Source organism: Melopsittacus undulatus, chromosome 5 (assembly GCF_012275295.1).
Source record: "Melopsittacus undulatus isolate bMelUnd1 chromosome 5, bMelUnd1.mat.Z, whole genome shotgun sequence".
Taxonomy (NCBI): Eukaryota; Metazoa; Chordata; class Aves; order Psittaciformes; family Psittaculidae; genus Melopsittacus; species Melopsittacus undulatus.
Window position 1 is genome coordinate 72,402,141 of NC_047531.1, and position 144,179 is coordinate 72,546,319.

Here is a 144,179-nt window from a genome sequence, read left to right on the forward strand (position 1 = left end):
AATGGACAGATCTGTTATAATCATCTGTAAGTATTTTTGTCATGCAGAGATAGTCAGAGGAGCCAGTGCTTGTTCTTTGTAAGTCAGGTAGCAGTCATCAGGAAACCAACATCTTGAGTAACAAGCTGCAATTTGAATTCCAGCCTGCAAGTTTAGTTTAAAGTATCTTTAATACTCTTAAAATACATTTCAGTTAGTAAACTCGTTCAGCATCAATTTGTGCTCAGATCTGAGAGTACCTTTCAATATTTGCTTCTTGTTACATTCATAAAAATAGTACTTAAACATGAGCGGGTCCTTCATAAACATAAGAATCTTGGATACTTCAGTAAATTACTTACAACTAACTGCCCACCACTTCACAAAACCCCTTTCTGTTTCAGGGCCCTTCCTTGCAAACATCCAGTGAGATTGAGATAGCCCCATATGTAGTATCCCAGTATCTAAATTGTAGGATTGTGACTCTCAGTGCATTTTGTTTTAACTCCTAGATCCCATGTGTGTCTATAGGCAGGTACAGATGTCCTTGTGAAACCTCAGAGCAGGACTCTTGTATTGTGCATCTGGGGATTCACTCAACCAGGTCTGTTTCTGTGGCTTCACATGCCTCTCTGACATGTACATGTACATGTTATCTGTCTTTCCATGTCAAAACAGTTCCAAGCTGTGGTTCTACATAACATGGACCCCAGTCCTTTATGGGAATCAAAAGTGAGGATAACCAGAAAAGCCCTGCCCAATCATAAACCATATGTAATGGTTCTTCTCTTTCCTTACTGCAGACTAAAGTAGTGATTTCAATGCCTCACTGAAGTCCAGCAGTAAAATTCCTACTGTCTGCAAGGAATCCAAGAGTTGAGCCTTCAATATCTGACACCAACTGGGAGGTTTCTTTGAATGTCTTGAAATGAAACACTGAATGCCTGCTCATTTGTTTTTCTGCCTTGGGCCAGGCTATAAAGTGAATGTCTTATAGAAATTGGCTGTGGCCATCATGTTGCTGGGCAGCTGAGAAGTGATGCAGCAGTACATACAGATGACCCTTGCTTCCTTCCTAAAGACAACTGGCAATTTTAACCTTGTATGTTTTGCAATTACACTGTCAGGGACTGTGATTATGCACCACAGGCTTAAAAAGGAAGGATTTTTATACAAATCAGAATTGTCCAATTACCTACCAAAAAAAAAGGCTTTATTATTCACCATGGGAAATCTCTGTATTTCATCAGAAATGACTAATACAAATGAAATATCCCAGCTTCAAAGAGTACACCTGATTTTCCATTTATACAAATCACCTGGCAAACTCATCAAAAGGTTCTGGTGTACTAAACACATATTTAGCCAAATAGTTAATTTACCACTGAGACATTTTGCAGGTTGGATGTTTTTAATAATTTTTGTAATTAATCTTAAAAAGATCTTTTCTTTAGAAGATGCTTGTTCTTGCTTGTTTGGTTCAAAAACGTTTTGAGGCAGAGATGGCCTATGCTATAGCCTTCTACAATATATAACATCCAGTTTTGGAGCTGCCATTTTACTATCATTATAATGCCAAGCTGGAAATAAGGAGTGAACACTTATTTTCTGAGCATGTGCATCACTGGTGTTGCTTTTAACCTTACAGTTAACAATCATATAAGAAAAGACAAGTATAGAGGCCAGGCTGTGGCTGGTAAATCTGGCTTTTGAGTACTTACTGGTGAATCAGAAAATTTACCAGCAGAAATAGTAAAATTGCAGTTCTGGGGGAAACTTATCCTACCTAACAAAATGTGTTAGCATTGTTTTATATATGTTTTTGTTTGGTTTTTTTTTGCTGGCAATCAACTTACAGTCAACATAAAATATAAACCTGCTTTAACACTATATTCCACACACTTGTTAGTTCAGAAGATGCAGAAATATAGTGTATGTGTATTTGATCCAGATTAAAACTGTATTGTCCATTGACCCAATAACGCATGTAGCTGGCATTAATGAAAGGAAAGCCTCAGCTGCTGAAGGGTTGATTCTTGAGAACCATGTTACCATGCAGCATTTCATCATCCCACAAGAAATGCATTTGTTACATTTCCTTCACTGATTCCCAGTGACTGTTTGCCCTACACTTTTGTATACATATTTTATTTTCTATTAATATATCAGCATTATTTTTTGTTTGCAAACTTTACCTGGTATTATATGAAATTACAAATCATACCTGCTCCATACCAGAAAAGGAAGAGGATGAATGAAAGATCCCACTCATTATTCTTTTAGTGTGAACATTTTAACATAAAAAAAAAGCTTAAAAGAGGGATGTTTTTAATCCTCCTTTGCTTATACTTAAGATTCTTCTTTGTGTCTAAATCATTACTACAGTTGTTACATAGAGAGGTTTGGCTAGTACTGCAAGAAAATCAAGGGCTGGCCAGCTGGGAATTTAGCAGTGCAATACTGTACACCTTTAAAATAGCATTTTGGATCATAAATTCAGGAAACTTCTAGCATTAAAATACAAATCTGGAAGACTTTTGAGAAGTTATGTTTATAGTAACAGATGCTATTATTTAGCAGCCCGTGTTCTGAGCATCTAAAAGCAGCTAACTGAACCACTAATGCAATGCTTGTGCACAGTGGCTCCCAACAAATTCAGCATTTTTTACATCTGCTTTTATACAAAACCATGAGCGAACAGCACATTAATTCTCAGAGAGAGAGGGCAGTGTTTGAATCGGTGCTGCATGGACCTTCATATGTTAAAAAACAAGACAAAAAAAACCCCTTGTTATTTTATTTGGTTAGATTTGTGTTGGAGAAAAAAATGCACAGGCCTTCAGCTTTTTCTTTTAATTATGCATAAGGGTGATTAAGACAACATCCATAACTCTATTTTCACTAAATCTTCATACATGACATGGAAAATCTATCTTATGTTTCTGCTGTAACAAAGAGATTCCTAATAAGATTAAATAATCAGTACTCTGACATCCCCTACAACCTGCATAACTAAGGGTTCCCCTGCTTACTTCATTTGGCATTCTAAGTATTTTGCCGAAAAACCTTTGAAGTAGTCTCAAACGTGCTTGGACTGATGGAGATGAACAAGCTCGTGTGTAAGATCCAGAGAAAGAAAAGTTATGTTTGTATGTATATTAGTACATACCAATGTGAGCACATAAGTAACCTCAAAGAATGTGTTCTTGGAAATATTTGAATTTTACCCGCCAGTGGAATTCCACCAATCCCCTTTTTTCTTGTTCCTTTTTAGTCATTTTCTGTGCCATTTACTGGAAAGTGCCTACAAAACTTGCCAGCAAGAGCTAACATCTCTGAAGTAATGGGATCAGAATGGTCATGATATCACCACAGCTTTTTAGGGTGGAATTTGAAAGTGTTTGTTTTGTGGCAGGCTTTCACCTTTACGCAGAATAATTTCTTAGCTGAGGCATTTGGCAGAGTACTCTGCATGACTCAGTGGCAGATCTTCATCTCAGAGTCTGGTTATATTAATGACAGGTTTATTTTCTACACAAACTCATACATATTTATGACTTACAGTCTCTTGCGTGTTGCTGGGCTTTCTCTAATTCCAGCACCTGTCTCTACAGCTACTCCAGCAAACCTACACAGCGTACTCTACACAGTGATTCAGTCACTGGAGCAATTCTTGTTGTTAATAGAGATAATTCTATTATTTCTGTCTTTAGTCAGGGTTATCTGGGTGAAGCTGTGCAAATCTTACAACATTCAGGTTCTGTAACACTAGATAGAAGCCATGACTTGGAGCTCTTGTACTTGGTATTAATGCTAGCCATGCAAGCTTTATTAGTATACATGCTCGTTACTCATGCAAGTAAGTGCACTCACTTGAAAGAGGCTTTCTGTAGCGCAGGAGCTGGCCTCCTGTTGTTAGCTCTTTGTTACAGACGTCATCACAGAATCAGCCTGGTTCTAAAGTAGCTAAGCAAACACACTCACCCTAACACACACAGGGTGAAGTACTGATGTTCTAGCCAATCTCTTTAGTGCCTTGAGTGAAGAACTGAAAAGCTGCTATTTTTCTCTGTAGTGAGAAGGGAATGGGTCAGGAACAATCGGTAACTGGTTCAAACATAGACTAAAACCACCCATAGGTTTTTCCTAGCTTCTGAGGGAAGCAGGTGACCTCTTGTGTCTTTCAAACCCATGTGGCAGTTCAAATCTGAACTGAAAGAGGCATATAAGTCTTAAAGGTAGTTACATTTCTTGGGTTTCTGACAAAACTGATGACTGGGTAGAGGTAAAAGATCCACATTTATGCTACTGAAAAGATCAGTGAACCAAGATGATGTACAGGAGCTCCTGTGCAGCTCTGGACTGAGCACTCCACATCCTGTTTCCTGCATGATGGAGGCCCTGACTGGCCTTGAAGAGACAGAAGCTGAAGTTTGTATAAAGCTGAAGCTGTAGAATATATTCTCCGTGGGAAACTACCTTTCTTTCACTGCTTATAAATCATGTGGTTATTACAACCTAATGGATTGCCAATAAATTTACATTAGTAGTAATATTTGACTCTTTAATGCTTTTCATCACAAGATTTCCATTTCTTCTTACAATTGAGAGGTACTGGTATTTCCTTTTTTATAGGTGTTATGTTACTCAGAGGATGTTTCTGATAGAGTGCAGAATTATATGCAGTCTCTCAAGCCTTAGACTAGTGCCCAAGCTACTGTATAATCTTGATTTGCTAAAACTAGTTTAAAACCACCCTAAACATTTCTGAGGCTAAAAAGATTTGTTTCCCTTGATAAAGCTGAGGAAGAGCCAAACTGTAAATAATGAAATACCAAGAGTTCAATCTGAACTGTCAAACTCTTTTGAAGGCAAGATAGGTGCTGTCATTTTAATACTTAGCCATCACGAATTTTAAAGTATATTCCTACATAAATAGAAAAATCAGTAACAAATACAGATTTTCATATTTTGAGAACTCTGAAAAGCCTTTTAGCTGTTATTCATTGGCTATCTTAGTTCTCCTTTGGCTATTGTGGAGCAGATGTGCCCTATATATATCTGCAGGTGGCAGGCAGGGAGGTACTGGCAGCTGCCTGCCTCAGCAGTGTCTGCCAAGTTCCATGTACCCCCACTATGTGCTGCTGAGCAGCCCTGCCTTCATTTGAAGATGCAGTTGTTCCCAAATCTATACTTTGTAAAGCTTCCAAATTCTGTCATATGCTTCTGTTACTTTGTGTCTTCATAAGTCTACAACGATTTAAACAAAATGTTGGTTTCTAATCTTTTATTTTTTACTATCTTTTCTTTTGGACTATTAACATTTATGTGTCCCCTTTTTAAACAATTTTTTCTTAACGTACTGTGAGTCTCACTGATGTCTCATCCCAACCATCAAACACTTACTTCTCCGTATCACTAGCTTCACCAAGAACTTCTCTTTTATCAAGTGTTTTCAGCCGTTGGTCTCATTGTGCTTTTTGGTGCTGCCTGCAAGAATGATGAGTTTCAATTGTAGTTTCTCAGCAAAATGACTGAGAAAAAAACTCTCCATGAATCTGAACTGCACTCTGCTTATTTTGTTTGAAACATTTTTGAGGGACGAGAGTGTCAATAGCTGAAACATTCTTCTTCAAGGTAGCTTTTCCTTCACAAATTTTAATTTGTCCAGCCATGTTCTTCTTAAATGGCAGTTCCGAGTAGGCAGTTGATGAAATGCTGCTTTGATTTGGGAATACCCAAATCCATAATATTCCATGAAATACATGCTAATAAGCCACTTACTTAGAGGAATTTTAAAATCCCACATGTATGTTTTCAGCAATGTTATAATTTAGGCTGTACTACTTAAGAATTTGCTCTTATAATAGCATTTTTCTTTTTTTCTAGTAATAAATTTACTAACTGTTCATGAAATGTCATCTACTTTACCATCATTTTAGAATCCAGGTTCCAGGAGGCAGGTTTTCTAAATCATGGAGGACTGAACAGTAGATGATGGCCATATCTTAATCTCTGTGGTGACTCCTTGGCTGCCATTTCATAATGTTGTTATACAACTATTATAAACTATTTCCAAGAGGTAACAAATTTCCTGTGCTTGTGTGAAGTGTTTTAAGATAAAATACTTCTTTTGATCAGTAATTTCCATATGTATCATTTCTTGGGGTTTGGGGCAGGGTGTGTGTGTGTGTTCATAATTAAACTGTGTGTAAGAAGCCAGTTTTCTCCAACACCTCAAACATGGGTTTGTTGTAAGACCTTGGCTGAGGAGATAAAGGGAGTTTATAGAAAATTTTAATCTTTGAAGACAGATAGTTGGCACCTTCTTAATGCTTTTTAACTTTATTATTTCTCTTTGTCTGTTCCACGGTTTGTGATGTGGATTTTTAACATGATAGTACTTTTACCTGCTAGTTATTATGGTTTTTAACATACAAATAGTTTAAACAAACTGTGTTCAACTGTTTTTCAAGGAGAGAGCCTTGGAAAAAGACATGGGTAAACTTGAAAGCTACTTGCTGAAAGTATATGAGCAGCATATAGTGACAGTCAAAAATGTACAGTTAAAGAGCTAGGAAAAAAAACAAAACTAAATCAAGCAAAAATCAAAACCAAGAAGAGGATCATGCCTCTTATAAATAGGATTCTTAAGAGCAACAAGCTTGTGACCAAGAGATTTGGGGTTAGAAACTTAACATGACTGAAAATAACCATCCATATAAACACTGCAAACATGTAGGACCATGTAGCGAAGAATCTTTGCCAAGTGTATAGGCCACAAATCTAAGTGAGCGTATGTGCTGTTGACACAGCACGTTATTTTCCCTGCCATTTTGTACCAAGTGATGGGGGTTCCTTGTGGCCCTCAATTATGGCATAAGATTGCAAGGACACTGAATCCTGTGAGCCATGGTCCAGGAATCATTGCTTTTATTTGGCTATATGCATAACCATTTTTTAAAAAAAGAGAGAAGAAAAGCAGTTTCCTGTCAGAAGGTCTGAGAGGTGCTGGGCCATCCTCAGTACTGCTGGTACAGTGAAAAGATAGATTGATTTCAGTTCTTCACTGAAATAAAGGTATGCTGGCTTCTGCAGGTATGCAAGAGGTTGATATAGTTCAGACTTTCAGCCTTTGGCTTCTGTTCAGAAGATGAAGTACCTGCTTCCAGCTGGATTTGGGAAAGTCTCTGCCATGATTGTGGTCTGAAACGTCTGGCTACCAGTGGACTCCACAGAAAGGCACCTTTTAATCTCCCTGCCACCAAACCCCTCACAGAGCTTAGAAAGTTGGATGCAATGAAAATTTATAACTTCCATGCCTGAGGATATAACCTAATACGCTATCAGCCTGAGATTTCAGTATTAGGGTAGCATGTTATGAATTCATAGGCATTACCATACACACAATAATTAAAAGCAAGGACTTCCACTGCAAATAGGACTGATTTAAACTCCCCCTTCACCCTAGATTTCTTCCCCAGGGTGAATTTTTATGTGCATTCTCTGGCATTGAGTAAAGGCAGTCACACTGCAGTCTTTCCTTTACAGACAGGAATCAATAGGGTCTCTCCCCTCTCCCTGCCTGCCTGTTTAAATTTGTAGGAACTTGATACCTTAAGCCTTATCTGTCTCTGTTGTACTTGATTGAAATTGGCTGATGGATTTGTAAGTTACCAAGGGAATGATGGGTGGACAGGGAGACAGAGACAGTTGCATATGTTCACACAAAAATCCACACAAAGGATCATGCATTTCCTTACAAGACATGCCTAAGAAAATCCTCACCTGATGTAAAACTTTTAACTAGTATCCTCAGATGTCTATTTTCCTCTGGGAATTTGGGAATGGATAATCTAGGAGAATAAAAAACATGTTGCAAGGATGGGTCTGGCAAGTTGAACATTCCAGCAGTTCATCATCTGGGCTGCCACTCACTGTTGTTTAAATATCTAGTAAAGAGAGTGAGATATTAAAATCTGTGGTCAGTTTGATTAGATTTAGAGTAAATGTCTATAGAGTAAATGTAACAGCCTGCCTGGATATTTAACTGTGCAGCCATACAGACTCAATCAATTCTCATCATTAATCACACTTGCAAAATACTGAAACAAACCTAACTGCCGAATTTCAACACCATTTCATACTCTGGACACATACATAAATGAAAATGGTTTAATGGATGTGGCCAAAGATGTCAGTGCTCATCAGCTGAAGAAATCACCAACTGTCTGTGGACTCCTGACCCACCCCAGTTGTGAACTAAATAACATGGCATGAAGCACACTGGAGCCTGTAGCTGGAGCAAACCAAGTTCAATCATAACGCTGTTGTGCCTCAAGCCTTAAGCTGCTGCAGCTGAGTCCTTCTCGTCATGTGCTTGCAACTCATGCTAAGTCTGAGGATTTCAGAGTACTTAGAAATGTCAGCCCTTGAGCAGAGAAACATCTCCCATCTTTACAGCACAGCTGGTGCTCTCCTATGCTATTTCTTCTACTCAGCACAATTAGTCATTGAACAGGTTTATTATTTACTCATAACATTTTGTCTTGCATCCTATATGTAAAAGTTACAGCTTTAGAACAGAACAGAGAACTGCAGTGTACTGAATTATATATTCCAGAAGCTACTGGTATTTTAATAACTCTCTTACCACATCTCATGTGGGTTTTTGCCTCAGGACCTACAGATCATAGAATCATAGAACAGTTTGGGTTGGAAGAGACCTTAAATGTCATGTAGTTCCAACCCTCCTACCACAGGCAGGGACACCTTCCACTAGACCAGGTTGCTCAAAGCTCCATCCATCCAGACCTTGAACACTGCTAGGAATGGGGCAGCCACAGCTTCTCTTGTACAAACTGTGCCAGTGCCTCAGCACCCTCATAGTGAAGAATTTCTTCCTAATATCTAATCTGAATCTCCCCTCTTTCAGTTTAAAGCCATTTTCCCTTGCCCTGTCACTGCATGGCCTTGTAAAAAGTCACTCTCAAAGATTTCTTCTAGGTCCCTTTTAGGTACTGGAAGACTGTTATAAGGTCTCCCCACAGCCTTCTCTTCTCCAGGCTCAACAAGCCCAGCTTTCCCAGCCTGTCTCCATAGGAGACGTGCTCCAGGCCTCAGATCATCTCTGTGGCTTCCTCTGGACTCACTCCAACAGGTCCACACCCTCTGTGGGTACAGAGCTGAATGTTGTACATCTGGTGGGGCTTCACCAGACAGATTCTTTCTTGCATGAACTGATGTTTTTGACCTGTTTTTTAAGGTAGGTGTATGTTTTTGTGAGCAAATATTCTCTTACATTTAAAGAACACCTAATGGTCACGCTACAGGTCACAGCTATAGGTTGGGCAGAGAAGAGATTCAGAGCAGCCCTGCGGAGAAGGACTTGGAGGTGTTGGTTGATGAAAAAATGAACATGAGCCAGCTTCAGTGTGTGCTTACAGCCAGAAAGACAACCGTATCCTGGGCTGCATCAAAAGGAGCGTGACCAGCAGGTCAAAGGAGGTGATCCTGCCCCTCTACTCTTCTCTCGTGAGACCTCACTTGGAGTATTGTGTGCAGTTCTGGTGTCCTCAACATAAAAAGGACATGGAACTGTTAGAACAAGTCCAGAGGAGGGCCATGAGGATGATCAGGGGACTGGAACACCTCCCATATGAAGACAGGCTGAGAAAGTTGGGTCTGTTCAGCCTGGAGAAGAGAAGGCTGCGTGGAGACCTCCTAGCAGCCTTCCAGTGTCTGAAGGGGGCCTACAGGGATGCTGGTGAGGGACTATTCATTAGGGATTGTAGTGACAGGACAAGGGGTGATGGATTTAAAATTTAAACAGGGGAAGTTTAGATTGGATCTAAGGAAGAAGTTCTTTACTGTGAGAGTGGTGAAGTATTGGAATGGGTTGCCCAAGGAAGTTGTGAATGCTCCAACCCTGGCAGTGTTCAAGGCTAGGCTGGACAAAGCCTTGGGTGACATGGTTTAGTGTGAGGTGTCCCTGCCCATAGCAGGGGGTTGGAACCAGATCATCTTAAGGTCCTTTCCAACCCTAACTATTCTATGATTCTATGCCACAATGTCTCCTTTTCAGCTCAGGGCTTGTAGGAAGTAGCTTTCTCATTGAGAATTAAATTTCCAGTTCATTATCCAAATGAGTATGTTTCAGCCATTATCTAACGTGCATTCCTGAGCGCTTTCAATCCCTCACGACCAGCAAAGTAACACGGAGCTGCGTTTGCGTTCTGCCTCATGAGGGGGCCTCACCTGCAAGTTTAATGTACAGCTCGTTTCCTTCCCCTGCCCAGGACCCGATTCCGGAGCAACGACTGCAGCGAGGGGCTGTGCAGCTGCCGCGGCAGCCCCCGAGGAGGAGCGGCCGTGCTGCCAGGGACCGTGAAGGCGCCTGCTCCCCCACCAGCGGCCTGCGCGGGCTCTGCAGGCCGAGCGGGCAGCGGGCGAGGGCCGGGGGGTGACACCGCTGTCTCCGCTTCTCCTCTCGCAACCAGGCCGCGTCCCGGGTGCCACACACACCGGCGGAAAACAGAAGGCGTAGCGACAGCCGCTGTGCTGGGCGCGGCACTCAAGGAAACAGTCTGGCCCGGGCTCCGCGAAGTAGATAGGGGCGCAGACCCTGCGCCGCCACAGCCACCCCATCCTTATGGTCAGCCCCGCCGACCTGGAGTCCTCCGCCCGGCCACACTATCCCCTTTCCCTCCTCTCGTTCCGCTCCCCGCGGGTGGGTGGTAACAACTCCCGGCCCCCGGGTCCGTCCCTCCCCGGGGCGGGGCGGCGAGGCGGCTGCCCCGCCTCAGCGGCCGCGGCGGCTGTCACGGGGCGAGCGGGCCGCGCCGGGATCCTGCGGGCCGAGGGCGGTGCGGTGCGGGGCCCCGCAGCTTCCCCTCGGCCTGGCCGCGGCTGCCCGGCGGCATCCGAGTCCTGCCACCATGTTAAGGCGAATTCTGCAGCGGGTAAGGCAGCGAGACCTTCCCCGGTTGGCGGCGGTAAAGGCGGAGTGCCCTGCCGTGCCGTAGCGTGGCGGGGAGGTGCCGCTTCCTGGTGCCGGTAGCACTCGGGGCTGGGCTCCCCGCAGCGGGGCGGGAGTCACCGGCTCGTCCCGGCTCGTCCGGTCCCGTCCAGTCCTACGGCGCTGCGGAGGGGATAGGCCCGTGGCGGCTGCAGAGGCCGTGAGCTTGTCTGCCGCCTCCTCCTCGCCGCGACGCGGGGGACGGCCCGAGCCCCGACGGGGTGGGCCGGGCCCGCTGTGCGCGTCCCCCGGGCTGAGCGGGGGTGCTGGCGGCGGGTGGGTCCCCGGAGTCGGGCGAGGGGCCTACCGGTGCGGCGAAGGGTGGCCCTGCCCCGGCGTGGCTCTTCCTGCAGCGCGGCGGCGTCTCCTCCCGCCACCTTCCCTCGTCGCGGCGGCTTCGGGCTGGCCGCGTTTCGGGCATGTTCAGTGAAGCTCCGCCTGGGGAGAGCCGCCGCGGGGACCTGGGGTGATCGCCCCAGGACCAGCGGGCAAACAGGCTTCCAACGGCGAAAGCCATTTCGGCAGCCACCGGCCAACGATGTCCTTTATGTTAGGAACCGGCTTTTCCGGCAGCTCTGCCTGCTGTGTAAAGCCAACTTGTGACACTCGTTTATGAAACCTTTCTATCCCAAATCCTCGCGTATCGCCGCGGCAGTACTAATCTCCTTGAAGCTCGCTGGTGGTTCGGGTGGAAGTCGTCGGGGAGGTGCTGGTAAAGGGAAGGGCAGGTGTCAGTCATCATGGCTCAGGGCTCGGTGAGTCCATATCTGGCTCTCGGCTGAAGGATGCACCCAAAAGGGTTGAGTCACGGCGGCGGTGGGAAGGCAGCGCTCCGGATTCCGCACCGTGCCATGCAGACGGCGCTCACGGTTAGGGGAAGGGGAAACCAGCGTGTTTTATCTGACGTGTCTTTCAAGTGTTTCTTTCAAAGCATGCTGTCCGTGTAGCACGTCTGTGGAAGGGTGTTTTGTCGGAAATCGTGGCATGCCTTCTTCACCTGACATTCAGTGAAGCGTTGCTACAAGAATGAGAGTTAACAGAGGGGATACCGCCAACTTTCTCAGTGTAAAGCGTGCCTCACGTTGTTTTTTGGTCATAGACCCTAAGCAGGTGAAGAGCGCTCTTGGTCTGTTTGGAGCTTTGTGTTTACAGGAAGAACTTCCTTCCTGAAGTTTGATGGGAAGCCCTGCTAACAAGCTGGGAAACTTTGTGTGGACCTAATTAAATATTGGCAGGTTTTAACTGGGTGTTTATGGATTCTGAGGAATAACAGGCCATCAAAGAAAGCTTGTTTGATAGAGGAGGAAGCTCGATACGCTGCCAGAGGAAATTTGCCTCTAAATATAATTTCAGCTAAACACTTCCTATAAAAAAATTAAAGTCAGTGTGAAAGTTTTCATGTGTTGGAAATGGGCATCTTCTCTGAAAAGTTTAAAGAAAAAACTTTCCCTAGTGGCTCCCCAGAATTAAGGGATTACAGCAGAACTAATTGCCAGGAAAGGCAAAACAGACTTGTTCCTGCCCCAAAACAGAGAAATGCCAAGGTTTTTAAAGGTGTCAGTCTTTTAATTGGTGTAAATAAATATACTTTTAAGAAAGCACCTCTTGCTAAAAGGGCTTTTAGAAATGCACACTCTCATGCATACCTTTCTGACTTACAGTCTGTGGTTGGCAAAGTATGAAAAAGACTTCTGATGTACTTTGGTGTTAACAGTGAGCCTTAGCATGCTGTCAAATTTGTTCATAAAGAGCAAATTAAAAGCTATGTATTAAAATTTTTCACTTCTCTGAGGCAATAACTTGAAGGCCAAGGAACCACCTGTTGACCCTTTTCTTGGGCATCATTAACATAAATGGCAAAAGAAACCCATCTTCCAGTCACCAAAATGTAGTTTCTTGTATACGCATTGGGTTTGTTATTTGATTCTAGGTGGTGCTGTCCTTTCTAGGTGGATGGCTAGTCATTATTGTGGATATAACTTGAGTTATGGAAGTATGTTTAAAGAAACCTAATTATTACATTCATTTTTTTATTTATAACTCAACTGGCCATCAAGCTACAAAGCTATTGTTTATAGTTCTTGTCTCTTATTTGAAATTCTGAATCCTGTATTTTTAAAACATCTGATTTTTCTTTTTTTATACTGCTTCTGTGCCTTGATCACCTTTTTATTTCTTCCACACGTTAATTTGTGTTTTTAAAAGTTCCTTCATGGTCATTTTGAATGGCGTATTTTCTAAATAGAAAGTATTATATACTTGTCACTACTGAACATTGCTCATTTAGTATTTGAAGTTAGTATCTCCATGCAGTCTTCAGCTAGGTCCTCAGTTTAGGTCGTTTCCCTGCAAGCTGTTTCTAAATGTTATGTGTGTTTTCTGTGTGACATCCTAGGGATCCATCTGTTCTGTACGTTTGCACTGTAAAACCCCCATTCATTCATTCTTGCAACTTCTCAGTTCTGCGCATGGTTCACATGCTGATCTAGAAAAAAGTTGTCTTTCCCAAAAAACACCTTTGTGGAATGACTGAGACACAAACTTTACTGCCAAAATATTATGATATTTGTCAGCATATTCTTTAGAGAGCTGCCTATTCTTTATTGTGTTCAACTCTGAAGGCCCTTTGTGGCCATTGTGTCACCCCTCGTTTGTTCATCTGCTAGCAGGACAGTGACTGTTGCCTCTGATCAAGGGCGATCAAGGGGAGTTCACGTCTTATATTTGCAAGATACCAAAACTTTAAAAAAAAGAAAAGGAAAAAAGATTCCAATTTTTTTGCAATAAGAAGGCATTTATTTTCAGCTGGTGGAAGAAGGATTACTTTGACCTTCTGAGCCTTCTTCCCATTGCTGGTGTTTTGTAGTGAAGGATTCATCTGTTGGGACAGTTTGACTACTGTTTACACTAGCTTTTGTCTTCAGTCTTTGTGTTAAACTGGCTGTCTGCAACTGTTAGTGACTGCTGTGTTTGGGTGGTAAGGTCCCATTGCTCTGTTTCTAGCAATGCTTGAGTGCTTGCTCATGAGATCTTGGGTTCTAGGTGGAGAATAGGGCTTTGGAGGCAACTCTGTAGCTTGAGTAGTACAGTCACCTTTTATCTTACTCCAGTCTCAGGAACGGAGGTATTTACTTCCCCAGGATGCATTACATCTCATGCCTTACCTATAATTTTATGTTTATAATTGCAGGACTTGCTAGGGAGCTTAGTTGCTTGGGTGAATGCTGAACCCACCTTCCTGTGGGGTTGAAGGGAGCATGTGTACCTCTTCCTAGGTACAAGGCCTGCTTGCCTGTAACTGATGGTGCAATGGGAAAGAAAGGTTTTCTGCCTTAAGAAGTCAGGAGTAATTTCATTTTATGGAGTCATAAAACAGTGTTGCACTTTTTTGAATTAAGTAATAGTACTGTTTCACTGTACTCTGTTTCTAGCACTGAGTTGTTTGATACCAAGGGCTTTGGCCTTCTTATCTTCCCATTCTTGCATCTTGTTTGTTGCTTCAAGACCTTAATATGTTTGGACCCTCCTGTAGTGTTTAAGTCTGTGTTAGGAAAACTGTATAAATCTGTATTTGTTTAGACTTTCTCAAGGCTTAACATATTTTTCAAAGGTTTAAATTACTCTGAATTTGAAACTGCTGAATAGAGTATCATAACTGAATGGAGCATAGCAATAGACAGATACATGATGATGCAAAATGACACGGTAGCGATCCTTATTTGTACTCATTTTAAAGCATTAGCTCAACTCATTCATTATATAATTTTCAGAAAATAAGCTGCAATCATTGTCATCCTTTTAGTTGTTAATGATGTTTCTTTTTATTAGCTTGCAGATTTGAGAAAACACAGAACATCATGAAGTTTAGCATATTACTTCTACAACTGTAGTGCTAGGAGTAGAAACATGCCTCTCTGCAGAGTAAGCAAATAGAACTGACAACTAGAAAAGAAATACACTGAGTGAAAGGCTAATTTTGCATCAGTCTTTAAACTCCAGCTATGCCTTTAAGGGTTAAATGTTAATTTTGTAAAGATACATATACAGAAACGTGTGTGAAAATTTACTTTTCCTATGGGATTCATAACTCATTCTTTAGTTCCCCCTTATAGTCCAACTGAAAACAAAGAGCATCATTCTGAGCCCCTCCTTAGTTCACAAAGTCCCAGTTGTTCAATGTGGTGTGAGTTTTTAAATTATTTTCTTTTTAAATGGAATGTGATACAGCAGTGATCTGGGAGCCAAGCTTCAACGTGTTTGTGAACCTATTTGAATGATCAGTTAAGCATATTCCCAATCCCCCAGTCATTTGGCTGTTGGAGTATGTTTAAACTATGTTACAGCTCTGAAAGATAAGTTAATTGCATGTACGGTCTTGGTTTCCAATAGCATTCTTTTAAATTTGTAATAAATTTTTCTTGCTAGTCTGTATTACTTCGCAAAAGGATGCTATGGGGTGATTCTCCTGATCTTGAAAGTTACTTAAGGACCCCTTTCCTTCCCACCCTTCTTCCCTGTGCATGCCACCCGCCAGGAAATGCCACCAGCATTGGAACTATGATTTTTCTTTTAAAGAGAGTGCGTTGCTTTTTGTAAAAGTTAAAAGGGTTTTAGCAGGTACTGTATAATAATTTCTGTTCTATATTTCGTGTGTAGTAGGATATGCTGTGCGGTGCCTTTTAGCATGATTATAGCATGTCTGAAGTGTTTCATAATGCAAATACTTTAATCAACTACATAGTAATAATACTGTACTTCTAATATAAAAGCTTTCATCCTGGAGGTTGTAATAATCTCCAATTTATGGTGCTGGAACTAGCAGAACTTAATATGCAGATCTCATTGCGAAATACAGTCAACTCTGGGATGAAATGTGATGGGTGATTAACAATGCATAGTAGAGTATAAGAACTTGTAAGGTGAAGAAAATATTGGGTTAATTGTTGCAGAGGATTCTTAGGTTTGGGATTAATTGATTCCTTAGGTATGTATATGCTCATGTACTGCAAAAGTGGAGGTATATGCTTCCTGTCTAAAGAGATGGTTGGACTGTCTCTTACCCCCATTGTCCAGGCTATTGAGTTTTGTTAAGGTTCTCCCTCTGCTTTTTGTGCCTTTCTGTCCAAGGCTATGTAAAGACACATTCTTAAGTTTTTGGAGCTGAAAAGTGGAACAAAAGGCTTTATTTTATTGTAAAGCATTAGTAAAGAAGTTCGTATCCATTAATGCTGACACTTCCTCCATTTATAGCATGACATTTCTACTTGCAGGTATAGATGCTGGAACAGAGAGGGGTCTAAGTTCTCAGGCTTTCTAGAATAAAACAGCCACCATAGCTAACTTCCATACAAAAGCCCTTTTTATTATGTTCAGATTTCTGAAGTCTTTTAAAATATTAATCTCAATTGGAAATTGATTCTTATATCGTAAAGTTCAAATCCTTTATGGAAGAAAGCTTTGACACCTGACCATCTTCCCTCATATAGACAGTACATCTTCTATGGATTCTTTGGTTTTGCACAAAGTGGATTCTCAAGTGAGACTTACATTTGGGTTGCATGGTTGTGGTTTATGGGTTGCGTGGGAAGGAACTTCTGAACTATATAAACCAAATAAAACTGTTTATAATATTAGATGCAATAATTAAACTTCCCTGTCTTACTGAGAAATTTGGCTATACCTTACCAGTTGCTTTAGGTATTATTCCTCCGACTGTCAATGCGCACAATCCATAACTTCATTTATGGAGTTACTAAACTTGTGTTTCAGAGCTCTCTTGTGGGACGTGTGTTTCCTCAGGGCAGCACTTCAGAGATCACAGAACAATCTGGGCAGAAAGAGAACTCAGGAACTCTCTAGCTTGAGCTCCTGCTGTGATCTCAAGAGATCAGGAGCACACTGTTCAGGCCTGGCTTCATCGTGCAATAGCTTTTTCTTATGTCGAGTGGGAACCAGTCTTGTTTCAGTTTTTGTGTATTGTTCTCCCACTGTGTGCTGCTGGGAGCAGCCTGGTTTTCTTCCTTTGATGACCTCCTCATAGATGGTGGTGGGGCTGCTGTTGGGCCCTGCCAGAGCTTCAGACTGAGCCAGCCCTGTTCCCTCAGCCTCACCCTCTCCCACAGGGCAGATGCTCCAGTTCCCTTTGTTGCCTTCTGCTGAACTTACTCTGTTTTGTCAATGTCCACCCTGGACTGGGAGAGCCAAGACTGGATGCAGTATCTTGACTTGTCCCATGGGTGCTGGCTCGTGGTGGAGTGATCGCTTCCCTTGATCGGTTGCCTGGGCTCGTGTTACAACAACCCAGGGAGCTGGTGGTCCTCTGCTGCCTCAGCACTCTGCTGACTCCTGATCTGCTTGCTGACTGATATGAGCCCTGGTGTTTTTTGGCAGGGACTTGTGTTTCAGCCATGGGTTTTCCTCCCAGGCACAGGACTCTTCATTTGTCCCTGTTCAGTTGCATGAGGTTCCTGTTAGCCCATTCCTCCAGTCTGTCTAGATCCCCTGAATGGCAGGCCTGTCCCTGAATGTGTCAACTGGTCCTCCCAGTTTGATGCCATGAAAACTTGATGAGCATGCACCCATGGTCCATGCTAGGATGTGCCTTGTTTACTGTCTATATCAGTGACCTGGAGAAGTACTGATTGATGCCTTCATTTTTATGTGCTTTGCATGTCCATTGTATTCTTTGCTTACACTTTTTTTGCCTCTCCTATTTTTAACTTGGTAACCTTGCATCACCTTGTCTATTGCTTTGATATGCTATACTAGAAGGAAACCATGGTGTTCTTACTTTCTTTAGAAACATAAACCAGCTGCAATAAAAAGAGGCATGGGAGTAGGTGAACCAGCATATGTTGATCACTTAACTGATAACCCCAGAGAAGGCTGGAATGAGGAGAGATAGTCCTCGCACTGTTGTCAGCTCCGATAGCTTGCTGCTTCACTCCTCCTCACTTCCCTTTGGCCAGTCTTTGGAGCATTTCTAAAATTTAACTGTATCACTATGAAAATTAAGTCCTTAATTAGTAAACTTGTCCTTTTTATTACATATTTTTATTTAATTAGGAATAAAAAATTATCTTTATGAAAGTTGAAAATAGAACATTCTTTACAAAACAAAGCAGGAAAATGTACTTAATCTTCAAAGAGTGGAAGAGCATGCATTCTGCAGATATCTTATAAAAGGTTATATAGTTTTTTGTGTAGAGGGAGAAAAAGGATATATTTGAGCATGAAAATTCAAAACCAAATACTATTTTGGAGACACCAGGATCTAGAAATGAAAACTATCTATTTCTGTCCTCTGTAGATTTTGTCCTATATAGTTAAAATTCTGTATCTTTAATACCCCTATATTAAGTTAGAAAATTCGTCATAACATTACAAAAGTGTTTCCAGATGTGCTAAACTACAGCAGTAGCATTACTTCATCCCATTTGCAATTGCCATCATGGAGTTGGATAATAAACTTTTGTTGAAACTAGGATTGCATATCAGTGTTAATTTCTTTGTTTGTGTTTCCTTTGAGACTGCCATGTTTTCTGCCATTGGTCAATCAATAATGTTCTGGAGATGAGTAAGAGAAGTTAAATCGAGTTTAAATCAATGTTACAGTTAAATAAGCATTATAAGCTGTGATGCATCCATCCAGATTTTGAATTATGTAGTATTTCAAATTGATTTGCTTATTTTCTCTGTAGTTTCAAATACTGCTGTTTTCATTTTCAACATGTTCAGAGGAGGGTTTATTTTAGAGGTTGTCTTTCTGTTTAACAGGCTTTGTATTTTTATATTTCCAAATCAAGGCAGTGTACCTTCTTGCATGTGTCTTGCATCAGCCCGGTCCTCACTCTTCAGTTTTCTGTCTTTCAAATACTTAAAGGTTTGTTCAGATTGCAAACAAGTTGTCAAGTAAGTAGTATGATACTAGTTTACTACTTCTGAAGCTGCTGAGATTGTAATTTCTAGTGTTTTTCTGTTAGATATAGAGACCTAATTTAATATCAGAGTCAGTAATACAAGGGAAGAATTTAGTCTACTTCTTTGTTTTGTGTTGAGCATTCATGAGGAGGAAGTGGTTTAGAATCCTGGGCTTTGCCTGTGGTATTTGCTTGTATTTTGATGTATGGAGAGTCTTGGATAAAAGCTTTTGTTGAAGTGTGTTGCACTGAGAATTATATAATTGTCAGCTTGTTCACTTCATTGCTCCTGTGGAGGGAAAATATTTCTGTATTGCAGCAAGCAGAATAGAAGCCTTTGCATGCGTACCATGCTTTATTAAGTAGTCTGTAGACACTAATTTTTTTTTTCTCCTCCCTCTATTTCAGACTCCAGGTAGGGGTGGATCTCAGAGCTCTGATTCAGATTCATCTGCCGCACCAGGAAATGCCGTGGACGTGAACAGTGAAGGCTCCTCGGAGGTACTGTGCACCATACATGGGATTGGAGTCTTAAACCTGGGTTGCTGTTTCTCTGATCCATGAAGCTGTTGGGAGTAACTTTTGATGCCCTACCTAAATAACAGATGTACTAAATAAATACTTAGAAGTGTTACCTTATCAGAACTGGTTGTTATTTAAGTAAAAAAAAAAGGAAGGCTAGACCATATTTATATGTAAATGTCAATTAGGCTTATCTGTCTAAATGGTCACAAGCAATACTTCCTGTAATCCTAGAGAATTCTTAAAATTCAAAGAAATGAGACATAAGCTTAAGACTCCTCATTAGTAGATATTTTATGAGAGTTCAAAAAAAAAACAAGCTTTAACATTTTATCACACTTGTACTCCTTTTTCACCTTGCTTCTGCTACACTATAATGTGTATGGGATACTTCCTCCTCCTTGTGAAACATCAATTGTATTGGGTTTTGTTTGGTGTTGGTGTATAAAACTACCCCTTGTAAATCCTATCCATTTTCATGTGCTGATTGCCATACTTAACCAGCAGAATAAGTTGTTGTCCTTGCTTCAATCCCATATTACAATGTCTTTGGATTTACAGTGTTGTCAAATATTAACTCTGAAAAATGCAAACTGACTTCACTGACTGTTGAAGCTAGTTTGTGCTAATGTAGCCTGACTACCTAGCTTGAAAATGTTTCAAGCTTAGCATACAAATGCAGTGCAAGGTTCATTACTCCTATTACAGCATTAAAGGGAGCAAAGTGCCTTTTCTGACACGGAATAAAGTATATGATGATATAAATACTCCAATGTCTTCTATGATAAGAGATAGGAGAAACTTTGACTGTACTGTTTCAAAATTGTAATTGCCTTCCATCTGCGTATCTGCCTATTTCTTATTTCTTGAAGCTTTATTGCAGTCAGTATAATCAGATATCCCTTAATATTTTGTTGCATGTTGCACAAGTCATGCATTTGTGAGTCCAGCTCTGTCTCACTTGCATACATACACTGTCCCTGAAGCAAGTACATATTCTTGAATTGCAGACTAAAATTTCATTACTTCTGTAGTTAATTAAGGCATAAAAATGTGCAGTGGGTTAATTGCTTCTTTCCACCATTTGTCTAAAATTGCACAATTCTGTTAGTATGAGTACAGTATCACTGACTGTACAGCTGGTGGGAGTTACCTCAATGCTAATGTAGTAGCATTTTCTTAACACAGGATGAGTTTTCAAAGCAGTGGTGTTCCTGCACTGTTGCACCATTGGCTTTTCTTGCTACTGAGTCAAAACTTGGTGAGATCAAAGGCTGCTGTGTCACTTTTGGTTGGTACTGTATAATGTGAAAGCCTATCTGTTAGTTGTCAATAATCCTACCATCTGTTACATTAGTTACAAGTGGGGTGTTCTGCTTAAGGTATGATTTCAGAATCTGTTTCAAGCTGAGCTCTGAAGCTGGTGATGGGTTTTTACTCTCCTGAGGTTCTTTGGTTGCAGCATGCAACTCAGGCCTTTCTGTTCGTCTTTCTTTTCCTGTGCAGCTGGCCTGAGATGTGGCCTCTCTGAGAGCTTCTCTCCAGGAGCACCGTAGTGGGACTGCAGAATGTTTGCTCTCTGTTTTACTGTTATGTTGCCACCTGGTTCTTCAGTATTATGTAGACAGAAATCCAGTTAACTTGTTTGCACTCTGGTTTCTTGGCTAGATTTCCTAATTTGCATTGCTGCAAGATTCAGATGGAGAATAATTATTAAATCTGTGCAGATTCTTATGTTTTCTACCTCCTCAAGGTTCCTGATTTTTGAGAATTACAGTATGAGTGGGGAATTCTGAATTCAAACTCTTTCTGGCTCACGGAGAGGTAAAAATCTATTTTAGTCCAGTCTGTGGCTATGTCAGTGTTTCAGATCACACATAGACCTGTAATCAAGTCTAGAGACATAATTTATTCACTGCAATCTGCCCAAGGAGGAAACGTTTGAGCCTATCCTACCTTTGTAGCTTAGGTCCCAGTGCAACACTCTCTGCATTACAGGGTTGCTAAATATTCCGTGCTAAAAGTGAGCTCACCAGCATGCTTACACTTTCATGAGTGTAATATGGCTGCATGAGCTGGACAGGTTTGCCAGACATCCTTTTTGTAAGGGGCCTTAGCTTCACCGTACATCCATGGAGGGTTGTGTTCAGTCTGTTCTAACTTCCTCTCTAGTGCTCTGCCATGAAGGTGCAGGCATCAGAGCACTTTACTCTCCAGCCTACTTTCTCTAGGTGTTTAAGCATGTAGCAGGAGTCTGCCAATTTAAATTGTGGGTTTGGTAAATCTCGGGTGAGTATGCCAAGTTTTTTTTTTAAATCCTACTAAGGAATCACAGAATCCCAAGGGTTGGAAGGGACCTCGAAAGATCAGCTAGTCCAACCCCCCTGCAAGAGCAGGGTAACCTAGAGTACATCACACAGGAACTTGTCCAGGCGGGCCTTGAATATCTCCAACGTAGGAGACTCCACAACCCCCCTGGAAGGTGCATAGTTTTCCCTATATGAGCATGACAGCCAGGCAGGTATACAGGTGTGCTGGCACTTGGACCTATCCTGCTGCTGCAACCTTGCTTATTAATTTACAGGGGTATTTCTTCAATCTCACCACACCACCCTTGCCTCTCCCTGTGAAACATCTGAACACCCTTACGGAAAACTCTGTGGGGGATCTGACCTGATGCCTTGTAGCGGTCAATTCACACTTCATTATGCAGCTTATTCCTCTGTCACATGAAAGGGATACCAGGAGTGCCTGGAAAACACATAGTATGCAGCATGGTGCTAGCTTTTATAGTGGGATGTAGATTTGTTTATTTTCATGTTCTTGATAACCATTCCTTCTTGCCTTCTCCATGATATTCTGATGTGTTTTTAAAAAACTGCCTTTCCAAAAGGGAAACAGATCTTACTTTGGTGATTATAGAGAACCTTCAGCGTAAGAATTTGAACAGTGTTTGATTCCAAATCTGCTTTTTTGTCTTTATTAGTTTCTTAAAAACAAATATACATTTCACAGGGCTTCATCTGTCCACTATGTATGAAAGTGTGTGTAACTCCCACTGATCTGTCTGAACATTACCAGAATGAGCACACTGGGACAGAAGGAAGACAAGAGCCTCATGACCTCCCAGCTGTTACTGTGGGTCTTGTTTTTTTTTGTTTCTATAGCTTTGGTAATGGGCTGCTTTAAATGAACATAGATCTTTTCTTCTTGCTTGGGTGTCAGCTTTTTAAATTGTTTCTTTTGATTCTTTGCTGAAGCATAATTTGACCTCTTATGCATGATTCCAAAGTATACGCTCAGCCGAAGAATTAATCTATATCTGGCTTTCTGATTTGTAGTTGTCTCTCACATGAAACATTCGTGGTATTGGGATACTTGCAGTCACCAGTGTATTCTTTTTGAACATGTATTCTCTATTATCTGGTCACAATGCAAACACCTTACTTGAATAAGCTGTGACATACCCGTGACAGACTGTGGCATTTCTGATGAGATGGTAAGGGTAGATTTTGGGATATGAGCCATCAGAAGTGGTTTGGTTACCTGAAGAAGTTCCTCTTATTTAAGCTGGGTTGTGTTTATTTAACATAGTTTCATTAAGTTGTCTGTGGGTTCTTGCCTGTTTTGAGGTTTTGTTTTTCCATAACCAGTTACTTGTCAGTACTTTTTACTTGTAAATACCTGATTGCAACTTTTTAACTTGATAAAACTTGTGGATTTAGTGTAGCACATAAAATGCAAATTCAGTCGTTACTAGCTGTTGCTGTTTCCTGTTGCTAAAGTTGTGTTTCTTGGTACAGTGATTCGGTAAGTATCTGGCAGAGGTGAGAAACAAAGACTTGGGTCTTTTGTTGCATCAGCATGCATAGAAACACTAGCAAAGTGGGGAAATTTGTTGATCTATATCATCAGTGCTAGTATGTAAAGTCTGAGGTACTTCACTACTGAGAAGCTGATGGTTTGTATTTGTTGATAGAAAGGATAGTTTGCATTTGCAGTAAGCACACTGATCCTGAAACAGCAACACAGACAGGTCATCACCCTTCATTCCCTCTTTGGCATTTCTGGGACAGCATTGTAACAGCCATATAATGTTATTAGTGTCATCTTAGGTAGCAGACATATGAAACATTGCTAAGTTTGTCTTGTATGAACTGGTGTTTTGCTTTCTATTGCTTGTGGATACTACTGTGAAAAGTTCAGATATGGTTTCTTGGAAAAAAAATGCTCATGAACCTCCTGAATTTGGTTTTTTTTTGCCATTGCATTCTCCTCAAACATGGAGATAGAACATGTTGCAAGGCCAGTGTTTGCTCACACTTTGTGAGACCTGAAAAATTGTTACTTTGTTGACAAAGCATTAGAACCTTGCTGGCAATTTTGATAATAGTTTTCTTCCTTAACCTGTCTTCTACTCCTCCCTGCCAATGAAAATTTTAGTAAGTCAGGTCATTCACCTCTCTCCTTGCTCTTCCCTCCTGTCTGTCCTCCGTACAGTGAGAGTTGGTCTTGTTCTTCAGTTCTTGACATCCATGCCTACAGTTTCCGAAGATGCTTGATGTCCTGTTGTGGGAAAGGATCCTAACCGCTGTCTACAGCCTTATTTATAGACTTCCTCTTAAACAGCTGTTTGTGCAGCCCTCATTTTTAAACTAGGGCTTACACCTAGCACTGATGAAACTTTAAACAAAGGCTTATTCAGCTGCAGAAGCAACCACCAAAGCATTGGCACTTGTCTCTGTGCATATATAGCCAACTTGTTCAAACAAATGCTGTATAGAAGTTAAACACATCACCACACTCCCAAATAGCAACATTGTTCTCCAGCTTTCATGTATACAGTGGTGTCACCAGCATAAATTGTATGTAGTCTTCTGTTTTGTTTTCATTTCCTAAAGGAGTTGCACATTTCTAAACTGTCCAGCTTTTCCTGACTGTCTCTGGACATTCAGGGCATCTAAACAGTGAGTCAGTTAGTCTTAGTTTCAGATTTCCCTTTCTGGTTTCTCCTGAGGCATTCAAAAAACCCCCACTGTATGGTACTCCTGCAATATTTAGAATATAGTTGCTGTTAATATCTATTGTCTTATCTATAGCAAGGTTAAATGTAAGGCAATTTTTGCACAGTTCTTTTGAGTAGTCTTCATATTTTTCCAGATGTTTAGTAAACATGTATTTCTTAGCTAATACAAGCAAGATAAGACCCTGATGTTTTCTGAATAGGCTTTTTGTAGCCAGATTGCCTAGATGTCAATTGGCGTATTGCATCTTCTGTTTTTATGGATTCCCTTGAAATGTGGCTGACTGGTTTTGCACAGAGCATCATGTCAGTGCTTTAATGCTGATGTTTTATTCATTTTCAGTTGCTTCTCAGATTTTGTTGGCTGTTTTCACCTCAGTGGTACTTTCCTGCTTTGCACAGGAGCAAAAATCACTGTTTGAGCTACATTAGTACATTAATTTGCTACAACATCTGAATGATACAAAGAGAATGCAGTAATTGGAGATGCTGGTTTGATTTGACTTGGTCATGTCTTGTGCCTTTCCTTTAAGAAGTAGAGTCCACTGGATTAGAATTCCTAATTTGTGATAAAGTTGTAGTCATGTAGGTTGTGACAGAATTACAGTCTTACTCGTCAATAGTAATAAAACCAGGAGAGAACTGAACTAGAAATTATGTTGGTTCTATTCTTCTCAGGAAGAATTCAGGTTCTTTTCTGGGAAGATGTTGAGTCTACAGTCTGGTGTAAAATAAACTGTAGCAAAACACCTTTTTTATCTTTTTGTCTGGAAAGTTAAATACTTGTCAAATTGAAATGGACTGCAGGTCTTAATTATAGAAAACATGACTTTTTTTTCCTAATGATTACTTTTCTAATGATTAAATTACTACTTTTCTAATGATTAAATAGAGAGAATGTCAGAGGAAGCTGCTGTCATCTTACTGTTAATGTAAACACAGAGGAAAGGGCTTTTTATGGTGGAAGGCATGGAAAAAAATGTCAACTTCTTTTTCCTTTTAACAATGTATAAAGGGACTGACCTAGTTTATTTATTCAACTTAAAATACATTGTGATTTATTTTTATTTTTTTTATTGGTATAAGACTTCTGAAATAAATGATAAAATGTGGTCTTGCACTTGCTCTCTAAGCAGCTTAATTTGCCTCTGAGGACTTCCTGAGGATTCAGTTAATTGGTTTGGTATATATTTGAGAAAGAAAACTTAGAAGCTACTGGATACATCTTTTGGCTCTGAAACATTATGTTTCTGTCCTCTGACCCTAAGTATATACAGCTCCTAATCTTCTGTTGTGTAAAATGTTTCAGCCTTTAAATCACTGTGTAACTGGGGGGTATCTGAGTTTCAGTTTAAACTTGGTGTTCAAAGATGATCTTTAAGGTCCCATCCAACCCAAACCATTCTATGATCATAGAATCACAGAATCATAGAACAGTTAGGGTTGGAAAGGACCTTAAGATCATCTAGTCCCAACCCCCCTGCCATGGGCAGGGTCACCTCACACTAAAATTCTGTGTTGTGTCAGGGAAGGCTGTGAAGGTTCATCTTCAGTGGGAAAAAAATGAATGGTAAATTTAGAAATTTTCCAAATATTCATGGCACGAAAACCCCAAAATTAACTCCAGAAGAGTGTTTATGCCTCTGAGCATGTGAACATGTCATACAGCTCTTGAACTTGCTTTCAGTTTTTAAGCACACTGGACTTCATTCACAGCATATAGCTTACTCATACCATATAGCTTATTCACAGCACGTAGCTTATTGCACCAATACAGTTGTGAAAGAGTTGTTAGTGTAAGTGTGGATTCTGAGACATAGGCAAGCATAGGTCACGGCTGGAAGGTGTTACAGCTCTGGGCTTGAATCTAGGCTTACATCTTGTTCATGCGGCTCACTGGAAGCAGGCTATAGGCTTGAGTGCTGGTCCAGGATTTCTGAAAGGTCAAAGATGAAGCTCAGAAACTCTAATTTATTTAAACTTAAAGCATGGTCATGTGAATATCAGACATATTGAAGTGCATAATGGATTGGGCTAAACTGTCCTATTGCATCTGTATGGTAGAATAGTCAGTAATTTTTTTCCATATGGTAGAAGTATCAGTTATAGTAAAATTCTGTAGGGTTTGGTTGAGGTTTTTTTTTGTGGGCTTTTTAAAAATTTTTTTTTATTCACCACAGTACTTAAATATTTTTCGTGTAAGAGTATTTGTGGAATAAAATTGACTTCTCAGTGGAAAACAACAAAGTTCTTTGGTTCCTTAAGCTTGACTCATGACATAATTGCTGGCATAAAAATTCGAGATGTTGCAGGAGCTCTGTTTGCATTAAGAAATCGAGCTCGGTGTGTGCTATCCGTGCTATATGTCTTTCTACCACATACAGCTGTAGACCAGCAGCTATTGTAGCAGCCTAAAGGGGACCACTTGCTCAGTTCTATGCAGCATTAAAATGGGATTGGAGAGTAGGCTGCATAGTCGTCACATATTTCAAGAAAATGCTAAGGAAGCTGGGTAGCTATGGCTGTGACTTTCAAACTTAAATAGCATACCTGTTTTCTTGGACTCCAACTACATGAGCAAATCTGAATTCCATCCTTTAAGAACTGTTTTGCTCATAGGATTGCCCTACAAGAAGTGCTGTCATCTTTCTGCCAGATAACTCAAGTTTTAATTTGTGAAGAGGGTGCTTCAAGTAAAGTAAGCTGTGCTTTCAGTCATTAATTGCTTAGACTTCATGTTAGCTTTGCAAAGACCATTTCATTAAAGCTCAGGGGGAACAAGAGCAGTTGGCAGATAAATTTAATGCATGTATTTGTAGGTGTCTCAAGCTCCAGTTATCGATGATGGAGCCCAGGGAGCTGCTGTGCTGACGTGTATAAATTACACACATTTATTAGGTCAGTTGGTTAGCTTTTTGCTCTGTTAACAGTGTTAAGTAGCTCTGCATTGGTAGTGGCTGGGGAGTGGAAACCTTTGTGTGAATTGTTTTTTAAATCTCAGGTGGGAGCCTTCGGCCTGTTAAATCTTTGAAAACCTTCAGTCTTTGCTAGTGAGTAAGGAAAATGCTGCTTTTCAAAGTGTCATCACACTACACAGCTTCATTAGATTAGAACAGTGACAGGGAAAAACCGTTGCAAATAAGACAACATTCTGAGAAGGCTGAAATTTTCAGAAATACATTTTTGCACCCTGCCCAACACTCCTCAGTTCTACAGAGTAATACAAGAAGAAGCAAGAGAAACAGAATCCATTCAGTCCTATACATTAATTGTTCTGTTATGTAAACTAATTCTGCATCATTTATAAATAGTTGAGGATTAGAGTGGCTCTGCAGTAGCCTGCAGTTGGTCTGGGTGTGTTCTATGTGCCTGTGGGTCTGTGCCTGGGGTCTCCCTGAGCAGTTTTTTGATGCAGGAGGCCAAAGTTCTTCCAGCAGTTAATAGCCCTGTAAATTATATTGGTACAATAAAAATAAATATGGTAGTTCTTTTGGCAAGACTTTCCTTTCAGCATTGCTTGTAGCATCCTGGCATACTTCCCGAAGAATACTGTATTAATGTTTTGTACACATATTAATGTTACTTGAAAGGAATCATTTACCTTGTGTGCCTTTTAAGAGAGAGAACACTGAGAAGCTTATCTTTATCAGTCCTGAAAGTAAATCTTAACTATTAGACAGAAAAAATAGCTACAAATATTCTTCTAGAGGCTTATTCATAAGTCTGTCTTGAGAAAAGCAAGTGCTTTTACGGAGTCCAAGATCTTTGGTGAAATTTGTCATTATAGCTCCAAACTGAGGCAAGACACTTGCCTACTGAACTGGTGTGTTTTGGAGTCTTTGCACCAAGGAAGGCCTGTCCCACTATGGACAGCATGGTGCTGTGGAGGTGCTTGATACTAGGCATGCTTCACAGGCATCCATCTGAAAGAGAACTACTTTCTTTGGGGTCAGAACATTGGGGTTTGAAGTTTAGTGTGTCTCTTCTTCTCGTTGGTGTGCCTTGACCACCAAGGGCTATTATGAGCTGCAAATTGTGTGCTGACTCCTAGTGGCTTGTCTGTGCATGTATATGGGGTTTTGGTTTGGACTCCTGTTTTACTGTTCTGGCTCTGCCTTGTTTCAGAAGTTCTGTGGTGATCTTAAGAACCCTTTCCTGATAAAAACTTCTGCATGTGGTGGTTGTGGTTTTATTTTTGTTTCCCGTTAACTGACAGTCATGTGCAAAAAGCTTTGGGTTCTATAAATTGTCATTTCCTGGTGAAAAGGTTGTTTGTAAAAGCAAAACCCAGCTAATCATCACTGTTTTTTGTTTTAGGCTCTTTTCTACCCGTGTAAAGCAAAAGATAAAGCCCAAGTAGAACATCAGTTAAGAAGCTATGACTTACGGTGCAGCACTGTAGGGGGCTATAAGCGATGTCTTCACTTTTATTAAATGGAGAATATGAAATGTCTTTCACTTCTCTGTGGCTGGTCTTTATGCAAAGTAATTCCTAAATGCACTGTAAAAGGAAACCTACTGAGTGTCTCTCCACAAATACAGCCTTTTGAAAAGTATAACTGTGCATGTTTTATGTGTTAACTTCCTTCTTCAAATATGAGAACGCTACTGTCATTGCTTCTTCTGTAAAGGAGTCTGTTAGTTAAGGGAGCCAAGTATAGGCTTACTGGAAAGGACATCTTAGCTCCTTCAAGTTATGGTGACCAGTGTGTCATTCATGGATGTAACTGTGAAATCTCTTCTTTGTCCAGGGCAGGCATGGTCCTGATATAGGAGTGGCTTGCACTTGATATAAATTCCTGCAAACCAACAGAAATGCTTACAAGATTTAAGCATCTCAAGTTATCACATATCTTTCCCTCTTCCTTCTTCTCACACATTTTTCTTTAGAGTAGCAAAATGCACTTTTTGCATATCTTTTCAAAATTCATGTCAAGAGGATGCTGAGAGAGAGAGGTATTTTTATATCTGTGTTTGATTTTTTTTTTTTTTAAAGAGATAAAACAAGAAACTCATCAACCTAAGTTCCTGAATAAAATTGTCACTTGGGGCTAATAGTTGCAGGCCCAGGAAACCTTTGCACTTCTGTCTGTTACTGTCTGGTGCCCAGGAAGATCCTGATGATTCTAATTTTTTTCCTCTAAAGAGGACTGAATTAGTGCTGCTGACATCAGAGTTAACATCTGAATACTAGCAGCCTGTGAGATGCTGTAGGGTCCTGTGTCTGTGCAATGTAATGCTCTGATGTGCAAGTGGTGGTGCCTGCAGCTGTAGGACCCAGTGTTCCTGCCCACCCCAGCTCTGCACAGGAAGAGTGACATTTTCCGTGTTGATGATACCCCATTGCAGCAGGATGACATCTTACTCTCTTAAACCTTGTGCATCAGACATGTAGGAAAAGCTCAGCTAGAGTAAGGGTGTGTGTGAGAGCTGTAACCCAGTGCTGACTTCAACAGTGAGGCCAGCTATGGTCATAGCAGTACCAGTGGAGTGGCTTGAGCTGGTGAGTGATGCACTTTTTATCCCAGCCTGAGTGAGAGGAAAGGGGTTTCTACCATAAAGAGAAGGTTTTGTCCATATTTTCCCCCCTCTGCTGCTGACAGCAGTTCTGCCCCCCCAGAACTTCAGTCCACACTGTGGCCTCTCAGCTGCAGCACATTCCCTTGGCTTGGCAGCTCTGCTCTGCCTCTGGCCCCATATCCTTGAAGCAACTGTCTTCAGATCCACCTGCCTAGGAAATCTTGGGCTGGCTTTGTCTAATAGTGGAGATGAATGATTGCTGTTGCTTTGAGCACATATAATCTATTCTTTCCTCTTCTCTGGGGCTCCTCTTTCCACAGAATAAAACCCCACCACACAAAAAAACCCAACCAACCAAAACAACCCCAAACAGAGAAAAAACAAACCCAAGGAAAGAAACAGATTTTGCCCTTTAAATGGAAAGAATTAAAGGGCAGAAGTAATGAGAGGCCAGTGCAATTTTTTACACTTGTTCTTTCTACATGCACTTAACGTGTGCTATGAGGGACACTTGTTTTTCTCTGGGAACAGGAGACCTTCCCATCACTGGGAAACTAAATATATCACTGATAACTGCTTAATAGCGATTCATCCTAAAAGGATGCTGTTGTGCTGTCATTGTATGAATTTGACTGCTTTCTGCTAGGGAAAATAAATCACTTGCTTTTTGACCCCTCCTACGCCGTATTGCTGCTGTTGTTTGCCAGGGATCTCCCTCTGGTTCTTGTGCTCAGAATGACAGTCGCTGCCATCATATGCTAATCTTGTCAGATAGACATTACTGGAAACCTAGTAGTTTAGCACATTTTCTGTAGGCATTTTGGCACATGCACATGTATATGAGTTAAGCGTTTGGTTGTTGAATTCTTAGAGTGGACTTTTTTATCTTGTTTTTTAAGACCAAACTCCAAACCCTACCTCCTCTTTGAAAGAAGAATCAGATTGTATTGAAAATTATTTTCTTGGGTGGAGGAAGAAATTGTAGTACAGTCTTTCTGTAATCACTTTTAACTTTTCTAAATAAAGGTTCTGTTGCTAGTATGTAATGCTGTTGGGGGAAAAAACCTACTGAATAATGAAATATGAATTTTGTAGGCATTTTCTAACATTATAATTGCCAAAACTGTTATTGGAGCATGAAATAATTGGTATAAATTTAATGATTATATCTGGTATGTTTTAGATACACAAACAAAATATACAATTCTATGTAAAAATAAGATGGAAAAAATAAAAGTTTACTTCTCACCTCTCTTTGTTTGTTTGTTTTTGTTTTCCTTTTTATAATAGGGCTTTATTTGTCCTCTCTGTATGAAATCTCATGGATCAGCTGAAGAGCTGTTCAAGCACTATGAAGCAGTTCATAATTCTGGCATTGATTCGACTCATGGAGGGGAAGGTCATCTGTCACCGGAAAGGTGAAGCAGTACTCATTTGTGCATGTGTTTTTGTGTCAGTGTTGAGCTGCTTCTAGTTACACTGAATGCTGTATTAATTTGTAATTATGTAGTCAAGTATTTAAATGTTCATGCCCCATTTCCAGCTACAATTAAAAACCATCTTGAAATTACATGAAAATTACATTGAAATTACCAGCTTGAAAATACATTGTCAGATCATGACAATGATCTGACAATAAATGAAAATAAATGAAGTTCAGAAAAGCCAAGTGCAAGGTCCTACACCTGGGTCGGAGCGATCCCAGGCACAGCTACAGGTTGGGCAGAGAAGTGATTCAGAGCAGCCCTGTGGAGAATGACTTGAGGATGTTGGTTGATGAAAAAATGAACATGAGCCGGCTTCAGTGTGTGCTTGCAGCCCAGAAAGCAACCGTATCCTGGGCTGCATCAAAAGAAGTGTGACCAGCAGGTCAAAGGAGGTGATCCTGCCCCTCTACTCTGCTCTCGTGAGACCTCACTTGGAGGATTGTGTTCAGTTCTGGTGTCCTCAACATAAAAAGGACATGGAACTGTTGGAACAAGTCCAGAGGAGGGCCATAGGATGATCAAGGGACTGGAGCACCTCCCATATGAAGGCAGGCTGAGAAAGTTGGGGCTGTTTAGCCTGGGGAAGAGAAGGCTGCGTGGAGACCTTATAGCAGCCTTCCAGTATCTGAAGGGGGCCTACAGGGATGCTGGTGAGAGACTATTCATTAGAGACTGTAGTGACAGGACAAGGGGTAATGGATTTAAACCTAAACAGGGGAAATTTAAATTGGATATAAGGAGGAAGTTCTTTACTGTAAGGGTGGTGAGGCACTGGAATGGGTTGCCCAGGGAATTTGTGAATGCTCCAACCCTGGCAGTGTTCAAGGCCAGGTTGGACGGAGCCTTGGGTGACGTGATCCAGTGTGTCATCCCTGCCCTTGACAAAGTGGGTTGGAGTTAGATAATCTTAAGGTCGTTTCTGACCCTAACCATTCTATGATTCTATGAAAACTCGATACAGACGTTTATATTGTTAATTAAGTCACCTCTTTCTCATGCAGGTAGTAATGCGATATTACAGACTGGAGTGATTTTTAGGAATATGGCAGAAAAAATAGAGATTCCTCCTAATTTCTAGCATAGAGCTGAAATGTCATCTTTTGAGGGTGGGGAGGATAGCCCTGAAAATAGAGAAGAAGCATGATTTTGTCCCTGGGTGTACCTTTCTTACTGGGTAATTACAACATCAGTGTTTGCCTAAATAGGTTTCTGTGTTGCCTAGTTATTTGTAAACATGAGAAGTTTCTGTTTCTGTCGCTAATTCTCCTTCTGTCTTCCAGAAACTTCATGCTGATCTTCAGAAATCTTCTCTAATTGATTTAACTGTTTGGTCAGAACTGTGTTGTTAAGTATATTCCTAGGAAACATATCGGGTAGCAGGAATAGATAATGCGAAACATTCTCCAGAAAAGTTTAACTGAGCAGTTGGCCTGTGTTGGTTCGGGAAGCTTTTTCTTAGGGGTAAAATTTACATAGGTTTCCTTTCGTTTCTTGCTGGTTCTTTTGTGTTCAGTGTTTGTTTTGGACTACTGTAAATGATAGTCCATGCTTCTGTATTGTTGCAGCTTCCCAGACTCTCTGGGTTTGTACACAGCAGTGTCTGAGTGAGCAGCTACCTGTGGCATCATTCAGCAGCAGAGGTCCATACTGCATGACCACACAGGTGGTCATCTGCTAAATGGAGTTGGCTTCTGTTGATGATGGGAATGGTTCAAATGTTTTGTCACTAGTAGAAATGTGACCCAAAATGATAATTGCATTGAAAGAAATGCAGATATTTATGTCACTAACTCAGGAGAGGGTGGTTCTTTGCTGAGAAAAAAGTATGGAGGGTGACCTATTTCTGTTGTTATCCTAGTGAAGATCCATGTCTTCCCAATATTGTGCAGAGCTGGCAAGCCAGTAAGAGCCAGCATTAGCAGAGGTCTGGTCTTCATGCATGGATGGGCCCTTGCCTGTGGATAGCTGTGTTCTCTCCCAGCTGCTGCAACGAAAGAAAACAAAATTAGTCCTAAAAATTAACATTAGTACAGGAGAAAGTAGGGTACTAGTGGAGTTATATTGTGTTTCCTATGTGCACATTTATTCAAGAATGAGTGTTTCTCCTCTAGCTGAAGGCTTTTTGGAGTGATATAACTTAGACCTGAAATGATTCTTTAGTAGAATAATAGCTTTCACATGAAGGAATTATTGCTAATAACTATATTGTTTGTATAGTTTATGAAATGTTTATTTTTATGCCTTCAAGTTTCCAGTGTCAACCAGATGTTGGCTGGTGAAATTTATTTATATTTTCCATGGCTCTTGGCAATTTAAAGACAAGTGGTTTTGTTTTCTCCAATATAACTGAAAAAAAGCGGACAAGGTCAGGGGGTTTGGATGGAGTGAAGGGAGTCTGGTGGGAGCTGTTGTGTAACACATGACTGTTTCTTCCTATTAGGGTGGTATTCTTTAATGCTTCTCTGTTCCATGCTTGCTTGAGAAAACTTTAATTCAACATAAATATGTTTTTCCAATATTTGGAATACTGTATTAAAGAAATATTGCAGCCTACATGAGGGAGCCACTTTGTCAGCCACCTGCAAGTGAAGCTTACATGTAATTCATAGTACCAAGACTGGGAGGTAAAATTCCTTATTTAGTCAATAGAAAAAGTTAGGTACTGTGAGTTACATTGTGTCCTCTCCCTCCCACCCCCAGTAAACTGCCATGATTATGTGCTAAGGGTACATGGTGTAACTCTGCCCCAAGCGATTCAGCAAGGCCGTTGGTATTCCATGCTAGGAAGGAGGTACTTGCATTGCAGGTACTGAATGGAGTGGAGCATAAGGAAAAGTAGTAAGGTTTTGCCAGATGGTGAGGCTCAGATGTGCTGAGGGGAGGAAGGGGTTGTAACAGGCCTGGCAGAAAAACGGATTTGGTGAGGGTTTGTGTGACAGTAAAAAAACCGAAGTTACAGTGTCTACAGTGATCCCTTACACTTCCTCCCATTCCCCCCCCCTCTTCACCCCCCCCCCCCCCCCTTTTCCTCTGGTCAGTTACACTGAATGTAGCTTTCATCTTAAAATCATCAAGCAAAACTGTGTTGGGAATATGGAGCCAACTGCTCTTTTCCCTTTTTCCTCAGCTCTTCTTTCCCATCTACTACAAACTATTTTTATACAGCTCAAAACCTTTTATCTACTACAAAGACCAGAGCATCTTAAATGCTTTAGTATTGCGGATCTGGTATGTTCAGCCCAGCTTCAATACAGTTAACTGTTTCACCTGCCTGAGATTTCATTTATAATCTTAGGTGTGCATATTAGCTGATATATTTACTCATACTGGTGAGAAAGCTGCTCCCTCTTTGCCACCCACAGCCATGTACGGGATTTGGATTGCAGCTATACCTGCCGCAGTAAAATTGTATTTGCAAACCTGCAGTGAATGTCTCAGGCAGAATAATGTGCAAATAGCAAAAAATCTTCCTCTGAAAAAAATTGGCCTCCCAATATCCTGTTTGTTTTGCCATTGAAATTCGTCCACTTTTGAGTTCTTGTTTCATTGGTTCAAGTGTGTGTGTGTCACTTGCTTCTTGATGACCCTGACCTGATGTTAATATGCTAGATTGGATGTATTCCTTCCCTGTTCAGCTAAGGAATAGCTTGCTTAGTTGTTTTGTTGTTTTGTGTTTGTTTTTTTCCTCCTAAGTATGAAATAATTTAAAATAACTACTGTGGAGGAGGGGATAATGCAGCACAGCAGCAATAAAATTGTATGGTATAAAACTGAGAGAATATTTTGGCATTTGCACCCACACACATATACTCTGAGGAGTTCTGTGTACTCCTCAGTCTTGCCACTGTATAAACAGTAAGAAAGGATATGTTTGCGTTATTTTAATGACCTATGTATTCTAAACTTGGAGTAGCTGTATCTTGTTAATGCAACATCATCCTTGCATGTGTAGTTTTGCAGGTCTGTAAGGAGACTAAATCAATTAGTAACAGTTGTAGCCTTGGATCTTGCATTCTTATGTGGTTGGAGGCTTGAGCACGAAATTTGGGAATTTAAAATCCCAAGGCTCTAAAACTTCAGACCATTAAGTGAATGTGTCTGTGGGGCATACAGAGTTACTGTGTGCATGAAAAATTATGAGTGTCTCTTAGCAGTGTTCCTTTACGTGATACAGGAAGTGAAGGAGAATAAACCTGTCATTTTCATAAGGAGGCAGGCAAAACAGTTAAATGTCCCAGTACATAGCTTTGCCATTCTGAACTCATGTGGTTGAGCTGATGCACTCAGTTAGATTTACACTGTGTTTTAATGAGACTGTTTTGCATATCTATTTCTTTATTTTTCCAATTAATATGTTTTGCATTTTTCAAGTGATGTACAAAGTGAATAAGTATTAATCTGGTTTATTCCAAGTTTCAAAAAATCAAAAAAGTATTTATGTTTATTATGTTTCTGTTTTGTTTATGTAGCACATGGCTATCACTCCAGTTATTTAATACACATTATAACGTGTATGTAATTGACAAAATATAACCATTGCATATTCATTTTCTCCACTCTGTGGATGTATTTATTCAGAGATGAAGTATCACTGCTCCGACAAGAAGTCCAAGACTTGCAAGCTTCACTGAAGGTTGGAAATGTATTTTAATTGCACTTGGTTCTTTGTTTCAAATTGCAAGATGTTCCACTGTCTTAAGCAACCAAATTTACTGTTCTCTCTCCCCATCTCCTTTTTTCCTTTGTATGTTTTCCCCCTAGGAGGAGAGGTGGTATTCAGAAGAGCTGAAGAAAGAACTAGAGAAATTACAGGGGCAGCGGCAGCAAGTAATTGCTTTAAAATACTTGAAGCAGGTTTATCATCAGCATTGACATTGAAGATTAATACCTTTTTTGTAAGGCACGTGGCCTGATTTAGTTAGTTCTGTAATTTGAATATTGACATGTTCTTGAAAACAGAGCTAGTTATACAGTTGCATTGTGGAGAGGTATTTATAAATCCGAAGAACAAAATCAGAATAGATAATAATTCTTCCATACTACTCACTGCAAGTCCAGTTCAGACTTTTCCTTCTGTTGGGCTTATTCAGAGTAAACCAAATGTGGCATTTCTCTGTTATGAGAAAGGCAATGAGGTCTTTATTGTAAGAGCTTTTGGAGAACGATAGTTTGATGTCACTGATATGCAGATGAACTGAACAAACAAGGCAAGGGAAATGCTGGTGTATTATGCCCTAAGGAAGCTCTTGCTTCTTTTATTACTCTCAGCTACTTACATACTGGATTGTAACAAACCTCAGAAACTGCTTTCTGACAGAATGCCTTCTCAGAATGTATTTAGTGATATCTAAACTCTGTTTTTAGGGCACATTTCAATCCTGAGGAAAGGGAGGGGGAAGGGACTGTTATTGGTGTCTTGCAAGACTGGAAGCTTGATAGTGTAGTGATATACGAAATGGAAAATTATCTTGGCCTTTTTCAGTCTTTGAGATGTAACTGTTTAAATTGGGTATTTTGATCTGCTTTGCAATATTTGGGCATGAAAGTCTTTATTTATTTCTGTCTTTTCCAAAAATGGGATGGACTTTGGTAGTAGTAGTTTTTATTCCTTCTGTCTAATGATGCATTTATTCTGTTTTCTTAAGGATTCTAAGTCTGATGGATTGACAACGGCTACATCTACAGGTGGCTACCATTTTATTATATTAATTTCTGCACTGTCTGGAATTTCTGATTTTTTTTTCAGTGTAGCTTTTAGGTTTATGAAAAAGCACTTTTGGTAAATTAAAGAGCTAGAAAGCTGGAGTGGTACAATTACTGGAAAGCAAGTTCATTGTAAGTGCTTGAGATAGTTAGATTTTGATAGGCATCATCTGGGGAAATACTTCTAGAGGCTTCGAATTTGTAATTTCTAGAAGTGAGACAGAAGTTCTCCTGACTCTGAAAGGAGTGCTCACAAATAGTTTTAGGCATGTTTTTCATCATTTCTTATATTCAAGCATTCAGTACAAGTCTCTTGCTGAGAAAGACTGTGACTGTTTATATTTAAACTATAGCACTTGTGAGGGCTGGTTTTATTTAGTGTTTTTCTGTACTCATTGCTAGCAAAGTAAACAAGGATTTTTTTGTTTACTTTTTGTTTTGCAGACCAATACTTTTTGCTCTGTATTTTTCTCCATGAGGCACTCATGCAATAAAATTTTCCTATGTATGCATAAAACATCTAACTGATCATGATTAAAGCTTTTAATCACAGTTTGGGGCTCACAGTTCAGCAGCATGTTGCTATTTGTGACCAGTGAAAACCAATAGGTACTTAATCCTGCAGAGTACTCAACTAGTGACAGGTTCCAGCATCATGCTTGTAGATATTTAACTTCAGTAAAGTTGTTCACTTTGCTAAGTTAATTGGATGTTGAGTGAATTTGGATTACTCATTTACCTGCTGTGGTTCGTTATGGTCATAATTGTATTGTCCTACCTCTTCTGAAAATAATACTGTTCTTTTTGTGGAAATAGAATCATTAGAACGGCAACTAGAAGAGATCCAAGTAGAAAATTTTAACATTAAGCAAATGAAAGACTTATTTGAGCAAAAAGCAGCACAACTAGCCACTGAAATTGTGGGTAAGTGTATTAACATCAAGTCTGATTCTGTTTTCTACTTGTGCAACCTGGGCACGTGATCATTTATTTAACTTCCTTCTTATTAGAACTTAAATCAAAATATGATGAAGAAATCAGCCTTCGGGAGGGTGCAGAACAGAAAGTGACAAACCTGACACAAGAACTGCAGAAGGAGAGAAGTACAGTTGAAGATTTAAAGACAGAGCTGGTATTCACATCACACTAACGTTTTTTGTTATTTTCAAGTCCAGGGAGAGATATACTTAAAATGCTTGCAAATGCAGTTTTAAAGCAGGTGAACTATGTTGAACTTTGAGACATCTGCTTGTGGGCTGAAATAGTTCAGAACACCATTGTTTCTCATCTGTTTCACTGACCTACATTTTCAGTGTTTTTCCAGTAAGGAAATACATGTTGTTTCTGACTCATGTATTAAAATTTACCCTACTTTATATTACAGTCTGCTTGTTTGATGCTCTACCCTTCATCAGTTTTGCAGGGTATTACGCATATAGATGTACTGTGCAGGCCTGTATTTGGATCATGCCATGGCTGACTTCCACAGCTTTAAATCACCCTTTTTCCATGATGTGTTACTCTCTGACTGTCCCTGGACAGCTGCATTTGTAAGAAGCAAGGTGTTTTGTGACGTGATGGCTGAAAGGTTGGCAGCTGTCATCACCATGCCTATATTAATGTTGTCCCTCTTGCACTTGGCTGATAATACCAGTGTGGATGTATTCCAGGATTTGCCTCCTGATGACTTTTATGTACAGCCATAACTCCAGGGAGCAATCCCAGTGACTCAGCAGTTGTGCCACTTCTAAAGCAGGAGTGAAGGGGACTTCCTAGTTTCCCTCGCTTAACCACTGCTTAGACTCTGGAGGAAAGTAGGACTCATTTATCCCTCTTTTTCTTTATAGTTAGCTGCCCTGAAGGGCTCATGAGTTCCTCTTGGCCCTGCCCAGCCACTGGACCTACCCATTCCTCTCTGTTTAGCTGTTTCTCATCTTCCTTTCTTCTTCTGCATTCTTACCCTTTTCCTGTAATTTTGCTGTTTTAGATGCCAACACTTGTCTGCTTTCTTTGGTGCCCACTGTTGCCTTCCCTCTCCTTTCCCTCCATAGCTTCATTTTGAGGGCCATTATGGTGTTTTAGATATAATTACCAACAGATTTTACCTATGGGTCTTGTATAAGGCATGTCTAACAGTACTTTCAAGACATTTCCTTTTTTTTTTGTCTGTTCTTGTGGTTTTTTTTTTTAAACAGCTCTTGAAGACAGAGGCAGCATCATTATAAAAGTCTGTGTAGCATTGGATTGTGTTGTGTCTCAGTCCTGAGATGGGCTTGTATTACAGCAGCAAAGTATATACAGTATTCCATTCTGTAGATTAGAGGAGTCAGTACAGCCTATTTCTTAGAGAAATGTGACTTCAGATAAATTTCTTGCATGGATTCCCTGTCATTTCAGTGTTTTTTCCGGCGAATGTCTCCCTCCTGTATTTAGCCATTTACCAACATAAAAATTACTGAAATATAATCCTTGAGACCTTTTCTCATTTGTCAGATTTCATTGAAACCAATCAACAAGTTCTAAGTTTAGCAGGTGAGAACTGCCAATCAGCCATTAAATCCTGTTTCCTTTGGAAATGCTAAGTACTTTTCCATGGTTCTGTTTTTGTGTGGAGTTTGTTCTGTTTTCTCTGCTCTAATATAGTATATGTCACCTTGTGTATAGATTGGTGCTTTAAAGATATTTAGAGATGAAATTGACACTGGAAGCATGTCTGCCAACAATATGTTGCTCACTGCTACTCTGCTGCTTTTCAGCTACAAAGACCTGGTGTGGAAGATGTAGCTGTCCTGAAGAAGGAGCTGGTCCAAGTTCAGACGTTGATGGACAAAATGACACTGGAACGTGAAAGAGAATCTGAAAAGCTGAAAGATGAATGCAAGCACTTGCAGGCAGAGCAGGCTAATTCAGAGGTAATAATCATACCTAAAGATGTGTGTGCTAACTTTACCACAATTTTCATAAAAAAATAGAAAATATTAATTCTTCATAATAAAAAAGTCTCTTAACCAAACCTTCTAACTTATCTAATAGTGATGTTTCTTCATTATAGTAAATTGCATAATTCTGTCAAAAAATTGTCTTTTCTACAAAAGCTTCAATGCTTTTCATTGCAAAAGCTTTTCTTGGCATAAAAAGTTATTACAAGAACCCCATAGCAGAGGAAGAAACCTTCCAGCGGAGTTGTGCTGTTTGTACTAGGAGGGAGAAATAAAACAATACCTGTGTGATCGGAAGACTTATTTCTCATACTAAGTGACATCCAGACAAAACCAGTTGTTACTGAGAATGATGTTTTTGGTTAATGTTTGAGTTGATGCGCCTGAAAATGAATGCTAGTGTTCAAATATATAAAAGAGAAATTATTAAGAGAAGGTAGAAAATAATTGCAATATTCTTATAGGACATACATAATTCTTGAACTTACACAAGATTTAAAAATCTCATTGGAACTGAGAAACTGTTTTGTTTTTTTTTTTTACTAGTTTTTACTGTCAAATGGGAGGCTTTTTTACAGCTATAATTTATTATGGGAATATTTTGTGTGTAAGGTACAAATCTATTCCACACACTTGCCCTCCCTCAGTCCGCTGCATAATTGGCTTCAAGTGTTGCCTGTTACCAAGTAGAGCAGAAAGTGAGTGACTGCGGGGTCTCACCATGTCTCAGGGTCAAGATGTCAGGGTGTCACCTGTAATCTGTTTCCAGGTGATACCACCTTTCCTGTCTGTTGCTGCAGACTAAAGGTCTAAAGTATAAAATAAGATCTATTGTTCTCATGTTAGTTTTATTCTTTTAATATTTTTTTCTCCATATTATGCTGGTTTTGAACTTTTAAATTGATCACATTTAAGAAGTATCTTAGCTGTCTACTTGAGTTGCAGAGTATGCTGATTTCTTCAGAAGTACTTAGTGAAGGCTTGTCTTGCTTTGGCTGAGTCAGTGGAAGAAGTTTTAAATTGCTGATGGGAGATTAGAAAACACTTGTCCAATTTCATTGTTCTTACATACAGAATTGATGATAACTCTGTGTTAAAGGAAGCAAAGCTAACTGCATCTCCTATAGCAAATATTCAGTGTTCTTGGTTTTGGTTCCTCTGCTTTTCCACCAGTGAACACTTCTGCTTCCATAAAATGCAACATCTCTGACTTTGATCTGTAAGAGTGAATCTTACTCCTCAAACTTTCTCAAACTTTAACAGGGGAAATTTAGATTAGATATAAGAACAAAATTCTTTACTGTGAGGGTGATGAGGCACTGGAACAGGTTGGCCAAGGAAGCTGTGAATGCCCCATCTCTGGCTGTGTTCAAGGCCAGAATGGATAAAGCTTTGAGCAACTTGGTCTAGTGAAAGGTATCCCTGCCCATGGCAGGGGAGTTGGATCTATATGATCTTTAAGGTCCTTTCCAACCCAAACCATTCTATGATTCTGTGATTCTGTATCACTCCTGGCCTTTTCGATGTTGTTTACCATGACAGTGAGGGAAATCTCTGACAGAGGTAATGGCAAGAAATCTTGATAAAATTACAGTATCACTAAAAATGTTTTTGTCTGACATATGATTTATTTACTGATGAGTTGGTAAATCCATATGTCCCAAAGAATTCTCTTTGCTGGGTGCTGTTGCACCTGTCTGGCAGGTTGGTTGGTGTAGTTTTACAAATGGATGACTTGACAGGGTAAGTCTTCACTGAAGACTGTCAGTTGTGTTTAAGACCTTTTAATTTTGTCCTCCCACTTTTCTGTTGTCCCATACCCGTGCAACAATACCAGCAAAAGTTGTCAATGTAGAGCTGTGGTCCATAGTGAAGTGGGGTCATTGCAGCACTCCCCAGTTTACATGAGGGAGTGCCTAGGATTTCTGTAGGACTCCTAGTATCCTCTGTTCTGTTGAGATTTGTGGATGTGAAGGATTTTTGGTATATTTTTATTCTAGGCTTTCATGTGCCCTAGATTTCAGAACTGCAGTTTTGACTTTGTTCATTTGCACTGCAGAGCTTTAGAGAAGTGCTGCCTGCCTGTCATTATTATGAACTTCTTAAGGCTTTCCTTTCTGCCTCCCCTCCCAGCAGATATGTTGAGCTCCAGGAATTGTTCAAGGGTACAGTTTTGTACTAAACATGAACCTATCATTGTTTTCAAGTTAAAATTATGTATGCCAAGAGCTTCATGAGATGTGAAAAAAGGAATATCACAGTTGGTATTATGAATATAATGTGGTTATGTGGCCATGTAAGTTGCTGCATAATTGCAGTTTGGTTTTAACTGTGAGATCCCACAACTATGCTGCGGAATTTAAATTTCATTTCAAAATACTGTCGCTGTAGTCTTTTGTGGTTTTGGGTATTTAGTTTTCATGTGAAGATAAAATGACATAGCAGCAGGGATGTAACAAAAATCTTTCATCTTAAAGCATTCTCACAGGAGTGTGAGCTGGTCTTATTCCCTCAGATTGGGTACATTTAGGTTTTGACATAACTAACCATTTTAAAATGTAGATTTAAAGTGCAGCTTTTAACAGGAAAAAAGACTAATGAAGAAGTTTTTTTCAGCCCTTCTGGAAGTAAGAGCAGATCGGGGAGAAGGCTGCACAATGCCCTTAGCTGTTATGTGTTCACATAACAATTCTTTGATGTTGATAAGGATTACAAACTCCATTGCAACAATTATAATAGTATCAGATGTCTCTGTAGTATCATCAGTATGTAGGCTGAACGAGAGAAGATCGAGTTGTTGTGTGGCAGGACATGATAAGCAGTGGTAATCTGATTCTTTTCAGAAGTGTTACTGTCTTCTTTGCTTAATTCCAACATATGGCAAGATGTGTTCAAAGTAAAAGCTTTTCTGTCAGTGTAAAGTGACTGATCAGAAGTTTTTAAAAAATCAAAATTACTCAGAGTCATAGTGGTGAAAACTTTTTTACTTTTCTTAAAAAATCACAGGTATGGAAAGTGTTAGCCATAAGAAAACAAGAAATGGAAGTTCTTCATTGGCAGAATGGGTACAGTTCTGGTCATAAAAGTTTGGCCATGTTTCATGTTTTGCTGTCTAAGAGCTTTGCTCTTTAAGAGCTCCTCAAGGACTGAAAGTGATTCTTATGGCATCCTTGACTATTTTGCCAGGCTGGCAGAGGATACATACAGTAATTCTGGTTTCCAAAGTGAGATGTTTTTAAAATAAGTCAAATTTATGGCATGGGTGAAGAAAATAACCAAGATAATCTTAACCCTATGAGAGCATCTTTAGATGCAGCAGAATTGCACAGCTTTACAGTTGTCGCCTAAATGTATGCATTATGGTTGGGTGTTTGTGCCTTATTTCAGGTGTATGTGTATCTCAGATGAATGTTCATTCTGAGGTATTCTTCCCATGTTTGTTTTTTCACTACACTGGCTTCTGCATATGTCGTGGTTTAAACCAAGTCCACACACAGCTCGTTCACTCACCTCCCCCCTCGCTCCCCCAACTCACAGAGAGTTAGGAAGGAGAATCCAAAGAATGTAGCCCCCACGGATTGAGGTAAGCACAGTTTAATAGCTAAGGCATAACACAAATCACTACTGCTACTACTACTACAAATAATAATGATAAAGCCAATAACAAGTGAAGAGAATACAACACCTCACCAGCCACCGACCCATAACTCACCCCACCCTGCCCGACCGAGCACCAACCGATACCTTCTCCATCCACCCAGAGCTCCAGCCCTTCCGGGGTCTCTCCCGGTTACATCCTGGGTATGACGTGCTATGGTATGGAATACCTCATTGGCTAGCCTGGGTCAGGTGTCCTGTCTCTCCTTCCTCCCAGCCTCCCTCCTTCCCTGGCAGAGCATGAGCTCAGAAAAGGCCTTGGACGAAACCAAACATTTGAGCAGTAACTCAAAACATACTTGCTATCAGCAACCGTTCTCAGCCCTAAAGTCAAAACACAGCACTGCACCAGCTACCAAGAAGGAGAAAAATGACTGCTACTGCTGAACTCAGGACATTATAGTAAACACAGGATGAAAACATATGCATTGCTGTGAACTGAGCATTTCTATGAATCTCTGCAGATTGGTTTTTGTTTCAGTATCTGATAAATCTTCATAAAATACAGGGTTTAGACTTCATTGTTAACTACATTGTTCACAGAATTAAACAAAATTAGTAGGTTAAATTATAGGTAAATTAAATAAAGCGAAGACTGCTTGTTTCGGTTTTTTTTTCCACTAAGCAAAGGCATTAAAAACACCAGAATATTTGAAAACAAATTTGAGGAAGTGTGTCTACTTATACCTTTTGTGACTGCTTATTTCCATCTTTCATCCATCCATTTTATTTGTTCTACTTTCTAATGGAGACCCCTAAATTTGAGGTAAATATCTTTGAAACCTTTTTATTTATAGTAGATTTCTGTTGTATCAAGGTAATTTCAAGAGGTTGTTAAACAGATACATTCCCTTTTGTTTATTGGTTCATTAATCATACAGACACGTCAGGCAGACAATATCAGGAATGAGTATTCATTCATGATGTATTTCCATGTTAAGAATGAAATGTAGAATGGGCTTATTGAATTGTGAGGGAAATGTGTCTTTATGGATATAAGTTACGATTCTAGTTTGAAAGGCTGCATTGGCATCTTTAGCAATCTTCTGCATATTTTCTGCATTATATTCTCTCAGTAGTGAAAAACCCATACTGTGTTTGCTGAGAACATCCTGGAATGTTTGTCTGCCAAAGACAGATCCCAGGATGTGTTTTACCTAGCAGCTCTGTAACAAAACAGTCTTGTAAAGCACAGCATTACAGAAAGTCAGTTAATAACTGTATGTAGTCATATAGTATGTTCTCTTTTATCTGCTTTCTCTGTATAAAGGTTGTAGCTAGTATGTTTTATTGTCTACTACTTCTGTTCTGCTATAGTTTGTACTTGAATTCAGTATTTATGCATTTGTGCTGAAATCTGTAGTTAAGAGAACAGTAAGAAGGAAAATTTATTTTAAAAGGTCATTATTATATAGTGTATTCATAGTGAGTGCATTCATACACAGCATGCTTTTAGGGCAGCCATTGTTACTCATCTAAAGTGCTTTTCTTTTTTGCTTCCATTATGATAATTAAATGCTTTGCAGTCATTGATATATTCTGTTTTGTACCAGTCCTTTTAATGGAGTAGTTTTGTTCCCCAGTTATGCTGACCTGCAGGGTTGATGTGTCCAAAAGTCACAAACTGAGTTTGCATCAGATGCCAGACTTGCTTCTAGTGCCTTTTCCAGTGCATTTTCCTTACGAGGGAGGCAAAGCTTTTGGCCATGTAACTGCTATGACTTGGGAGGGTTTCACCTTGAGCTAGAGCTATGGTAATGATTAATAGATAATCTCTTGTGCTTTTCATTGGTTGTGGGCTCAACCTGGCATTTCCTATTGGACTGGAACCAATTTTTGTATTTGGAAATAGGACATGAATGGATCTCAGCTGGGAAATTATGCTCAAGTAGTACTTCTGTAGCTAATGGGGATCTCAGATTAATTTGCAGGTGATTATTTTATTAAACTGTTTTTTATTACAAGATGCTTTTTTGTTTTGCTACCAGACATCTTGCTTTTGTTGGGGTATGCATGCAGAGCATTGTTTTAAATGTGGATTTTTGTGTTTGTCTGATCAGGCTACCATTAACCAGTTGAGAGCTGAACTTGCCAAAGGACCTCAGGAGGTAGCGGTGTACGTTCAGGAGCTGCAAAAACTTCAAAGTTCAGTCAAAGAGTTGGAACAAAAAAACCAGGTGAGAAAGCTGTTATTTTCTATGCTTGTCAGCTCATATTAAAATGGAAACACATCTCATTCTGCTTCAGGAAGCATTGAAGACTGTAGCAAAACACTTCTTGGGGTTGCAGAAGTTGAAAATTCCTTTGCTATTTTGCTTAATATGAGGGGTATTGTACAAGCAAACGCAGTATTTTAATGATCATCAATATGTTACAACTGAAATCCTCAGCATTGTTACAATTGCAGATTTCTAATTGCTGTAGTTTATGCTTACCAGTCATTAAGCGGTATTGCTGTCTCACACATGCAAAAACAAATCAGTACCTTTTGAAATGTTACAGTGTTTCACTAAAAATCATAATTCAGAAAGCATTTTTAGCTCTTTTTATTGTTTTTTTCAGTTTCTTAGCTTTTAGATTGCAGTCCTGCCACATTTTCTGGCCATTTATTAAGGTCATGAATGGTAGAAAATGGCTTCTCAGCTTGTAAGTATTCCTTGAGAGCTTTTATTGAAGCCCTTTCAGCTTGCTGCATTTTTTGTATTTGCATTAGAAAAAGTATGTGTTGTGGTGAAAGAAATGTAGGTAAGGGAGGAAAGGAGACAGGGAGAAAGATGCTGTCTACAACTGTCTGAAAGGAGGATGCAGAGAGGAGGTGGCCAGTCTCCTCTCCCAAATAATAAGTGATAGGTCAAGAAGAAACAGCCTCAAGCTGCACCAGGAAAGGTTTAGAAGGGTGATCAGGGATTAGAACAGGCTTCCTTAGGACATGGTGGAATCATTATCACTGGAAGTGTTAAAAAACTGTGTAGATGAGGCCTTTAGTGGCACAGTTTAGTGGTGGATTTGGTAGTCTTGGGGTAACAGTTGGACTTTTGATGATCTTGGAGGTCTTTTCCAACCTCTAGTTGATTCTGTGATTCTATGCGTGCTGCTGATTGTTATATGTTTATCTAACACTGTGTATGAACTATACACATTATGTATTCACCAGCAACCTTATTGATCTTGAAAAACAGGAAAAGACAGAGACCAAACAGTGTGTGTTTAATGTAATTAATATTAAAATAGCCTTTGCAAAGAAGATAATATGGTGCAATTAAAATTTGGTGAATTAGGGTGACGGTTTGGCTCATTAAATCAGACGCAGAACTGAAATGATGAGAATTGTTGAGCTGTACTTTTCCACAGACCAGCAACACTGGATCAGACTTTTGACAGGAGTATTGCTGTACAATATAGAGGACTTGCTTGAATATATTGCAATTCCATTAACAATGTGAAGGGAAACAGATTGATGCGTAAGATAACCATAATTTAACAGTCCTCTGCTATGTCAGGCTAATGGCAAATACCGCTTGAGGAACAGGGAGAAGTGGCAGCAAGCTACATTTCCCCTTTCAGTTTCAATGACTTAAACCAATTTACAGCCATCTCTTTATGCAGCTTTTTGAAAGGTGATATCCATAAGAGGGGTATGCTAGCCAAACAACCTTGACCCTGGAGGAATTGGACCTAGAATTGGGTCAGGTAACACTAGCTTCCCACATAACAGAAATTGCTCACTTTTCAAACAGTTTGCTATCCTTGAAGAAGCTGTCAGGTAGGAGGGAAGAGCTATTAATACAGGATAGAATGTGTTGCATTTTTATTTATGCATCCATTTATATTTCCATTGCAATGCAGGAAGGTATTTCTGTGCGTTGTTGCAGATTTTTTCAAGCTCATGTACAACCTCAAGCAAGCAATCTGTACCGAGAAGAATGAATGACAAGTAGATAAGATCAGTTCTCAGAGACCAGTGGAACTTTCCTTCATTTATAGAGCACTGTAAGTGTGGGTCTTGACTTGCCTTGCAGAGGCGAGTAATGACCTGTAGCCCAGAAGAAACCTAATGTGTAAAACCAGCATATTCCCTGAAGTACAGGACTTCTAAGCTCATTGCATTTGCATTTTAAGGGTTTTTTTGTGGTTTTTTTTTTTTCTTAAGAAAATTGTGAGACATTAGCTACACGGAAAAAAGCTTAGTTTCTGACCCTCTACTGATGTAACTATTCTGAAATTCAGTCAGTGCCCACAGAGTCTGTTATTTAATGTCTGGCCACTGTCACGACTAACATGTATTATATGTACTTTTTTCAAGGAACAGTTTTAAAAGAGGGGACTGATGTGGTGTTCTGCATTGCATTTTGTGAGCTTCAAAGGCTATAGGCTTTTTGTTGAATGCTGTAACATACTGTCGTTTCCTCTTCCTTTTCTGTGGAAATCAAGGCTTGGGGAAGAGAGGTGGCTTGTGGTGTGTGCTCATATCTCTATATATCTGGGATGCAGCTGGGCATGCATCCAGATAGGAAACACTACTGGTTCCACTGATGTAACCTGAATGACCATAGCTTGGCAGCTGTATGGCCTCAAGTCTCAGTCTGCTTCAAGACAACAGTAATTGTCTCTATTTCATTACACCTCCCCACCCCCAAATTTAAGTTATGGCCCTGCACTGACTCTTCATGAAGTAGTTCATAGCAGTTCTAATTGTGACATGTAGATCCAGTTATGAAGTAGTAGTAAGATTAATACTTTAGCTCTAATTTGCCCAGCTATAGGAGAAAAGGAGTCTGTGGTGTGTTGATATTTCAAGAACACTCTTCAGTGCAAATACTAATGTTCCTGCCTGGTAGTTTGTCTTTAATGGAAAGGACATTACAACATTATTTTCTATTTTGAAGGTGAAATATGTTCTAAAAACAGTGTGAGCCTTGTCACTGACTTCAGGAGGGTAAAGATGGCACCTGGCCTCAGTTATATTCTTTATGTGATCCATTCCTGCATTTCCTATGTGCAAAAATAAATCTATGTATACATTTAGCATAAATTTAGCAGCACCAAGTTGTTTTATTTTTCAAGAAACATGTCAAAATATACTACTTCAGGTCTAGAATTCAACAGCCAAAGTTTAGTGTTAAGCCAGAATTTTTGACTGAGTTGTATACTTTAGAAAATACAGATTTTTGTAAAAGGACACATAGACGAAAATTGTATAATTATGTTTGTTCTCACATGGGTTGCTGAACTGTTGGAGTTATTTGCAAGATTGCTTGTTTTCTAACCTCTCTTTTCTTTCTGGATTCTTCTGTTTATTTTATCATGATTGTAAAATAGAAGTGTCTGTATATGTTTTATAACAACCAGTGTAGTCATAATTTGCTAAAATATGTAGAACAAAACTATTCAACTGTTCAACCTATTTGAATGATTTTACAGCTGTTTTCTTAGGGCAAAACAGGTTTCATCCCTGGATACTGCATAGCAGTACACTTGTAAGATGGCCAGCATAGCTGGAATTGCAGCACTATCTTATCTTTGTAACTGTTATTCCAAAGTTGTGGAACTGTCTGAAGTTTTGACACATAAGTCTGGCTTTGGTGTTGGCATTTTTTCAGGCTGATGTGCTATAAGTTTTCTTTATTTTTCTATATCTTAATTGAAAGAGAACAGGGAACATAGTATTCACTGCAACTGCCAGAAGAACACAAGGATTTAAATGGTCTGCTTAGTAATGCTCCGCTGAGGTAGATGTGAGTAAGATGCTGCAATAAATGGAACCTCCTGGTACATTTCAAGAGGATGCAATGAGTTGCTAGTGTTTGGGTGATGACCAGGGCCTCCCTGCAGCTGTGTTTCTGTGCTTTAAAAAGTGCCACACTGGAAAATGAAAATGGTTCTCATGACTTCTTTGTTCTTAAATTCTAGTTAGTGGCTCAGCTAAGCTTGGGGGAAAACCCAAACTTTCTAGAATTATATCTTGTCCATTAAGATATTTAGTTTCTATCTGAATATAGTAGTTTTGGTTAGTTCATGAAATTTGATAAAAATGGTTATGTAATAACTGAAAGTGATCTGTTAATTTTTTTTCTTAGTATTTGTTTCAGCATGTAGATTTGATAGTATGAGTTTAGACCCTGCAATATTTGCTGTTGTTAATGTGGCAATTTAAATCTGATGTTCAGCAGTGTTCGTGTCTTTCATTTAGGGAGTCCCAATTTTTAGTGTTTTCAAACTCAAAGCAACCATCCTCTTTGAGTTGGTTTGTATGCAAGGAAATTAAATAGTATAAATTAAAATGTGAAAACATCATCTTCTGAAATAAATATTAAATCATGAGTCTTTCATTCAGAGATTTATCAGAATCACAAATTTCATTAGTTTTCACAGGTTCTCTTCCATGCTCGGGAGAGCAGGTCATTCTTGTAAGTATAGTGACAGGGCAAAATTAGGATACTTCTTAAAATGATCAGCATGATGACTGCACAGGATTAGACAGTAATTAAACCACAAGTGTTTTTGCTTAAGGAATTGTGTGAAGGACAGTGATGCTCGATTTTTAATTTCTTTTTGTATACTAATAACTCAGATTACTACTTTGACTTCTGTCCAGTTGTAATACCCTAGAATTTAAATGTTCAGGGAAAGCAAAATGCAGAAATAGAGTTTTTGTGGTGTGCTCAGTAAGAAGAAGTGGATTTAGGTGAGATTATAAAGAATAGTTGAAACTGTGTGTGTATGGGCTCCAGAATTAATTTGTGTAATACAAAATAGAGGTCAATATTTCCTTTAATAATGTTTGTAAGCAAGTTCTTTTCTGTTAAGTGTCAACATGAGAAAGAAATTTGAATAATGCATTGAACAGCTGTGAGCAGAATTGTATTTGAATAGCTGTGTAACTCTCTTCATAGAGTCTGTCTGAGAAACTGCTGAAGAAAGAACAGGACTACACCCAACTAGAAGAAAAACACAATGAAGTAACTGTGAGTAAGAAGAATGTGCAGGCAAGCTTTCACCAGAAAGACCTGGACTGCCAACAGCTTCAGGCAAAGCTGTCTGCAGCTGAGGCTTCGATACAGAGATTACAGACAGAGCTAGGTGAGAAGGGGGAAGCAAGCCAGAAACTTAAAGAAGAGTTGTCTGAAGTAGAGACAAAGTACCAACATCTTAAGGCAGAATGTAAACAGCTCCAGCAGCAGAGGGAAGAAAAAGAGCAGCATGGCCTGCAGCTCCAAAGTGAGCTCAGTCAGGTAAGGTTCCTTAAGCCTCCTAGACTGTCCTATTGGGATGGTGCCTTAAACCATCCCATTAGGGGTTTTTGAACTGTACAAGCATATTTTTTGTGCTCATTCATTTGCATTTCCTTGTTAAAGGGGAGTAACTAACCAATATCTGTATTTGAATAAAGGTAAAGCTAGCTGGTATTTGAATATTCTTCCTAACACTGCAGAGAATGAAATGCAATCTCCTCTTTTCCTTAGAGAAGTAAAAAACTGGCAGAAAATAAAAGAGAGTGATAAGAGTACAGAAATTCTTTGGTATTTATTTATCATTAGGTAGGTCCAAACTCTGGATCTCTTCTTAAAACTATCTTTGAAATTTCAGTTTTGAGTATTGAATGAATGAACATAAACTTTGTGGCTTATTTTTCATGTTCTTATTTTACTATTTTTGCATTTGAAAAAAAAAATCTTTTGCTGATCGGAGACAGGTTTTTTCCCTCTAGTCTTTTTCTCTTAAAGTGTTAAATGAACTCTTCTTTCATCCTACAACTTTTCCCCTCCCCTTTTTTGTTGATGCATTGTCTGAAATAGGGGCAGTATTGCCAAATGAGAAGACAACCCAGAATACTGAGTTTGCATGATAAGTGTTGTGATAGACAAATCTTAAGACATCAGCAAGATTATTTATCCTGGTTCAGTAAGGTAGCTGAGGCTATAATGAAATTCAGCTTATGAGAAAAACAAGTTCAGGCAGATTATCAGAAGTAGTTTCACTTTTAGTAGTAATTTTACTACTCTATAGGAGGTTTGAGAAGAGCAAGTCTTCATTTTACATTAGAATTGAAAAATGGTTTGTTTGCTTTAAAACTGAATAGTGAATACAGTAGAGAATACTTTATGTGAAAAGCAGGGAAAATTTGAAATCTTAATGTTGCTTCCTTTGTGTCTCTGTGCAAACACCTCTTTACGTTGCTGATAGCTATGAGAACACCCAGAACATACATCCCCTCACCATTTATATGTTTGTTCTGCTAAGTCCAATGAGTTATGGAAGCAGGACTTTCATGTAACATTGAGCATGCTAAAATTTGTGGCTGGTTGAACTCTGTTTATGTAGTGCCTTGGGGAGTAATGTGTTAGTCTGGAAAAATATTTGTACATTGAGAATCATGTCTAAGATGTTAAAAAAACAATTTTTTTTTAACATAGCTTCATTTTAATCTCTCATGAAAGCTTCACAATTTTAAAGCAGGTGTTTTTCTATTTGCAAGCCTCTGTAAAGTCTGAAATAGATAAATTGTAAGCTGTGAGTTCACAGGTTATCCTGGAAGAGCTGTGGCTTGGCAAAACTTCATTTATGTATGTATAACGTCCCCAGAATGACTCTCCTTCTCCTGTCAGTCTTCTGTCAGGGAGAGGGGAGATAGTTATATTAATTACCTGCTTAGGAATCCTCACTTGGTAAAACTGCCTTAGTCTGCCTAGGCAATATGTGTGCAAGCTTCAGAAGCACAGCCAAGAGGTTGAACTGAAATCAGGCTTCAGCCTGAGAAGGCATTTTTAGGAAGGATATTTGGGGTGAGAAAATGAAAGAGAAGAAAGATGGATAGAGCATTGCTGAAATGGAAATAGAGGCATCACACATTCTCTGGTGATACCACTGGGAAAGATGACAAGCTAAGCAAGAAAACCTGAACAAGCTTCTGGACCTCAGGATGTGTTTTAGAATTGTAAAAGAATAGCGGAGGCAAAAACCCTTATCATACATGCTATAAAATAAAATAAAAGCGAAACTTTCTCTTCTTCTCCCTTCACACAAGTGTTCAATTACTATTGTCATGAAAAGACTAAATTTCTCGTATTTGTTCACTTTATACTTTAATAGAATTTTCTGGTTTATGCATGTAGTCCAATAGCTTATGTTTACACAATGAATGCTGCTTACAAAGGGTAGCTGTTTAGTCAAACTGCATTTTCAAAGAATTCTTGCCATCTTCTAAAAATTAATTTGAATATATTATTTATTTTATTATTTTTATATTCTGCAACATAGGTTAATGCCGGATTTTATGATTCTGTTTACTAAAGTCAGTCTTAAAGTCTTTCAGAAATACTTGACTGTGTTTATAATAAAAGGGACTTTTGTACAAAGTTGTTTGCTGATTTCCCCCTTTCCAGATACTCTCTCTCAGTATCAACATAGCCATGTTTGTAGTAGTTATCTTGCTGCACTCTTTCTTCATTAGATTTTTTTCCTCTAGCTCTTGTTCATATTTTTAGTGAGGAAGAAGTACTAATAATGTAGTGATTACTGTGGAAAAAGAGAAACATTCTGGATCAGTGGAGGAGAGATTATGGTCTTTTTCTTCCCTCTGTCCCCCCTTTTCTCCTACCTCCCTCTTAACTGTGCAGTCAGTTAGCAGGCAGCATCTTGGTCACATGCTAAACAGCTTTTCATTCACAGTTTTTTGTGGTTTTGGACATATAAGCAAATTATCTAGCTTGGTTTCCTAAGAAAATAAGGCATAGATATGTTTGTTTCCCTGTCCCCATCCCCTGTAACTTTTGCATTGTTTGCTAACTTCAGCTAGATTTTGACAGATGGCCCAAAGGTCTTCAGAGTTAGGTTCTTCAGTGTTAAATTCTCGTGGAAACAGGTAGCTGAATAAAGGAGAAAGACATATGTTAATGCCTCACCCCCTCAGTGCCTGAAGGGAAGTTTTAATGTTATCAAAACCACTGTTCCTTTTTCTGTCCTGCTAGGCAGCCAGCTGGTTAACAAGTGGTGGCTTGCAGTGAGCAGTAAGATTGTGCAGGCTTTTGCCTAGATACTAGCAGGGATTTGAGGAAAGTGTGAGAAGGGCTTAGGGTTGTTGAAGGGAGTACCTGGAGTTAAAAAGTGAATGATTCGAGGATCTTGGACATAAATTCATAGGGAAGCAAGCTTTACTTATCCTGATACCTGGAGAAAGTTCTTGTTGTGCTGCAAGGTCTGATTCATTCTCTGTTTTTGCACTGAGTTGAAAGTTTGTGTATCTGTGAATATGTTCATGTAGAAATAGGCGGGTGGTAACCCAGGACCTATCGTGAGAACTTCAAGTAGAATTAAAAACTGACTTTATGGAGGGAGCTCTTTAGAACAATAAATTGTAAAGGACCACCCTTGCACTTTGAAGATGGTGCAGGACTGCTTTTGATGACTGAAAAAATCTTGAGACAGGCTTATGTCCAGCTGGAAGAGCACAGCCCCTTACTTACTCACTGCTGCTGGAAAGGGCTGGACTGAAAGTCACTAAAGTTACTGTGTACTCTGCACTGAAGGTTCAGTATCTCTTCTCTGCAGAGAATGAATGCCATTGATGAAGCCAGGTCAAGCTAAAAATTACACTCTTACTATTCTAGCGGTGCAGAAACAATATATTGTGGGAGCCAGAGAAGCAGGTAAAGTTATGCTGCTTCAGTCACTGGATTTATAGGATCAAAGGTGTGTGCTGTATGAGCCTTAATTGCTCTAACGATCATTACTTTATATAATAGTCCTTATGTCTTTGAAGGATTGCTCTCTAAAGATTCTTCTTTTAAATCTCTGTAAATCATAGTGAAGGCCTTCTGTAGATAAATGATACTTCTAGGTCCTGCCAACCTACTTTTTTGAATATTTGTTCAAACTTGTGCAGGTGATGCTGTTCTATAACTTGATTTGTGTTTCTGAGCTTTATGACGTACAGCATGGCTTTGGGAGCTCATGTGCTTGTTTTACTCTGGGTTGTGAAAACTTAGGGTTAGCATTGTACAATGAGAGTCTAAAATACAGTGTTGTTGGCTAAATAATGACTACAAAATTGATGACTTTTATTTTTGCAGTTGCACAGTAAACTTCTAGAAACAGAGCGGCAGCTGGGGGAAGCTCATGGACGGCTCAAAGAACAGAGGCAGCTGTCTAGTGAGAAGCTGATGGATAAAGAGCAGCATGTGGCTGATCTGCAATTGAAACTTTCTCGAGCTGAAGAGCAGGTAGGGGCTTTTATGCAGACTCTACTTTGTCCTGGTTCTGACAGTAGCCTGTATATACACTTGTGGTGAAGTTGCAGCTTAGAAAGTTTGCCCTCATTGGGATTTCATTTGACTATTGCTATTAAGGCATTAGTCAAATGGCAGATGGTAGAGTTGTCAAAATTGGCTGAAATGCCAATTGCAATATGGATTTTTGTAAGGCTTAATGCTTATCAGGTACATGTATGTTCATGGTGCTTTACAGATGAACAAAAGATACGCATTTTACGCTTACGAACTTGTCTAAGAATCTTATGAGACAAAAACTTCGGTGCACCTAACCCTGTGTGGGTAAAGTTTTTTATGTAAATATTCTTGTGAGATAAAGCCCTACATAAAGAAAAAGTGAACATGGTGCAGCAGGTTATTGGTAGATAGTAACCTGTGTAGGAGGGATGGGCACAAAACACTTGGTTAATTAATTTTTATTTGTTTGAATGAGTATCTTATATATATATTGCTGATTTTCTGCTGCCTGTATGGGTATTGGCCAAATATCTGAGTGGTACATTGTCAAAGCTTTAAGGCTTATCTGTAGCTAATTTGGAAAGCCTTGCTCAGTATAGAAGTGGAGAGACTGCTAAACTGAAGTTGCTACTAAAACTGCTAATGATAGTAATAATAATGTTGTTTTACAGATACCTATATTATCAGTCTTGTTACAGCTTAACAAATGTTGGAAAAAAACATACTAGATATCTCTTATGTTTTAGATTTTTGGGAGTTAAAATACATATATATGATATAGAACCTCATTTATTAATATTAATAAATGCTTTGGTTAGATTTTGATTCTTTAACTAGCATTGCACAGTTCTATTTTTATACCATGTTTCAAAGATTCATATTTAGACTAAAATCTTTTAGAATTAGAAGGAACATGGAGCACTACTGGCTTACTGAATGGTGCTTGTTCACTCATTAGTCTGGTTTGTCTGGTTTTTTGTTGGGTTTTTTTTTTCAGCTGAAGGAAAAAGCAGCAAATTCCACAGAATTGCAACATCAGTTAGATAAGGCAAAACAGCAGCACCAGGAACAGCAGACACTTCAGCAAAATACTACAGCAAAACTACGAGAAGCCCAGGTAGCATAATTACGTATCATCATGTCAAAGTGTATTTCAGGATTTCATTGTTCGAAAGGTGTTTTTTCTGTAATAGTGACTTGCATGACTTATATTAGTTTCAGTAAAGTAACTTGCAGATCTAGAAGAGAATATACAGAAAGTGTTTAATAAATTTGTCCAACATTTTATTCATTAGGAATAACCTTTAAGATTGTTATAACTAAGGAAGCTATTATGTGATTTTCTAGAATGATTTGGAGCAAGTGCTGCGACAAATTGGAGATAAGGACCAAAAAATTCAAAATCTTGAGGCTTTGCTTCAAAAAAGCAAGGAAAACATCTCCCTGCTAGAAAAGGAAAGAGAGGACTTATATGCAAAAATTCAAGCTGGTGAAGGAGAAACAGCAGTTCTTAACCAGCTACAAGAGAAGAACCATGCATTGCAAATACAGGTAAGAACTCAAAGACTTGTTTCTTTTCGAAGACTTGTTTCATTCTCATTACTGGATTCCATTTCCTTTTTTTTTCCTAGTTCATAAGGTATAATGCTAAGCTTTCCTGTATTTTGCTGCTTCTTTGACACTTTAAAGATCTTAATGTAAATTTCACAGGACTTGTGTTTTGTTGACTTCCTTGCTATCAACACAGGGGAAGGAATTCCTAGATGTTTTCTATGTACATACCCTAGTATTATGTGCTTGCAAATAACTTTTTTATACATGTACATGTTTATTTCTCTTCTTTTAAAAAGATGTTTAATTCCAGCTTTCAACGCCAATGCCAAAACTCAGTTTATCCTGGATCTGTTGTCTCCTTAGTATTTTGGTTTTGTTACAGCAAGGCCAAACTAATGATACCTTTTTGCTTCTGTTTTTTAACTGATAACCTGTTCAGCCTCTGGCATTGTCTGCAACATAGCTTTACTGTAATAGTTCAGAAAAAGAAATGTGATAGCGTTGAGTCTCCAGAGCCATGACAAGACATGTTAAAATTCAGAAGATTTATGACTTTCTCGGGCTTGCTGTTCCAGCTTTCTCTTCTACTTACTTCTTTTTTTTCACTTCAGGTAACTCAGCTGACAGAGAAGCTGAAGAATCAATCAGAAAGTCATAAACAAGCCCAAGAAAATTTGCATGAGCAAGTACAGGAGCAAAAGGCACATCTAAGAGCTGCTCAAGACCGTGTGCTTTCCCTAGAAGCAAACATCACTGAACTAACCAGCCAGCTAAATGAAAGTAAAGAGAAAGTATCACAACTTGACGTACAGGTAATGGGAACTGTGGAGTGCCTGGTGATGATAAATTCTGCATGTGATTTCTGTATTCTTTCCAGAGAATGTACAAAGTCATTTGGGAAAAAATTTCATGTTTCTACTAGCAGATAAATGAAGTAGAATAAGACAGATAAAATTGTAAGTGGATTCTGAATAGAATGTTTGGCAAGTGTTTGTTTTGTTGTTTCTTTTTGTTTGGTTGGTTTTGGTGGGTTTTTTTTTGTGGTCTGTGTTGGTTTGTTGTTTGTTTCTTTGGTTTTGTTTTTTTTTTTAAATTAAAAAAAACCCCGACGCTAGTACTTGAGCTGGGAAAAATATGTCTTCTAGAATCTCTTCTTATATTTGTTATGATTAAATAAAAAGAGCAGGATCCAAAACGCTGCTCTTATGAGTCCTGGATTCTGTGCACCAGAGTGAAAGCCTGTGGAGTCACTGAGATGTTGCTGTTGCCTAGACATTTCCTATGCTGATGTCTTTGTCAAAAATAAAACAAAGGTGCAGGACACCTTGTCAGTTTAATTTACTAAACAAGGAAATGCCCTATCCTGGACTCAGTGTGGACTCTCCTACTGTTAAGTTCTGCTTAAGCTAAAAAGCTGCTAATTGTGTTCAGCTATCTCAAAGAACAAACAGCATTTAGCCAGAAGTTCTTGCCTTGGTACCCTTGGAGCAGCTAGTACTGTTGTTGTTGGATTAATGCACTCTGATGTCTTTTGTTTTAGTGTTATACAGTTTCCAAACAGGCCTAGGAACTTCTTCCAGTGTAGCTTTTTTTTTTTTACTAGCCATTTTTACTAGGCTTCACTGCTGTGTCTGGGCTGGTTTCCTATAATCTATATGCTGTTGCAGCTGCTTTTTAAGACAATGTGAGCTTCCTTACAGCCATCAGAGAAGTTGCATTTCTAGTAGGAAGAAAAATAGTAAACCACAAGAGCAGGTGACCCTGAATGTTGCCACTTTGCTCCAACACCAGTCATACCCACCTTCAAAATTTGGTTTGCTGAGTGTTTTTGGAAGGAAGGGAGGTTGCTCGCAAACAGGCAAGTAGAAGCAGATAGCATACATGTGGAAGCATATTTTTTGTTTCTTATTCTTTCTGCTTTTAGGAATTTTGAAGGTTTGAAGGCCCTGTAATATGCATGTGGTCTGAGGCTATCATGGTATGCAAAAGTGTGAATGTGATAGGGATATCCCATTATTTCTTGTTAGTAAGTAAAGATAAGAACTCTGTGGCTTAAAATCCTAATATTGGTCTAAAACTTGAGAAGACTTTCTTTCCTTTTTTTTTATATTAGCACATAAAACCTACTGATTTTACTATTAAACTTACTGGGTATAAAGAAAATTAAAATGAGCCATGGTAAAATAGATGTTGTACTGAAATACAACTTGTCTTTCAGGTAAAAGCAAAGACTGAATTGCTACTTTCAGCAGAAGCATCGAAAGCTGCTCAAAGAGCAGATCTTCAGAATCACCTGGACACTGCCCAGCATGCACTGCAAGATAAGCAACAGGTTATACGCAACATATAAAGTTTCTCTGTTACTGAAAAAACTACTTAAAAACCTCAGAATAATCTGTTTACAAACTGAATAAACATATGAATATGCACTTGTTGCATATAGATTTGGTGGGGGAGGAGGGCACCGATCCATCTCAGTGCTAACAGTCAGTTGTCAGCACCTGTAGTGAATGCTTGGAGCAATGCAGAGCTACTCCATCTGCTCCAGCTAATGAGCTGGATTTATTCAGAGCTTAGTTTGTATACCTCTGTACAAAGGAGGGTGATCAAAGGGCTGGAGCACCTCCTGTATGATTACAGGCTGAGAAAGTTGGGGCTGTTCAGCCTGGAGAAGAGAAGGCTGCGTGGAGACCTCAGAGCAGCCTTCCAGTATCTGAAGGGGGCCTACATGGATGCCAGAGAGGGACCGCAGTGACAGTACAAGGGGTAATGGGTTCAAACTTAAACAAGGGAAGTTTAGATTGGATGTAAAGAGTAAGTTCTTTACTGTGAGGGTGGTGAGGCACTGGAACGGATTGCCCAAAGAAGTGGTAAATGGCTGGTAAATCCCTGGCAGTGTTCAAGGCCAGGTTGGACAGGGCCATGGGTGACATGGTCTTAGTGTGAGATGTCACTGCCCATGGCAGGGGGGTTGGAACTGGATGACTTTAAGGTCCTTTCTGACCCTAACGATTCTATGATACTATGATTTGGAAATAATAATTTAGGGTATTTTAACCATGTGATATGTATTTAGTTCTCTTTGCTGTCACCTGAATCAGGTATATTTATAGTATAAAGAATTTACTTATATTTTGTAGTATAAATAATCCAATCTTTGTTGTGGAATATGGTTCAGAATCCAAGCTGTCCTATTGGGTGTAATTAAGTACAAAGACTGTTGCTAAAATTGCATGTTTTAATGTGTATTAATCTTAGTGATGTATTCCACTGGATGCTGAATCTAATATTTGCATTGTTAGAATCAGTGCCTCTGGGGTCTTCATGGAAACATCCAGCAGATGCTAACACAGCACCATTTTTTTTAGTGTGGGAGTGCAATTAATTGCTGTAAGCAGAAGACTTTTTTTCTTCCCAACTACTAAATAATTAATTAATTAATCACTTGGTTGGAAAGCAGTGAGCTTTGATGTAGCTGTCATTATAGTGGTTACAAGGTGAATGTGTTCATGTGTTGAACCAAATGCTTTGAAATCATCTCTGGTATTTGGAGAATTGACTCCACATGGTATTGGCTTTCCTCTTCGGTGGTGCTCGATTTCATGAAGACAGGAAAAAATTTCTCTGGGGCTTCATAGTGTTACTTTCTAGTTACTGGTTCATTAACTGCAGGATCCAGTGCATTTATTACCTACAATTCCTCTTCCATTTATGACTTCAAACACCTTTGTTAAGATTTACCCCACAGCCTGTAAAGTTTAAGAATATTGAGACTTTAAAAGAAACTTTGTCAGTTTAACAGAGAGAATTTGTGCATGTGATTGCGTTTCTCCTCTCAATTTCCTGCCCTTCAGAATAAAAAAAGAAACATTATTTTCCCTTTTAATTGGAACACATTACATCATTTAAATCATATATGGCATTAGTAATTTTTGAAGTTATTTAAAAACTAACAACTGTCATACTTTTTATTTTATCTCAGGAGTTAAATAAGGTCAGCGTTCAGCTGGATCAAGTTACAGCTAAACTGAATGACAAGCAGGAGTACTGTGCTCAGCTGGAAGCCAATCTCAAAGAGTACAAAGAGAAAAGTCTTTATTTAGAACAGAAAACTGAAGACCTAGAGGGACAACTTAAGGTTTGTACAGAGCACAGTATCTGAGCTTACAAAAATTGATGTTCTCCACTGTTTGGTAGTATGTGATAAAAGCTGTGATCAAATTAGGGGGGAAGGATTATATCAATACCACTTTTGTAAGTTTTCTTTTTCACTTGTGTTTCCTGATCCACCATTTAATCCTCTTCTCCTGTGCTAGTTTATCACATTAAGAAGATAAGATTAGGGTATTGCCACTGTACTGTCATTTTCCTATACATGTGCTTCTACCAACCTATGTGCTACTTGGAAAGTGTTACGAGCGGGAATATGAATATATCCCAAACTTAGAGTTTTCAAGTTCACATTTTCAACGGTTTGCAAGTGGTAGTAGGAAGTATGTGTTACACTGGTTTACCCAAGTTAATACTGTTTCTCTGGTTTGTTCATTTCCAAAGCATATCAGTGGGCTTCTACAGAAGCTTTTAATCAAGATTTATTTATTGATGTCTTTCTTTTAACTTGATCTTGAATTTTGTATTCCAGTTTCAGAATCAGTTTTTCTTTTAAATAGTTCTGGCAGGAGGTTTGCAGAACCTTTTGATGCTTGGAGATACTAGTATGTTCAGTTAAGGCTATGAATTAGTCCTAATGCTTGAGAGCTTTTAAATTTGAGCTTTAACCTTTGTTCAATATTTGTTACAAATTTTGGTAGTCAAAATTCACAATACATCAAAGCATATGGTACAGGGCTTTGGGAGCAATGCAAAATTGCTTTTGCAGTATTGCCTGTCTGTTTTGAGGGCGATTAGCAATCTCTATGCTCAAGACTGAGCATAGAGTTTTTTGACTTTCATGTGCTCTATAGAAAATAAAGAAGATTGTTTTCCTCATAAGAAATTTTAATCCAATGCTATTAAAAATAAAGCTGTCATACAATGCATTACCAGCACAGTTATTTTGTGCTTCCATTGCTCTCTTCTTTTGCACATTGGGTTTTTTCCCACTCCCTTTGATTTGTGTTTTTATTTCTCATCCTTTTACACAAATGTTTGGGAGGAATACAGTGCTTGCTTGCACAAGATTTTATGAGGTTCCTGGCAGCTGAAGTGTGAAACAGTGCAGGGTTGTTGATGCTGTCAACAGGAATGCAATTCTGTGTAAAACCTTGGCGTCATTGCCATTCTTTGGGATTATTCCAGTTGAATGCGTGGTATTTAAAAAAAAAACAGAAAACAAAGAGCCCTCAGGAATTTTCTTGGAAAAACTTGGCCATTTTATTTTATGGCCACTGTGTGAAAGCAGAAGTGCCTGTAAAACTGCCATTGCATTGAAGAGTCTAAGCAGTGCCCATTTACTGAAGACTCCTGTGTTCTTTTATACTCCAAGTAAATGAAGAAACACCTTCAAAAAAAAACAAACCACCAAACTAACCAACAAAACCATCATTCTGCTCTCCCCCCAAACAACTAGAACCAAAAACAAAACCCCAAACAAACCAATAAAAACCTCTTCCAGATGAGCGTAGGATTTTTTCACTAGTGTAGTTTGTGTGTTTGCTTTTGTTATAAAGAATAGCAGAGTTCTTGGCATGTGTCAGTGAGCAGTCATTTGAAACTGCTGAAACTACTCAGTGGTGGATGGGAACATGGCCCCAAAGCTGAGCACTGTATGGCCTTTCTTTAAGTAGGTGTTTTGGATAAGCTCTTTAAAGATACCTGCTTTTTATCTATTACTTTGCAGTAAAATGACTGCTTGGCTTTTAATTTAAAGATGATTTTAAATGTTTTACCAGAATAGTTCAGTTCTGGAGGAGCAAGAGGTTTGAAGGAACCAAATAATGAAAGACAAATAGGAACTAATGTAATAGGTAGACAGTGTGCAAGAACTGTGACTGCTTTGTGCAGTGAAGACTAGCTTCAATAAATGCTACTCTCAGACTAGATAATTTCTGCTTTTTTACTGCTTTTTGATTTTGTTGGTTGTGTTCTTATAACTCTAATTTTTTTATTTTTATATGTCAGAAACTTGAAGCTGACATTCTTGATGCTAAAGCAAGCAAAGAACAAGCTCTTCAGGAGTTACAGCAGCAGCGACAGCAATCCACAGAATTAGACCTCCGAACAACAGAACTGAGTAAACATCTTGAAGCAGCAAGAGAAACGTATGCATTTTCTGTGTTATTATGCTTTTCAAAGTCAGACATAGAACTAGAGTAGTTTGGACTAGTGTTGGAATTTCGTTTTTCTCTGCTGTGATTTTTGAAAATCATAGATAAGTGATATGTCCCCTTTGCTACAAGAACTGAATTTTATCCCACTTGTTTTCTTTCACTCTATGCCATGCAGACTCCATCTGACATGTTGTCTCATGTGAATCACTGCTTTGATTCATTTCACTTCTTCTGAGCATTCACTGTGCTTAATGTCAGCTATCTAAACATTAGGTATTTGAACACTGAGATCCCTCTTTAAGTATCCATAGCCCTGTAACTTTTTACAAAGACTGATTTGGAATTTATGCATAAACAGTAAAGGGGTAGTTTCTGCTCATTATAGTTGAGGAGGAAAAGTTTATCTCAAAATAGTTTTTAAAGTTGCTGGTATGTCTTCCTCAGGGGGACAAAATGCTTATGCTCTGGGTGAAGGAGCTATGCTTTAAAGTAGTTCTACAGCTAATATATTAAATAATAGAGACATTAATGGTACAAAGGGGCTGTGGAGAAGAATTTTAAAACAAATATTATTTTTCCCTTTGTATTTGCAGGATGTCTAATACTAAATTGGATTTGCAGAAGAAGTCTGAAGCCCTTGAACAAGCAAAAAAGCAAATTTCAAACCTGGAGGAGGAGAAGGCCAGCCTCAAACAAAACCTTGAAAAATCAAACCAAGATACTAGTAAGCAACTCAAAGAATTAGATTGCAGAATGCAAGCAGCATCATCAGAGCTGCAACAAGTGAAATCAGAGAAGGATGTTCTAATAAAGGATCTTACAGCTACCAAAGATAAGCTCTCAAAAGGTTCTGAATCCTTCAAAAAAAGAAAGGAAGAGTTAGAGAAAGAAGTACAAAAAGCAAAAGCAGCCGTGGCAGAAATGGTTAGTAGTTTCTTTCATTATACACTAAGTTTGGTGAATTTATAGTCTGATAAAATGATTTTGCTTTCTGTCTGAAAAGAGTGTATGTACAATTACAACGCATGGAAATTAACTGCAATTGCCTTAAGGAAAACAAATTGTGATTTTTGTTAGTTCATATATGTGCTCTACCTTTAATTTTTGCCTGGATGTTCACAGTAGTCAACATCCCTTTTTCTCGCTGCCTGCCTTTAATGTGGTGAAGAAGCTAAATGGAGACAAGCAGTGAAATAATTTGATGGGAATTGTCCCTTTTTTAAAAAAGTACATCAGCCATATTATAACAACACAGTTACAAACCCTTTGCTAAGTTGTCACCATATTGAAGAATAATTTACTTTGCTAAGGCCAAATTAGCTTCATTACTGGAGTCTTTGTATATACAGCCTTCCTGTGCACTTGACATGCTGGAAGGCTGTGTACAGCAGGCAGAGTAATATCATCTGTTGTTTGTGGAGAGACCTTAAGGTATTATTGAAGTGCTAGGACTATCTAAGTTTCGTAAAGGTCTCTCAAGTGGTGGTATAGCAAGTGCTTGATCACCTAAGCAACCTACTATGGTAAAGAAGTGAACTTTCACTAGCCTTAAAATATGATTTTTCCTTCTCTCTCTTGCTTTGTTGGTACTATGAGTGGGCACTGTATGAGTATATATTTTATAGTTTTTCTTACGCAGTTGTTCCAACACCTCTGCCTCAGACATGATAGGGGTGGTGTCTTTCTCATTCCCTTCTCATCTTACATGTCACCATTTCCCAGAACTCGTTCAGAGCTGCTTTTATTCTGATCTAAAAAGAATCTTGCTCCTAGTTAAAAATAACTTTTTCCTTTACTCTTCACTTTTTTCAGATAAGCCTTTTTATTTGCTTTACTTAGTTACTGCTGTTTAAATATTTGTTTCTCCTAAAAACTTGAAGGATTTGCTCCCCAGTTTAGACTTAAAGATAGGAATCCAGATTCTGCTTTTAATTCTGTAGCCATTTGGAGGTTTGCCAATGTCTTAAGTGCATGGTATTTGGGCTTAAAATGTAGTTGTATTTGAATACAACTCCTGCAAATGTACTTTGCTCATGAGTTTTAGAACATGAAGAAATTCTGAATCCTGAGGAGAATGATGAGCCTATTGCTTCCACAAGAAGGAGAAGGGCTGCCAACAGCAGCTTCAAAGAGGGAGGCTATCCGTACTCGGAAAAACTCTTCGGCACATGGCTGCATTTGTTAGCGAAGGGTATCAGCTGTGTTCAGCTTGGAGTTACCTACTACTGTGAAAGTTTTAAAGAGTTTTGAGCTGAAAATATGTCTGCAGCTGAGAAGGAAAGCTCTTTCGCTGGAAGGGAAAGCATAATTTTTCAAGGCTTTGTAGATCCTGCAGAAATATCTGGTACCCTGTCTTAGAAGCTTACATGAATATTTTCTTGTCTTATCTTTCTTAGGAAAAATCTTGCCAAGAGTTAAAACATCAGCTTCAGGTCCAAACAGAGTCTGTAGCTAAAGAGAGGAATGAACTGAAAAACTCACTGGAAAAAAAGGAGGGGGTAAGCTGTGTAGTTTCGAAAATCCAGAAATCAGTAATAATAAGTATTTAAAAGATTAATTTTCAGTATCACATGCTGGGACTGATGAGGGATAAAGAGGTTGCAGTTCTTAAATTGTAACCTAACTGGGGCACTGAAAAAAGGTGGTACTAAAATTTCCTGGATGATAACATGAAGCTTTCACATACAGGTTTTACTCCTACCTTTCTGTGCCGCACAAATCTTAGCTGTGGGGATTTTACAACCCTTTAGGTTTTTTCATTAGTGAAACAGTTACTTGGTATTACCATGTCCTACTTTTTTCATACTTTCATAAAAATACTGATTTAAATTAAAATTATATACAGTTATTTAATATTTCTGAATATAGATTTCTAAGCAGCTGTCGCTAGAGCTTGATGCAGCAAGAACGCAAATACTGGAAATTCAGGGTCTTCTGAAGGAGAAAGAAAAAAGTGAGCAACATCTCCAAGGAAGGCTGAGAGAGTTAAAGGACTCTTTTGAGCAGAAGAAAAAACACAGTGAGACACTGCAAGCTGAATTAAAAACTGCCCTTTTAGAAAAGGTAAGCCTGTCCTCTCTTGCTCCTGTAAGAAAACGAATATAAATTTCTCAGATAAATGCTGCAGCTTTTATTTCAGTGTCTGTATGATAAACAGCTGTTTGTTGTAGTAGATAAGGTCAGGATGTAGAAACAAGGTCTTCAGAGCAGTTGGAGTTACAAACAACATTAACAACAATAATAAAGCGAAACAAGCCAGTGTTGATATATGAATTTGGTAGGCACTGAGTTTAAATAAAGTAATAAAAACTACTAGATTGAATGTGTTTATTTTGCTTCATGAGCATGCTACAAAGCAAAAGTTTACATTTTCTGTAAAGCAGTAGAATTCTGTAATAAGAGTGGTTTAGACAGACTCTACAGTATTTTGGAACTTCTGTGACAATTTTAAATCAAGTCTTCTCTTATTATACCAGAAGAATTTATCTGAGTGACAGTATGAAACTCATAAACCATAATGAAAAGAGTTCAAATGTCTTACAGCATTAGGAAATGTTGTGTTTTGTGCCATCCACTGTTAAATGTTGCTCCAGTTTTGGTTGCCCTATGCTACATGATAGAATTAGTCTATGGAAACTTTAGGATTTAGGACTTGGTGTTGTGGTTTAACCCCAAACAACGACTAAGCACCACACTGCTGCTTGCTCACTCTCCTCTTTTGGGATGGGGGAGAGAAATGGAAGGGATAAAAATGCAAAAAAAGATGTGTTGCAATTAAGACAGTTTAATAGGTAAAGTAGAAGCCACATACACAAGCAAAACAAGGCAAGGAATTAATTTACCACTTCTCATCAGGCAGGTGTTCAGCCATCTCCAGGAAAGCCGGGCTCCATCATGTGTAATTGTTACGTGGGAAGACAAACATTTTAACTTTGAACATCACCCCCTTCCTCTTCCCCAGCTTTATCTGCTGAGCATCATGCCATGTGGTCTGGAATGTCTCTTTGATCAGCTGGGGTCAGCTGTGTCCCCTCTCCACTCCTTGTGCGTCCTCAGCCCACTCACTGGTGGGGTGGTGTGAGAGGCAAAACAGGCCTTGACTTTATGTGAGCACTGCTCAGCAATAGCTAAAGCATATCTGTATTATTTACACTGTTTTCAGTACAAATCCAAAACATACTAGATACCGTGAAGAATATTATCTCTATCACAGCCAGAAACTTGAAACACTTGAAAACATTGTTAAGATTTTTAATGCTTGGTCTTAATGTGTTTCACTAAGTTATTTGTCATGAATTAAATTTTGCTGTTAGATTACTTACAAAATATTACTGTAAAATCACGAATACCAGATTACTGAACTGCTATTTCTAAGTGGGAAAAAATCTTGCCTTGCAGTAGAAATGCAATTTATTAAAATGATTAAGCTTTACTGACTGTAACTCTAATTGAAACTTCCTATGCTTATGTTTCAGGCAGAACTGGAGAATAAACTGCAACAGCAGTCTATTTTGTCAGCACAGGAGCTTAAAACGGAGAAAGTCAAGCTAGCAGACTTACAGAAGAGCCATGAAAAAAATAAGGAAAACATGGAGAAGCTGCAGTTGGATCTTTATGGGAAAGAGTCTGAGCTGCTGGCAATAAGGCAAGACCTTAAGGTACTTACAGTCATTTTAATGTCATATGTGACTTTTAGTAGATCTTTTTATATACATTTTGAAGTCCAAGAAACTGTTCAGGAACTGTATAGGCAGAAAAATGCTTCTTCTTCGTATTCTATACATGTTATATATAGAATTTAGTGCTGTTCAAGCCCTTCCAAGGATATTTGCGTATTTTCAGTTTACCTGAAATACCCTTGTATTTATGCAGCAGCAAAATGAAAGATGATTTATTTTTGTATTCTTTTACAAGTTAATTTTTGGAGTTGCTCTTTCTTGTTATATATTGCAGCTTTCAGCTAATTTAAACAGCATAGCTAATTAGGGCAAAGTCTGCCAGCATGTAAGTAACTACTATCTCCTAGATGAGTTAACTGGAATTTTAGTTGTCAGTCTTTTCCCATACCCTTGCCCCTTCCTTCTTAGCTGACTGTAGATGTTCAGAGATGTCAAGCTAATAGGAATGGTAGTTTTAGGGACCTGCCTGGAATACAAGTGTCTGAGCTTAGTCTTTGAAGTTTTTGATATTCCTAAACTGAATTTATCTGATTCAATATTAGGGTGTAGTGCCTTCAAAGAGGTATTGCTGGCAGCTGAGTCAGTCAGCAAAGGTGGTTTTTTATGTCCTTGTTTTCTGCCTCCTTTCTTCATGTCAGTGCTAAGCCAATGCTCCAGTTAGTCCCAGCACATACTGTGCTGCAGAGACTGGCTGTCTACTGGCAAGATCTGTAGCTTCATCACTTTTCATTTCAGATGAATCACACTGCAGCTTTGTCTGTGTGTGACACTGTTGTTCTAGGCTTTTCTGAAGTTTATGGAGAGAACTAGGCACATTGGGAGATTGGATCGTCTGATCTGTTTTAGATGTCAGCTTCTGATGGCTTCATTATGTATAAGTCATTGATGGCTTAGATTTCATCACTCCCCTTCGCCTGTCCCAGTGGCCTTTCAGTTCCACCACTGAAAATGTTAAAGGTCTCCTGGCCATTTCAGATAGATAGGACCATGTGAGCTGTGGAGCCCTAGCCAAACTCCAAGTTCGGGGTTGTTTTAAGAAAAAGGGAAATAATTTTTTTAAATATAGGCCATTGGAGTTTTATTCATCTTTCTTCTCCCCTGTAACATTAGATTACCTGTCACAGGTTACAGAGGCTTTACTTTCAGTGTAGCGTGGTTGAATTGCTGTGTTAAATTGTGAAGAACTTCAGCATGATTAAGAAAGCAACAGTGGGTTTAAACAAGCTCTTTCTTAATAGTTAGTTACTATAGCATACGTATCTCTGTGTGTTAATTTTCTGCAAGGCACTTAGATCAACATTTGGTAATGCAATGACCTGTAAAAGCATTGGATGTGCTCATTTAGCTGGCTTTCTTTTTGGTATAGTTTTCATGTAAGTATCAGTTGTTGCAAAAAATAGCTTTGTTACAAGTATATGAACCATCTCGATGACCTCTAGTTCTGGCAAGTAAAAAGTAGGACAGTAGGCATCCAACGTGCTTTTAAACTTGAATGTGGATGGTAGCAAAAAAGAAAGCTGGAACATCCTTGCAGAAAGGTAAAATAAGGTGATGGCAATGGGAAAACAAGACTTTCAAGATGAGCAGTCAGGTAACTTGATTTATTATGTAAGTGCCTGTTGAGCCTAAAGGGCCTGAGGAAGATTGAGGTCCTCAGTACTGAGGTGATGTACCAACTTGGAGACTGTTCACTGGATTAAAAAAAAAAAATAGAAATTTTAAAACATATTAATGATGACTAGTGAGGTCTGCTTGCCACCCCTTTTTAATGTAAAATGTGGAAGAGAGAAAAGATGGGGAGCTGACCTTTAATTGTGGATGTGCTGCCTCATTGCAATCTTAACCTAAAGAACCAGAGAATTTTTCTTAGCAGGCCTCAAAGGAAAAAGCACACTGGGAAAGGTTTCAGTGTGGGGATAGATCATGAAAGGAGCAGATGGCACGAATAGGGAATGGAAGGAGTTGCCCCGTACAGAGAGCACCATCTTCTGGCATCTGCTCGCAATATCACTTCTGAAATCGCTGGCTCGTCACGGGCTGCGAGACTGAGGTGTGACTGAGAAGTGAGCAAACGTTTCAGTGAAGTTCTGCAGCTGGTGATACAGCGTTGCATGAGAGACAGACGCAGAGTGGGCACCTGCTCCCTGGAGTGCACCAGCACAGCTGGGTCCTAGTTTCTTGTTCAGTAACAGAAGATCCTTGCTGTGGAGCTGTAGCAAGATGCAAGCTTTGAAGCTGTAAATCTTGCAGAGGGAAAGTGAATGTTGTAACAAAATCGGAAGTGAGAATGTAGTTATACTTTTATGGATACTATTTGTTGCAAATTTAATTTGGTATAAGTTACCACCTATAGCACTAACTACACTCATGCATTTTTGTGACTGGAAAAAGAAATCGGGTAGGATTTGAGTGCTTGTAAATGCTATAGTTTTTGATACATACAGTAAAAAAGGAATAGCACCACAGATCATTTGTGTATATAGATATACACACATATATACATGTGTGGTTTTTGTATTTTTGCATGCACACACACATAAGCTTCCTTTTTGTGGAAAAGGTATTTTTTGTGTAGAAGGGTTAATAAAAATTCAGAACTGCTATTTTTGCCTTGATTTTGAGTTCGTGCAAACATACTTTGTTGAATCCTTCTCTCCTGATCTGCCAAGTATCTTTCAGTCTTGGCATTTGTGCTCTTTGTAGTCAGTCCTGGTTTCCTCTGTGTTCTCTAAAGAATGCTTCTTTTCTTCCAATATTGGCATCTCTGTCAGCGTATCTTCTGTGGATGTTCTGGGACAATATTCATGCTGCCAAACCTCAGGCCTGTAACTCAGGAGCTGAAGTTGCCTATAGTCAGTTTAACCCTTCTTAGAAGGTGAAGAGAGATCAGGTTAACATCTGTGAGTAGTTTCATGTGCCTCCTTGTGGACTGGGTTAGGGTTAGGGAAGCACACGGACTAAAATGCTCATTTCTGTGTACCTCACTTAGGTGCCTAAGGATCTAGGACCTACCACCCAGCTTGGACTAGTTCTACTGTTTGCACTATAATTTACACTGCAACAGACCAAATTGTAGTGAATCAGGCTTTGATATCTTCTTATCTTTGTATTTATTTATTTAAACTCTGTACCGGTCATCCTAGCATCTGGTTTTATTTGCAAAAATAAGTACAGATTGGCAACTTCTGTTCTGTACCTTTTCCTTGAATTTGGTTTTGTCTGTCATCCTGAAGAGCAGTCTCATGACTAAGGATATCTTGTTGGTAGAACACCAGTCATATTCTGGGAGCAATGGCAAAACTGAATGGTAATTAAATAAGATAAATGGCATCAGGTTTTTTGAGAAGTGGTTTTATGTTAAAGGTGTGATCTCCTCAGCAGTCAAAAAAATTGGGCTGAATTGCTGCCATAGTGAAAACTGGGCCAGGAACAAGGATAGTAACTGGAATGTTTAATCATGTGCCAGAGGATTTCTGCTCATTTCCAAAGGATGCTACTGAGAAACAATACAATTTTAACAGTAAATCAACCTTCTATCTATCCATGCCTTTCTCAGAGGTATTGTTATTAATCACAGCGCATTTGAGGCACTTACACATATAAGCTATAGCATGCTGAGTTGTATGCAAAGTTTCAAGACTCATGTTAAATACTACTGACGTACAGAAATGTTTGTGCCTAATACAGAGCAGAATAGGCTGAATACTAGTTCCCCTTATAAGAAGATTTACATTGTCTTAGGGTAGGTATAGGCACAGCGAGATAGCCTGTACAGCATAGACACTTCGGGGGAGAGAGGGGAGGTGAGAGAGAAGTATTCCCTATGTGAGGCTTTTAATTTGTGTGTCACTATTCACTTCATTAAATTCTGTCACCCTGTGCTGACAAATTGGATGTAACCACGTTCACTCCTGGAAACAAATTTGAATAAAAGCTGTGGCTTCATTATGTTTCTTTCTAAAACTGCAGATACTGTTGGGTTTGCCTGTGAAGATGTTACATGATGATGCTACACTTCCCATCCTTTCTCCCTGTTAGGAAAATGTGGTACTCCACTGCCCGCAGTGGATGGGAGAGGGCTAGTTTTGCGTTCTGAAAGACCCACCCTGTGCTGAAAGCTGGAAATTGCAGAAGCGCTTCCCAGTTTGCTTAAAAAAAAATTCTGAGTTAACACCTCAGTAAGTGTTAAGTAGTGAACTCTAATAGCTCAGAAAGCAAATAGAGTAATTTGTCTGCAAATTCGTTTTAAAAGCCAACGTGAGCTTTTATGTGCCACTGGGATTGTTGAAAATGCCATTGAGTCAGCAGTGTTCCACCACTGATGTTTCAAACTACATCTGACTCCACAGGCAAAATACTTTAGACATTTCACGGAGGATTAGGAGGCATCAGAAATCAATTTGGTTTTAAATCAACACAGGAGAGGCTAAAGTATATGCATAATTAAGTGAAGCCAAAGTTGTTCTTATTGTTCCTTTTAAAATCACTAACCTTCAGCAAGAGGTTTGATTAGGATTTAAATAAGAACTTAGAAAAGAATTTAGTATATCTTGAAAGAATTTAAATCCTTATTGGTGCACTGGAGGTAATAAACTTATTACTAATCATAGATATCCTCACATTCTGTGTGACTGTAGTATCAAAGTTTTCCATAAAACACCAATATTTTGGAGGAGTGGCGGATGAGTTTGGTATTTTTCCTTCTCATTGGTTCCTTATGAAAGAACATGCTTCTAAGCAGAGCTAGTCATTCCCTAAGCCTAAAGCTTAAAAAAGTATAACCTCCAGAATATTAACTGAAGCAGAACCCCCAAATTTTACTTTGTTGTGAGAAAATAGAATGAGGCTTGGGTGCAAGTTTTAGATTGTTGGGGTTTTTATATCTCTATAGAGAGATGAATCCAAGGTGGGTTTTTTTGCTAAAGGGGAGAGTTGGAGGCAAACGAAATATAATCTGCAGTGTATTTTGAATGGAAATTTAAATGTTCTGTTTAAAATGCTGATGCAACTGAGACTGAAATATTTTACTCTGATAGTAGCATTTTAGGTTGTATGTTTCATGTTAGCATTTAAAAACAAATTACAATTGTCCTAGCACTGGCTTCACTAAGTCATGGGTAAAAAATAGCACTGAATGACTTCTGAAATCTTCAGTAGTATAGCTTCACTGCGGCTTGAGTAACAGCTGTCAGAGTTATAGATCAGTTGATTTGCCCAGAGAACAAAACAAATTTGTGTGAGTGAATTCAAGTTTGTCCACTTTTCATCAGTTACCTTTCATTCTCTGCCTTTCTGTATGTTTTCACCTTTTTTTTCTGTGGAAAGATGCAAGCTGGAATATGTACAGTAAGGTATTGCTGGTGGAAGTGATACTGGGGTAGTTTCTCTTATTTAGGGTAACCTTGTAACCTAGAAGTTACTGTCACCATTTGAAGCTAAATGTTGCACACTAGGTAACAGTTTCTCCACATGGAAAAACTTCAGGTGCTGGAGTATCTGAAGTTCTAATGCTGATAGATAATTTGCAGAACTCTCTTTGTAATTAGTCTACAGAAGAAAAACTTGCTCTAGCTCAAGAAGAATTGGTTTCCAGCAGAAATCGAATTGCTAGCAATAATCAGCAGATTCAGGAACTGAAGAAAGCTAAGTCTACACTGGAGCAGGATGCATCAAAGAAGGAGCAGCAGCTGTGTGAGAAGACCAAAATGTTACAGGATCTTCAGAATGACAGGGTAAATGTCTTTTGACATCTTCACACAGACACATACATCCCACACTGACACCTTTTATTAAATTGTTACATCTCTAAACAAAGAGTATATGGAGGGCACAGCACTGTTTTAATGTATGTCAATGCCAGTTTTACTGAACCTTTGGTGTAAAGACTTTTAACAACATTTGAAGGGAATTTGGTTCAAAATAGGCTGTTAATGTGTTCTAACTGGCTAGACAGGTGAAAAGATCTTACTAGTTTTAAATTTAGAACTGCAAACATGCTGCTAATTGTTTGCACTATGGACTGTGGATAGAGATATGTGGCAGTTGTTTCCCACTAGTTACAAAGCCTCCAAATAGGTTTTGGGCCCTGGATGTTTATTATTTATTCATTTATTTATTTTGTGAACTTAGAAGAAGTAACCTTTCTAACACTTTCTGTATCTCTTCAAGATTTTGAAAGAAAAAGACTTGGCTAATGAGAAATGTAAAACAACAGAGCTCCAAGAAATAAGGAGTAGACTTGAAAAAGAAAGTGCCAAGCTGGGTGAAGAGCTTAGAGCCTCCAAGCACGAATTTGAGAAGGTATATTCAGACAAACTGAGTCTTTATGTGGTTGGTTATCTTATGAAAATTATGTGCCTGCTTGGTAGTTGTTATTTGTAATGGCTTTGGAAAGATGGTTGCTGTCAGTGTCAGTGTTACAGGTAAAGGAACCAAAGCCTAGATTTCGTTCTGGTTCCTGAGCAATGATGACTTGATTAGTGATAATCCTGGGGCACCGGTGCCCAGTGTTCTTGGCCAGGTGAACCACACAACTTGTTTTAGCTTCAGGATGGGGTTGTATGTCCTGGCTTTTCTTCTGCACCACTGTAGATTCACTGTGCATGCCCTTGCTTGACTATTTGGAAGAGCAGAAAAGATGTCCAAAAGTGTCATGAATGTGAAGTTTCCCAGATATTCCAGGCACATCTGGTACTTATCAAAGTTGCATGGTAGAGTTGAAACTCCCTTGATGTGCTGTAGTTTCTTAAAATGTCTGTAAAAGTCACAGTCAGGGAAGAAACAATGTCAGGAGCCTCATAAAAGGCTAACTCTCTACCAAAATCATAACAATCAAATGAGCTCTCTGAAGGGTAAAAGTTTGGAGGCTTTAATTAAATAACATTCACTCGTCTGTAAACCAAACCATTTCTCACTGCATATTATGTATTTAAGTTTTCAGTCTCTGCAGAAACAAATGCTCCTAAAAGACTGTAGTTTGTTTTCCATGTTATAGTATTAGAGTTATACTTGCATCTGTTAAGTACATGGGGTTTAAGTTGCTTTATAATTATAAATAAAGGTACAGCCCCTATATACTAATAAAAAGAAAGTAATATGATACCTTATGAGTTTCAGATGTTATTTTGTTCTCCAGTGTTTAGAAACTGATCTCTTTAGATAGAAGTCTATACTTTACGTCAAGCAATCTATGCCCAGTACTTTCTTGGATTTGGGGGAAAGGTTACTATAATTCTCATTACTCCTAAAATATTTATTCTAAAGAAGAAAATTTATAAAGATGTATATAAAATGTGTGTACACCAACAGCAGCTTAATATTCATCTCTTGATCTACATACAAGTGATCAGACTAAACCAGAAAAAGTCTCCTAAAGGGCTATATTCTGTTTCACATCTACCAAGGAGTAAATAGATATGTATCTGTAGGGCATCCTCTTGTTCTCAGGATATGTTCTCTCCCTGTCTTTGGTTTTGTCTTAATTTTGATTTATGGAAAACTGGCAGCTCCTGTGAGTCTCTTTGTACCTCCATGCTTGGCTGTGTAATTTTAAGATAAATGATTCCTATCAATTTACTATTTTACTTCAGGATTTTGTTATATTTTATTACAGAAGAACCAGTAAAACTAATATTTAAAAGCAAATGTATCATCCTTCTTACTTAAACTAGAAGATATTTATTGATACATTTAAGACTAATAGAAAGTAGCTACCATCAGTGTTAGGTTTTTAAATTGCCATTACAATTCCCTTAGCCTCATTATTGCAACTAGAGAATGATAGGAAATAAATTTTAAAACAGACTCTGGAAAATTACCATGGATGTCTCCTTTCAAAGAATTGCATAAAATAATCCAATGGAACTTCAACTGCTTTAGTAGAAATATACAGTAAGTTTATTTTATAAATGAATGTTGTTCATAATATAGGTAAAAGGTTAAAATCTTTGATAATGAAAATCATTGATACTTTAAAATTATAAATTAAAAAAACTATATAAAATTTTGTGCTATAAAATTATCATTTCTTCCAGTGATAAAACTAAAATTATTTGTTTCTCCTTGGAAACAATTTACAGTAGTTTCGAATTTAAAATCATTTACATTTTCAAAGTTGCTACTTTAACTTTGAGCTCTGTATCCTAACAGGAGGTGGCAAATCTCAAGGATGCAAACCAGCTATTGATTCAACAGAAATTAGAGCTGCAGGGCAAAATAGATAATACTAATTCAGCTCTGGAACAGGAGAAGAAAACCCATCAAGCTGTCAAAGATCAGCTGAAAAAGAGAGAAGAGGAGCTGAAGAAAGAATGTGTGGAAATTGAAGCTAAACTGGTTAGTATATTAGAGAGTATAAGACTGTTGTTTTGTGCACATGCCTTTGGATTCTTCCAGGGACAGAGAACAAGCAAAGAGTTGACTTTAGTTTCACATTATATTAATTTTTAAATGACAAGGTCAGAAATCTTTGAGGCATTTAAGGATGTGGGAGAATTCAGTAGGGTGACAGCCTTGTCTAATAGAGTTTGTTGATTAAAAGTAGTGATTCTAGTACAGTAAGTTTCTTTGCCTTAATTAAATGTAGGGAACAGGGAAAGGATACTTGGAAGGTTGTTTTTCATTGTTCCATTGTTTTCTTAGCATGCAGAGCAAAAAGAGAAAGAAGAAGAAAATAGGAAACATGAGGAAAAGGAGACTAAACTCACCATGCAGGTCACAGCCCTGAATGAAAACCTGGCTACCATGAAGAAAGAGTGGCAAAGCAGTCAGAGGCGAGTGAGCGAGCTGGAGAAACAGACAGATGATTTACGTGGGGATATTGCTGTCCTGGAAGCAACGGTGCAGAATAACCAGGATGAGAGAAGAGCATTGCTGGAGAGGTAAGCTATGGTCATGGCACATGTGGAAGTATAGTTTGGGAAATGGAAAGCCTCACACTGCAAACTTGTTCCAGTTGATTCAGTATGCGTGCTTTATTTTAATCAGCTTTTAGTGTTTCGGCTCTGCATGCAGTTTCCAGAGTGCAACATTCTATTGTCCCTGCCAAAATACAGCAAAGGGTTTTGGGAATAAACTGTGCTCTTTGTGGGCTTCGACAAGGTGGCTATTTTGTAGAAAATCAGGCAGGCATATCAGGACCTTTTTTATCACCAAAGTCACACCTATGTGCTTGTGCTCAAAGATCTACGCCCATCCATAAGATCCATCTAAATCTGTTGGGCTCCTCTGAACTTTGAAGTGTGTAGGTTGTGGCTTCTCATCTGATCTGCTGTATGAACCTTACAAGGCCTGGCAGAGAGAGCTTGTCATATCTGAATTAGCTATCCTTCTCCATTACTCCAAGCCTCCCCTGCCTTGACTTAATCAGAGTAGGTGTACTAGTCATCCAGAAGCCTGGAAGAGCCTTCTAAGTGCCTCCAGTAGCACGAATTTGGTACACTCACTGCTCAATATTAGGAGATTAAATATCTAATTGGATTAGATAAGCTAAGGTTCACACAGGAGGTGTTTTATTCTGCCTGAAAATCTACTGTCCTCTTTTCTCCAGTTCTGCTATTGTCACTACAATACATTTAAATATTAGGTAAGCAGAGTGCCTTTCCTTCTGGCAGCAGGAGGCTGGCAAGGCAGCAGGAGTTACCTGAAAGCAGTGTCTACAAAGGTAAAAGAAACACCTGTGAGACAGGAAACTTTATTTGTCCTTATTTCCTGACATGTTTGGTGAAGGCAGAATGGAAAACATTTTTTAATACTGTCAAGCTTGCTGATTTGTTTTTTGAACAGTAGACCTTGGGAGAGGGTGGCATCAATGCAAGAGAGATCCTCTTTCTTTGGCAATCCCTTACCATACTGTTCTGAATTCATCCAGTAGCTGTTTGCAGCTTGGCAGGAAATGAACCCTTGAAATTTGGCTTTCAACAGCTAACAGAATTTCAGCTGATGGGAGGTGGCCTTACTAAAAGGGTTCTTTTCTGCTATGTTGTCTGACCTGATCTGTGGCAGCTGGTTTGCAAGAGTGTCCTGTTGCACAGGGGTATATATTGAGGCTTGCTTGATGGACTTCCATCAATAATGTCCCTGGGTTTAGGAGTAATTCCAGGTATTAATAAGCCATGGATCCTTGGGAGCAGTGCCGGATAATCTTAAACTGATTGTTACAACAGAATATTTTTCCAGTCAAGGCATCCAAGAACTTTTCACAGCAAGGATATTTTTGGCTGAGAATTATGAGAGAAGCTTCTCAGACGTGACAACCTGCCCAAAGGAGGCACTGTCTATTGCTGTATATGCTTTGAGCTGACTATTTACTATTTTTTCTCAGGTGTATAAAAAGTGAGGGAGAAATTGAAAAGCTTCAAGCCAAACTTGTGGAAATGAAGAAAAAGCTGGACAACACTACTGCTGCAATGCAGGAACTTGGCCGAGAAAACCAGTCATTACAGGTATAATTTGATTTGAAGCAATTAAACCTGTTGATTCTCTGTGTGGGAACTTAAGAGAATTTCAAGTTTGTGTCAGACTGGTGATGGGTTACTTTCCAGAATGATTAAGATGTTATGCTTGTTGTATATGAGGACCATATTGCTGTCTGTGGGTTATTAAATCTGCTTATAGTTCTGAAAGTCAGAAGGTTTTCTCTCTTAATAAATATAAGCTCTCAATATCATGGCAGAAATTGTGCTTTTATACCACACTGGGTAGTGTGTGCAGTGAAAACAGAGGAAATTAGTAGGAATTAGATAAGCATTTTAAAAAACAAATCTTTTTGTATATCTTCTATATAGATCAAACACACCCAAGCTCTCAACAGGAAGTGGGCAGAAGACAATGAGGTACAGAACTGTATGGCCTGTGGAAAAGGCTTTTCAGTGACAGTGAGAAGGGTAGGTGTGTTTATCTGTGTGTTTGTGGGGATTTTTGTTTTCTATTGTTTTCAAACTCTCACATGGGATACAAACTTCAGAAAATGACCTTAACAGTGCAGTGGAATTCATCTCAGAATACAGTTATTGCTTGCAGTGCTTTAAATATTAAAAAGTGTGTGGAACTTACTTTATTAATAATTCTTTTGCCATTTTAACAGTATCAGGTTATAAACAGTGTTAAAATAGTTCAATCCCCTAAGTGAACAAGCAAAATTACACTATTGTCACGGTGTTTACAGTGAACTTATTTATAACCAGTCTGAACTGGATTTACAGATATAGAAGGAATGTGTGTTTGTTGAAATTAGGTATAGAATCATAGAATAGTTAGGGTTGGAAGGGACCTTAAGATGATCTAGTTCCAACCCCCCTGCCATGGGCAGGGACACCTCACACTAAACCATATCACCAAGGCTTCATCCAACCTGGCCTTGAATACTGCCAGGGATGGAGCATATATATGTGAAAATAAGAGGTATCAACGTGTTGGTGCTTTTTGACTATATATTTCTAAACACTAACTAGACATAGAACAGAAGAAACAATTGGATATGTTTTAGGTCAGATCTTTTTCGACAGCATTTTGCTGCTGTCAGGGTATGCTCCGTGAACTAGATGAGGGATACCTGTGAGGTTCATTTTTGCGGTACTTCCTGGCTTGGTCTTAGGTGGCTCTCCCTGTCCTGCATTATTTCAGTGGTATTCTTTGGGTAGTCTTTGACCAAAGGCTGCTGGATCCTTTGAATCAAGGATACTTTTCAATGTGAAAGTAGGTAGTTACATGTAAAAACATGTTTTATGTGACCAGAACAAGTCCAAGAGGAGAAATTTAAGAGGATAAACTTGAACCAGTTCATTTCCAAAACTGGTATAGTCTCCTGATTTACTGAAGTGCTTCTGAATATTTTAATCTCCAATACCCTTTAGAAAGAATTTACTCTTGTGCCCTTCCATGTGCCATGTAACTACTATTTAAATAGTCAAACTAACTTCTAAAACATGAGACTTTACTTGACATGATAGTGATCTCTATTGGTGATCAATGCATTGATGTTTGGCACGTATGTTTTTTCTCTTTTGCAGCATCACTGTAGACAGTGTGGAAATATCTTTTGTGCCGAGTGCTCAGCAAAGAACGCCTTAACTCCTTCTTCTAAGAAGCCTGTCCGAGTCTGTGATACTTGCTTTAATGACTTGCAAGGATAACTGGCTATCGTGAGTGACAAAGAAATGTTACACTAAAATTTACAATTTCTGTCAATGCACTTCGTTCAGCACTCAGACTACTATTCAGTTTGGACAATGATTGTAACACTTGGCAAAATTTAGTATATTTTAAAATGTTTATCGATACCAAGTAAAATTATTGTATTTTTTGTGAGACATGGGCTCAGATCATCCATAGCTTATTGCCATTTATCCTGAAAAGAGCTTCTATGTCTAGAATAGAAATATCCAGTTATTTGTAAATAAAGTTTAAACAGAGGAGTAACAATGTATTTTTTTATCTTTTATTTTTTTGTTCAAGAGAAACAGCTTTTATGTGATATTGTAGTTTATTCTTGTTTCCTTCAAAGGAAAAGGAAGATGCAAAAACTTGTGAGGATTTTATGTATCAAATGTTGCTGTAAAAAAAACCAAAACATAACTAATTGTTGCATTTAATTGCATATCTGATGTTCTTTATAACCCCTTGTGATTTTGTTTTCTTTCTATCTCTTTGGTTCTTAGACTTTTCTCTCTAAAGTTTGAACTGCACAGTGAGGGTAATGTCTGGACTCGACTCCAACTGGGTTTTATTTGCTCACTTAGAACTTGTTGTAGTATCAGCACCTAAGTCCTTATCCAACTACAGTGCTTGGTTACTGGAACACCTTTACATATGCTGTATTGCATAGTCTGTGTGTGTGTGTCTGAGAGAGAGTATGTGTGAACCAATGATGAGATGGAGTTTAGTGGGCATTGCAGGAATATTAAATGATAAATTACAATATTCCATCCTGTATTGATTGATTTCACTTTTACATATTTGTTTGATGGATTTTAAGGTCCAGAAACCCTTATATGTGGGCTTTAAAAAGCAAACAAATGATGGCAGTAGCCTGTAGTGCATATCTCCCTGTGCCCTTACTGTGGAAGCCTGGGAGGTCCCTGAGGTTGTAAGGGACATCCAGACCTTCCATGCTAGGTATCCTACTAAGAAAAACTCTTTGAGATTGCTGCAGATGTCTGATCTTTTCTTCTGTCCCTTCCTCAGCTTTTAGTGGAAGATACTGAACTCCTGCTACACCTAACAAACCTCAGTTTTGTGCTCCGTCTCATCCCATTACCAGTGGGTTTTAACTGTTATGTTAGTTATATGACAGTCTGCTCAGAACAGTGGTGTGAATCTCCTGTTACTAGCTTAGTTACAGCCTAACAGCTCTAAATAAGAGGGCAATATATGTGTCTTTAGATATTTATTCATACTTTCTTTACTGTAATTGCAACACAGGTTCCTTATGTTGCAATGCTTCTTTTTTGTTATGATTTAATTTATACCTGTTCATTCTTGCCTGCCTGTCTCTGACTTTCTTCCCTTTGTGTCTGGTATTTTAAAATCATTAAAGTTATTTCTTCTGAGCAGGGGTTATGCCTTACGATATTTAGGGACCGTCTTAAATACTCTAGTAAGTTCCCCCCACCGCAGCCTTCCTACAAAATTTAGCCAGCTGTTTAGAGAAAAAGACTGTATCCTGATTCCTCTGCTTATTGCCCAAGGTAAGGAACCAAATTCTGTCACGATGTTGGAAGCTCAGCCATCATTAGGCAGGTTCATTTGCTTTTATGTTGACAGCTCTGTATGTGGATGAAGAAGAGTCTCTCTGACAAAAAAAGCCTAGTCCTGATAAACTCTTCAGTGAAAAAACTTCTTAATCCCTTTCTCCAGAAGTAGTGATCTACATGTTTCATGTCATCTACATGTTTTACCTGTCTAGTTCTATGTTTGCAGCCTAAAGGAGTTTTCCTCAAGAAGTTTTCTTAATCTTAAATTCCTATTTCCCAAAATCCAGCTGGATTACATAACTGGTTCTCCTCACTGCAGAAGAGTTTGGGATACTGTTGTGGTTTATGTGAAATACTGATCTGCTTTTCTGGTTCGAATTTGAGAGTTGCTTGCTAAAAAGAAAAAATTGCTGCAACAATTCCATGTGAACAGCCCCTGGACTCGTTTCTCCTCATCAGTATAACAATTTGTCATAAGAATCTTTTGAATACAAAATATGAGCAGGTTCTCTGCCTCTGGGAATTGTTTTTTCTATATATTTATTTATTGGGAGAATCTGAAGAGTTTGCCTTCAAGCCTTTCTTTGTCTGACATGTGACTTCAGAAACACAAGAAAAGAAGCGACAGTCGTGCTCCAGTGTAGATGTGCTCTGCCCTGTTGGGTAACACAGAGAGCCTTGTGCTGCTTTCAGCAGTGAAGGATGACCACATGGAGCAGAAGGGATTTGGAGAGGGAAGAGAGGAGCTTCTTGTGACTTCACAGGGACAAAACACATGAGACAGGAAGATGGAAATCTTTTGTGGGGAGCTAGGAAAATGGTTAAAAGACTCACTTATGTCCAGGCATTTTGCTTTTGAGTGAGAATATGTGAACGATGAAGAGAGAGCTCTGCAGTACAAAGGAAGTGGAAGAAGCTCTAGCAGGCTTGTTCTTAATTCAGCCTCTTGAAATGCCTTTATGTAAAGACAAGCAGAGTCACCTCACTCAGCTGGCTGCTGAAACAGTGTGGTTGGCTGACCGCAAATCAGACCTTGGTCTGGAGCTTCTCAGAGGCAAAACCAGCTTGATTTCTGCAGATTGCTTTTTGCTGATCAGTTTATATGACCAATTTTTTGAGGGAATGGAAATGCTTTCCAAATACACATCTGTAGGAAGAGGGATTGTTAAAACCTGAAGGAACAGTGGTAGAAAGAGGGGTAACTAGTACCTAGACCAGGGGTGTAGGAGCTTTCATCTTTGAGCTTTGAGTCTGCAGCAATAAGTCAGGATTGCTACAGTTTTTAAATGGAGTGAATTTATGATGCCATTGCTGAATCTTATGCTCCTTCTTTTGTGCTCAGGATTCCTGGTGCTGGTCTGCATCTGTTGACAAGTTGATGGTTTACTAGACTGTGTAATGCTCTTGGTCTCAATGTCAGGTTGGAAATTATGTTCAAGCTCTGTAAAATGACTATAGGATACTCAGTAAGGGAAACTGGAAGGTGAAAAGCTTTGTATTTATAAATCTGCTTGCAGAGTCTGACTGATTTGATGGGCATGTATCAGTAGGAACGTAGGTGTTTTGTTGCACTGCTTTGAAATATTAATTATAGGAAAACCTAGTAAAAAGCCTGGTAATTTTTACCACGCTGCGTTAAAGGATTCCAGATGAAATAGTTTAATGTACTGAGTTTTTTTTAGACCACAGACACAGGAACAGAGGGAAAAACTAGTAAAATGTCAGAAGAGATTAGTCTTGGAACTGGAAGATAAATAGTGGTGTGTTTCAACAGCCTCTAGAAAGAACCAGATTGCTCTCATTCACTGATGAAAGGCCATTATAGAGCAAGAGGTGGAAATAACAGTAAAACCAATGCTCAAACTAGTAGGTGTGTTTTATCATCAAGCTGCCTTTGATTGCTAGGCACTACCATGGCATCAGGAATGGACAGTGAAGTGTGGGATTTGTTCCTGAAACTTTCCCCTCTGCAAGACACTCCATCCACATTCAGAAGTGCTGGGGAAGCAGAATATGAGGGACCAGCTGCTACATGGGCTGAGACAAGCTACGGAGGCAATCCAGAAAGTGTAAAGGGTGTTGTTAATGGTGGAAGAAGCTCTTGAACTTCCTGGAGACTTCCATCTTTCTTCCTAGTCAAAGAGCCACAATCCCTTGCTTTGCTGCCTCCAGAATGCCAGTCATACAGTTCTACTCCCACCTCAGGTCAGCAATTCATACTTATGTCCTGCAACCCCTCTGCAGGCAGGTAGCCTTGCAGAGGTCAGTGGCAGGCTTTTGATCTTAGCTGGGTGTGCTTTACTGTTATTTGTTTCTTCTCCTCATGTATTCCCTACAGTAATCTTCCCCTTTCTGCAGAGGTTGAACAGAAAGGATAAAATTGATGAATCACAGTAGGAAAAGTTGCTCTCTGCAGGTGAAGAGACAAAAGGAATTTTCAGCTGCAGTTTCCAGCAGAGGCAAGAAAGAGGTTTAGCAGGATCTCATTTTTCAGCTGATTTTACTCTCTGGCACAAGAGTCTAAGGCTCTAGGGTACAGTGCAGGTTTATCCCTCTTTATTTGGAAGGCATCAAGTAACCAAGTTGCCAAGGTGTGGAGCACTAGGTACACAAGAACAATGAATAACTAATTTTGTTGGGTTTGGGACGATTAAGATTGTTTGTGAATCTTCACTGGAAAAGCTTTCTTAGTGAAGCAAGAAGGGTTTTGGGAGCAGAAGCATGAAGTAACCTTGCTGTGTTTATATTACATGAGCAAGAACAATTGATTCTTTCATGCAAGATGTAAAAGAAGTGACATTCCTAAAGAAGGGACCTGGAAAACTCAGGTACTTTTCTGGATTGTTTAATGTCAGTTAAACATCAAATGAAAACAAATGCTTGTTGGAAAACTTTATAACTTATTATGACCAGTATGTAGTGACAGATAGAAAACTGCTGGAGCTTAAGTTCAAATAGAATATAAACTATGGCAAGAAGAATGGTATAATGGTTTGAATATGTTGAAACTGATAAATTACTCCTCCAGGTACCACCCCTCCCACTCTCATATTCTTGGAGGACTAGGAAACAACACTGTCATTTGCACTATGCACTTTTTGCTGTCTAACTGAATATAATCTACAGTAAGTGGAATGGCATACTTTACATTGCATGTGTTAGCTGTAATCAATGGACAGAAAGCTTGTCTTCAGCTGGACTTCTCACTGTATTACATTTGGCCCCTTGCTATGTAAGGAGAATTGCACTTGTAATTTCTTTGTACCAAAATCGTGATCATCATCTGAGAGCACATGTAACAACAAAACCTGTGTAATCACGCACACATTGTCTTTGTAGAGCTTAATTTTAAGATTATTAAATAAGAAAACGTGAATCTTGTATATTTTCAAGGATCTTGCCAGTTGTCCAGTTCTTGATTTTTGAAGTCTTGACCTCAGCATCCCTTCTAGGATAAGTTTAGAATTGTTGTACAACCATGGCCTTTCCAAAAGCATTAAATGGTGTACTTTTCAGACCCAGCACTAACTGGATAGTGAAGTCCTTGCCATAGAAACTCAGTTTTGGATTGGTTTTTTTTTGTTTTTTTCTAAGGGGCACTGAATAAAGAGGTTTGCATCTTTAGAGAGAACATTAGATGCCACTTAAGATCACAGTAATGAAGAGGATAGGTACTAGTTAAGGTAATAAACTCTGCCTTTTGTCTGTAGCTCACCACACACTATGCACTCTCTGTGCAACAGATACAGGAGCATCTGCTCATTTGAAGATTATTGAAGCCCTGCTAACCCTTTTAAATCAATGTTACTATGAAAGCAGAATCCTGGTAGGTGTGTTTTCCAATTTTTCCTCCCCCTATGACCTAAACTAAAACCACATTCATCTGTATTTCCTGCCTTTCTTGGGTATAGAGGGCTGGGAAAGAGTGTTCATCGTTATACGTTAACAGGCCAGTGCTGGCAGGTCCAGGCTCCTGCTGGTGGCTTTATGGCAAAGTACTCTGTATCACACTATAGCTTCATTCTGGGCACCAAAGGGATGTTTGAAAGAACATCTTGCTGGGCTAGTAAATACCAGAACTTTTTATAGTAATGTGTCCAAAATGCTGCTTGTATAAGATTTGTCACTTTTGTAAGAAAAAGAGAAAAAGTCGCCAAAAAAAGAAATCATAAACCCCCACCATTTGATGCCATTACATAAGATTTCATTTAAACTACCTCTGTGTGAAATTCAGACATTAGGTAAGCTTAATAAGGTTTGCTCACTATCACATTATGTACGAGTTATAGTGGATGCCAAAATAGCAAAGGTATCACCAAAAAGGAAATAAGTCTCTTCATTTAATGTGTTTGAAAGTATTCCACTGTTTCAATTACTGTAAACTCTGTATTCTTTTAACTTCTGTAGTTCCAATCTTGCAAACTTCAGCTGCTGGACAGGAAATAAATCATAACCACAAGTTGTCATAATTATGGTCTGCTGGATGTAAGCAATTTTGTATGCAGCTTTGTCATCACCAAATGTACCATTAGTTTAGTCTTGTTTTTTCTCCAGTACTGTAATGGATGCGTGCCACAAATTTCATTGTCTTGTTTGTCTCTTTTCTCAATTTTAATGATCAGTTTATTATTGTAGATGTGAATATTGCTCATACAGCTTGATTTCTGTATGACTGCATAAAGTATAAATGGGAAATTTTTAAGTTCTTACCCAGTATTTAGATGTAACGTATTATAATAGCCTTATGTTGCAGTTTTGCCTGCAAAGTACTGCACTTCTTTTAAACTGGATCATACCATCTTGGTAGGTGTATGTAGATTTTTTTGCATGAGCGTGTTTTGATTTTGGTTTTGTTTTTTTTTTTATTTGAAGTTCCATTCTCTTAAGTTCTACTTTCAGTGTGTGTGTTTACTACTTGTGATCATGTAGTTGTGCCTTACATTGTGAAAGAATATAGTCCACTGTGCACTGTAATTCTTGAACTCTGCGATACAGAAAGCGGCTGTGGATTTGGATGAGGAGATGACACCATGTATCAACCGGTTCTGTATAAACTATGATGAAATGTTACTGCAATGTTTTGGGTTTTTTTGTTTTCTAACCTGTTAAAGGAATGACTAAAGACAATAAAAAAAAAAGAGAAAAATTAGACCTTTCTAATTGACCGGTTTTGTCTTTCAGAACTACCTTGCCCCATTTCAAGATAACAAAGCTGCTTTGAAATGGAGGATATGTCATTTTACAAATGACCTGTTGGGAAGCTGCACATCTAAGAACAAGCTAAATGTTCAGTTTCTTAGACTTGTGGGGAGATGCAAGAAGTTTTCACGTTCCTGAGGAAGCAGTGATACTTGCTGTGTTCCAAATCTGTTTTCTCAGAGATTAAATTCAGAGCAGTTTTTCCATTCCCAGTAGCTGCAAAAGGCTGATGTGTCCTGCATTCAAGTCACTGTCTGTGTTCAGCCATTGTATTCAATGCAGTTGGACAAATGGCAAAACTGGAAGACTCAGAAGTAGCTCTTATTTTATTTTTTTAGGCTAATGAAGGGCTCGTTTGTGAGATGGAAACGTCTTTCAGGGTGGAACTGTGTTGCATAGAAGCCAGGTGATTGATGTGTGTGAGACCAGTTCCGTAACAAAGCCGCTATTGAATTGGGAGGCATTCACAAAAACCTGTGTTTAACTATTGAAGCAGATCTTCCTTGCAGCTCTGTGTAGACAGTGGAAAAAGATGGAGAAAAAAGGTCTCCTTCCCAGCTTTGACTGAGGCATCTTTGCCTGAGGCATCTTTGTCTTCAGACTGCAGAACGGTGTGTTTAGCTTGCATCTCTCTGAAGACAGCAAGGTACTGTGAGGTTCTGGTGAGGCACTAGTAGTGGAAGGGGGAGGGTGTGATGCAGTGTGAAGCTCGGCTTGGAATCAGGGAGATGGAGCACAGCTTTGTAAGCCAAGTTGTGGCTAAGTGTTTGCAGATTGTGTGGAGCCCTGCAGCAGATCTGCTGTCTCCACTGTTTTGCTCTCTTGCCTTACACATTCACCACTTGGCATGGAGCCTGAGTGGCTGTTCCTTTCCCAGGAAGCTGTGACAAGAACTTGCCTACCACAGGTACAGGGAAAAGCACAGGGATGTGTACCACAGTGGCCTTAAGCTGCATCTGGAGGGTGTTCAACCAGGTGAGTACATACATATATATACAGCCTCCAGACAGTAGGTTGTATGTACTGGTGAACCAGTGGGTAAAATGTAGAACCACATCCATGTGGGTGTTGATGGGGAGGAGTGGGATTAGGGGCAACACTCAAACTCATCACTAATTCAATTGTGGTGTAGAGGTGAATGCTGGCTCCCCTGTGAATACTGTGAACAACTGAAATTGCACTGTTTTTCAGCATAGCCCTCATCTGCAAGGCTTCTCTGTTCCATTCCCCCCTGAAGTAGTTTCTGACTCTGAGGAGATATTCTAATGGATAACTTTCCTGCTGAGGAGACTAGTTGATTTGGGACAGAAAGAGGGAAAAGTGACAGTCATCAGGACTGGCTTTTGGGAAGTCTCCCTTTCTCTCTTGATTATGGTTAATATCAGGAGATTAGCCAAGGTTAACCTAGTGAGAGCACCCTTCCTCCATGGTAGTAACCTGCACAAATGTTGTGGCGAGTAGTTTCAGTCTGTTCTGTGGGTCTCTTCCAGTATCTCAAAAAGATGGCAAAATAAAGTGACTAATAATGGGCACACTTCTGCTACATGGACCATAGACCTGAAATAGCAGTGAAGTAGAGAATGGCTTAATGCAAAAGGAACACTCAAGTTTCTGAAGCAAACTTAAAAGGCTGCAGTGGGTGTAAAAAAATGCATAATGACAGATCTGCTGCTAATAAAGTGGTTAAAACTTCAGGTAAAAAAAAAAAGAATGCAAATAAAGCAGGGCATCATTGCACTTCCTTCTTTTTATATATCCAGTCACATCTCTGGTTTAACTGAATGTTATATGTAATTATGACTTTTTCAAAGAAACTTAAATAATCTCATTTTAAAAATTAACGAGGAATCAACACAACACATGCTTTCACTGATCTCATGCTCAAGGTAATGCAAAAACATCCTGTGATATTATAATTCAGTCAGTAGAGAGGCATAACTATCAGTAACTATGGCTATACAATATTAATACAGTGTGAGTGCTCTCAAAATAACCTTTCTAGACTTTTCTCGTGAAGGTATTCTCCTCACCAACATAGGTGTTTCCACTGTCCTGCTTTCTAGGAAACGACAATCTGTATCAGAGCTCCCCTGGATGGCAAGAGCTTTACCCTAGTCGAAGCAAAGGAGCCTCTAAGAGTGATACACTTACTGCAAGGCACATTGCCCCCTTCAGTTTATCCCTGCATTCTGCATTCACTCCTTACACTTGCCTAGTCGAGTCAGAAATCTATTAGCTTCAGAAACTTAAGGCATCCCGGAAGATATAAGTGTGTTATCACCACAATAGTCTTCCATTGCCTCTGTCAGTGCTGTGCTGACATTATTGAATTCCAGAGGATTCAGCTGGGAGGCAGAAAGCGGTGCTTTTCTTGATTTCATGTTGCACAGAGTAATTGGAGATTGCTGTTTCTATCTGGGACATCCATGTTTTCTGTAGCAGGAAAAAATAAGTTGTTAACCATGATAATAGAAACAAGTTCTAGTTATTGAAACAGACAAATCACCAGTTTTATTTAGCCTTTCTTCAAGCCACATGCTCGTGATTCCTGAACTGTGCATGAATTCTCTCAGAACCAAGGCTCCCAGTTGCTCAGGTCACTGCATGTTGCTGGAGTCAGTGTCTAGGGCCAGGGATTTCCAGTGAAGGTTTGTTTCCTTTTTGGTTGGAAGGTAGGGGTTTAATGCTCTGTTTGCTTGTAATGGTGAAGCCTGCTGCAGGCTATTTCACTCTTTTTTGTGATATTTATTAGCTTAATGCTGCCCCTGCGGTTTGGGCTTCCTGTTCCTCTGATTGAGATGGCCCCAGTGCTATCAGCATCACAAATTCTGTTCCCTTCTGAGATCTGTCATGTGCTGCCACATGACTTTCAGTTTCTAGAATCATGCTGACAGCATTCAGCTCTCTATCTGCTGTCATCAAGATATGAGAGCAGGGGATGATGGCTGGAGAGATGGATTTAAAGCACATAACTTCCTTCTCTCTGTGCTAGTCCAGATGGCCTGGGTCACAGAAGCTGAGTTGTCTCCGAATTGCTGTGATTAGACATTACAAATTAGGTGACAGCAATACAGGCTTAAGGTCTAGCTGTGTTTCTTTCATCCCAGGGTTTTTATTTTGCTTAGTCAGGAGCTGTTCTCCTGAACTGAGCTTTGATGCAAAGAGTAGAAACATGTGAAAAAGGGCAGCTCATACTTCGGGCTATGCTGGGATTTATACATTTTGTATTGACCCATTTGGTTGTTTTTTGTGTGTGTTTATACCCTATAAACTCATTCAAGTTAAAACATCACTCAGAAAAATAGAAAGCTAGAGATAAATTGAATGACCTACAGGCCTAAGGGTTCCCAGCAGAGGACATGGAAGAGTCTGCATGTGCCTGGCAGAGCACAAAGCCTGTGTTTGGTATGGGGTGGTTGCTCTGGAGCCTCTGGCAGAAGAGGTCTGATGTGCAGTGTGGTGGTGGTTGCACAGTGCTTTTCCAGGCAGTACTGGGCTCACAGGAATCAGGATTTAAGCTGTTGAGCTTTCCAAGGCTCAGGGAGAAGAGTGGGAGATGGAGGTAGAGAACGGAAGGCATAATAATGGTATGGGTGGGATGAGCAACAGCAGCGTATTTCAGGTCTGTGTTTTCATGTATCTACTGAATATTTGGTCTCTGAGAAAGAGGTGGGAATAGGGCATGGGATTCACTGCATCAACATTCAATGCACCATGTGTACTCCCCATGCGGTGGGTAGAGTGCAGTATTGCAGCAAGAGGCAGGTGGACAGGGCATCTCAAGGGAGCTGGGGGCCAAGGTAGGCACTGCACAAGTCAGGAGATTCAAGAGTCAGCCGTCTGCTTGGGATGAGTCAATGTGAATATGACATGTATGGCTTCAGTTTGCTGTCTCCCTTTTGATACAGCTTAGCTTGAGGCACTTGTCTGCCTCAGGTATACTTAGCTCCCTGTATACTACTCGGCAATATCATAGAATCATACAATAGTTTGTGTTGGAAGGGACCTTTAAAAGTCATCTAGACCAGCCCATCAATCTTACCCAGATCACCTTCCTTTGTGCCTTGCAGGAATCATATCAGCTAAACCCATGAGCTCATCTTGGCTAGCAAAGCTTCTTCAAAAAATATATTGATCATGCTGAGATTTGGCTTCTTGGGAGCTGAAATAAGTTAATTCACTGCATTCAACCAGTGCTGGAAAATCTACCCTGAGGGCTTACATCACCCTGAGTCAACAAAATGGGTACTGCCACCACATACAAATGAAAAGTACCCTTCACAGCAGGGCTCTCTTCTCTGATAAACTGGACTTGGGAGACATTGAGAAGATGGAAGCCACCTAGTGTGAAGGCAGCTTTAGAAGGGAAAGGTAATATTTCAATTATAGGAGAAGTTATCGACTTCTTGAGTAGGTATCTATAGTAGATAACCTGTTTCAAGTACCAACAAACTTGGCAGGAATTCACTCCTTGCTTTTCTCTGAAGAAGTCTGTCTACTGTTACTTACTCTGAAGAATTAGTTGTTGGTAGTCAAATTTGTGTGCATTAGGTACTAGAGAATGAAATTCAACTTACAGGAGAAAAAATAGACTTCTGTGAAGCGTCTACCACACTTTCAGATGTTACATGCAGCGTTATTAGTAGAATGTGATGTGGTGTGAAAATGGGGGTAAACTTATGTAATGGTGGAATGAATCATACCATCTGTTCAACCTGAAATTGCAAGATGTGTATTGTGCATGGATGAGCATGCTACAGTTTTCTGATCTGAGTACTACTGCATATAAGGTGGGGGTTTGTGTTTTGGTGTTCACTTCTCTGGAGGGGCTGACTGTCTTCATTTCTGTGACACAAAAATGCCTGGTTTTTTACCAGTCAGAAATTACAGTGTTTTTCAACAAGAACATGACCTGCTGCCAGCCCTGATAGCAAATTGGTACTTGTTCAACAGCAAAAATCCTGTAAGAAATGTGTGAGCCTGAGCACTGGGTTGTTATTTTGTTTTGGTCTGGTTCTGTTCAAATGTCACAGCTGCAGCCGATTGTTATCACAGCATGGCTGCTTTCAGGCTGCAATCCTCTTCTAGGGAAAGTGTGGGTGTGTAATTAGAGAAGAAAAAAATAGCATGCTACTTACTTTAGCAGCCTCTGTCTGAGCCTGTAGCAAGAAGACTGCTATGCACTGACGGTACCTATTTTCATGCTGTATTAGGAAAGCATTGCGCAGGCTGAAGACTGTGGAAAAATGTGAAGAGGTGATAGAAATTCCCTTGTACAGCTGTCAGTCCAGCTTTATATCCCATTGTCTGATTATGATTGAAGAAATTATATATGTAATCATATTTTATGATTCTTAATGGAGCAGTGCATCCTGATAGGGTTAGTTTTTTGTTGTGCAGGAGGCTTTGTTATTTCCAAAAGCTAATCCTGCTTTAATTTCTTTTAATAATTTTATTATTGTACTGTTGAGTCTAACTGAGGGTCATTAAGAGAAGTTTCCACTCAAAGTGGACTAAATCTTAACTGAAATTAAAGAAAAACAAATATCAGAAATTAAAGAGAAAGGCTCCATTTTAATGTTATTTCAAGCAAGTCCATACTATGTCTGCCAGGTAGGGAAATGGCTGCACTTGGACTGGTGATGATGGGTTTGGGCTCTCCCCAAATCTTAAATCCACAGCCAAATGTTAAAGGGAAAGTGATTTCCTAATCAGAAAATATGTTTTTCTTATGAGCTTCAGATATGGGTTCCTACTATTACATTTTACAGGTAAGTGTAAATCTCTTGTACAAGGTTTTGGCATTTGCAGGTAGCTCTGCTTTAGGGTGGCTTCCCAGGATTAGAAGGACACCATTATGTCTCTTATCCCTCCACTGATACGTAGCAGGCTTCAGGCTAAAATTATCTGCATAGTTGTCATCCTCCTGCCCATTACCAAAAGAGCAGTTCTATGACATTGCAATATGTATAGTTTTTTCTAGTCTATGTATTGAGGTACATTTTTTTCCCAAAGTGAGATCAACCCTCAGCGAAAGAATGGATGCCAAAGTATATGTTAGATCAAACATCAGGGTTTGTTTTTTGATTTATGGGATGGGTCACTACAATCACTACAAGTCAGGTGTTGCCATTTCTGAGAACTGCAACCAACAGCAGTTCTAATCTTTTACTGCCACCAATAGCAAAATTCTCCTTGAGACTGCAAATGACTTGGCAGCATTCCCCAAGGTCACACATTCCTGATAATATTTAAACTTTATTTTTTTTTTCCTGCAAATGGGTATTTTCCATTGGCAATGAAAGTTTTAGTTGTTGTTTTACACAAAATTGTGGAAATCTGAACTGCTAGCTCCCTGTAGTCATTTTTTTGTACCCCACTCCAAGGAGTTCTGTATTAGGATGGAGCTTCCAAGGTGTAACAAGACTACAGGTAAGTAACAGAGATTGTCAAAAAGAGACAGAGACTTACAGACAGAGACTGTAATAAAGCTGGTAGGAATATGTGGGAGATTAGTCAGTCAAGGAGGTCCTGTGTGCAGGAAAGGGCTGTAGCCAGTGGCCAGAGCTTGGGCTGGGATGCAGCAGGTAACTTGCCTATTCTGCTGCTGGATCATGGGGACCTTGGTTAGAAATAGAAATCTCTGAGTGCAGGAAATGCTGACTTGGAAAAAAAATCCAAAAATCTTATTCCCATCTCCATTATGGTGTTTATGGCCAGTTGGAAGTGGCCATATGGACAAAGCAGAGGGTAGCTGCACTGCCCACAACAGCAAACAGAAGCTGCCAGCCTTGCATTTAGTCTGGGCTTAGGCAGGATCATGGGGTTGTCCTCCCCTTGGTGAGAGGTGGCTGCTGCAGTTTCTTCTTTTCTGCTGGGTTTGTAGGGAGACTTGTTAGACAGACAGAAAGTGGTTGGAGCACCTTCTGGAAAATGTTATTATTCCCTGTTCATCCCCTTATCTCATCTTTAGTAATTTGCCTTTTATTGCCTACCTTTATTTCCTAGCAATATTGATGCTGAATACTAAGTAATCTGGGTGAATATATTTCAAAGTTATAATGAATTTTATGGGCTCTAGGTTTGTTTTCCATATCTGTTGATTTTCTACAGAGCACTCTAGCTCCTTGAACTTTTCCTCTCAGTCTTTAGGATTAAGACGACTGACAAGCCCTGGAGCCTGCAGATTTGTATTTCTCTTGTTTCCTTTTGACATAGGAGGCTCCTGGGATCTGGGCAGTGTTAGACTGGGGTGTGTGAGAGCCTGAATGAGTGGCTCAGACCAAAGGGAAACCTGATGTTTCATGCCTGCTCCCTCACCCACGCTCTGATCTATGACTCCAGGGATGTTGTTTTGTCAGGGTAAGTTTGGTCACTCTCTTTGGAGGTCAGTCCTCCTCCTTATCTCACCCAAGGGCACAGCAGCAGTTACTGGAGCTGGTTTCCCCCTGGCAGTGCATTTGGATGTCTTTGAGCAAGGAGGCATTGATACAGCAGGTGATTTCCATCCTCTCAAGGGGTGGTCGGGAGGTGAGTAGGAGCAGCAACAGGAGGTAGATCTCTCCAGCCTCCTCGAGAATTGCTGCTGTGCATATGTGAGGACACCCAGGAAAGCAGTGCAGTGGTACAACTGCAGAAAATGCTGCATAAGTAGTATGGGATTGAAAGTGTGCTTGGGAAGGATGCTCAAGGTTTGACAGAGTGTGAGGACAGGTCAAGAAAATACTTGATTTGTGAGCAAGAAGTCACTGGAGTCTAGCTACCTCCTTTAAGGTGAATGGGTAATATCTGGTGCGTATGTAAAAGTCACTGTTAGAGGCAGAGGGACATGGGATGCAGCATCTGTGTAAGCAGTTCATGCTTCACAGTAGGAGAAGAGTTGTGAAGCCAGAGTGCTCAGGCATCCCAGGCATCTAAGGGTGTTTTGTAGACAAATAGCATCTTTCTTACCCTTTATACTGCCACATACAAAATGCACTGAGGTGGTATTTACGAGGATGTTCAAATGCACATAGGCACATACCTGTAACATGGATGGGGTCAACGTTTTTCAGTATCAGTCTGTCTAGTGGGATGGGCTGGTCTAAGACAGTGCAAAATCCACCCTCTCTGATGAAGGACTGCAGCTCAGGAGTTAGGGAAGGACAGGCAGGCATTAAACTGGTGTCTGAGCTCCCATATTTCTGGGAATAGAAGATGAAGTTGCTTAGCTGGTTGTCTGCCATCTGCTTATGAAGTATAGGCACTAAGCAGGCCTAAATTATGTGCTTTCTCTTACCAGAGTTACTCAGACAGCTTAGTTGCTTGAGGAACCTCAGAAAAAATCATTGGTACCTGGAGCTCTACATCAGGCTTTGTACTAAAAAGCCTCATTAGAAACACAGTACAAGTCCACAGGCAGAAAACAAGTGTTCAAAACTCTCTTTTTTTTTATTTTCTCCGCCTTTTTCCCCCCTGATTTAATAACAGGACCTTTTCTCTGTTCCTTGAAGGTGTGTTTCATCATCTCCCCTCGCACAGGTGCAGACAGTGCCTGGTTCACCAGATTAGCAGGGGCACCAGATGGGTTGCAGCCCTTCACAGAAGGTTCCCCAAAATATGTACGTTGGGCAACCATTTGAGACTTGCCAGTGGGCACCAGGTCCCTTGAATCCCTGCTCCCTTCATCCCCCTCTGTTGCTAAGGGATGGTGCTGCTGGTCTAGAATCTCACTGCATACATTCTCTTATCTCCTACAAAAGCAGAACACCTACTTCTTTAAAGACAAACACAAGTCTTTAAATCAGACACAAAGTTCTTGAGATCAGCATAGGTTCACCTGGCCTTAATTTACATCAGCTTCATAAACCTAATGAGCTAGATGCACTCCTGCACTGAAGCTTTAGTAATATCAGGTCATCCACTCCCTTTTTTGGTGGCTAAATACAGATATTTATCATATATAGAACTCCCTCAATTTTAAACAACTAGGCAAAGAGAGGAGACGTCCAACAGACTGTGTTAGTGCTGAGAACAAAGCCAACTTTCCATTTCCCTGTTTTCTCCTGCCTCCCCTCTTTTTTTCTATTTCTTTCCAAGAGTTCTGATACCTCTGGGATAAAAGTTTCTCAGGTGCTGAACTGAGTCTTGAGGGAGCATTACAAATCTTCTCATAACCCTGCACTTTTCTGAGCAGCAGGAATCCAGTGTGTCAGAACACCACCAGGCACACAGGCAAATATTAAGGTCTTGTAATGTAAATTCTGCCTGTCATAGTGTGTCTGTGACATACTGAGCCTAGAAGCAGGGTTTTGAATCAGTGTGATGGTTTTCTATTAAGGAGGTATCACTGGGCCTTCATGCTGATGAGACATCTTGTATTTATCATTAGATCAGTCTTCCAAAGTACACTCAAAATATTTACCAAGCTAGCAACTATAACAACCACAACCATGTATATCTCTATCCGTTATTACCTTTCTGTGACGTTTAATTTTGGTAATTAATAGGAAATCGTTGAACAGGAAGAGGTAGATGTCAAGGAGTCTTGTGCTTTCTGAGGAGAAAACCGAAACAAAATCAGTTTTATGGTGGGACTGTTTTAAGGAACTGCTATTTTATAATGAAGCACATCTATGAATTATGCCCGTTAAAAGAATCATATAAAATGCTTTTAGTGAAGAAGCATGGTTTCTGATATAGTACACAACTACTTCTCCCCTGGTCTGCACTTAATGTTTCTTGTTGATTTTGGCTACTAATACTTGTATCTTGTAGCAGCTACCTTGTGAAAAACAGCTACTTGACTGCCAGGAAAAGTGACCTGGATCCCCTGGAGTACCTACAAAGGCAACCATTGGCATGCTATAAATTAGCAAATTCTACCTGGTAAACAGTGAACCCTCTGAAAATGGCAGAGATAAAGAGGGAAGTGCCCCCTTTCCCTGGTACCTTTAAATATTGGTATGCTGCCTTCTCCACAGGCTATTGTAGTGATGAAATGTTAATTCATAAGATCATAAAAGCAACCTCTCTGATCCCCTCTACCATTATTTGACCACCCTAATTGTTAATTTTTTTCCCAAGTATCTAATGGAGGAATACCCCATGCTGCAACTTGCATTGTTATATCTCATCCTTTCTCTGTGCAACACCAAGATGCCTTTAGCTTCATCTGCCTTAAACCATCCATTAGGCAGTGAAGACAACACTAAGGTCTTCCCTGAGCCTTCTGTTCCTATATCTGAACAAATCCACTTCTCTCAGCTGCTCCTATTCTCAGCTACAGGATTACAAAAGGTCCACACAACTGTAGTCTCAGTGATCTCTGTTTCATTCAAGCGATCGCATTCACTTTAACACCAAATTTTTGTGAGCCTGTTCAGGGGTGATGACTTTAGGACATGCTTCTTTCTGTTGTGTGGTATTATGTTTGACTTGTGATTTCATTTTTGTCTTGAAAGATATTTCATTCAGGCAAGTGGCCAATTGCCAGGCACTTTTATATTACAGATTGCAGGCAGCTGGCTTGGTGGGTAAGAATTATGCTCATACTTCTTTCCATTTTCCGATTACATATTGCAGAAAGCAATGTAGCCACCCAACGGCCACCCTTACCTCCTGCACTGGGGGCTGATGTCTCATCAACAGAGCAATGAGTGCAGAGGGAAGCATGGAAAGGAGACGACTCAGTGGCCTTCTTTCAGCTGTGCGTGCCACCCCCTAAACATCATCAGCAACCTCTTCTCCATGTCCCTGATGTTGTGCCTTCTGTGCAACTAGAATTCTCCTCATGAAACACTGGAAAATACACACTGTGTTTCTTTTGCTACGCCTTTTATAACAGTAATAACAGTGGTGGGAGACAGAAAGTTTATTCTCTTCACCTCTCTTTCTGAGGAAGTGGTGAAGGAAATGTAAGACATGGGCTCTGCTTCTTTCTGTCAAGCCATTTTTACAGCCCTGCATCCACCATAGCATGCAGCTTCCAGCACCCTTTCACGTGATGGTCTTCACACTGACCAGGCTCTCCTTCCTGCTCATACAAGGAAGACATTTGCTTTTCCTCTGCAGCAGCTGGCCAGCAAGCAGCCTGTGCCCTGCCACAGAGTGATGCCTGTTTGCCTGGAGATATGAGTCTCCACTCTGCCAGTGTGATAGCTGCAAACAGAGATGAAGAAATCAACATGCTCGTGTGGGAGCACTGTGCTACCTGTGGAGTTAATGGCATGTTGTAGCAGTGCTCTGTTCATAGAAGGGAAGCCACTTGCCAGGATAACACCTTCTTGTTCCAAGGCATCCATCAAAACAGCAGTCTTAGCAAAGAAGAAATATGAAATAAAAATAGGAAAACCCTCTGCACTTGTCAGTGATTTTCAAGGAAGCATGTGGTGGATATGATGCCAGAGAGGTGAATTGTGTTGACATCGGTCCCCAGGAACATGAGGCACCTTGTATAGGACAGTCTAAACTTCCTGTTTGCTTATTGGCACATTCTTGAATGTGACAGTAAAATGCTCCCTTTGAGTGGCAGGCACTGGCAAGTCAAGCTGATTTCTTCAGCACCTGGCAGACTGAATATCCAGATGTGACAGTAAACAACCATGCAGATTACTCATCCTTTTGGCAGCTTTCCTGCTTCTCAATCTCTCTGTGACAAGCTGTACATTTGCTTTTTCTTTCCCACACCTGCCCTAATACTGTTGCAGAGATTCATTCTGCATCTGCCATAGCAAAATGTGATTCTGTTCAGCTAACTCCTGATACTGGGACATTTAGGGACGTTACCTGCTAGTGTTAGCCTCCCTTCATGAAGGAGAAGTCTGTTCGTTGAACACAAAATGTTTTCACTGCTGTTTTCCCTTAGGCTTTGCTTCAAACACTTGACCCAAAAAAAAGAGAGAGAGAGTGAACAGGGAATCTTGCATATCTGATGGAGAGCTGCAAGGCAGCCAGCAGCTAAATTGAGTACATGTGTGCTCTTATCTCAGGGTAAATACATCACACAGTTAATAACTGAGCATGGCTACATTTCTTCAACAGTGCTATTGCTTAAACATGTTTAAGCTTTTGAAATGTTAAGCTGGGTTTTGATTTTCTGGAGTGGTTTTAATGGTTTTTGCAGCCCTGTGTGTGAACAGACACAATCACCCACTTGATACCATAATTCTTGAAGTCTGTATGTATGGCTAAGGGGGTGACCAGAGCAGAAAGGTGCACGTGTTCCCAGGTATTTTTCGTAATGCTATTTAAATGTCAATAGAAATTTATTTGGCTCAACTTGAGGAGTGAAAGAGGCAAATAATTTCTGCTTCATATCTTTATAAAAAGGTAGCAATACTTATATCTATCCCATTTCATTATGCTCCCTAAAAGAAACCTCTGGAAAGTCTTCCTGGATCACAGGATCGTACTCTCTTGAACGTTAGCTAAGAGCAACCCATGCTATCATCTAAGGCACTGTGCACAGCCTGCGTGTTCAGCTACAGTATTTGTAACGCTCAGGCTGCAGCTGTTCCTGTTAGAGCAAAGCCATCTCCCACAACTAAAATACAGACAAGCAGCCAACTTTAGACCACACTGTAAAAATAGATAGGAAACTAAACATTCCTTGAGGAAAATGCCCTTTAGAAAACTGCTTACCTCTGGGACAAAGAATCTCTTGTCACGATCCCAGACCTGAGGCCAAATTATGACCTCTTGCAGCTGCCTGAACTTCTGAAAGTTGTCCAGCCACTTGACTTTACCTTCCAGATCACCTGAAATATGTGGAACATCGGTTACTGCCAAGGCTGGCAAACCCAGTCCTGTTTCCATAAGATGCTGAATATTGTTTTTTTTTCCCCAATAGAAGCCAGACCTCCTCACATGTTAAGTCCCAGATAAAATCCTGGCCTCACTGTAAAAAATGCCTAAGCTCTTCTTAGGTCAGTAGAACCAGAATTTCTAATGGTGCATTCAAACATGCTTAAATTCAGTGCTAAATGAAAAGGTTGTGTTTGCTAATCTGGTTGGGAAACAGGGGGAATTATATAAAACTCAACCGAACTGGAATCTTTAAAAATTGCTTAAAAATGCTGCTTTTCTAAAGTATCTGAGCTAGTGAGAGAAAAATGTTTTTCATTATATACAGCCTGGTAAAAAGACTGTTGAAATTAGTGAGAATTCATTTTGAGGGAAGTGATGCCAGAAGTGACCAAAGACTGGGATTGGGATTTCAGAAGGTGAAAAGTGGAGACTAAGTCTTTGCTGATTCAGGGCTGTTATGGGGAAAACCTTAATGAACATGCAACTTGAACTCCAGGTTTTTTAATTGAGTGATATTGCAGATAATGGTTTCAGACACACACACACACACACACACAAACATCAGAAGGGGAATTCTGGGACTGCAGCTCTTCCTTATGTCACTGACTCTCTGGTCAAAAACTGAAGCCCCATCTTTGTTAGATGTTGTGGTGAAGAGGGGTCATCCCTCTATGGTTGCTTTCCTTAGCCCAGAAGTATCTAAACTCTGGAAGGACCAATTGTTTTTGCCAGGTATATTCCACAGGTATCCCATGGTCTTTTGGGGCATACCTAAATCTGCTGTCTGCCCAGCAGAATTCCCTAGACTAGTGACAAAACAATCATATTTTCTGATGGGACCTGTTCTTTGCCAAAACCTGTACTCCTTGGATGGCCATGAGGCTAGATACTTCACAGGACTTGGCAAGAAGAGAAAGAACCCAGGCCTCTCTTTTAGGTGGTAATTCTGTCATTGGAGTATTTACCTAAGAAGGAGCCGCAGATTTATGTATCCCTAGAAGACATTAACTCACTGCCTCATCTCCAAAGGAAATGCTTGAGCCTTTCAGCCTCTAGGATAGGGAGAAGAATGATGGCAGAGATCTTACCACCATGCTGAGTGTACTGCTGATGAGGATGAAGCACTGCCTGGCACCTCTCCTTGCCAAGATTGGCAGGATAAGTGTCTTGCTGATATACTGTTTTGTCTTTGATTTTAGTAGGGGCTGCTTGAGGCCTTTGGGGAGTAAATGTACTGATGTACTATGTGATCATGAGACACTTAGAGATGCATTTATAGCTGTCCGATCAAGACTTAATTAATAAATTATATAGAATTAATAAAAAAAAATCCTGGTCCAATCTTTTTTTTTTTTTTTCTCCATAATAGCTAGAGAAAATCTGTAGCTGGGATAGCACTTCAGCTATTTTGCATAATAGGACCCTATCATTTAATGAAAGGGCACTGATATAATATTCCCCTTGTGAATGCACTTTTATCCTATTAAGGATTAGCCCCAACACAGCCTTCTTAGGCATAAATCCAACTCAAAGGATTCATTGTTTGAGAACTTTCTTGATTTGTTCTTTTTTGTGATCTCCTGTTAATTGTTTGCATGTCACTGCAGATGATTCTGAGCAAATACAGGTGACTCACTGATTTGGGAGGCCTGAGAGGGTTTGACACCCCAAGGGTGGCACCAGTTATTTCCTACAGAATGAAGAAGAGCTCAGGATTGTGGAAAGGCTTGTGCATCCTCAGTGCATCTCTGCGGGGAGACCAGACCAATTCACACTCATGCACAAATGGCCACATAACTAGCAAATAGTTAAATGCACACTTGATTTTTAACCTTAGCTACTTACGTATGGACTTTTCCACCTTCTCTTTAAGTGACTGGATAAAGCCTTTCTCTGTTTCATCAGTGCTCCTCTTCCAGATGTTGTTGAGGAGGAGGGGATAGCGCATCAGTCGATGCAAAGGAGCGACCAGCAGCTCTGACAGATGCAGTCTCTTGCACTGCTCATTTTGTTCACACCACTGCTGAAGATAAAAAAACCTGCCTTATGTCTCATCCTGCTCCCTGGCAGGGAGGTAGAAAACAGATTTCTGCATCATCAGCTGACTGTAATGAGACTGGGACTAATTAAAAGTTGAACTGCTCACACAGTGAGAGCAAGGGCAGTGTAAAACATTTGTGGTTTAACCTGGTAGGTAGCTGAACACTGTGCATCTGCTCTCTCATTATCCCCTCACCCAGAAGAATGGGAGAGAGAACTGGGGGGTAAGGGGAAGATAAAACTCCTGGACTGACCTAAAGGCAGTTTAATTGGGTGGAAATGGAGGCAAAGTAAAAATAAAAATAATGGTAAAAGAATTAGAATACACAAAACAAGTGATGCGCAACATAATATGCTCACCACCCACTGACTGATGCCCAGCCAGTCCTCAGGCAGTGGCACCCAGCTAGCTTTACCCCAAGTTTATATGTTGAGCGTGATGCCATGTGGTCTGAAATATTCCTTGGTCAGTTGGGGTCAGCTGTCTCAGCTTTTATCCCTGCCTTTGCAGAGGTTTGTTTGTTCTATTCAGGATGTTCCTTCCCTGAGGGCACATGGGGCAGCAAATACCCATAAATGAGGAAAGCAGCCCTGCTTTCTTGACAGGGCTCAGCCAAAACCCACCCTGTCCTTTCACCAAAGGTGCCAAGAAAGCACTGATGTGCACCTGGATTTCTATTCTCCTTATATTGGCTTTTATCATATAGTCTTTTCCTTACACAGAAGAAACCCATCATAAGCTTCTCCAGTCACTGTGACATAAAGTAGATGCTGGGGGCTGTTTTGTACTCAGGAATGCGAGCCCTATCATCTGCTAAGGAGTGTAATACCCTACATGCTGTGTTCCCACTCAACAGCTAAACCAAGCTGATGTGCAGGACATGCATCAAAGTAACACAACTGAGAAAGATTTTATAATGTGCCTTGATGGATTTTTCTTCCTTTTTTTCTGTAACAATTTCACTTTGTTAAGGTGGAGGTCACCAAGTCAAGGGATTACACACAGAACATGTGATAGAGGCTGGCAGTACGTATTTTCTGCCTTCAAAAATGCAGCCAGTTGTTCCTTTTTTGCTTGCCCCTCTTATCTGTTCTAAATTACAAGCATGGGCTTTCACATGTGCAGAGGAACATATACTCAGAAGGGTGACTTCATATCTGTGATACCTTCTGCAGTTCAAAAAATCTGTGTAAAATGCTAGCTACACAGTTTTGCTTCCAATGAACTTCCCTAGTCTGCTGTTAAAGTTATGTCATGAGGCAGAAAGGCTGAAGACATCACCACCACCATCACCACCATCACCACCATCACTTTACTTTCAGGTAGATGCCAAAATCTTCTCTCTGTCTCAGGTTTTCCAAGTAGAAGACAGCGGAGGTATAATTAAGGCAATAAATCTGATGTGCCTGGCAGAGGTCACCCTGGAAAAACTGCAGAAAAGACTTTGAAACTTATCAAGAAATAAAAATGACATGCCAAAGGGGGAAACAACAGTTTTGGTTTCGTAATGTGTGTTTTACCTGAGATTTACTCCTACCAAGGAAAAGGGGGGAAGAGACAAAGGGGAGTTAAGACAGAAAAGGGCAATTCAAAAAGTAGTAAAAGTGGTAAAGTAGTAAAAACCCCACAACAGTGCTCAAGCAATGTGTGGGAGAACAGTTCTAACAGCTCTCAAGAGGTGTAAAGAATTCTTAGACTTTATTCTCATTAGAAATAAATGTCATGTGAAATTCACGTAGAAGCCAAACATAAACCCCACTATCTATGTAACAGCTTTACATGCACTTGTATAGCATGTCACTTTGAGTGTGTTAGATAGCGCTTTAAAATGTTATATGCCACACATGATAAAACTCACTTTTGTCTGGGATTCCGTCTGTCTCATAGACACATTATTGGTGAGAATGCTTAAAGTCAGAGGTAATGGGGTTGAGAAAATAAGCTCTGGCCTCACTCCCCCTTTTTAAAATCCTAACCCTCAGGTAGGGTCTGGTTTAGTATTTTCCAGAAGTTTTCCGATGGCCTCTGCTACCAGGGAAGGTTCAAGCCCATGAATTGATCTGCTGTCTGTATTAGCATGTCCAACTGTTCAGTCACTGGGAAGCTGTGCAGGAAATACAGTCCCTGGAGACTGCTGTTTGGACAACTGCCATGCTTACCATGAAGACTGCCCAGAAAGGTTGCAGGGCAGTGCTTAGCAGTGGCAGGACAGCTGTGTCTTAGCAGGCAAAGGCCAAAGAGTAAGAAGTATTTCAGTCCCATTGAACTCTTAATGAAGCACTTAAACACACTTGTGAATCTAGTCCATGGAATAAAGGAAGGGTCTATGCAGTGGAGTGAAAGGAGACGGGAACATCCAGTGATAGGGCTGGAGTCTGATCTCAGGGAAAACATCTTCCATAGAGTGAGAAGCTCACGTCTGCCAGTGGCAAAATCCTCTCAAGGTCTGGGCTACTTAATCTCAAGGAAGGGACAATATTTCCACACTTAGCTCCACATATGGAGCACCTTTCCATGACCACCTCAAACATGTCAATGAACGAAAACATCCTACTGAGAGAAGGTGCTTCAGACTGAGACCAAACTGCCTGTGACAGATGGCATATCCTTGACTGATTTGTGTTAAATCACCTGCATGCTATGATAACTGGCCTGCTGCAAGGCCTTCCTGGTATTAAATAAGAATACTGGTAATTATGTTACCTTTCCGAGTATGGAGCTGAAATCCATTGGAGTGTTTGACTTTCTGACATGCTCCTTCACGGCTTCAAAAAAAGTTTCCAGAAAACTGAGACTTATCTAAGCAATGGGAAAAAAGAAGAGGAATTAGCAGCAGCGATCTTCTGAAGTGAAGTTTAAAACAACTTTATTTCCCATCCCTGGTCTCTTCAAAGGCTCCAAGCCCAATGGGGTGCCTATACTTATCTTCCCAGCATTGCCAGAATTATCTTCAGACTTACATCATGAATGCTTTAATTAGAAGTTAAATCAAATCTATACAAATACCCATTTATGTCATGATAATGCCATGTGACAAAAGCTTTGAAACAAGATTAGTTATTCCATTTAAACTTATTTTAGGGCAGCAGCTGTATCTAACATGAATTGACATGAAAAATTAAAATGGATGAATAGTGTCTATTGGAAAACACTGCATAGACCTAGCTGTGATGATAAAGGAGTCTTCATGGCCCTTTGAAGGAGATATCATCTTTCATAGTTTGAGTTTGTTTCATGTATTGGAGATGAAGGAAATCTCTATAAAATGCTGTAAAAAGTCACATATTTCCCAGAAGTTAACTTCATATGTTTGTACTGGATTGAAAGGTGCCCACACTGTCAGTCAGATGGGAATGACAGCTGGTTCCTGAGGCCACACTTGCCTTCTTAGCACACTATTTGCACACAAACTCATGACCAGGCTCAGTTTAGGCCAAATTTTAGTCCAAAAGGAAATATAATCGTCTGTTAAAATGGTATGAACTGCTGTTGTAGGTTCACACACGGTTTTGTTTGGTGTATTTATGGGGACAGTGTTGCTTATAAGATGATGCTTATTGTTTTGTTATGACAAGGGTGTATTTTATGCCCTTTAGAACATGCATTTTTTGATGGATTCAACGTGCTGTCAAGAAGAAATAAAAGGCATTGAAAGCAGGTATTTTCTCCAAAAAGTGATCAATGTTTTATATACAAGTATGAGTAATGCATGACCATTTAACATCCTTATTAATAAAGACAAAAAATTAGAAAACAAAACAGAAAATGTATTAAAGATAATTCTCTCTAGACGTAACCCAGCTCCAACCAAGCTCAAAGCTTTTGTGATTGCTAAATGACACACAGTGTTATAACCCACTTCTTTCCTTGAACAAGAATGAAGGCATCAGTAGCCACACATCAGCTGAACTCTATTAGCTGGCAGCATGTATGGTCTTTGTACACAAGTGCAAGGTGAAACACATCAGCTAAACACCTTTTCTTGTATCGCCAGACCTGCTCAGGTGGTCACTCACAGCAGCTCACCTGGTGTGAGGTTGAGCAGAGCAGAGGTGACTTGCTCATGTGTTTAAGCTCTGGCTAATTGTCCCTATTCTGAAGAGCTTTCCTTCAATTTATGCAGCTGGCGAGTACCTTCCAGAAAGTCACTTTGCTATTAAGGACAAGGTGGCCTGAAAAAGAGCTCTCAAACTAAGAAAAAGTTCTGGTTTGCTTCTAAAGTTATGTAAAAGCTGCTTTGGACTTATGGCTTCCTTTAACTTTCAGAGCTGGAAATGGTTTCCCAGTAACTGGCCACAAGCAGCAAGGAGCTGGAGCTCATCACAGCCAAGCCTTGTGGTCTCCCTCCTCCTGGAAGCTGGAGGGTAAGTAGCACATGAACACGGAGAATCCAGTCTGTGTGGGAAACATCTTTCCACTCACAGTGAGGGAAACCTCAGTGGAGAGGGATGGTCACTTGTTTTAACTTGCCCTGCTGGAGTGGCACAATAGATAGCAAAATTTTTGTGTCCATTTGCAGAAGGAAACTTGTTATTGAATTTATTTTGCTGTTGTTACTGCTTTGCTATGAGGATTGTGCAGTCGGAGTTCACTTCAAAAATCCTTTTAAAAGGATGCTGCTTATGAGAATTTGTCTCAATTTCCTGTTTACTTCAGAAACAGCTGCTAGACAAGCTCTCCTTGCTGTTCAAATGCCTGTCTATCTTTTGCCGGAGGTGCGTGAGAATAATTTGCACTGGTGAAATCTGAACCCCTGATATACCAAATAGAGAGGAAAGAAAGATTAATTATTTGAACTAAGTCCCAGATGTGAGCACTGAATCATAATAGTAACTTTATGGGTGGTTTCTCATCTCCTTTTATTGAGCTGGTCTCTGAACTCAATATGACTGTTATTTTTTTTACTCACCTTGTTTAACTCTTCTAAGTTTGCAAAAAGTCTCCATAAATCCACATCCAAGAGAAGTTCATTACTCTGGAGGTATTTTAGAGTGTTCATAAATACCTTTAAAAACAAAACAAACCATGTTACCTATTGTTTGAGGCCATTCAATGTATCTGTCCTCTTTTTTTCCTTTTTCCTGAAGAGAACATGTTTGCACTGTAATTCTTACTGAATGATGATTTCATCTGGGGAGGGCAGAAGATGCCACTCTGTGAAACTTTTCAAGACATGCCTGAAGGCTAAATATTGGGCTTTGTGTGAGGAGGAGGGTATGAGTGATGTCTCTGGGGTGTTCTGTGGCTGCCACAGAGGCAGCTATGTCCCTGCTGGGTCCTCTAGCATTCTTTCTCTGTGAAAGAATTAATAACATCAGAGTCATTGTTACAGATTTCTGTAATTATGACTTTTCTGAATGCTTTCCTCCATATCCCATGTATCTGCTACTATAGAAGTTGTTTAGAGTTAGTATGGGGGTTAAGAAATGGTTGGAATAGTGTAAGTGGAGGGCTCATGAAGGATTTTCATCTCTTTGGATTGTTTTATTAACATGTATTGAGTGAAAACTGCATGGGTACTTACTGGCTGTTTAAGATTTTATAGTGTTTAAGCTCTGATGGTGATCTTGGAGCTGTGCTGAATCTGACCTAAATCTGAAAAAAGCTTAAACAATGTAGATTACTGAGTTTTTTGTATATGTGTGAAATGCACTAATGGAAAAAAATAAACCCACCAAACTATCATCCAGCTGCCAACACTGAAGGGTCAGAGAGAGGGTATGCTTAGCCTTGTATAATTCTTGTCACTATGAGCAGTTGACCTGAGACCTTAAAGGGGATTTACAGTGGTCTTAAAGTTCCCTGTGGAGATTTGTTAAAATTGGTGGAATATTCCTGTACTGGGAAGCATTTAGAGTAGCAGGTATCTCTAAAACTGGCTGCCCAAATTCAGTGGGTTCCTTCTTTGGCAGAAAAGTTTGGGAAGCTAGCATGGACTGAATAGTTCATCATTCACAGGTCACAAGAGCCTGGCTAAGGTTTGTCTATGGGTTCCTACATCAGACTCGCCAAGGGGCCTGTGTGTCTCATGTTGTTGTCATCCTTCCAAGGATTCACCTGTTTTTAATCTTCTCAGATCCCTGAACAAAGCGTATGGAAGGAAGGATGCTTCCATCTTGCCTTGTACCAACAGCCGGTCCTGGTCAACCCCTTTCCCTTCCTGTTCTGCCCCACCAAGGAGGAATTCAGCTCAGTTCTCTATCCCCTTTTTTTGCAGTACTTCTTGTACTGCCTGGTCTAACTTCTCAGCAACATGGAAAATGTTTCACTAATCTTTTCCTTTGACTAATGAGAAAACAGAAACTTTCTTTGCAGAATAAGAGAAAAGTGATAGGAAGATATTTAGGGAAGCTTCCATCCTTTCAATTGGGTACACTAACTTTCGATGTATGGTGAATGCAAGTTGTACAGCTGTTGTATCAGAGTCTAATATTCTTGTCCATATTTCAAAGCTCTTAAAGTTCACCATGATGCATGCAGACAATTTGGAGTTTTTGGGAGAGGAGTTGTTTCTTAGTTTCCTTGTTTTCTTGCAATATTAGAACTACAGGTCTGCTGAATTCTGAGATTTTCATGCTCTATTTAGGATAATCTAACTATGACTCTATAGGAAGTTAAACTGAGATTATAGTGTTACAGACCAGTGGTAGAGAAACATCTACTATGGTCAACTGGGGAGTGGTTTCAGTTCACCATTAGTGAGAAGAATAGGAGACTATCAGCTGAAATTACTGGCAGGATCTGCAATCAGATGGCATTTGCAAAGCATTAGAAAGTGATATCTGGAAGAAGAGATGCTATAAAAAAGTAAAAAACCAAAGGGAACTGTGGAAACAGGATGAGCAAGCAAGATGGGAGAAAAACCAACTGCTTAAATCATTCCCCCACAGACAGTCAATGAAAGGTTACAGTTTGCTTTATGTCTGCCATGCTGACAGCAGGGCAAAAAACTTATTTTTGAGAAATTAAATCTGAAGTTACCATTTTGAGGACCAGCAAATGATCCAGAAAGTAGGTGCATTCGCTTGTGAAAAGTTCCCACACTGCTGCTTCTTTTTTCACTTCGAACCGGCTGTCGACATCTTTCTGCTCTGTCTGTTGCGCCTTCATAAATTCATGCCAAGATTTACTCTATTGATTGAAGAAAAAAGAAAACCACTGACTGTTGCAAAGAGCCTGACTGCCGGGGTCAGCAATTCATCTGAAAGCTTAAAGAGGCCTTCAAAAGAGATTTTAAAAACTGATGTTATCCTTCAAAATACTGGTAACATAAAAGTACTGAATCTGAAAATAACACAGTATGATAGTCTATGTTTGAAGGATGCTGTATGAAAAAAATAGTGGGCAGCTTGCAAATGGTAAGGAATTTAATCTGTTGTGCTGTTGCTGGAAAGCAGGGATGTATGAGAACTTCCTATTTTCCAGATGGTGTAATCAAAGTACAGAAGGACTGGGTCTTCACAGGTACTTAGATACTTTGTTTAGTCCTAAGGCTGCTGCTACCACCTCAGTGACCTGCTCCAAAATCAGTTCCTTGCAAATCCCCTTGCCCCTCCATTTCACAGAATCATAGAATCAACTAGGCTGGAGTAGATATTTAAGATCATGAAGTCCAACTGCTACCCCAGGACTTCCAAGTCAACCATTAAACCATATCACTAAGGGTCTCAAAAATATACCTTTTGCTTATGTATTAATTTTACAAAAAGATCTCTTAATGTAATGAAAAATGGTAACTTGAAAATAAGACAAAGTTTTTATCCCCTTCTTTGAATATCCTTGGTACAGTATACTTAGTATTTTGATACCTTAAAGCAGAAAAATTCATACGTGCTGCAGTCTATGATCTTAAGAGTTGAAAGACAGTTTTCCAGATCAGATACTTGCTTCTGTTTGTCTTTACCCTGTTGAATAACAAAAAAATATCCCTAATTCATACAGTATTTTAAAGACTGTTAAGAAGTTTACCCAGTTCAGTTCATCTTGCTCTGATCTGTAAGGAGTGATTTTCTTTTATCTCCAAGATTCTCCTACACAGACATGAAGCATTGATGGCAGGTTTAGTTGTAGCTATGGGTGGGGTGTGTAGGTATGTAAGGTATTATTTATGTAACACAGAAATTTTTGCCAGGGCAATTCATCGGTATGGTAATAACAAATAATGGGCTATCTCTGAAGACAGAGCAAATAAAAGCCTTTGCTTCCTTCAGCCCTGCCAGAAGGAGGGAACAAAAACCTCATGGTTGAAATCATCCTCCTGCCATAGGCATGCAAAGTTTGCAGGCTTGTTTGTTTTTTTTGGGCTACATGTTGAGAAAAACTCCTTTGGTCAACCTCAGAGTAGTGTCGATAAAATGAGCTTCAGAAAGCTTGGAGAGCAGGAGGAGTTTGTGAGGGATCATGGAATAAATACAATTGCTTTTGGTTTGGCTTTATTTTTCAGGCCAACAGTGTCATGTAAAAAGTTTAACCAATATTTATGAACTATAAATTAGTGCTGTGAGCACAAACTTGTAAGGTAAGTCTGTATGTAAGGTGTTTGCTTAAGTTTTATCTGCTCTCTGGAACAGTATGCTCTTACTTTATGGATTTCTGTTGCCTGAACTTTAGGCACTGAATGCAAGCCAATTTTGAAATATGTGTTTGATGATAATATTTGAAATTCAGAGTTTAAGCTCAACTCTTAATTTTGAAAGTTAGCTTGAAATGAAGCAGAAACAGTAACGCAATTTTATATACACCCACTTAACCAATGAACCCACAAGTTTCATGGAATTCAATAGTTTCAGAAATCACTTTTGGCTAAATATCAAATGCATTTTATTGCTGAGTTAAAATATTTTTCTTAATTTAAAAATTCTCAGTTTTAGACCATGCTCCTTCAAATGGTGTAAGAATGCTATCAAATGACGTGGGGATTATTGCATGTGTAATCTGAGTATTTGTATTGGTTTCACTTGCACAAACTCTCCTTTGCTAGTTGAGATTTAGAAGATAAAATGCAAATAATATGAGGAAGGGACTGCACACAATTCCATGTTTAAGAGTGCAAAGACATCAAGACACTTGTAAATGGTCTTTTCTGAAATGATGAACAACATTCATAAGGGAAATTTAAATACCATAGTAGCTGAAAATTTTCATAACTGGAAAAGACACAGAAATGTGTTAGACAAGGAAATTAACTGAACTGTGTTGGTGTTTATGCTTATTCTAGCAAGTGCGCGTGTGGGGTGCCCATGAGGACAGGAAAGGCATAAGAAAGCATCCAGAAAGCTACTTTAATGGGTAGAGCCTAGATCCCTCCCATATGAGTGGGAGTTAGGCAAATATTCCAGAGCCTTAAGGGCCTAAGATCTAGGTTGGCATGCGGAAAATACAGGATACATTGTGGTCAAAGCAACAATGAGACTGGCTTGCCAACCTTGTGCCCTTTTACGCTGGGGAGCTGCACTGGACCTGCTGCTACTCCTGAACACTTTGAACAAGAGAGAGCTCTTGTGCTGTCTTCCCAGCTAAGGACACCTCTCCTTCCACCACCCATGGGGAAGCAGAGCAGCAGCACTGACTGTTTTCATGTGCAGTGGTGCTGGTGACTGCGCTGAAGCTACCCGCCTCCATTGCAGGTAAATGGCCAAGCCCAGGGTGGGCTGAGACCTCTGAGTTCAGCTCACCTGCTGGCTGCCATTCTCCAGAGGCAGTAAAGTAAAGGAATTCTTTTTTACCCAAGTTAGTTGTGGAAGAAGGCAAGGTCAGTGCAAGGGGGAACAAAGAAGTCAAATACTCACAACTCCTCTTTTGGCAAATGGCCACCTTGTTTTTTTGGACTCTAATGGGTAAAACAAGCAAGTTATTAGTAAGGAAACAAATAACTAAAAATAAAACTGTTATTTATATGTTTTGGTTTGTGGGGTTTTTTTGTGGTTTTTTTTTGTGTTTGTTTTTTTTTTTTTAAGATGAAGCCTGATATATTATATTCTACTTGGCTCAGATTTAATGCTTGTGTTTAGACAGTTTGTGCACCAGACTTAAAACCCATTAAGCATGTTGGGTTCCTCCCAGCAAGAATTATGTCTGTCTGTGATGGGATCTTGAATGATGCTAAACACTCCCACTTGCTGCAGATGATCAGTGTGTGATTGCCAGTTCTTTACATGGGAAAACACATCATACCTTAAGATATCAGTTGTTTTAAAGCAAGAATTGGGCTTTGTCTGCTCATTAGTGATATCTTGGAGCTATGCAGGTATTTAAAACTCCTGTGAATAAACAACCCTACAAGCTCTGAGCCTCAGATCTGTCATGGGACTGACACAATGCTGTAGGCTGTAACTCATGGTCTTTAGTGAGGTGCAGGGAAATCTAAGGATCTAGATGTAGGAGTACACTGGGTGAGGGGTGAGGAATGCCTGTGTTTGTTCCCAAGAAATTTGGAACAAATTTCTTCTATATGTGGCACCTATCTTTAGGCAAGTGTGTGACTGGGAATCACAGTCAAAACTTTCTCCTTTTGGTTTTTGAAGGCCTTCATCACTCTGTGTGGGGATGGCTGACTTGTTTGCTTTTATGAAGCTGCTGGTTGTGACCTTGACTGACTTGTTTCTTAAGGAACTTTGATGTCTGGTCACCAGCAATCTCTCTATGTTCCACAGCAGGTATTTGTGGACATTGATTGCAGGTCCACATTTTGCTGGTGGAAGTTCTTTCGAGCAACCTCTAGCCATAAGCTGGTTCTGCTACCCTTGTGGTTGAACACTGCTGGAAAGGGTTGCAAGGGCCAACCTCTCCCTTCTGCTTGGAGCTGTACAGGTTGGGATTTGTAACTCAACTGCTTGTGGATGGAGATCCTGGTTTGGGCTCTGGTTGTGCCTGGTCTATGGAGGAGGGAGGTTATGTGTCCTCCCCACCTCGTCTACCTATTACATTTTATATTCAACAACAACATTCAGGCAAAAAGAATAAACTGAGGGGAATTTTTAAATTAGCAATGCAGTCTCTTTGGTGTGGGTTAACAGGATCCCCCACTAAGGCTGTACTGCCTCGTATGTGATCATTGCACTGATCCTGCCTCCCCATCCCACACACACATGCACTTTCAGATGAACAAAGCCCACCCCATATCTGACCTGCACTTAGGAAGAGGGCGGCGTGGGGCAGGTAATCCATTGCAGTGTCTGACACCAGGAGGTCTCCAGGGAACACCTCGAGTCCCGGCAGACTCACTACCACAGAGCTACGCCTGCGCCCTTCTTGTCTGTGAGATACAACAACAACAACAACCCATCATCCCTCTCTGCTCATGGCTGCAAGAGGAAGCTTCTGAAGCACTCATTTGAGCTAAAAACCCCAAGTCACAGAGGCTATGAAATGAGCTAAAGGAACAATGGGTACAAAATTTCAGTGATCAACAGGACATATCTAATTATCTCTCTAACTCCGCATTGTTGCTGAGATCAAGGTGCTTATGACCATGGCTTGCCGCAGATAATAGGTACTTAGGGAGTTTAAACATGGGAAATTCCCGGGTTCTTCTGAGACTAGGCAAAAAAGTGAGTGGAAATTTAGGACTGCATGTTTTGGCACTGGAGAACAAAGGACTAGTTAAATCCCATGTGCCTAGTTGATGTGTGGGTTGTCATTACTTTTAACCTTCATATAGCTTGTGAGATTTCAACAAAAGACGGCACACTAGTGAAATAGTTAAAATGTTGGGTATTTATTTTTTAATATTTAACCTTTTGGCCAGTTTGTGCTATTGTTTTTAAATCTTTTTGACATTTTTCTGTTAATTTAAATATTTTGTGTTTTGAATGTAGTATGACTTAGTGTCCCTGCTAATCAAGACCAGATGATTCCTTTTAACTCTTGTTGTTACTAATAGAGGGTGTTGTCCAGGATATAGACCTATCAAGTGAAGTGACACAGACATTCTATATCCAATAGCATGTTTGCGCCAGAAGCTGCTTGCATTCAAATACAGAAACTACTGGTGCACATCAAAATCTTTTTAGATTTTGCTAGTAACTCACACCAATACCTAATTAATTTTGTTAGTGCACTGCTGCAAAGTGACTGGTGTCTACAGCTGCCTTTTTTATTGTCTTCAACTGACTGATGCATGAAGACTCCATTCAAATGGTCAGTAGCTAAGTAGCTGAGGGAAGAAGCATCAAGTATGTGTAAATCACCACCTATTGTGTACAGTATTTTAGGTCAGTTAAATGTAATTACTGGGTTGGTTTTTTTTTTTTGCCAAGGCAGATATGTTACTGAATACCTAGCCACTTGCCAAGGCCTCATGTGAAACCTGGCAGGTATGTTTTTCCCCCATAAGTGCAACTTATCAAGTTGCAGGTGAGCTCTGATGGAACAAACTGGGATTTGCTATGTATAGCAGGACATGGAGGTTATGCTTTTTGTTAAGAACTGAGAGTGACATTGCTTGCAGCTGCTTTAGCTCAACCAGTTGAATTGTGTAGATGAAAGACTGGTCCTAACAACAGAGAGGGTTGTAGGCTAACAGGAGGGCCAGGTCTTGGACTTTTAACACTTGAAATATGGGCATATTACAGCTTGGAAACTACATGATGAGGAGTTTACAATGTGCAATGGTTGAGTTCTCTAAGTGTTTTACCTTTTCTGGTAGTCCTGCTGAATGGGGAACACTGGATCTGTTTGTTTAAGTGGGATTTACAAGGAGACTGAGTTTCATCATGAAATTGAACCTAACACATGGTTCGTTAGAGCTTTTATGGGTGAGGTCTGTTTCTTGGTTGTCTGCAAGGCCATACCAGTGCAGGCAGATCACTTCTTTATGAGGGAAGCGAGTGCAAGTTTTAAGAGTTGGTAACACTTGTATTAAGGTGTTTCTGAAACCTTCAGTGATGCCACAATGTAATGTCTTGGGCAGCTGAGGTATTATACAATCCAGATGCTGCAATAGAATACAAAGATAATTCTTAAAGTTGTCACTCCTGTACTAGGAAAGTCAGGAGACCCTTTTCAGGTTTGAGTTACAGAAAATTTTTGCCAACGTATTATTGATTTTTAAAGTATCTAGCCTACTTCAATTTCAGAATATATTTTGAAGTTGGAGACTAGTGGCTTATGAAGATAAGTAATGAGAAACATAGTTTCATTGTGACTGAATTAAATGGCATTACCTTCCTAGATGAAAAAATCCTTGAGCTTCAAACCCACATATGTTTAAGCAAGCTCTTCACATAGGTAATCACACCTGTGATATGTGGAAGCATGCCAAGGTCACTTGCATGTGTATCTGCAATATGCCTCTGCAATCTTACATGCCTGGGCCAGTTAATGGCTTACTTACATGACTAAATGATGTACTCATGCTTCACAGATGAAGGTACAGGTATCTGTTATCAACTGGCCTGATGTCTGCATGTCTTAGATGTGTTAGATGTTTTTCTTGGTTTTTCTGTAGAAATTAAACTACTGGAGTGCTGTGTAATGAACTTTGCCAGTTTTTGAGTCTATGTGCAGTGTTTTAGAATCTGTTCATGCCTACAGACCCTTTAGCTTTGCACTTTTCTTTAGATTTTTTGTTTGTTTGTTTTGTTTTCTTACAAGGGGCAGAGGAGTGAAGGGTTGAGTGAAACAAGCCCTCATACTTTAGGGATGACTTCAAGCATCTGGGGAATGCAACAATTCCTTCTTTAATCTACTTGTTTTGTGAAACAAGATAATGTCATAGATTATCCTTACAAAGTTATGGAATATTATTAAAGACACTGAAAAAGCTCATGGTCTGGAAAAATAAATATCCTGTGTATATAGTTTGTAGGGCACAGAGAGTTTCAGCTGATTGCCTTTTAGAGGTTTGTATCTGTATATCCATAATCTTAGCCTAACTAGCTGTCCCAAGAAACAGATGTCTCTATAAATCATCTTGCTTAAATAGCAGGTATGTTAGTTTTAGAAATAACCACTACATAACAATAAAAGCAACTGAAGAGGTTATGAAGGTCAATGTTGTATCTCAATATCTCAGTATTGAGATAGATGTTAGATATCATCCAAGCCATTCAGGAAGTGTATTTGGACTCCCTGATTCAAAGTGTTGGTATGACACTTTACAGGCATATGAGACATTAAAAGAGGAAGAGGAGCATTTCAGATAGATGAGGCCAGCTCCCTCAGTTAATTGAAAAGGATCTGCCTTGTCAGTTGGCTTTAGTGTCTTGCCTTGTCCCAGCCAAACCTCTCTGTCCTTTCTGCTTATGTATTTTGGCTGATTATATTTAATCAGCAGCATTCCAGCATGTTGCCATGCCGACAGAGATGTACTGGCATTCCAGACTGAGGGCTGTGTGTGGGAACACTGTTTAAAAAGAGCATTGCTGCTTTAAGAAAGACTTTTGAAAGTACTCCCTCTGCAAGTAGGGAGAAGAGGTATTCATTAAAACTGAAGGATGGATGTATGATTTTTAACTGGGATGCTATATAAGTCAGTCTTGGAGGGTAGTTGCTGTCTGTCTCATTGCCATTCTAGATGGGGAGAATAACCTGACATTTCAAGCAGTTTTCTCTGGATGTGATAAAAAGGGATTAGCTGTTAAGGAGTTAGACAAATGATTCAGATAAAGAAGGAGCTGAATATAGCCTTTGCCCAGACCTTGGACTAAATTCAACTTGACAAAAAAAAGCTTATACATGCTGGTTATTTTTGTTTTATATTTCTACATTCTAATATTAGTCAAGACAAAAAAATAGAAATTCTGATACATCATCCAAACCTCCTTTGGTCAGTCTTTTGCGTTGGTGGCTGTGGAACAAAGCTTGTGTTGTTCTTTGTGTGATTTCTTGATTTCTAAAATGTCTGGATAGGAGTCTCGAGCCAATATATCAGCTGGCATATAGAATCATAGAATCATAGAATGGTTTGGGTTGGAAAGGACCCTAAGATCATCTAGTTCCAACCCCCTGCCATGGGCAGGGACACCTCACACTAAACCATGTCACCCAAGGCTTCATCCAACCTGGTCTTGAACACTGCCAGGGATGGAGCATTCACAACCTCCCTGGGCAACCCATTCCAGTGCCTCACCACCCTAACAGTAAAGAACTTCCTCATTATATCCAATCTAAACCTCCCCTGTTTAAGTTTTAACCCGTTACCCCTTGTCCTATCACTACAGTCCCTAACGAGTAGTCCCTCACCAGCATCCCTGTAGGCCCCCTTCAGATACTGGAAGGCTGCTATGAGGTCTCCCTGCAGCCTTCTCTTCTCCAGGCTGAACAGCCTCAACTTTCTCAGCCTGTCTTCATATGGGAGGTGCTCCAGTCCCCTGATCATCCTCGTGGCCTCCTCTGGACTTGTTCTAACAGTTCCATGTCCTTTTTATGTTGAGGACACCAGAACTGCACACAATGCTCCAAGTGAGGTCTCACGAGAGCAAAGTAGAGGGGCATATAGTGGCTTCCTTCTGAAGATGCCAGGAAAGTGGCATTAAATGTTCAATGTTCTCCTGTTTAGCCATTTGCACTCAGTATCCTTCAAATCCCTGAAGTTTGCTACAGATCACACAAGTCTTCACCTTGTCAGTGAGATACATGTCACAGTTTTCAATTTGGTCAGAGCGGATCACCTGTCTTCACACCAAGATGCAAAGATGTCTCTGTCCCCTCCTCTCTCAATCTCCATTGTTAGTTAAAAATACTGAAGAGTGGGTTTGAAATTGCAACAATTCAGAAAATTTGGGAGGCCTGTTCTGCAGGGAACATGATTTCAAGGCCCGCCTGGACAAGTTCCTGTGTGACGTACTCTAGGTTACCCTGCTCTTGCAGGGGGGTTGGACTAGATGATCTTTCGAGGTACCTTCCAATCCTTGGGATTCTGTGATTCTGTGACCCAGATGCACGTACACATCTGTTAAGCTTTGTCTAGGGAGCTGCCTTGTGTAATGGCTCATAGATCGCATCAGCCTGCTCCAATCCACCCAGTCCCAAACATAAATGTGCTTGAAACAGAGACCTGTTTATAAACTGCAGGTTATAACAGAGCTTTTACCTGAAAAATGAATAAACATTGGGAAGAGGAGATACAGCTCAAATAATGATGTTTACTGCTTTAACAAGTGAAATACTTTATGGTAGAGTCACAGAAGAAGTGTATTGTTGTTTGTTGTGGGGCTACTTCTGTCTTTGCCAAGACTTGCTCACCAGTGCTTTTGCTTTTAATATACCTCACTCACCTGCATGACACACCTGAAATCTTCAAGGGGATCATGCAGTCTAGTGAGCACTGCACCATCCAGCAGTGAGAAAGATAGGGCTATTAAGGGAGGTACTAGCTCCAACTTCCTTGTTGTGTGGGGAAGAAAATAAACTTTGTTTCCCTTCTGTAAACATTTGAACTTCTGGAGGAAACAAACATAGCCAAATCAAAATAATTTCTAATCAAGCTTTTACTGTCTGACAACTGCTTCTAAGAGCTTGATGGAAATTGCTGCACAGGTCTATGGTAAGCAGCACCTTATATTGCTTGCGCTTGAATTGCAAAATTCAAGAATTCTTCTCAGTTTGTAGGATTAACAATCTCCCCATCTAGTAGCAAACCTAGATCTGCTTTGCTTATATGTGAGAACAATATTGAGCTGTTCCACTAGCTTCTTTGCTCCCATTTTCCTTCCCACAAAGTTTTGAAGAATGTTGCTCAAGATTATGAGATGTTTAACATTCTTCAAGCAGAAACTTGACACTGCTAATCCAAACAGTCAGACCTTTTGGTAGTTAGTTCTTAGTGCAGAGCTATGCTGGTCCAGCTGAAATATTGCGTGAAATATAGCTAAGCATGTTGGGGAGAGGGCCAGCTTTGAAAGAAAATCTCATTAAAAAGTTTAGTTTAACAAGCTGTGATAGGCATTTCACAAAACCAATCTATGAATTCAAGTTGAATTACACATATGTCTTCTTGTTCAGTTTTGTCTTAGAGTGAAGTGGATTAATTAAAAATGTAGAGAAGTGAAGCTTAGGGGAAGATAAAACAAATATATGCATACCTTTGTATAGGCAATCCACCCTGCTGAAAGAAAGTGAGATATTCTTGTTAGTTGGTCAGACAGCAAGAAAGCAGTCTGATTTTATTAAAAAAAAGTACTCATTAAGACAAATGTACTACATAGACTTAAGCATTGGTTTCTTTTACTGTTGTGAAGAAAGGAGAATTCGTTTGATATCCAGAATGTTTTGTGTATTTGAAGGAGGGGGGGAAATAGCTTTTGGTCTGTGGCACAAAAGTACCCAGTTACTAAAGAGCTATTTGACACCATCTTGTTCAGTTCAGTGAAATGTGTGTAGGTGCTTTGTGTAAAAACAGAGTCAAGCACATGTCTAAATTCGGCTACTTGTGCAAGTAATGTATGGTCTTTGAGAGTAGATCTGGCAGCAAACCTGGCTTACGTGGTGCCTCTTCTTTTGTCCTTGCAGTGAAGTTATGGCAGATAGCTGAATGGTAATTTGCTTCTAGGGAAAGAAGAAAAACTAGAAGCTAGTAAGCTAGCTTCTCCCTTGCTTGTTACTGACATTGGCACTTGCTACACCAGTGTATCTTTGCTGTTTTGGAGCTGAACTTAAAACTGAAGGGGGGCAGTGAGTGACAGAGCTGGCAGAGGTAAGTGGAAATCAAGAAAGGGTATGAGACCTCTTCCTTTGGTAGTAGGAAACCTTACATTTGGCTCAACCATCTCGACTGACATCATTTTTGGGGTTTGGAGGGTTAACAATCCTATACTATAAAACAGAATAGAGAACTGCCCCGTTTTAGGAGGAACCCTGCTGAAGGATCCTGGAAAATAAATCTTGTATAACCCAAGCTAGAACTGCGTGAATCATTTAGTTTTGTTCTTTCATAGCCCCAAAACCAGTTATACTGGTCCACCAGGGTGAATGGACAGAAGTGAGAAAGAGTGGCCATGTGCAGAAGCAGACTAGGCCAACCTGGTCACCACAAGTCTGGAACCATTGTCTCTTGCTTATTTAGAAGGAAGTATCTCCCTTCCTGATAACTCAGAAGTCAGTCTGTTATATCAAAGGAACACAGGCCAGGCTGCATTTCAGGTTAAGAACTGTGATTTTGTTTGTGCTCTTAGCCATGATGGACTAATACTGAACATGCAAGACTGAAAAGGAGATTGCATCATTCTGTTTCTCCTACCTGGACATCCTCCTGTGGTGCAGGGGTGAGACTAGGGATTCTCCTAGTCAGGGTAGCACAGTTGGCTCTTTGAGAGTTTTGGAGTCTCTCACTGATATTGCCATTGCTGAGAGGACCTTTTTGGCTTGGCAGGTTTGATCTGGGGCTGGCAGATACTGAGTTTGCACTAGTTGTTTCAGGCTTGGCTTTGGAAGACAGTAATTTTGCATGAACACAAGAAGGCAACAACAATGAGGAAGTTGTAGTACACCGAGGTGGACTCTTGCAAATGTGGTGGAGAGAGCTGTTGTATTCCTTTAAATTCCCTAGCTGAGCTGTGTCAGAACAGTCCTGGAGTGACAGTGCTTGTGAAGCAGAGGTCATCCTTAGACGTCTTAAAGTTGGGGAAGTGGAAATTCTGGCCAGAGCATGCCGGTCAAACTGGAAGGGTGTGTGGTGACTCCCAATGGACTCCTCCACAGGAAGCTTCAGAACTGAAGGCTCTGTATAGCCCTGTCTTTGAATGTAGTCGTCTGGAGGCATGGCAGTGTCCTCCATACAAACTGATACTGCCTGTGTTTCACAGCAGCTGGAGACATCTTCTGGACTGCTGCTTCCAGACAAAGCAACATTTTCGTTATGATGATCAGCTTCCCTGTTTGGAAGTTCCACACTGATGCAGGTTTCCTTGACCAGGTCTGGAGAATATTCAGACTTTGTTTGTTGCATTCTTTATTTGCAGCATGAAGATTTATAGATGCTAGCAAACATGGTCAGAAAAAGCTCTTAGTAACTGGCCACAGGAATTTTTATATGGGAAAACATGCAAATGGAAAAAAAAATTAAGCAAAATAATGCAAATATGTGCACTAGCACAGGAACAATTGCCCACACTTCAAATCCTGCTTAAATGTGAGTTTTAACAGTTTCAGGACCCAATTTCAGCAAGTAACGGTTTAATGGTTAACTTGAGTGTGCAAGGAGTGTCAGCATCAGTCAGTTGAATGAATTAGGTGGTAATGAGTAACCCTGTAATTAGGAACTCTGCCATCTAATTTCTTGTTGCCACTCCCCCATCAATAAGTGAATTTATGACACTGCTGTATGTGGGATAAAAATGAAATCACTAGCTCTCTGGACTCCTAAATGTTGCAAAATCATTTATGACCAATACTAATTACTTGCTGAATGCTTAAGCAAATGCAATTTGACATTTATATAAGGTGAGTTTAATCACTTTTTTTCTTTATCAGGAAAAGTATTTTGTAGTAAACATTATGTAGGCAACAAATCAAAGTTATCTGTTGACTGATCAGTAAATACTCTTATGTTCTGTGATTCACAAAGCTATATTTTAAAGTATTTTGATGACTAGTCTCTCTAAAACCGGGCTGACATTTCAAGTTATAGCTGAAGATTATTAATTCAGCCTCTTCAAACTATTATTTAATTCAGTTTGTTTGCTAAGAGGAGTCTTAAATCTGTTCATTATTGCTGGCTTCTTTTGGGGACTTTCATTTATTAGAATGAGTTTATTCAAACGTATGTTGACTTTTTTGTGAGCTATTGAACATCACATATTGAATACAATTTTTGTCTAATTATATAGTCCCATCAGATTGATTTATAAAGGCACTAGAAATAAATTCTTTCATTAAAGTTCAAAGTATTGCTTTTTACAAACTCCTCAGCTGTTAGAAGACTGGCATTCAGATGCTTACAGGAATAAAAACCATATCTTTATGATGGAAATGGCTTCTTTCACAACTGTGGTGAATAGCCACAAATATATTAGCATTTATTCATTCCTCTTTAATAGATAAGGGCTAATTAACTCATGTGCTTTTAAAATGGACTAGAATGGAAGATCACATTCAAGATAAATCATGAATAACAATAATGACAAATGATTACTATTTTCTACTTCTGAGCAAAGATATGATTTCATATGCACCATTGCTCTGAGAGTTGTTAATCTTTTGAGACTTCTGTGAAGTGCAGTTGCATCAAACTGATCATTGTTTGGCCAGACATCATTTGCTTTTTATTTTTTTATTTCTTTTTAGTAGCTACCTCTTCTTTGTGCAGAATTTTGCAATTTGACATGGAGCTTCCAGATATTCATGTTAATAGTGTTCCGTTGCTGAAGTAAGAAAGATTAAAGACATCTTTTCCTGGAAAACTTGTATTAAAAAAGGATCTTTTTTGCTTTTCAGTTTAATAAACTATTTTTTTTAAAAAAAGTCAAAACTTACTAGTTTCTTTATGAGTATTCATGAGTTACTTTTATGAGTAAGTAGAATAAAGCTGCAAAATATTTGTAAAAGAAATACGTTGTTAAGAAAGTGCAGAAATATGCCACATACACGCAGAAATTTTAGCATATATCATTAAACTTACCAAGGTAGCCAAGTGAAGATTTATCAGCTTCCAGTATATCACATCCTTTTCACATGCATTAAATGACATTTTCGACAAGTGCTTGATTAACTGCTACTAGGCTTAGCAGTAGCATTTTCTCTTCTAATGCCACCTTACCGACTGCTGGTACAGAGAACTAGTTTTTCTTCTTGTAGATTTGTTCCTAGGGGATTTGTTTGTCAGGTCAGACGGAAGTGGCTTCAGGATGAATGCCCATTTACAAAAGGTAACATGATCCATACATTTTAATAAACTTCATTCCTTTCATAATATTTTGGGGGTATTTGTCACATTGATAAAGTTTGGCAAGAGAAATGTTAGTCAAGTATATAATCAGTTGCAAGAGCAGATGAAATTCCTCCACCCCTTTCCAACAATCCATTTACCTCCTCCTCCCCCTGGCTTGTATTTATTCATTTGGTTGGATCTAACTACACATTGTTCATCCTTCAAAGAAGAGTAGTAGTGATATAACCCTTTATTACATTATTTACAGTAAGAGTTTAATTTTAACAAATGTGCTAACTATCTGAGTAATTCTGAACATCGATTTTGGTATTGGAGTATTTGCAAATTCATCCAAACATCAATAATTGACAACTTGTCTGTGTGTTGCAGAACTGATTAGAAACAATCAGAACTGATTTAAGCATTATTTGGTTGGCTGAACTGAAAGCAAAGCTTAGGAAAAAGATAGCTTATTTCATACATAACTTGTGAGGAAGCACTAACTTCAGAAAATGGTCAAAAATATTGTGTAATTAACACACATTTTCAGAGGGTTGAGTGAACATTTGCAAATGCAGACAGCCTTTGCAGGATGGTGCTTTCATTTTCTGTAAAGACTTTTTGAAAACACATGCACAAACCGAGATGCCCTAAAACTGGTGTAAGTGCCTTTGATTTTGCTCAGCTTTGGATGTGACTGTGGGTTGAGGGAGGGTTATTCCAAGAGAATGAAATAAAAAAAACAAATTGAAAGACTTTATTTGAAAGACTGTGACAGTATTACAATGTTGGGGGTTTTTTTATCCAATTTGGCTTCAAGAAATAAATAACACTACTGCTAAGACTAGTACCAGTTAATCGAGCACTTGCTGAAAATGTCACTTAATTGCATCTGAAAAGGACAAATGTTAAGAGTGCTAGCCTGAGATCAGGGCTGGTGTGAACTATTCTCTGGCATTTAGTGCTTGGACTAGTTTAGGTGGCTTTTGGTGTAGCCAGGCAGAAATCCTATTTTAAGGCCATTTTTTACACCAGTTAGTTCTGACTAAGACCAGTTGGGTGACTGGAGTTTGGTATTTTTGTGTTTTGCGGTTGGTGTGGGGTTTGGTGAGGGGTTGTTTTTTGCTTTTTTTTTTTAAATTCTGGCTGAGAGTTACCCTTAATGTGATCAGTACACTTACATTAACCTAGTAACAATTATGTTATTCTGTTTCCCTCCCATTTCATGGTGCTATAAATTGAAAACCATCTTGAGCTTCCTTTATTCTTAAAGGTTTAAGCATTTCCTTGGTTTAACTTGGGGGACTTTTTGGATGTAAGTGAAATCATGATTGCCCTCATTTTGCCCAGAATTCACTCACACTGCCTAACTTGCTTCTTAGACCTAATTGTAATAAAGCAAGTACCTGTCTCAGCTTGGACTATGTATGTGTACTTAACTGGCTCCTATCACCACCTCTTCTAATACTGCACAAGCTACTACCTTTCCAAACAAGTATTATCCTAGCTCCAACTATAAACTCAGCCCAACTATAAAAACAGCTCTCAGCCTTTGTCATAGCGTTAATTCTGTGAACTACAGTTTTCCTCAGAAGCAAATGTAGCTGTCATTTAACCGACCAAGCTCCAGCTACCTTGTATGTGCTTTCTGAAACAGATAATTATGTTAGATAAATGGCCTCTTCTGGTCAAAATCTTAATACTCATGCTCAAACCTCAGCTTTCTGTCAACTAACTTTACTCTAAAAGACACCTCCAATCTGAAGGTAAAGTTAATCAGTTGTCTTTTATCCATCTTTTTCTTTTCTTTTGAGCACAGCCAGTGCCTTGGTTTGTTGTCCTTTTCTGACCTAGGCTGTAATGCTAGCATCAGCCTCAGCCATGGTCTTTTAAACATCTGAAGGGTTTGCCAGATGATTCATCCTGGGGTTAATCTCCAAGTTAGATTTATGTCCTCTTATGGATCAAGATGATCCTTTAGGTCAGTGATCTCTGCTAACTTTGAACATAACCACATCTATCCTAAATGTTTTCTCCAGCCCTGCTTCCCTGGTTGTTCTAGAAATACATAGTCAGGGGTCCTCTCTGGCTGCAGTTGCCTTCTGAACTTGCACATTAATCATGCTACTGAGCCTCTGTGTGCTGAAACCTTATGCTTCATATCACCTCAGCAATATAGACAAAGGCTCCTTCTCTCATTCTTTTTCCCTTTTCACCTGACAAGTTCCTTCTTAATGTAGGAGATACTGAGATTCTGTCTGTACATAATCTCACCCTCTCATTTGGTTTAGCCTTAACACTAAGGTAGCCTCATCTGCCAGAGGGCTAACTGTAGCCAGATGGATTAAACCTGTTCTCAGCTTTGCTGCATTGACCTTTAAGAACTAAGCAATTCTGTTTGTAGTTTTCTATTTTAGCTAACCCAAAATTTAGGCTGAGGTGTAGCCTTCAGACTTGTCTTTCTAAATAGGTCCTTAGAACACAAGTGAAGCTTAGTCTCATGGCAGAGAAATACATGAGTGCAGCACTGTCTGTAAGCACCTCACAGTGCTCCATAACAGGAGATCATAGACCTCCCTCTAGCTGTAACACACCTACCCTGCCTTTTGACTACTGATAGCTGCTTTAGGGTGGAAAGTCCAGAAATAGAACTACATGGTCCAGGATTATGTACCTCTAGCTATGATGTCCCTGCAGGTCTTTCAGAGAGATGTGGGTTATCAGAGCTGGCTCGAAAAGCCCTCAACTTTCTTCCTGAGTTTTCAGGCACCATTTGTTGCCTTTATACTTTCCTGTGTTTTCCACAAAAACAAGTGTAGTAGTTACCAGAACTGGGGCACAAAGTGAGGCTATGGGTTTCCAGCTAGAATGAAAGACAATGTTGAGAGCTGCATGGCAAGCCAGGTAAGAGTTGGTCCTAAGGTCAAATAGCCTACATACTGTACATGTGGGCACCCTTATGAAGGTTTAGAAATTCAGAACACACTTTGGGGTCTTATCTCTTGGTCTATCAGTAAGATTCCTCTAGGAGCATTTCTGTGGTGAGAAAATTGTCAGTCTCAGCTTGGATGCTTTCACAAGACAGGGTAGAGTTTAAATAGCTTGAACAGCAATGCAGAGACTATGCAGTAGATGAAGAGATAAAATCTATTTTTTGGGGAAACATTCACATGAGAACTTCAGTTTCTCTCCCTATGAATGCCAGCCTCAGTCGTCTCATGCTTCTCAACTTTTAAACAAATAAAGAGCAATGATTCAAAGACAGCAGTCCCCTATGTGTCGGTACTGATTCATTCCCTGAGCTGGGACATCCTGTACCCTGAGAAACGGTGTCATCCAACACACAGTTTGAATACATGTTTAAGGCCCATCACAATGTCAGAACTGGATGAAATGGAGCAGGGTGCTCTGCAGGTTTTGCAGCCATTGCTCCAGTATCTGAACTGAGTTCTTCCCCAAAGAGACCAAAAAAGTTACCAAAGCGGCTTTATGTTCTGGTACTTTCTCATTTCTGGGCGTGTAGATTTGCAACCAAACTGTAGTCTTCTATAAGCCTACAGCCTCCTTCTCCAATCCTTAATTAAAGAAAAAAGAAAGGAAGATTCCTGTTTTCAGTTAGAGGAAAGTCTTGGCTTGTCCCAGAGCTTTAGTCATAGAACATGCAAGTTCGGCTGATCCTTTCAGTAAGTGTGGACAGAAACCTTTTGAAATTGAAACAGAAAGGTAGTCATTGCCATTTTTCCAAGACTATACATTCAACAAAGTTTGTAAATTTCATGGGACCAACCTAAATTAAACAAAATCTATTTTTCTATTTGCCAGTGAAATTTAAATGACTTAACCAAAGCTAGACTTACAAAAGAAGAAATCCCCATTTTGTTATTATGGCACAAACAATACATTTTTATCCTCTGCACTTGCCCTCAAAAATCTGGAGCATTTTGCCTGAGAAGTTTCGAAAACTTCAGTTAATGGCAGATATTTATTGCATGAGATCTCTGCTGAATGGTTAAACTCTGGCAAAGCAAATAAGAATTTAATAATAATGAGAGCAAGTACTGGGTGATTTTAATATTCACTGCCAGTTCTGCCTTTAATAATAAGAATGTGCTTAGTTTTTTTAAATCAGTAGACAGCAACACTTTTGCAGAAGTTAGCAAGTGATGCAGAGTGCCTTACCTCTTCTACAGGATGCCTATATAAAGCATTTAGTTTTAACTTCCATTGGAGCAAATGGAAAATATGATTTATAGAAGAATAACAAAGGCAAAAATATCTCGCACCCTCCCCCCCGAAAGAAAAATTTTCTATAATGCTATAAATAACAGAGGCCTTTTCAGAACTAACTTCTATGAAACTTTGATGTCAATGGTCATTTTTCTGTGTAACCCAAACTATACGGAGAAAATCCTATTTTCATTCAGAAATCAGTGACATCAACTATGAAACTAATATCCAAAGGGAATAAAAGGCAAAGGAGGAACAGCTTTTTTATTTCTCAGACTTTTACCAATTTTTGTATGTGGCTTTGGTTTGGAATCATCTCCAGGTATGTGTATTAGGGCATGAGTTGTAAAGTAATAATGAAAAGGCAGCTTAGTTTTGGGCTGAAGTAAACCAGAAATGACTGTCCTGGCAAACTTCCCTCTAACTTTGTTCTGAGCCTTGTGAAGCATCACTTTGGGTAGGTAATGCTTTTAATATTAAAAATAGGTCACTTTCAAGAGTTGAAACCTTTCCATTTGAAGAGTTAGTTCCAAAAAATATATTTAGAAGAAAATATTTGTTGAGTATTATTACATGAGTCACTTCCAAACCACAAACTTCAACAAATCTACTTATTTTAAGAACACCTTATTCAGCTTTATTTACACTCCCTTTATGGTTCCTCTTCTCTTCTGGGAATTTCCTTAAAAATTCCTTGGGTGTCAGCTTAAACTTTAGCATCTTGGTCGCAACGCTGATATCTTTTTGTGATCTAGAGTGATTGCCTTTTCTTTCAGATGCTGTGCCTGTTTTACATCTCTCAGCACCTAATCTAAAAAGCATAAAAACCTGTGGTGTCTTGCAAAGCAGAATGTTGAAGCAGAGTGAGGAGGCAGCAGCCAAAGGATCAGGTCTGAATCTCACCTGGCAGATCTGAGAGCTGCTGGTCTGCTTTCTCCAATTTCACTTCAAGTGTCTGGGGAGAGGGATTAATCTCATCCATGTTTAGGCAGGCACGCACCTAAAGCAACCATTCTCCAGTCCCTGTGTAGTCAGAGGTAAAACCTCTTATGCACGCAGTGCTCTTCAGGGGATAATTCACCTGACCAACATTAGGCACCCATTTTAGGATCCCCAGTAGATTTTACCATTTCTCCTTAGTGGGTTTAGGTGTGACTATTCCAGATTTATCTATCCATCTTACATGAATCTTTCCCATGGTCTTCAAGCTGTCTGGCCCTCAGTTGCTAATCATAGAATGGTTTGTGTTGGAAGGAACTTTAAGGATCATCTAGTTCTAGTCCCCCTGCCATGGATAGGGACACCTTCCACTGAATCAGGTTGCTCAAAGCCCCATCTAGCCTGTCCTTGAACACTCTCCGTGATGGATCATGTTTAATGAGCTGTTTGCTGGTCTTACAGCATGGTATTGTCAGCTGCATGAAGTTTGCAGAGGTTATCTAACCTTGTCTGTTCAGTAAGGAGTGGCAAGCTTGTGCCTTACTTGAGTTTGTATTCTGATCCATGGGTGTGACTGATGGTGCCTGGCCTCTGTATGGCTGAGATACTGGTGGAAAACTGCAGTTGGCAAGCAAAACACCTGGAAGGACTTCCCCTAGTTGAATGTGGCACTGGCCAGGGCAAGGATATGCTGTTCTACACAGGCCAGCTGTAACATGGTGCACACAGTCAAAAATGTGCCCAAAGAGGGGGCAAGAGGTTTCATAGCTTGTTAATGTACTTGGTGGCCCTGACATAATCTGGGTGATAAGTGAATATCCTTTATTTCTCAGAGCATTTTAAGGGTCTTGCAAAATATTTTACCATATTTCACAAGTGACAAACTGAGAGGAAAACTGAATAAATAAATGAGCTATGAGACTTTGTGTCAGAGACTTTGTGTCTTCAACCTGGATTCCAGACCTCTAAACCAACATCTTCTCTGCAGCTGCACTTAGTTTCAGACAGTGATATTTTTCTCTCTGCAAGATAATTGTTGCAGGAATAGAGGTGTAATGAAGGAAAGAATTGTAGCACTCCAGTTGAAGGAAAAGCAACTTAGAAATGGAGAAAGGAATCATCAGGCAAATCATCAATTGGGAATACAGAGCCAGAATCTATGTGCTTAAGTGTTGATAAATGAAACTGATTCTTTTACTTTAATGTGGTTCTTAGGACAGCTGTTGTTAAAAGTTACAGAGATTTTTCTCCCAGTGACCCTCAGAACCATCTTTTTTCACAGCACAATGTAAAAGCTATAGGCAGAAGTCTAACACTGACTCAGAAGAACCCACTATCCTGACATCAGCATGAGCACTATATGAGGCTGTTACAGTAACAGATATTGATTGATCAGCTATGGAATAATTGTAACATAAAGCTGTACATGAAAATTCATAGTTTTACAGTAACTTTCTGCTAACTAACCTATGTTCTAGCCTAAGGATGTTTATTTTTTCCTGTCCAGCTCTGTATGGCATACACCCAGGAAACATGTAATGTTGGTAAGAAAAGGTTTTGAATCCCCCTCACACTGTTATACTTTGGCATTGGTTTATCTGGACAGCTGGGCTTAGTGGATACAGTTGTCCCACCAAGACATGTTGCAAAGAATGACATCTGTTTCTGTGTGCTCATCAGTGGCTTCCCACGTGATAATCATAGTAATGAAAATGAAAGGATCCCTATCAAATATCTACATTTTTCCATTCTGTGCATGTTTTTAGGACCTCGTGTGCTATGAGAGAAGATTTCCTAGAACAGAACTCCCCAGTATTTTGGAAAGTTATCAACTCACATCTGGTATCATCAGGTTAATGCAAATTTTTTATCTAAATTCAATAAATTGCACCACTGAAGATTTTTAAGATATTTTCCAACTGGAGAACACACAGGACAATAGAAAGGCAGGTTAAAGGGAATTTTTTTTTTCTGTATCTACTTACCAGATGTTGACAGGTGTTGCTGTTAGTATTAGCTGGAAAAGAACCATATCTGGTATTATCTAGATATGAAGTGACTGACCTTCCTCCAAACTGGGAAACACTGCATTGGTTTTTAAATAAATCTATTTTTTATTAACAACATATTTTCAGTGAAGGAAGGGTAATCACTTTTTGTTACGGATGTTCATTGGGGTGACAGGATATTTATCCCTACCACGAACTGATGAGACAATTAATCTACTATGAATTACCATGACTACACCCACTCCTATGGTCTGTTTCTTTTTGCATTAGCTTAAGGAGAAAAGGTAATGGAGGAAAATAGGTATATGTCTTATAATGAAAAATAGAGGTAAACATAAAATAGTTGTGGTAGTTTGTCTTTCTCCCACGTAATCACTTTGTATCAGATTTAAAAACCCTTGGAAGTTATTACAATACAACTTGAGAGGTTGTTCTGATGTTGACAGTCAGTAGTGATTAGACTATTAGTTCCCCAGTGCTTGAAACATAATATAAAGACAAGCTAATATAATATAAAGACAAAAACAAAATATAAAATACAAATATAAAGACAAAAACATAATATAAAGACAAGCTAAAAAAAGACACCCTTTTGTTCCTTTTTTGTTGTCATCCTAAACATAAAGCAGAGCACTCCTTGACTAAATAATTGAAAAAGCTACTTCATTTACAACATGAACAGTTGATTATGTGAACACCTCTAAAAATCTCTGGTCTGCATCCATGCCTCCTAGAGGGTGAAACCAGAGGTGCTGCCGACTAGCTAAGAGCATCACAAAAACAGGCAATAATTTCCCTGCAGCTGGAAGTTTGCTTTCTTGTTTTCCTTTGGTACTGTGCTTCGTTATTTAAGAAGTTAATGATTTTCCCCTACAGTGAAAAAATCCACAGATTCACCATCTCAGCAGGATATTCGTACACATTTCTGTATTTTAGATCCTCAGCTAGAGTACTAAGACACTGTACAGTTACAGCTATAGACTTCTATGAATAGCAGTCTCCATAGACTTGTTGTCAGCTGTTTTAATGATCAACAAGTCTAAGAGAATTATACATTCATCTTAGGAATAAGGCCTTGGAATTTCAGCTCTGTTGCTTAGACCAGAATTGCACCCACTCTCTCAGACACATGTTAATTTAAAAGAAGAATTAATAGAGTCACAACCTAAAGATTAGTATAATGACAACTGTATTCTCTTCACTTGCAGAAAGAATGTAATTATTCAGAGCTCAGAATGTGATTTACTAAATGGGAAAACAACAGCATAAGTGCATTAAGTGGGTTTGCTCTTACTTTGGATTTTTATTTATTTATTTATTTCCTTCTAAAGTTGTGGCAGTTACAAAAATTAAATACAATAAACAAAATCCACAGCCCTTTAGGTAAGGTCAGAGTTTTCCAGCTGGGCTCATGCTGAGCGAAAACTACTTGGTGAAAACGTCCAAAGAGATCAGCAGAAAACCAGTACAGCCACAGATGCATATATTCCCTGATGGAAGCTGTCAGAAAGTAGTGAAGACAACAGTTTAAGTGCAAAATAAGTACTTACAATAATTAAGTTTACAATCGATTATCAAAATGGCAACTAGAACTCAGTTGATATCGTCATTTACAAAGTGGTTATCTTCAATATTTAATTATTCCTTTTCAAGTGAATAGCACCTTAAGAGGACAGCTGTAATACTAAGAAAGAAGTTATCTTTATTTTTGTAAGTCTGCTCAGAGAAAGAGAGAACTCACAGTAAAGTGAAAAGTGACAAGGTACTGTATGTTGATCTTTGTTAAAAACAGAACTTATTATTTGTTTTAAAATCTGAAATAATGTGATAAATTAATGTTATAGTTACTGAGTTCTCCCTTTTGAATATTGATTAGCTACCAGTTAGCTCATATGAAAATGGGCTATTTTCATATCTTCACTATGACAGCAGTGATTGACTGATTTCCACTATACAAAAGGGATGAAATCTTTTGTTCAGTGATGGTGGTAATGGTTCTGCTGTTAGAATCAGTGAGCTCTGAAATTTTGGGCTTGTAATAAGGCATTACCAGTGTAACATAACTTTTATACTTTCTGGGTAGTTGTTCCTGCCATCTGCTAAGTAATACCTCTTTTGGGAGCCTGTCAGTCATCGCCTCAAAAAGGCAGCTTGCTTTGTGCCAAGGCTGGAACACAGAATTTGAGAGATTACTGACCACTCAGTCCTGGGATTTTCTGCTTTTCCTGAGATGTAGCACCATACATTGGCTAGGTTTGTATGATCTGAAAGAGTTTAGTCCCTGTGCTTCGTTTCTGCAGGAGAATGATCCCAGCTCTGTCAGGCTGGAGGCTCCCTAGCCCGGCTTATTGCTAATGTATCAGTCATTAGAATTTCTGATGTCAGTTTGTGCAGATCATTGCAACCTTTGCCTTTCAGTGATATTATACATGTTCAAATCCAGCAACTTCTGAGGTGTTTTTTTTCATGAGTGATGTTATTGTGGCTGTAAGAATGAGGGGAGACACAGAGTCATGGAGTAATTCAGGCTGCATCAGGAGATCTCTAGTCCAAACTGCTCAAAGCCAGGTTGGCCCTGAGATCAGACCAGGTTGCTCAGGGCTTCCTCTTGTTGGGCTGTGAAACCTCCAAGAATGGAGACTGCACATATTCTGGATAAACTGTTCAGTGCTTGATTGACTATGCTATAACACAGATCTTGGGATAGAAAAATGAGTCCTGTTTTTCTTCATCCCCATACAACTCCTATGCACTTGGGAGAGGTTCCTAAGTCCCATTTTTCTGACCATCATACTTAATGCAGTTTTATAGAGCAGGAAACCAACACATAGGAAAATAAGGGCAACTTGCTTTGATCCTTAAATTCTGAGATAGTAGACAGAAGCAATGTTCAGTATGTTATAAATCATAGAATTATGATTTATTTCATAAATTATGATTTATTTCATTAAGGTTGGAAAAGACCTTTAAGATCAAGTCCAACAGTTAACCCAATGCTGCCAAGTCCATCAGAAGACATGTCACGTAAGTGCCACATCTACTGTCTCTTAAATAGCTCTGGGGATGGTGACTCAAGCACTTCCCTAGGAAGGCTGTTCCAGTGCCTGATAACCCTTTCAATGAAGTAATCACGCATATATAAAGAAAGCCAGTGTCATGTTTTTACCTTGAATCACTGGGGCAATTATTCCTGAGGCAATTAGATATGTGCAAGATAAAACCCAGTATTAATCTGCCAGGCAACAATACAAAAAGTAACACAAACCAGCACAAGAGTTATAAGTCTACAGGCTTCTACACCCCTCTTGCTCCTTGCTTTTTACAGACCCCAGCACAGAGATAACCATTTTACTGTCTAAACCCCTCTCTGGAATTTTTTATGGAAGGCAGCTGCCTTTGAAAATTTTCAAAAACATTAGTTCGGATAGAGATAGGAGATGGAGTAAAACCAGCCCATATGTTTATAATGGAAAAAGTACATTATTTTTAATGAAAATAAAAGATAAAATTAGATATTGGAACTGGTATAGAAGTAACTGTCCCTGGACTGCAAGGCACTGTATTTTTGCAAAGCAAATAAGTTTTTAATGGATTAAAATATGAGCATTTGGAAGGCATGTCAGTAGGAAAAAAAAGATGTTATTTTGTAGTCTGTGCTTGTTCAATATAACCCAAGATCCCTGAACTCCAAAACAATTACAAACTAGCTAAGCCATAAAGAAAAAGAAGGCTAATCTAGGGACTAGTGAAATATAGTATTCACAGTTCGCTTACATATTACTTTAAAGACAGCTTGGTTACAGGGAAGTAGAATAAAATGAGAGGATTGGACTAGTGTTGAGTCAAACACCAACAACCTTTGCATGGTTGCTGTGCAGCTATCGTCTAAGCAGCACATGTTCAAAGCAGTAGGGATTAGCCTTTTGAAATGCTATCTGCAAAGGAAAATCACAAACAACAAATCCAAGGGAAGTCAAATACAAAAGTTAACTCAAGAATACATTTACACAGTTAACCACTAAACATCAGGAAATGCCGCAGTTCAGTCTGGCTGTGTAACTGTGCTGCTGCTTTTTTGCTTACGTTATCTCACAGGCTGACTACACAGATACCTCAAGTCCTTCAAACAGAATCTATCAGATATAATGGCCCCAGTTATAAACCTGTGCATGTGTTTGGTATTCCTCACTGATGTGTTGGTAAGCAGTGACAAATGGGTGGGTGAGGTGGATATAGGAATCATTCAAATGATGACTAAGAGGACTCAAACTCTGGTAAAACAAAAGTCAAAGCTCCGTCATCTCAAGCGCCACAAAGACTACTGTAAGGAGATCTCCAGATCAAATCTGGAATATGACTGGAATATTCCTGTGCAGAACCATAAAAAAAATAAATTAAGATCTCTGGACACTGCAAGGTAATCCCTTGCTTTTAGTAGAAAGCTGAGGTCAGAAATGAACATGACACACAACCATGAGATCCTGCCCCAAATAGAGATCAGTAGCTGAGGTTTCAGAAGTGGCCTCTAACTGAGACTGCATGTGAGATGTTGGGATAGTGTTCACCTGTGACACAGGTCTGTGTCTCTAGTCTTTCAGCTGTCATTGACACCTCCTGCTGTGCTGGTCTGCTGCTGTCACATTTGATTTTAGCAGGTTGCAGAAGGTCCACTGAGCTGACTCTCTCATCTTCCCTTGTCTTTGACAAGCCCTGACAAAAACTACAGACTCGGATAACAAAGTATAGCAGAAACATTTTGAGGGTATATGTGCACGTGTATGGAAAAAAAACAAAAGAAGAGAAAATGCCAGGAAAGGGCAGCCCTCCTAGGAGAACAGGGAATTACCTCAGGGATGTGTAAGGGAGAAAGGAAAATGAAATTAACTTCCCAAGTCCAAAGGGACAAATCTCTTATTCCCATGACTTTACAGGTAAAGTGATAGATATGCCCTCATTTAGAAAATGCATTTTGGACCCAGGCATAAAATTCTGCTTTACTTGCTTTTTTGTACTGTTGCCTGACTAAAGAACAAAACAAAATGGTTGCTGTGTTTCAGTCAACAGTTACAGTGGCCTAGGATGTGGTGTAGTTTCCAGTTACGCTTTCTGCCTATACAGGCTGAATTCTTTTTAGGTGCTAGAAACTGCCCATAACACCATTTGTGTTGTTTTCTTTTAATCTCTTCTCATTCTGGTCAGGTCAAAGCGGAAGGGATTTTCAGGGATTTATAGGTAGCTTATGGGGTGTTGTGATCCCTGGAATGTGGAAGGAGTTCCCCTAATGAATGGTGGAATAAGCCACAAGATTTCTGCTCTCCTCAGCCTTGATTCTTATAGCTGGGCCTGCAGTGAAGCATGCTTGGGAAGCAGGGACAGGTGAAATGCATATGGAACAGCACATGGGAGTTGGTACAGGGATGTAGCTGAGATATCTAGTAGGGCAGCTGTAGTGAGAAGTCAGGGGAGATAATAACAATAGATTGAGAACTAGGAGAAATAGGAACCAGTAGGAGCAGCACGTGTGGTAATTATCCATGCTCTGAAGCAAGTGGGTGCAGAAAAATCCATACTTCGGCCATATACTCATTCTCCTTTCTTTTCTGAATATCCTTATTGCCAGTGCCTTTGACAGTGAGAGAATTCAGTGGATACAGCAGCAGGCTTACAGGGCTGTGTAAACAAATACCATCACCTTTCTCTTCCTCTGATGCAGTTCTCTACAAACAGCAAAAAAACCTGGATAGCTTCATCCAGTACCCTGTGATGAAGCTTCACACCAGATGCCTTGTCAAACTTAATCATCATTCTATCTGGTACCACAGCCAGAATTTTCATTCACATAACTTCTTTCAATGTAAGCAAATGTGAGTGAACAGCCAACCAAGACTCCTTAAAACAGTGTAGAAGTACCCTACTGAAATCTGGATGGAAACTTTCACTGTCACAATTCTTTCTGACTTCCACCTTCTGACAGTACAAAGTTACCGGATTCAACAGTTTGCCTGCCTGTGACATTTTCTGAGTGCTTGGACTAAGAAGATGGATGACCAAATAAGCCATGCAACATGTGAAGGCATACAGGTGTTTGGTTCAATAAGAAACTTGAGAAATATATTTGAGGTAATTCCAGGAATTACTGGAGTGTTGGGTCAGTTTCCCCACTTCTCTTCCTTTCATCCTTTCACACTGCCATATGGGACTGAATTTTCCCAAGACTGGTTTTGATCTCATTTTCTTGAACTGCCAGCTTGATTCCCAACCTCCTTCTGCTGGACATCCATACTTGGCATGACATTCATGTGTATTAGAGGGTTGGGTCATGCTTAGTAAGACTCACTAGAGACAGCTTTGGAGATCTGGTTCATGCAGGCAGTATAAGAATATAGTCAAGGACTGGAAGTGTTCACAGAATGGCTGCTGCAGAGGAGAGATATGGTCTGTCATGGATGCAGGCAGCTTGCATAGGAAATATCAGAGCTGGGATGCTCTATTGCTGCAAAGACTCATCATAGCATTTTGTGGTAAGAAATACCTTCTTCAGCTGCTTTATTCTTGCTCCTGGCGTATTGTAGGAGCAGGGGAACGATCTTTCTCGGAAGGCATAGGACGTTCTTTTTTCAGCAAGTCAAAAGCTAGGAGATATGAGGGCAAGTAAATCCTGAGAAGACAGGGGAATAAGTATTTTGGGAACACAACTGAGCAGAGGATGTACCAGGCCCAAGGGGTCTGTCTATATCTTGTTTTATCTCAGTAAGCCAGAGGGAAATGCTCTTTCAAACATGTTAAAATTCATTAAAGCTTTAGAGGGGAAAGCAGGCCTTGGATAACCAGATGTTTGGATGGGGTGAACTCTGGCAGCTGTTAATTAGCTATTATAGAAGTTGGACAGGGACAGTCACAATAGAAATAATAATATGCTGATCTTTTCTGTTTTTCTCTGTTCCACCTCCCCCATGGCTGCCTGCTTGTTCCTCAGAGATATCAAACCATTGGCCACAGCAGTTACAAATATAGTTTAAACAGCTGTCATTTTGCATCCTGCTGGCTGCTTAGCTCCCTTTTATCCTCTGTCCCAGATGCAGGGCTCTCTTTCCATCAATGATTTACTTGCATAGCTCCTCTGCTTGAAATACTGACTGTCCTTCCTGAAGATGTTCTCACTTGCTCTTATGTAAGACAAAAAAACAACTCCCCCATCCCCAATGGTAATTAAATTTACTGTCAAACATTTTTATTTGATGTTTGTTTATTGTTAAATACTGGCAGCTGAGCAGCCATTGTCCATGGTAGTGCAGGTAAATCTACACAGCACAATGAGCTGCTTTGTGAGTGTACATTTTCTCTCGTATTTTCTTTATCACAGGCAAGTTAGAACAATATAGAGCTATTTCAGTCACAAACTCTGAGCAAAGAATTCAGAATTTAACACAGAAATCCTTCAAATTCTTGTAAGAAAGAGAATTTGAGCTTCATTCTCATAATGAAATGAATGACTTCTAAGCTTCCGGTTCTACAGACAGAAGTAGGAGAAAATACTAGTCTGCTGAAGGTTGGCTACCATCAGACAAACCTGATTCAAATCTGACCGTAAAAGGTTCATGTACTGGGGCTTCCAGACAGGCTTTTCCAACTGAATGGCTCAAAGCTATGACACAGTCAAGGGTTTGCTGGGATTAAACACCAGCATCTAAATTTCTTGTGGCTTTATAATCCAAATCCATACTGTGCTGCTTTGGTATCTATGAGCATTTAACCTGTATATATGGGTGACTTTTCTCCCGGCAGTATGGAAGAAATGGACAACTTCAATCTTAAGCAACCATTTTTTAGTAGGTTTTACTTACACCCCCATCCTGCCAGAGGAATACATGGCATCTGGTTGAGCCTGGTAATTTGACAATGCTGCAACAGAAGAGACTGGCTCAATTACTTCTTTACTCTGAAGAGATTTAAATGCATGAATCTCTAGTTATTTCTTGGTATTTGGCCTCAAAGATCCTTGTGTTTACAGGCAGACATACTAACCACAAGTGTGATTTTGCAGGATCTAGAAAGGGACCATGAGGCACTTGTATGAATGTATACTTTGGGTAGGTTATGCAGACTGGGAGAGACTCATTAAAGCATGTTACCATATTACGTATTTAGCAGCCCTATGTTAAACTAAGACTGTGAGTGACAGAATGAAAGCTGTCTTGGGTAGCAAAGTCTGAGAAAGTCTCCTTTACTGGCATCTCTTTTGCTTATAGCCATAAGAGGTCTCTCACTTAGTGACCTTGAGCATTTCTGGGACTGGGAAAGGGGTATGTCTTGCTTCTTTCTGTAACAGAAGTGGAGGGTAAAAAGAAGAGGAAAAAGATGAAGAAATGGAATGGAGTGTAACAGAATGGAATAAGGCAAGGATGAATACAGCAGTAGTAAGAGGAGAGCTGCCTTCTAACATCTCTTTGACCACCAGAACTGAGACAGAATGATATGACTCTCTTACCAAAGCTTGAAGGATTCTTGAAGAAACAGAAATGGCTAGGAAGAAGGGAGGCTTTGGGGCAGTAGAAGCATTGCTGTGGATGCTAGTGGGAGCCCAACATGGGTATTGTAAGAGATCACTCAAGACTATGAGGCCTAGGGTTTGAAAATTACTCTTTTAGAAAAGTTCTTAACATGAAAGAGGTTTTGGAGCACAAACAATGTGCTTTGCCCCTTTTCTGATGCTCTTATCTCTATTCCTGTCTTTGAGCTATCTTTTCTTTTTCTTTTTTTTTTTTTTTTTAATCTTGTCTTTCCAGCAGCCACAGTTAAGTGTGACTTGGGTTGTTTACTTGGATATGAAGCAATCCCCTGTTTTGGGCCTCTCAACCTGTGCCATAACATCTTTTGTAACTCATACATCCAGACTTTGTTAATATGTTCCCATGACTGCCTAAAGCACAGATTTTCCTAATTAGGAATGATAGCAGCAGATAAAAGTCTCTTATAATGAGCAAAGAGTTAATATGGGAGTGGGAAGACTTGTTTTAGTTACAGACATCAAAACCTAAGTGGTAATTCATATTATACATATTTAATAATTATTAGTTTATTTTATTATTTTTTTATTGCCGTGTAAGCACTTTCACCAGCCCTGCAAATAATTCCCTGAGGAGAGACTGCAGTGACTGAAGTCAGTGAACCCCCCAAGAGACAGCGTTGTGCTTTAAAGTACATTAAACAAGCTTATTTTTATGACTTGGGATTAGCAAGGGTCATACATGTCTGAAAAGAGTCTTTATCATCCACAAAAAATTAAGTAACTATTTCTTCCATTTATCATGCTGCACAAAGCCATAGAACTTCTTTTATACTAGGACTGGAGGTGAAACTTATATACCTGTAGTCCATTACCAGTCTGTAATGCTCACTTGAACTCTTTGATGATGATGGAATTAGTGGGACCACTTCTCACTAATCAGTATTACTACCCAAAGATACTCCCTCATTTACTGTAGACTTGTCAAATGATGGTATCTAGCATACTAAAGAAATCCATGGTCATGGTAGCATGACAACCTTAAAAAGCCCTGAGAAGTTTATAACGGGTGCTTGGAATACTACTAAGCAGTTAAGCTGTTAGTAACAGTTTACTGGTTTCCACAAATTTGAAGATAGAAGTATGTGGTGTCTTAAAGAAAATGTGATTCTGAGTTATCTGCCAAAGTTTTGAGATCAAGTCTGAGCTTTAATTCAGTGCTTTCCTACATCTTTCAGTTTGTGGATTTTTAAGTTTAGACCAATGGAAAACTAAAGCCTTTGAAAACTTTGTGTATATACTTAGCTAGAAAAGACCTGTGCTCTTTTAAAAATGAGCTTTATTTAAAAGTTTGGTTTTGCAGACACATTGGACATAGCCCGCAGGACTTTGAGGGGTTTGCAAACTACAAGTTGAAAACAACAGATTTAGAGCATAAAGGATGGTGTTCAGTAAATCATAGAAGGAACCATACGTAGAGTAAACCTGTAGTAATGCTAGCATCTTTAATACATACTTGATTAATTGTGTTCTTTTAATCATCAGTCTGTGAGGTCAAATGCTGCAGAAGAGTTTGCCACCTCTTGGCTTTGTTTGTGCATGTGTGTGCATGTGTGTATGTGTTGCTGTGCAGTGATTGCTTCACAAGGAAAACTAATCTATGGAACTACCAGAGAACAGATTTTCTTTGAGCAATGATTTTGTAAGTTGTTAAACTGTGAGGACCAATCCTGTCATTGGATATGATTTATTTGGTAGGTAGGAAAGTTGTCTGTAGCATGTGGATTTATTCTGAACTGCTAAGAAGAAAAAACACTGTAGGAATTTTTCATTGCTTGGATGTACTGAAGTGTGTGTAAAAAGTGTTGTTTGTAATGTTTGAGAAAAAGCCCAAGAGTAAGATAAAATATCTCTCTAGCTTCTCAAGAAATCCAATTATTCATGATGTAACTATAAAAAAAAAAAAAAGGAAAAAAAAGGAGGGAGAGAAAAAACAAACCCTGCACAAGGAATAAAATCATAAATGTTCATTAATTTTCCCCAGAAAAAAAAACCAAACTTTTTTTGCAGCTTTTAAAGCAACAAGGCTGTTAACCATTAGTGGACATTTGCCACTTGCTTGTGAAGACAAATTTGAAATGAAAATAAAAGACTTTCCTCTTTTTATAAACTCTTAAATCATTATTGTAATCTTATATATGTGTTCGTGTATTCACACACTTTCCTAAAAGATCTCCTTGTTTATTTTCTGAACAGCTTTTTATTTGGTTTAAATGCCTGTGAAACATGAGCTTTCCATATTTGTTGCTAACCACAAGGTGGCAGTAAGACATTGTCTGGTGACATACAATAGCTTGGGCTGCTTGTTTTCCCTCCTGTCTATTCAGCCTTCAGATAACAAAAACACTCTTGATGAATAGGCCTTGAAAGCAAAGGGGTTTGTAAGAAGGACAGTTTAGAAAGATGCACAGATAAAGAAAATACTCCAGACAAGATCCCAAATGTTTTTTACGTTATAGTAAGCCATGTTGTGTAACACTGTGCACAGTTACCACAAATGCTCTATTTCTCTCTGGTTTTATCTTGCGTTGTTAAGTTTCCTTAGGATTTACACATTAAATAAAGGCTGCTCAGTGCAAAGGTGAAGATTTACTAGGTTTTCAAGTTTTAATTTAACAATATGCCTAATATTAGCTGAGATTCTGAGTTTTGGAAAGGGCAAAGCTTTCTACTTCAGTTCTTTGTTGTCCAGAAAACAGTTCAGTGTCACTGCATTGAATAGTAGCTACAGTGATAAATTCCTTTTCAAATACAGTGGGAGTGAGGAATGAGGAGAGATGTGCCAGAGTATTCCACTGGCAATGTTGTGAGATTGTTTTTTCTTTTGCTTTGGGCAGATATAAATCATATGGTAACAATCCTGTGTGCAGACCAGCAACTTGCAAATGTAGCTGCTGTTGTTCTATTATTCATATTCATATTCCATCAGGCCCAAAGCAGATTCAAAGCATAGCTGGGTTACTGAACATGACAATATGATTAAAATTTATCCTTGTGGGACAGTTTATGGTGATTTAGGTCGATCTTACTCCCAGCTTTCATGATTACTATGAAGAACTAATGCATCACGTTTTTGGCTAGCTGTTCATCTGAAAGGGAGTTTCAGCAGGATGACCTTAACCTCCCAGAAGCCACTTGGTTTGTCTGTAGCCTCTACACACAAACAAAGCACCAAACAAAGATTCTAGATGTTTGAGACCAGCTGATTGTTGCCTCCTTGTTTCACAAGTTATACACATGTGGTTTATTTTCCAGGAACTGGTTGGCAGAGATCATGTTATTTTGTTTTCCATCAAGATGATTTACTTATAGCTTCTAAAATCCAATACTGCTGTTGATACTGTGAACTCCTGTGCATGTGAAACATATACACAACTTGGAATAAGCATCACTTAGTATCTGTCAAAAATATAGTAGTTTTATGGTGTCAAAATATTGTTAAGACAATAATGTAGACCTAGTTCTTCCTCTGCTTACCCCATTATAGTTTTGCCCTGGAGATGAATTATGGGCTTTGGGACTATGCAAAATAATACAGTTGCAGGAAGAAAATTCACAACTCTTTGATCTTGATTTTATACTAATGGCTTTCATCATGAAGAATAGGCCCTACAGAGCACCTTTATAGAATCATAGAATAGTTAGGGTTGGAAAGGACCTCAAGATCATCTAGATCCAACCTCCCTGCCATGGGCAGGGACACCTCACACTAAACCATGTCACCCAAGGCTCTTCCAACCTGGCCTTCAACAATATCAAAGATGGAGCATTCACAACTTCCCTGGGCAACCCATTCCAGTGCCTCACCACCCTCACAGTAAAGAATTTCTTCCTTATATCCAATCTAAACTTCTCCTGTTTAAGTTTCAACCCGTTACCCCTTGTCCTATCACTACAGTCCCTAATGAATAGTTCCTCCCCAGCATCCCTGTAGGCCCCCTTCAGATACTGGAAGGCTGCTAAGAGGTCTCCATGCAGCCTTCTCTTCTCCAGGCTGAACAGCCCCAACTTTCTCAGCCTGTCTTCGTATGGGAGGTGCTCCAGTCCCCTGATCATCCTCGTGACCCTCCTCTGGACTTGTTCTAACAGTTCCATGTCCTTTAAACTGGTATTTGTGCTAATGTGTGATTCATTCATGAGCACAGGGCTTGGAGTTAGAAAATGACATAGTATAAAACTCATCAGCTTGATTATGTATGAGACTGTTTTGAGATAATAAAGTTGAGGATCAGAAGGAATTTCTGGGAACCTTTTTAGGGTTCAGCTATTGCCCAAGAACTCTTAGCAAAAAGTATTTTGCATCAATTTCATAATTTTGAATGCATCATAAAATCAGAAAACTGTTGAAGTGTTACTATTATAGAACATGTGTTGCTGAACTAGCAAGTTTTGTGTCTTCTTTTTATAGGTCTAAAGCTAACATGCTGTAATACTTTGATACTATATGATGTTTATTTACAGAGAATCAGGGCTTATGCTCTGATATATACATGCAGTTGCCTTGGATGGAACTCCAACAAATCTGAGACTGTTCAAAACGTGACTATTCTAAACGTAAAATGGAGACTTTTCTGTGAAGGAACCTTCCCTGAAAATCTCCAACAAATTAAGTTTCAGTATCTGGTAACATTCCTTGGAAGTTTGTACATTATTTTAATCACATGCCAGCAATTGTACCATTAATTTAAGTTTGTAAACCTGAAATAACATTACATTTCTAGCACTCTCATATTATACTTGGAATGGCTGAAACACTAGTAAACAGAGCTGTTCCACTGAATGGCCAAGGGAGGGACCTGGGAAAAATAACTGCCACACACTCCAAGAAAGAAATCTGAGGTCAAACTGTTTTCATGGGAGACAAACTACGTGGCTGGGATTATCCTGGCAAATTGTGGGTTACAAAGTATCTCTGGAGAGTTTATCATAGCTAATTGCTGTAATAGCCTTCCACTTCTACATCTGTTTGTGGGTGTGGGCAGTACTCGGAATTGTTCCTTTTCTTGAAGGCTTTTTACAAGAAAGCATAGATGAGATGCCAGGACAGGCTCTCTCTGAATGGACTTGCCATGCTGCTCATAAAGTTGCTTGCTGTGCTCACATACACAGCAGACAGGTTCTCATTCTTTAAGCTTTTCCACACAGTGGACGGTTCTCTGGCATGAGCCATCTTTTGTACGCACATGAGAAACAGTGTGGTCTCTGCTGAGAAGCAGAGTGACCTCAGGGTTAAAGGTACTTCAAGGAATTTGAAAGCAAGTTAAATTGTATACATAAATAAGGCCACTCTGTTAATTTTGAATTCTTTCTTGCTTTCTGTTTCTAATTAATACATCCAGTCATGTATTTTTCATGCAAACACATGATTTCTAACTCTTTTCCCACTCCCATTAATGCTGTTACAGCATTAACCACTGTTTTCAGCTGAGTTCAGACTCAAGCATCTATTATTAAGAGTTGTGCCAGTCTGAAAGGATTTCTACCTTAAATACTAGCAATTTCTGGGACCATATAAAAAGTATACCTCTTTCTTTTTTGAGAATCCAATTAAGCAACTTACTGTGTGGCACCAAGTCTGGACTGGAATATGCCTGTTACATTTGCCATGACATTCACCTCCTGTGTTCTGAGGCAGGACTTCTCTTTCAGAAGTCAGGATTATGGACAACAAGAAGCTTAACAGTGGGATGGCTGAGCTTTTTGGCAAATAGTAATGACTTTATTTTATAATAGGTGTTACAGATTCAAGCTTTACTCACAAGTTCTCCATGTCTTCATGCACAGAAAAGCATTAAAATTTGTATCTTACATGGGAAGATGGAGAGATTGTGATGAGTTTCTTTCCTTACAGTAGGTCATGAGGCCAAATTAAGTACAAGCAACTAGAGAAAGACACAGACTTTGCAACAATGAAGATTCTGGGATTTGTCTTTCTATGATAACAAAAAGGACTTTGCAAGTGCAAGTGAATTGTAAAAAGCATATTATGAACTGTGTGCTCCTCTTATATCATCAGTCATTCATAAACTCATTTCTCATCCTTGAAGGAAAGACTCCTCATTTTCTCTGTAGTGTTCATCCCATATATTTTGAGAGCAGTCAAGTACATGAAATACATTTTTTATGATTTCATAGAAGAAAAATGTTAGATTGGCACTGAATGCCATTCCATTTTTTCATTGATAGTCACCTTGACTCTGGCCACAAAGTAAGCTAATTTACTGTTTCTTTGTTTTTAAGAATAAAATAATTTAGGGTTAGATCATATGTCTGTTTTTGTTTATGCTTGTTTTTATTTCTACCTACATAGATTTGTGCAAATGTGTCGGTAACACTGTCTAGCAAATATCCAGTTCGGAATCACAGGCTCTCAGAGTTTGCTTATGCAATGGTGACACTCCCACTATTTCAGTCCCTTGCTT

General features: G+C 39.4%; 2 protein-coding genes across 3 annotated transcripts; one reads left to right on the forward strand and one right to left on the reverse strand.

Moving 5' to 3' along the window:
• Window positions 1–10,807: 10,807 nt before the first annotated feature.
• On the forward strand, window positions 10,808–84,576 carry EEA1 (early endosome antigen 1). 2 transcript variants are annotated; one of them, XM_034062755.1, is made up of 30 exons: window positions 10,808–10,940; window positions 19,324–19,416; window positions 22,453–22,575; window positions 31,271–31,398; window positions 36,046–36,100; window positions 36,229–36,294; window positions 37,113–37,152; window positions 37,987–38,094; window positions 38,181–38,302; window positions 39,927–40,082; window positions 45,827–45,943; window positions 50,660–50,998; window positions 54,836–54,985; window positions 55,989–56,108; window positions 56,339–56,542; window positions 57,157–57,357; window positions 58,764–58,877; window positions 60,528–60,683; window positions 62,666–62,805; window positions 63,408–63,738; window positions 65,211–65,312; window positions 65,683–65,877; window positions 67,290–67,472; window positions 73,040–73,225; window positions 73,662–73,793; window positions 75,642–75,827; window positions 76,134–76,372; window positions 77,815–77,935; window positions 78,278–78,376; window positions 79,502–84,576. In XM_034062755.1, the coding sequence occupies exons 1-30, from the start codon at window positions 10,917–10,919 to the stop codon at window positions 79,622–79,624; spliced, it is 4,353 nt and encodes a 1,450-aa protein (XP_033918646.1). In that variant the 5' UTR covers window positions 10,808–10,916; the 3' UTR covers window positions 79,625–84,576. The 2 variants fall into 2 exon arrangements, with proteins under 2 accessions (XP_033918646.1, XP_033918648.1); XM_034062757.1 differs by lacking the exon at window positions 22,453–22,575.
• Window positions 84,577–88,387: 3,811 nt separating this feature from the next.
• Window positions 88,388–120,096, reverse strand: PLEKHG7 (pleckstrin homology and RhoGEF domain containing G7). Its single transcript, XM_034063324.1, has 17 exons — window positions 119,389–120,096; window positions 114,002–114,144; window positions 113,248–113,364; window positions 112,337–112,464; window positions 110,999–111,039; window positions 109,019–109,114; window positions 108,192–108,341; window positions 106,120–106,215; window positions 103,914–104,009; window positions 102,527–102,640; window positions 101,015–101,189; window positions 99,005–99,120; window positions 98,150–98,243; window positions 95,839–95,918; window positions 94,407–94,566; window positions 91,522–91,619; window positions 88,388–88,816 (listed from the first exon to the last, which is right to left on the reverse strand). Exons 1-17 carry the CDS (start codon window positions 120,094–120,096, stop codon window positions 88,706–88,708), a joined length of 2,523 nt encoding a protein of 840 aa, XP_033919215.1. The 3' UTR covers window positions 88,388–88,705.
• Between the last annotated feature and the right edge of the window lie 24,083 nt (window positions 120,097–144,179).

Bases quoted from the DNA above. Each gene is read 5' to 3' on its own strand.
- EEA1 (XM_034062755.1), top strand. From the start codon at position 10,917: ATGTTAAGGCGAATTCTGCAGCGG. The intron at 31,399-36,045 runs GTGAAGCAGTAC...GTATTTATTCAG, and splicing joins GGTCATCTGTCACCGGAAAG to AGATGAAGTATCACTGCTCC. The intron at 36,101-36,228 runs GTTGGAAATGTA...TTTTCCCCCTAG, and splicing joins ACTTGCAAGCTTCACTGAAG to GAGGAGAGGTGGTATTCAGA.
- PLEKHG7 (XM_034063324.1), bottom strand. From the start codon at position 120,096: ATGCAACAAACAAAGTCTGAATATTCTCCAGACCTGGTCAAGGAAACC. The intron at 109,115-110,998 runs GTGAGTATTTGA...GTTATTCAACAG, and splicing joins CATTTGCCAAAAGAGGAGTT to GGTAAAGACAAACAGAAGCA. The intron at 104,010-106,119 runs GTGAGTAAAAAA...CCCATTGCTTAG, and splicing joins ACTTAGAAGAGTTAAACAAG to ATAAGTCTCAGTTTTCTGGA.